Below are 106,896 nucleotides of genomic sequence, written 5' to 3' on the forward strand. Positions count from 1 at the left end.
GTGAGAGTGACAAATTGTTGATTTGTTATCGCTTCTTCCTATTTCTAACCGTATGTGACGAAAATGAAAATCAATCATTGCTGTCTGAAGCATTTATCTTTCGGTTATGTATCAACTAGCGAATTCAGTTTCAACATTCTATGCTTGAATTCCGTAAGACCTCGGGAAGCTTTAAACATTACACAGAGTGAGCAAACATGAGAAAAACCATCACTTTGTGGGGTTATCATTTGTTATATGATAATCCATTTAATTTATTGCATATACCGTGAACGCGGATTATATTGCGCGACTCGTAATGCATGCCTAACAATCAATTTCGGTATTACGATATTCCATATTTTTGAGTACTGAATGGACAACTCCAGTAAAGCGTTTGACCGCATCGACATTCCATTACTACCCTTCAAATTCCAAAAAAAATGGAACTGGAACTAAATTAACTAAGGGTCAACTAAGTTAACTAAGGGTTAAGTATGTTAACTAAGGGTTAACTAAGTTAACTAAGGGTTAACTAAGTTAACGAAGGGTTAACTAAGTTAACGAAGGGTAAACTAAGTTAACTAAGGGTTAACTAAGCTAACTAAGGGTCAACTAAGTTAACTAAGGGTTAACTAAGTTAACTAAGAGTTAACTAAGTTAGCTAAGGGTTAACTAAGTTAACTAAGAGTTAACTAAGTTAGCTAAGGGTTAACTAAGTTAACTAAGGGTAAGCTAAGTTAACTAAGGGTTCACCCCTTAGCGTATTATTTAATACGTCACACATCAAGTGATTTCACTACTCTGCTGAGCGTTCTTGCGCCCTATGTTATGTAAGTACACCACGAGTGAGACTCGATGTTGTACGCGAAGGGCTTAATTGTGGTTGGATTATGTCAATATTTATCACCCCCTATTGTTATGCACAATTCACCGGAACTTTGTGTAGTTTCAAGAAGAGTTATTGGATCCAGAACTAGGTTTTCATTATTGTATTGTTGTTTGATCAATATAAATTAACCTTTTACAGCATGATGAATTACACCTTTGAAATAAAGAATGGAAACTTGTTACAATAATTTCAACTTATTAAGAGATAATCTATATACGTCCACATAGTATATAGACTTTAAGATCCCAGCATAAGTAAACATCCACGTGAAATGCGCCAATGAACGTTGAACGAAGGGATACCATGAGCCCTGTCTGGCTTTTTGTTGACATGACCGATTCAACGTTGGTTTTGGCTGTTCTATCAGCTCAGCTCAACCGTTTTGTCTTTCAAATATAAATATCCGCAAAGAGTAAGAACGCAGGTGTCGGTTTTACCCTTACTGAAGGTGTCGGTGTTACCCCAAATGGACACGAAATTTCAAAAAAATGTTTTCGAGCATTGATAAGCAACAACACCACCTACCGTCTCACAAAGTACACTGAACAATGATCTACGATGAATTAAGCTCATAAAAGTATCGATTTTTCCAGAATTTTCCGACTTGAACACTTAAATTCCTCGAGAGAAATTTTACATGGACTGTTTCCTGTCTGCTGACCGGTTCCGTTTTATTATTTGTTTTGACAGCAAAGCGACTTCCGCAGCTGTAAGGTACCTCAAAATGTAAGAAATGACAAGTGTGTACAGGGGACATCGGAAAATCTTCAACAAATTGCTTCTAACTGAAAAAATTAGAGGGTGTCGGTTTTTCCCTGATGTCCCCTACATAAATTTATATTTTCCATCAATGTGTGCTTGTGTTCAATGTTACTTACATGTCTCAACATTTTGCCAAATGGAGGGATTTTCTGTTCCTGAATTGGACTCTAAAGCATGCTTGCTGTTCCCCGAGTAAGTTTGCGAATATAAACGCCTTGAGGTGTTTTCATATCGCTTACGTGTTTCCATCAATTTTCGACGATCCATTTTTTCTCATAATCTTTATATATAAAAGAAGGATTTTCTCACGTACGTGTAAAAGATCATCACAGAAGAACGGCTGGTCAGATCGGCGTGGTCAATATATATTTTGAGTTTGTCTTCATCTAAATTAGTATGATAGAGTACTTTGGAAAATATTTGAGATGATTAGAAAAATTCGAAAAAATTGACTATGCATATCTTTATATATAAAAGAAGTTTAAAAGAACTTTTTACGGTGGTTAGATACTCCTCCCCCCTCTCTTAGGGGGGATGCCATACAAATGAAACACAAATTTCAGCATAACTCGAGAATTAATAAAGCAAATGAAACCGAATTAGGCATACTGAAATTTTAGGGTGCATTAAATGTTTCTATTATGGTTAGACTCTCCACTCCCCTCTCTAAGGGGGGGGGGGCTGCCATACAAATAAAACACAAATTTCTGAATTACTCGAGAATTAATCAAGCAAACGAAACCAAATTTGGCATGTGGAGGTTTTAGGATGCTATCAATATTTCTATGGTGGTAAGCACTCCTCCCTCTCTCTAATGGTGGGCTGTCATACAAATGAAACACGAATTTCTGCATAACTCGAAAACTAATCAAGTAAATGGAGCCAAATTTGACATGTGGAGGTTTTACGGGGCACGAAGCGTTTCTATGGTGAATACACTCCTCCCCCTCTCTAAGCGTGACTGCCATACAAACGAAACACAAATTTCTGCATAACTCGAGAACTAATCAAACCCAATTTGGGATGTTAGGGTTTTTGGGTATGAGAAAGGTTTCTATAATGTGTTTCTATAAATAACCCCTCCTTCCTCTGGAACGAAGAGGGGGTCCCATAAAAATATTACACATATTTCAACCAAAAATATTCCAACCAAACATGACAATTGAAAATTTTAGGAAAACTCTGAAGGAAAAAGGGAAAATTCGGAAAATTAAATGCCCATATGTTCTACAATTACATAGGGACAAGTGCTGTTAGTTCATTTGATGTTTGCGCTAGCGAAATTGATCTTTGTTCGAAACTGAAAATGGATTTCAAAGTGATGAAACGCACTCGTATATCTTCTTCAATCTATACCAAAAAAAAGGATCGCCGGATGCGTTGATAAGAGCAGAACTCGAGGAAGGAGTTGTCCGATTTAGGGCTGTCTTCATTCTTTCATATTTTCTGTATAAAACATTTATTCCATGTAACGGAGAAACATGTTATTTGCAAGTGGTTGAAAAATCTTGAACGAGAATTGTGTCTGAAAATAGTCTGATATTATAATGATGAGTTTTGTTAGTAATACTAGGAATTTTATTGTAAAAGGTAAATTCAACGGGGTCGAATAGAAGATCAATCAATGAACAGTTCTGCGATTGGACCCATGAACCCGATCATAGTAAGAAAACGTGAATGTTTGAAGGCATTGATAACGAAAAACAAATTTTGGGCGGGACAAAGTTTACCGGGTCAGCTAGTTTTTATATAGTTTATCCAAATCGAGATAACAGTATAGTAGAAAAGCGCGAGTAATGGACGTCTTTATACCGTGGGCAAACAGCGAAACAGAAGCATATTTTTCAGCAAACCTTGACAGATCATTAAAAAACTATAAAATTATTGAGCATTTGTTAAGTATTCCAGTGACCGAAATGTAAATAATTGAATAAAAGCTACATTTCAGACTAAAATTTCGTTTGTTCAGCTCTTTTCATGAGTTGTAGAACAAAACCTCAATTTTTGGCCTGTTCAACCATTATTCAGCTAACTAGCATATTTACAGCTTAGGATTACTTGTTGGGTTATACTTTACATTATTGATAATTATAATATGCAGTTTTATAGAATGCAAGGTATATAATATTTACTACGATGATTTTTTTGAATGGTTAACATTTGAATTAGTAAATTATTTAAAAAAATAAAAATAAAAAAGCATATTTCGTAAATTATTAGAAACAGTCCATCCAAACAGGAGCTGCATATTGTAACCATTTGTTACAGTTGAGTTAGTATTTTTAATAAATATTACATTTTCTTGAATATTGTCCTTTTTTTTTGGAAAATTGTTTAGTATGGAATCATTTTTGTTAAGTAATAAATGAAAGTAAATGAAAGTAAATGAAATTGTTTTGTGTTATATTTTGTAAATCGGACGAAAATGGTGGCGAGTCGGTAATGCAGGATGCAGCATGGATTGAGAGAATTAGCGACAGTGGATTGACAAAATGGACGCTGTACCACTTAAAATTGAATGAAAAGGCTCGAGGAAGAACTCTCCCTCCATCAGAAGCGGGGCTTTTTGGATTCAGGCGTGGTGTGTGACGGACGTTTGTCCAAGAGTTCGGTCGAAAAGTTTGGACATAGTTTCCTCGACGAACTCCCGGTTGACCGGCACACCATTCGGTCTAGTGGACCACCACTACGCCTAACCGTAAAGGACCAGCGTGAAGGATCACCCTCTGGCCAGGTTGGCCATAATCATAAAGGAGGACCCCTCTCGGCAGTGTCACTGCGGTATCGTCCTGTGCCTGTCAATTCCCGTCAAAGAGGGAAGACGCCAGCCATGGTCAACTCTCCACGTGCCGACCTGCCGTGGACTCCGGCGCCACCTGGTTTGCAGCAGAACAACCAACTATAGTCGCGTCCACCATCCGCCTCTCTCTCGCCACCGAAGAAACCAGAACCGTCAGGAAATAAAACCAAAGGTTTTCGAAAAGAAGGTGAGGTTCTATTTTGATCGCGAAGCCCCTCCAATTACCCAGCTACTGAGCTTTTCCGTGAAGACACAGTAGAGAGTCGCCATATTCAATGGTACATCTGTTTATAGACAGCTAGCTGGTTCTTCTGGCAAAGTTTGGAATTCCTGCTGATTAACGGATACAAATACCGGAGTAAGATGTTACATTTGGTAACAGTTTCATCAATATGGGACCTGAAAATCAGGGGATTGTCTAAAGAGAGTCCTGGGTAAACATTCAGTAGGGAAGTCGTCAGCCGAACTCCTACGGAACTAGTTCAGGAGATCTCGAATGCGGCAAAAGGATAATCTGAGTTTTCGCCGCATTTATTACAATTTTCCAATTGCTGCACGTTAATCACAGAAACGGCGCATCTCATCCCCGGCGTATTCCCTTCTGTTTCTGAACCGAGAGATTCTTGTTCCGACATGGGCGGTCACAAGGGCTTCAAAATCGCGAAAACACTTGGTCTTTAGATCCCCGATCCCGAAGACCATGGTATTGTCCTAAATAAATGACGAATGGCATCATTGGTCATCACTCTCTTTGAGCTCATTTACCACTCGATTATAATGCATTAGATGCTCACTTGATCCGGACCTTTCCGTATACTTCAGCGTAATCAGCCGACCTGCAACACCATGCTCTTCGAACATGTTCTTAAGTGTATTCGGCGTTGGCTTTCGGCGTCTTGTAGTCCTTTATTCACCCCAATCGGCATATGCAAAAGTAGCAACATTGCTTTGACGCGAAGCAAACGTCAAAATAATTCATCCGTATCCGTGAAGTTGTGTGCTCTCTATCACATTAACATGCCAGGAATACAGTTCTAAATTGTTTCAATATGAATGAAAATTTTTACTTGGTGTTAGTTGGGGCCACTTTTGCATATTTTGATTGGGTTTGAATCTTGGCTAGATTTTAGAATGCAGAAGTCGATCTCGTTCGTGTTACAGAATGCAAAATCGTGCAAATTCGAACCCGATCGGGTTCCGGAATAGGGGTGATTATCTTTAGTTGACTGTCCGCTATCACTTACACAATGAATGTCTTGCATTACCTGCGATTCCCGTTTGGAAGCTTCCTTCTTCTCGACCTTCTGGGTCGCTTCGACCTTCGGCCTACTTTTGCTCTTCGATTCCCTCCACCTCGTAATTCAACGAATTGAAAGTACCGAGAACCGCCTCGCAGTGGTCCCTCAGAAATTCTAGGTGGCATTAAATAGGAATATGAACAACAATGCCTGACCAAATGAATGGTTTTGTTTTGTTCTAGAACCTTCAGAGCATCTAGTATCAAATATGGCAAGAGTATCCATGACGGTTTTCGTTGCGAGAACGACGTGACAATAAAGTGTTTGATGCAGTGAACCAGTATAGCGATAAACACGCATGTTTTGCAAATTTTGCACAAGTGCTACAAGATACGTTAAAAAATTATGTGATGGTGTTCTGGATAGAGAATTCTATGCTGATTTAGAATTTGTATTCCGTTTTTAGTTTAAAAAAATTGAAGCTGTGAAATAAGTATTTGAAGCTAAGTATATTTTCTACATTGAATTTATACAAAAAAAGACCTACAAAAAATCCTCCAAAAACCTCCAAAGTTTTTTATAGCGAAATGTCTTCCTTAGGGTCCCCTCTAGACTTTCCCTTTATGACTTCCGCCAGCAACCGACCGCTTTGCGAAAAAATACCATAAATGTTTTGATACGCAAACGTATTTTCAGATTTTTAAAAATTTTATCCCCTCCCTCTGCACCCCATTTGGGTTTTGGGTAAAAAGAATATTGAAAACGTTTTCAGGAAGTTTGAAAACATATATTTAGACACCCCACACGTATTTTCTTCCGAAAATTTCAAAATTTACCCCCTCCCCCAGCCCTTGCTTTGGAGTTCATAACCAAAATAACTCAAAAATAGATTCAGAACCTTCGAAAAATCCCGTACACCAAATATCAATGCATTTCCATTCATTTTTATATTTAATGCCACCTAGAATTTCTGAGGGACCACTGTGCGCCTCCATCCAGAACCGCCAATTGTGGAACCCGAAACCATCGAACGGTGTGGCCTTCGTTTTCTCCTCCATGTCTGGGCCTATATTGCGGCAGATATACAAAACAAACGAAAACTGTCGATTTTTGGGAAAACAAAAGCATTATTTTCATAGGTAGACATACATTTATTCAATTTTATGGGCACAGTTTTGTTTCACAATCTTTCGACATCTTTCACTCAGCTCAAAAATTCTATCCTCTCAGTGTCGAAAACTGTTCAAGGTTTTTTTTATTCTTTAGATAGAGTCGAAGTTCTAGCTCTCAAGTTGATTTTGCAGAGACCTGAATCTGTGTTAATCTGTAGCTACAATATCCGGTTTGTTCAGCTCCATTTCGTCATCAGAATCGACTTCTTCTCCCGAAAGCGACTGGCTTGGATGATCTCCTGTGATTCGATAATAATGAATGAATTCAGCTTAAAGATCAATTGCGAAAGATTGATGCAGGGACACCACCTTTTTTTAAATGCATGCAATTCAAATTTTTAACCTAAAAGGATATTACATAGGGGGTCTCCGTAGCCACATTGGTTGCGCGTTCGCTTAGTAAGCGATCGATCGTGAGTTCAAAACTCAGGGTCCTCATTGACCATTTTTGTGTTGTTACAGAATAACTACGTCCACGCAACAATCATCAGCGATGGAGATCAATCCACGGTCGAAATAAGATCGATTCATCCATACAACTGCTCTGCTCTGCAAGACACATCGGGCTGCTGTTCTATAAATAACTCAACAATGATCAATCAACTGTCTCCGCTGTCCGGTGGTCTAACTGGATAAAGGAAGATCAGAAGGAATACTCTTACGCCTAAATGGCTACTGTGTAAATGTACCATATGCAATGGTATAGAAGGAAATACTCTTACGCCGAAAAATGGCAACTGTGTAATGTGCTTATTATAGATATGATAAACATGTGACATGTACACTATTAAAATTCGGCTCTGTTACAGCTAAAATGCTAATGAGCCCAAAATAAATAAATGGGACAAAAAAAAGGATATTACATATACATATAAAATCTTCCAAATGTAAATTTGTCATTTTTGAAGTAAGATTCTGGAGTGAGAGAAGAGAAAAATCTCGTAGCACTATGCTCAATATTCATCTATTCAATTCGCCTTGAAGACATTGAGTTTTGTTTTCTGTCATTGTGAAGCGAAAATCTTATTGGAAAACGGAAATTAAAAATGGAAATTTACTTTTCCGTATCATATACATACTTCTATGTAATAGAGGAACACGTTTTTCGCAAATAATGACAAGTATAAAACAAAAATTGTTTCGGATAATAATTTATATTATAATGATGAGTTTTAACGTAAACAGCATGCAAATTATAAACAAATGGTTAAGTAAGAGTTAGAACTTCGTGGTTTAAGCATTTGAAAACAGCAAGTAATTATTTATATTTCTTTCATGCCAAATTCAAGCTTTGATAAATGTCGACAGAAATTAATTTTTTTTTTTATTAAATTGTTTATTTTTACAGGCTCAGTTACATAAGTTTAAAGGAGCCAAACTCCTATCTGTATTGTTACAAGTATATATAATCATTTTTCATTAATTCTAGTGTTAATGAAGTAAAGAACCGATTACTCGCGGTTTGCTCGAGTTTAGAAGGGTGACATTTTTTTCAGGAAAAGGAAGGGATATAAGGATATGTTGACAATGTTCACACTCACATTCATCATACTCAATTCTTAAGCCTATCTTATATCTAATATGTATTTACATTTCACCTTATTCTATTGTTAGTAAGAAGGGATTTAATTTCTCGCGAAGGAAAAGGAAAAGGAAAATATAAGGATATAAGGACAATCACACACGAAGATCGATAACTTTTAAGAAGACGTATATTTGGGACATGTAATCAAGGTCTAACCGAGCCAACACATCTCTCACCGGCACATTGGGCTGTCTTCCTCTAGCCCGAAGAGAGTTTTCTAAATTCGATCTGGCAACAAGATACACCTCGCACGACCAAACAACGTGTTCGATTTCGTGGTAACCTTGGCCACAAGCACAGATATTGCCATCGGCAAGATTAAAACGAAAGAGTAGCGCGTCTAACGAACAGTGATTGGACATGAGTCGAGAGAAGGTGCGAATAAAGTCCCGACTCAAGTCCAGACTTTTGAACCATGGTTTGAGGCTAACCTTAGGGATAATCGAGTGAAGCCACCGACCCAATTCATCTTCGTTCCACTTACGTTGCCAGTTAACGATGGTATTTTTACGGACTAAAGAATAAAATTCATTGAAGGCGATTTGACGCTGATAAATATCGCCTTCAATTGCACCTACCTTTGCCAATGAGTCAGCCCTCTCATTACCCGGAATTGAGCAATGTGAGGGGACCCAGACAAAGGTAATGACATAACAGCGTCTGGTTAAAGCACTCAAAATTTCTCGTATTCTCTCAAGGAAGTACGGCGAGTGCTTTTCCGGCCTCACTGAACGGATAGCTTCGACAGAGCTAAGACTATCCGTTACAATGTAATAGTGTTCAACAGGTCGTGAGGCGACGCTGTCCAGCGCCCAGTGTATTGCTGCCAATTCAGCAATATACACTGAGCAAGGATTCTGAAGACTGTGGGAGGTGCTAAAAAATTCGTTGAACACTCCAAATCCTGTGGACTCATTCATAGAGGACCCATCAGTAAAGTACATATTATCACAATTGATACGCCCATATTTTGCATTGAAGATCGTAGGAACGATCCCCGATCGATGATAATCTGGAATTCCATGGATTTTCTCCTTCATGAACAGATCAAAATGTACAGAGGAATTGATGTAGTCAGGAAAACAAACACGGTTGGGAATATACGAAGAAGGATCAACCTGCATGGAGATGAATTCATGATATGAAGTCATGAATCCAGAATGAAAATTTAGCCCGATCAGCTGCTCAAAATTTCCGATCACCAATGGGTTCATGACCTTACATCGGATGAAGAACCGAAGAGATAATAAATTGAAGCGATCTTTTAGTGGGAGTAGGCCTGCCAAAACCTCGAGACTCATGGTATGCGTTGAGGGCATACATCCCAACGCGATACGGAGACAAAGATACTGAATTCGCTCGAATTTAATGAGGTGTGTTTTGGCAGCTGATTGAAAACAGAAACTGCCATACTCCATCACTGAGAGAATAGTTGTTCGATACAACATTATAAGATCTTCTGGATGGGCTCCCCACCAGGTGCTGGTAATTGTACGGAGAAAGTTTATTCTTTGTTGGCATTTTTTACTCAGATACCTAATATGGGCCCCCCAAGTACATTTGGAGTCGAACCAGACCCCAAGATACTTGAATGACATAGCATGAGTGATCGGTTTACCCAAAAGTTGAAGCTTTGGTTTTGCTGGTCTATGCTTCCTAGAAAAAACCACCATCTCTGTTTTCTCCGTGGAGAATTCGATCCCTAGCCCAATGGCCCAGGTTGAAAAATTGTTCAAAGTATCTTGTAAGGGTTCTTGCAGGTCGGATTCTTTTGATCCTACGACAGATACTACACCATCATCTGCAAGTTGTCTTAAGCTGCAATTTTGTGTAAGGCAATTGTCAATGTCGCTTACATAGAAGTTGTACAAAAGGGGGCTTAAACATGAGCCCTGAGGGAGGCCCATGTAAGAGACCCGACTTACTGCCGAATCTCCGTGAGAAAAATTCAAATGTTTCTCACAAAGCAAGTTATGTCTGACAAAACCTATATTGAAACAGAATCAAAGGCCCCCTTTATGTCCAAGAATACTGAAGCCATTTGTTTTTTTTTCGGCGGAAGCCATTTGAATTTCTGAAGAAAGCAACGCAAGACAATCATTCGTCCCCTTGCCCCTGCGGAACCCATATTGTGTATCTGAGAGTAGGCCATTCGTTTCAACCCATCGATCAAGGCGAAACAAGATCATTTTCTCCAACAATTTCCGTATACAAGACAGCATTGCTATTGGGCGGTACGAATTGAAGTCGGACGCGGGTTTTCCGGGTTTTTGAATAGCTATAATTCGCACTTGTCTCCAATCATCTGGAACAACATTATGCTCCAGAAACCGATTGAATAAATTCAACAAGCGATGTTTCGCCACATCAGGGAGGTGTTTCAACAAGTTGAACTTAATTCTATCTGTTCCTGGAGCCGAATTGTTACAAGAAAGGTGAGCAAGAGAGAATTCTACCATCGAAAACTCGAAATCAAGATCGCACCTATCTTGTGGTATATCTCGAACAATTTTTTGCACAGGAACGGAATCGGGACAAACTTTCCGTGCAAATTTAAAAATCCATCGATGTGAATATTCTTCGCTTTCATTCGATGAAGAGCGATTTCTCATGTTTCGAGCCACTTTCCATAATTTTTTCATTGACGTTTCTCGTGACAAACCTCCCACGAAATTTCGCCAATAAGCACGTTTTTTCCCTTTGATCAAATTTTTGAACTGATTCTCAAGGGCTAAATACGTTTGAAAATTTTCAGGAGTTCCACGTTTTCGAAAAGCTTTAAATGCGTTCGATTTATCCTGATAAAGCTTGGAACATTGGCTATCCCACCATGGATTGGGAGGCCTTCGACGAATAGTGGAGCCTGGGATGGGTTTCGTTTGAGCGCGAACCGCGCTGTCATAGATCAAACGAGAAAGGAAGCTATACTCCTCCAATGGAGGTAAACCATCTCTGGAATTGATGGCTAGAGCAATCGCGTCCGCATATTTTTTCCAGTCAATGTGTCTTGTGAGGTCATATGCCATGTTTATGGATTCAGAAGAATTCGACCCAATGGTGATGGAAATTTTGATTGGCAAGTGATCACTACCGTTGGGGTCCTAGATTACATTCCACTTGCAATCTAACGATAGTGAATTCGAGCAAAGCGAGAGGTCAAGAGCACTTGGGTTAGCAGGAGGTTTAGGTACACGTGTTGTTTCCCCAGTATTCAAAACGGTCATATTGAAGCTGTTACAAAGGTCATATATCAACGATGAACGATTGTCGTCGTACTGTTCCCCCCAGGCAGTTCCGTGAGAGTTGAAGTCTCCCAAGATCAATCGTGGCTCAGGAAGGAGTGAGCACATGTCAACAAGTTGCTTGCGGCTAACCGCAGCTCTCGGAGGCCAATACAAGCTGACAATACAGAGGTCTTTGCCTCTGATGTTTGCATGACAAGCAACAGCTTCGATCCCTCCAATAGGTGGAAGTTCAATTCTAAAAAATGGGTGGCACTTATTAATCCCCAATAGTACCCCTCCGTATCTGTCATCGCGGTCCAAGCGTATTATATTAAAATCGTGGAAAGAGAGATCATTTGGAGAAGAGAGTCAGGTTTCGGACAGAGCAAAAACATCACAATTGAATTTATGAATTTGAAATTTGAAAGTATCCAATTTAGGGATAAGACTACGACAATTCCACTGTAAAACAGTGATATCTCCGACCTCTCTATTTAAATTAGACATCAAGAGAGATAATCATTGCAAGAAGGGGCCATGTTTGCATCAATTGCTGCAAAATTGTCTTTAACACTGGAAGCATTGAGATGACAATGGTTCTGATGGAGTCGGAAACGTTAAAACACGTGAAGATTTGATCCACAAGGTCAGTCAACTTTATAAATCCCGATTGGGAAGTTGAACTAGACGGAAAAACAGGGACAGTTGGGGTTTTTGATGTCCCCTCGAGTGCTGGGCCGTTCAAAGGTGAACCATTCCCACGGAAACCAGGAGGAACCTGATTTTGCTTGTCCGCTGCACTCGATTTTTTAGACATGCTAACAGGGGGTATAACCGGTGGGGCTTGTCCTTGAACTTTGGGAGTGGTCACATTTTTGCGCCGGGGATTCCCTTGGAAAATGAACGGTGTGCCCCTGTTAGCTGTGTCCGCTTCCATTTCGTCAACGGGCAACGTGGCGAAGACATTTTGAGTGTTGATTGATTGTTGTTGGGCAAGTGGAGAAGCGCCCTTTAAAATATCCGCAAAAGTGCGTTTTGAGCGTTCCTTCAAAGAGCGCTTCTGTTTCTCCCAGCGACTCTTGTAAGTTTCACAAGCTGAGAGCACGTGTGGGGATCCCCCGCAATATGGACACTTATGCTCAGTCGCACTGCAGGATTCCCCCACATGTTGCTCTCCGCAAGTTGCACAGCGCTCCTTGTTGGCACAATAATCTGAAGTGTGACCAACTGACTTGCATTTGTTGCAAGTCATGGGCTTTGGCACGAAGAGTCGCACAGGCAGTCTCAATTTGTCCACCATGACGTAGTCAGGGAGGGCCGAACCAGCAAAAGTTACTCGAAACGTTTTTCCCTCTTCTTGGGATACTTTACCTAGTTGGCGACTGTCCAAAATTTTAACCCCAACCAAAGGGAGTCTTTTGAATTTACCAACTCCTTCTTTTATCAATTGGCACGTCAGACCCGTTTCAGTTACCACCCCCGAGATTTCTACGTCATGGGAGGGCACGTAGACACGATACTCTAGGGTGAACCTCTCGTCGATCACAATTGCATTTGCGTGTTTCCGATCACTCACGACAACACGCAGTTTGTTCGGCCTAACCTTAGAGATTTCGACCACGGAGGAATAAAATCTTGCCAGATCTTTCGAAACCTGAATGACATTAATAGATTTTCCTTTAGGTTGGGCCGGAAAAAAACAACCCATGGACCAGCTCCAGGTGCATCGTTTGGATAGACCTTGACACGAGGAGAGGAAACAACTGAGGGGGAGGACGAGGTCGATTGTTGAGCGGGAGCGGGATCAGTAGGACTGGGAGGCAAGTTCGGGAGTTGAACGGAAGCGGGAGATTGAGGGGGCGAAGAGGAAAAGTTTGCCAATTTTCTTGAGGGGGGCTTGTTGAGGTTAATTAACTCTTTCTCTGAAGAGACATCTTCTGAGGGGGGAACGCGTTTGAGCGACTTCCCAGCCCCCGTTGTAGCTAGTGAGGAGGAAACAGTAGTTTCAATCTCCATTTCAACTTGACCTTCTGCCATTACGGCAGATATGAAATAATATAATTTTGAATTCTTCTATCTTCCTAAACCTAATATATATATATATTATACCTAAATCTCACACCAATGCGAATGAAATGAAACGGTGTCCCAATCGAACCGCGTGGCAATCGCTCGGTACAGCTGCAACGGTAAATCGCACCACCACACGATGATGGAATCGATGACGATGATAAAGCACACACAGCGATGATACGGCACACGCACCGCGCCCGCTGTGGAGAACTTCTTCCTCACGCTGGTTGTGATTGCTGCTCTTCTCACTCGCGCAATAAAGAGAACCCCGTTAGGGCGAAATAACTTCACCAGCCACTGATAACGGTATAATCTCCACTGTATGATAGACGCGAACAAATTTGCGACCGATGTCTTCGGACTGCGCGAGCTGAATGTCGACAGAAATTAAATGCTTAATAAATGCTTTGATAAATGCGGATCGCTTTAGAATAGAGAAATAATAAACGAAGGAATTAAACATTCTACAAATGCGGACCGGAGAGCTTTTTTAATGAAGGTTATTGTGACAGTTGTCATTTCCAACTAGTAAAATTTGTATATTTATTACGGATAATTTTCATTCAGATTAAGTGAAAAGTACAAAAATCAGGAAAAATCAGGATCATTTCAGAATCCTGAAAAGTCAGGAAAGATTATAGGTGAATCTTGCAAGTCCTAATACCTATCACATGTTAACTATGGCCTTAGTTTCCCTGGGGAAATTTGAATCAAGTGTCTTTAATTTCCCAGCCAGATTATTCCTTCTAGCCATGTGAAATTTCGCGGGATATACGTGGAAAATTTAAAAACAGACTGAATCTACATAAACAGTATGCAGACCAAATCGACAATAAATTTAAATTTTATATATAAATCATTGAGGCGAAAAATATTATGGATTTCAATTATTGGTGGCTTATGTACTACAATAAAACGATAGTCTTGCTTTGAACTTTGAAACCAGGTACTTAATGATATACGATCCATGTCATAGGAAAAAGGGAATAGATGGAATCACAAATTAAAAAAATCATTATACGACTCGTGCTGTGGTTGCTTACAACATCGAAATATTTTCAGAGGAAATCCGCATGACAAGAGGAAAAAAAACCAAAACTAATCACTCCACTCATTATGTCAACGCAACGTAAAATGCATAATAATAAACCACCACAACAGTAGCATAAATCGTAGAAATAAAAACATTGTAGTGACGGACTGCTTCGTATGATTTTGCCAACTATACTAGTGTGCATTGATCGATGACGGGGGGCTTGCCTGACTGCTTTCTTTTGCCCAGCTTTACTACCCTTTTCATGATTTTATGAGTACTCGATCACAGGCAATACAATCCTCGAAGCCAGCAGCATTTCGCAGCGTCCAACTGGTGTTGCTGCTGGCACAAAATTTTCACTTTTCATTCGTTAAGTGTGGCGAAAATCTAGAAAATGTTCGGTATGTTGATCATTGGTAACAAAATGCACATGCATACTCGTGCTGATGGAGGCTTCAGCGATGGTCGGGGGGTTCAGAAGCGAACCAGCTTCACTGTGAGTGAAACACCTTCAAACAAATTTGCCACTCATCCGCCCCTCGGTTGAAAGTCCAGTTGCAGTAGCATCTGGTACTAATCAATGCAGTGAAATGATATGAAATGATGCGATCAATTCGTTCATCTTTGGATGCTATGCGAAGCATTGAACGAAGCGCTTGTGTGTACACTTGAGAAGCGTGTCCAGTGCATGAGCAGTATTTCTCCTAATGGCGCGAAATCTCCATAAGATGTGCAATGCTAGTGGTTAAGCCGGACCAACCGGTAGTAACTGTCGTAGATGGCATAAAGTAGGCCGTTGCATCCAGCATGTTGAGGGGAGTGTTTAGATATCTCATCCCGCCGTGCTTATACACGGCCACATCACGCAATCATAGATAAGCTGCAATTAGGTGTGCATTATTTTGTGCATCTTGAACGGATTTTTTCTTCTTGGAACTTCTGCAACGAGATTGCAACGGGAGCACACATTCCGTTAGGAATATATAGTTCAGTCTTAACTGTATAACTAATATTATTTGATATAATACATAAGTTTTTTTTATCCCTTTTGTTTATTTTAGGCTCATTAGCATTTTTAGCTGTAACAGAGCCGAATTTTAATCATGTACATGTCACATATTTATCATATCTATAATTAGCACATTACACAGTTGCCATTTTTCGGCGTTAGAGTATTCCCTTCTATACCATTGCAAATGGTACACATTTACACAGTAGCCATTTAGGCGTAGGAGTTTTCTATCTGTTCTTCCATTATCCAGTTAAGACTGGACAGCGGAGATAGTCGTTGATCCATTGTTGAGTAATTTATAGAACAGAAGCCCGATGTTTCTTGCAGAGCAGAGCAGTTGTATGGATGAATCGATCTTATTTCGACCGTGGATCGATCTCCATCGCTGATGATTGTTGCGTGGACGTAGTTATTCTGTAACAACACAAAGATGGTCAATGGGGGCCCTGAGTTTTGAACTCACGATCGATCGCTTACTAAGCGAACTCGCAACCAATGTGGCTACGGAGACCCCCTAATAAAGGGTGTGTCACATCAAATTGCATCACGGAAAAAATGCTGTAGAAATTCGCCCAGTAGACCGATCCTTTTGAAAATTTTAGACAGTAAAATAAAAACTATTAAACAACTTTTGGCATTTTCTTTTTATTCATACTTCGAGCCCAAGCCCGTATGCTCGCACCTTCCTCTTTACCCCGTCCATAAGGTTCTGTACAACGTCAGGTTGTAGTTTTTTTAAACAGAAATCCATTTTCTCTTGAAGTCCGCCTCAGATTTGACAACTTATGGGTTCTTCCGGAGGGCCTGCTTCATAATCGCCCAATATTTCTCTATTGGACGAAGCTCCGGCGCGTTGGGCGGGTTCATTTCCTTTGGCACGAAGGTGACCCCGTTGGCTTCGTACCACTCCAACACGTCCTTTGAATAGTGGCACGAAGCGAGATCCGGCCAGAAGATAGTCGGGCCCTCGTGCTGCTTCAATGGTGGTAGTAAGCGCTTCTGTAGGCACTCCTTAAGGTAAACCTGCCCGTTTACTGTGCCGGTCATCATGAAGGGGCACTCCGCTTTCCGCAAGAGCAGATCGCTTGCCACACCATGTACTTTTTGGCAAACTTGAATAGTTTCTGCTTGCGAATCTCCTCCGGAACGCTGAATTTGTCCTCTGCGGAGAAGAACAACAGGCCCGGCAGCTGACGAAAGTCCGCTTTGACGTAGGTTTCGTCGTCCATTACCAGGCAATGCGGCTTCGTCAGCATTTCGGTGTACAGCTTCCGGGCTCGCGTCTTCCCCACCATGTTTTGCCTTTCGTCGCGGTTAGGAGCCTTCTGAACCTTGTATGTACGCAGGCCCTCCCGCTGCTTGGTCCGCTGGACGAATGAACTTGACAAATTCAGCTTATTGGCGACATCCCGGACCGAACTTCTCGGATCACGTCTAAACTGCTTAACTACGCGCTTGTGATCTTTTTCACTGACGGAGCATCCATTTTTGCCGTTCTTCACCTCCCGGTCGATGGTTAGGTTCTCGAAGTATCGTTTTAGTACTCTGCTGACCGTGGATTGGACGATTCCCAGCATCTTACCGATGTCCCGATGTGACAACTCCGGATTCTCGTAATGGGTGCGCAGGATTAATTCACGACGTAAGTAAGCTTTTTGGCATATTTATTTCATTCGACTTCAATACCATAACCGTATGCTCACACCTTACGCTCAACTCCACTTATAAATTTCTGTACAACATCTGGCTGCAGCTTCTTATGTACGGAATGTCTTCTTCAGATTTGACCTCTTTGGGATGCATCCGTAGTGCATGCTTCATAATAACCAGTATTTTTCGATGATGCATTAGTTCCGGTGTGTTGGAGGGGGTTCATGTCTTTGGGTACGAAAGTGACCGCGTTGGCATCGTACCATTCCAGGACATCCTTTGAACAGTGGCACGAAGCTAGATCCGGCCAGAAGATCGTTGGACACTGGTGTTATTGAAGCAACACACTTCTATAGACACTCCTTGAGGCAGATCCGCCCGTTTACAGTCCCGGTAGTCACGAACGGCACACTCCGTTTGCCAGATCGTTTAAGCAGATCGCTTGCCAAATCGTGTATTTATTGGCAAAATTTGAAAGTTATTGCTTTCTTATTGCCATAAAACTTGCGTTGGGCGGTGAAGAACAGTGACCCCGGAAGCTGCCGGAAGTCCGCCTTGACGTAAGTCTCATCATCCACGATGAGATAGTAAAGCTTCATCAGCATCTGGGTGTACAGTTTTCGGGCCCGTGACTTCCCCATCGTATTTTGCCGTTCGTCACAATTTGGAGCACTTCGTACGTACGCAGTCCCTCCCGGGCTCTTGCGTCTTTCCGTGATGCAATTTGATGTGAGACACCCTTCATTTACAGTCCGTGTTTTTGGAACTCGATCCACTATTCTCATCCCAACACGTAAATTTGATGTTATTGTGATCGTAAATCATTGTTAATTTACTTTATTCTTATATATGTGGAATAGTTGCGAAAACACAAAAGCATGCTCCATCAAAAACCGTAACCTGGGCCATTTTTTAACACTCCTATACTCGCTATACTATGTGCACCCGTGGCCGAGCCTTCTGAACCTTGTATGTACGCAGGCCCTCCCGCTGCTTGGTCCGCTGGACGAATGAACTTGACAAATTCATCTTATTGGCGACATCCCGGACCGAACTTCTCGGATCACGTCTAAACTGCTTAACTACGCGCTTGTGATCTTTTTCACTGACGGAGCATCCATTTTTGCCGTTCTTCACCTCCCGGTCGATGGTTAGGTTCTCGAAGTATCGTTTTAGTACTCTGCTGACCGTGGATTGGACGATTCCCAGCATCTTACCGATGTCCCGATGTGACAACTCCGGATTCTCGTAATGGGTGCGCAGGATTAATTCACGACGTAAGTAAGCTTTTTGGCATATTTATTTCATTCGACTTCAATACCATAACCGTATGCTCACACCTTACGCTCAACTCCACTTATAAATTTCTGTACAACATCTGGCTGCAGCTTCTTATGTACGGAATGTCTTCTTCAGATTTGACCTCTTTGGGATGCATCCGTAGTGCATGCTTCATAATAACCAGTATTTTTCGATGATGCATTAGTTCCGGTGTGTTGGAGGGGGTTCATGTCTTTGGGTACGAAAGTGACCGCGTTGGCATCGTACCATTCCAGGACATCCTTTGAACAGTGGCACGAAGCTAGATCCGGCCAGAAGATCGTTGGACACTGGTGTTATTGAAGCAACACACTTCTATAGACACTCCTTGAGGCAGATCCGCCCGTTTACAGTCCCGGTAGTCACGAACGGCACACTCCGTTTGCCAGATCGTTTAAGCAGATCGCTTGCCAAATCGTGTATTTATTGGCAAAATTTGAAAGTTATTGCTTTCTTATTGCCATAAAACTTGCGTTGGGCGGTGAAGAACAGTGACCCCGGAAGCTGCCGGAAGTCCGCCTTGACGTAAGTCTCATCATCCACGATGAGATAGTAAAGCTTCATCAGCATCTGGGTGTACAGTTTTCGGGCCCGTGACTTCCCCATCGTATTTTGCCGTTCGTCACAATTTGGAGCACTTCGTACGTACGCAGTCCCTCCCGGGCTCTTGCGTCTTTCCGTGATGCAATTTGATGTGAGACACCCTTCATTTACAGTCCGTGTTTTTGGAACTCGATCCACTATTCTCATCCCAACACGTAAATTTGATGTTATTGTGATCGTAAATCATTGTTAATTTACTTTATTCTTATATATGTGGAATAGTTGCGAAAAAAAAGCATGCTCCATCAAAAACCGTAACCTGGGCCATTTTTTAACACTCCTATACTCGCTATACTATGTGCACCCGTGGCCGAGTGGTTAGCGTCTCACATTATCATGCCGGGTGTTCGGGTTCGATTCCCGTTCTGGCCGAGGGATTTTTCGTCAAAGAAATTTCCTTCGACTTGCACTGTGATCACGCGTATTCAAGAGCTTGCCCCTCGGAATACATTCAAGGCGTGTTATTTGGCTTAAGAAATCTCAACTTAGTATTAGCCTTAGTGACGCTAGTTAGTAAATACGTTGAGACGGCAAAAGTTCCACAGGGAACGTTAAAGCCATTGTACAGGAGGGTTAAGTTAAACTGACAAGACGTCCCGCGTTACGCGAGACAGTCCCGCATTTCAACAAACTGTCCGCGTAAGATTACGTCCCACGAAACGTCCCGTATTTGGCAAAAGAAACGAAAATGTCCCGCGATATCAATATATTTCAATATTACAATTTGATCATGTTGATTTTAATAAATGCATGAACCTCAAAAAACTCTTATTTGGCAGACTGTTCAAGAGAGCTTCCAATGCATCCAAAGATTAATACGATGAGCTGGTTTCATCGCACCGACAGTGGACTTTTTGTTTAGAGAGTGTCAAATGGAAACGACAGCAACAAAATTAAAAAATGATTTTTATAAAAGTCCCCTGTTGATCCGAAGGGACCAACGTGAGTCAGACGAAAAGTTCATCTTTGGTCCCCTAGCTCGGTCAGGGCTTAATGTGTTGAATAAGCCGGAAGATATAGTTTATAGGGGACAGGAATAGGCAGGATTGTTTGATGAAGTATCGTAAATGAAGCGCTTGGCGGCCTTACGGAAGTTGGCCGGAACCTCAACCATTGCCGATGAAAAGATGTACGGCGTGTTCTTTTACCTTTTCGTGGCTTTGGTGGTCGGCTATCTCTCCATTTTGGCCATTCGCCTAAAAGTTATCTATCGGTCGCAGCTGGGGGATGTTGGGAAGGTTGGCGGTCTTCGCGACAATGTTTATCTCCAGCCGATCCATCCTCCAGTGATCTTTTGGCATAATGGGCAGATCCCAGGTTCGGCATGAAGACCACATCACCTTCGCAACTTCCGGCAAGCACTTCGTACCGTATATACAAAAATTTCACGCTGGTAGAAATCTGTTCGTTTTGAAGAGATCCAGTTATCAGGATTTGTGATTTCTTCATTGGTTCGGACCCGCTATTCAGTAAGGGCCGACTCCCTAAGTCTGAACGAATTGCAATCTGAAGGAGCAATGTCTGAAGAATATGCCGGGTTGATCAACCTCACTCGCCATAATCAGTGGAGGTTCCTTAAATTCCATATTCGAACAGGAACACCGAAATTTTATTGAATAGAGTAACCCATCTTCCTGAATATTTATTTATGTACTAGCTGACCCGGCAAACTTCGTCTCGCCCAAAATTTATTTTTCGTTATCACATCCACGTTTTCTTATTAAGCGCACGTTCATGGGTCCAATCGCAGAACTGTTCATTGATTGATCTTCCAATCTACCCTTTCAAATTATTTTTTACTAAAAAATTTCAGTACTTCTACCGAAACTCGACATTATAATATGTATCAGATTATTTTCAGACACAATTCTCGTGCAAGATTTTTCATCCACTTGCAAATAACATGTTTCTCCGTTACACGGAATAATTAGGCGATCCATTTTTATTCATATCACAATAAAATCCGTCGCGTTTTATCACATTAAAATCCATTTCCACTTTCGAACAAAGATCCAATTTCGCTAGCGCGAACATCAAATTGACTAACAACGCTTGTCGATATGTAATTGTAGAACACATGTGAATTGAATTTTTCGAATTTTCCCATTTTCCTTCAGAGTTTTCCGAAAATTTTCAATTGTCATGTTTGGTTGAAATATGTGCATTGTTTTTATAGGACCCCCTCTCCTTTCCAGAGGAGGAAGGGGTATCATACCATCATAGAAACATTTCTCGTACCCAAAAACCCTCACATCCAAAATTTGGCTCCATTTGCTTGATTAGTTCTCGAGTTATGCAGAAATTTGTGTTTCATTTGCATGGCAGCCCCGTCCTTAGAGAGGGGTGTGCATTTATGCATTTATTGCATATTGGTTTAATTTGCTTGATTAATTCTCGAGTAATGCAGAAATTTGTGTTTCATTTGTATGGCAGGCCACCCCCCTCCCCTTAGAGGGTCTCGAACTATCATAAGACCTTCCCCGACCACAAAAACTCCTACATACCAATTTTCATGTCGATCGGAGTCCATAAGAATCAGACAGACAGACAGACAGAAAAAAATCTATTTTCATAAATATAGATTATCAGAATATCAAACAAAACTCATAAGATGATTTTTCTGAAATTTCCTTTTCTCCTTTTCATTTGCGTAAACGTTACACTCGGTTGAACGTTATTCGGGTAAATATGCTTCGGGTAAACGTGTTTCGGATGAAAGGTATTCGGGTAAATGTTACAAAACCTACCGAACACCGAATCACACATCGTATTCCAGGGTGTGAAGAATCAAGAATCAAACCCGCAACCAATGTCATCTTACTTACCAGCAGTCCAAATCTTAGTCACTCGAATCACAGTAATTCGACTGCCATAATTTGATTTTGAAGACAGTTTCATGGTACGGCACAATCACAGCCGAAGATAGTAAACGATGTGATGGATAAATGATCAGAGTGCCTCCATACGGCAACTCGATAAAATTGGCGCGAGAGAGAAAAGCTCGGTAATAAGTCACTTATCTATGCATCGCTTCCCTCTATGTTTTTAATGTTGCGCACATCTCTTAGCCTTTATCGTATGCTTTCCATATCGCATAAATTTATCAAATTAACTTTATTTTTTTTACAGTGGAAATTCATGTATTTAAAATTTGAATCTTTCCTTTTTTGTTTTTAGTTTTGCTGACAAATGAGCAACAATATTTAGTGATGACTGCATCGTTGAATCGAACCCTTATTAAAACAATTTATGATAGGTCGTGACAATGGAGCTTCAGTCAAACTAAAACGGAAATGTACTTGGCTATGACATGTTTATTATCTGTGGCATCCTAATAAAACCATTCCGTCTGATCCGGTTCCACGCCGGATTATGATTCGGCGTTATGTCATAATATGATTATCTGCAGCATTAATTGAACTGCACGTATTTCCTGTTAAAACTAACCGCACGGCGGCCACCATCGTGGGCTAGCGCGACTTACCAGCTCTAGATGGACCGGATAATTTCCATCGCATTCGATGGAATCGATCGAGTTTTTCTCATTTTTTTTTAAATTCCCTACTGACTACTTTCTTCGCGGCTTCGCGGGGGAACCATTGATCAACAGGTGTAGGTATCGTGGGCAAGAGAGATTTTTCAAGTTCAGCACTTGCAGTTTTCTAGTGTCTCCAAGTTACACTTTAGTCTGCCTTCGATCGCGTCGTTATGCGGTTCGTCGTACGGAGAACTTACTTGCTCGAAGTGGTGTAATCCACGATAAAATTGTGCAGATTTTTTGAGTCTAGAAAAGCAAAATGTGAAATGTCGACATATGAATAAAATAGGTGAAGGTGTACGAATTTGTGTACGAATTGTGCGTTCAACAAAAACGAAATATTATAATAATGTTTGAATTGTTTAAGATGTGTTCATTTAAAAAGTGAAGAAAAGTGGAAAATCAGTCAAAAGTGAGAAAAGTTTGAAGAAATTGAAACAAGAGAATACGGAATACAACTAAAAATGGATATCATTAAGGTAACCGAAAGTAATCAAGGTGATCATTCAAATTATTTTGAAGGACTGAAGTTAATATTTGCGCTAGTTCAATAATTAACCATTTGTTATAGGATCGTTTAATGTTAACCAATGAGCTTGTTGATTTTGCAATGAATACTACCATTCTTTATCAATATACATGACAATCCAGTGCCTATATCAACTTGGATTAATGAACGGATACTTCAGTAGTGTTTAGTATATATGGTGCACTTAAAATAATTCGTAAACCAAGAATTTGTTTTCAGTTCCAGCTTTGAATAATATGTGATGTGCAAAAATCGAGCGTCCTGAACCCCTGAATGTCTGATTTTGAAAAAAACTCGATTCAACCGGAATGATCTAGAAAAGTTCTTAAAGTTTATTAAACAAAATTTATCAACTTTGGAATCTACAGTTTACTTCCGAGAAATATTTTCCTCGCGAATAAAAAAAAGCGAAAAAATACATTAGACAAAAAATTAAAAACACAATGTGCGAAGTCTAAAGTTTTAGGTGATTTTTGAAATGCTGTAACTTTGTGAAAAATCAACGCAGGAAACTGAAATGTATTGTGTTTTGAATGATTCTACGAACACATTTTTATCTTAATGTGTGTAGCTATAGTGGACTTACACATTTTTTTGCCACCTAATTCAATACCAAATCCAAATAACCTTATCAACCAACTTTCATTTGATCCCTACAGTGGTAGACATTCGTTTAGCCGCACTCAATTTTTCCTCAATATTTTTAAAAATAAGTCAAATATTTGTACAGTTTTTTTCATAAAAGACTATTATTGTTTATTTTCATCGAATTCATTCTAAAAAAAAAAAATATAAATTCACTTTTTGTTTTCTAAGTAATTGAAATATGTGGAATCAGGGTGGACATTCGTTTAGCCGCATTCTAAAATTTCAATAAAAGAAAATTTGTGCGGCAAATTTCTAATATTTAGTATGTCCAACTCCATTTCGGATCACTTTGAAAACTCGTTTTGGCATCGTGTCAGACAGCTTTTAAAGTGTTGCCATATTAATTATAGCCCAACACTCCTGAATAACTGCCTTGAGGCTCAATTTTTCCTCAATATTTTTAAAAATAAGTCAAATATTTGTACAGTTTTGTTCATAAAAGACTATTATTGTTTATTTTTATCGAATTCATTCTAAAAAAAAGTATAAAGGGTGTGTCACATCAAATTGCATCACGGAAAAAACGCTGTAGAAATAAATTTTTTAGGAATTATATCTTCAGTTTTCGCTTATAATCAGATAAGAGTGTATAGATCACGTTGGCCATGCTTCACTGTCAATTTTTCGTAAATTTGGAAAAATGTCGTCGAACGAAAAAGAGCGTCGTGAATTAATTCTGCGCACTCATTTCGAGAATCCGGAGTTGTCACATCGGGACATTGGTAAGATGCTGGGAATCGTCCAATCCACGGTCAGCAGAGTACTAAAACGATACTTCGAGAACCTAACCATCGACCGGGAGGTGAAGAACGGCAAAAATGGATGCTCCGTCAGTGAAAAAGATCACAAGCGCGTAGTTAAGCAGTTTAGACGTGATCCGAGAAGTTCGGTCCGGGATGTCGCCAATAAGCTGAATTTGTCAAGTTCATTCGTCCAGCGGACCAAGCAGCGGGAGGGCCTGCGTACATACAAGGTTCAGAAGGCTCCTAACCGCGACGAAAGGTAAAACATGGTGGGGAAGATGCGAGCCCGGAAGCTGTACACCGAAATGCTGACGAAGCCGCATTGCCTGGTAATGGACAAAGAAACCTATGTCAAAGCGGACTTTCGTCAGTTGCCGGGCCTGTTGTTCTTCTCCGCAGAGGACAAATTCAGCGTTCCGGAGGAGATTCGCAAGCAGAAACTATCCAAGTTTGCCAAAAAGTACATGGTGTGGCAAGCGATCTGCTCTTGCGGAAAGCGGAGCGCCCCCTTCGTGATGACCGGCACGGTAAACGGGCAGGTTTACCTTAAGGAGTGCCTACAGAAGCGCTTACTACCACTATTGAAGCAGCACGAGGGCCCGACCATCTTCTGGCCGGATCTCGCTTCGTGCCACTATTCAAAGGACGTGTTGGAGTGGTACGAGGCCAACGGGGTCACCTTCGTGCCAAAGGAAATGAACCCGCCCAACGCGCCGGAGCTTCGCCCAATAGGGAAATATTGGGCGATTATGAAGCAGGCCCTCCGGAAGAACCCAAAAGTTGTCAAATCGGAGGCGGACTTCAAGAGAAAATGGATTTCTGTTCAAAAAAAAACTACAACCTGACGTTGTACAGAACCTTATGGACGGGGTAAAGAAGAAGGTGCGAGCATACGGGCTTGGGCTCGAAGTATGAATAAAAAGGAAATGCCAAAAGTTGTTTAATAGTTTTTATTTTACTGTCTAAAATTTTCAAAAGGATCGGTCTACTGGGCGAATTTCTACAGCGTTTTTTCCGTGATGCAATTTGATGTGACACACCCTTTAAATTCACTTTTTGTTTTCTAAGTAATTGAAATATGTGGAATCAGGGCGGACATTCGTTTAGCCGCATCCTAAAATTTCAACAAAAGAAAATTTGTGCGGCAAATTTCTAATATTTAGTATGTCCAACTCCATTTCGGATCACTTTGAAAACTCGTTTTGGCATCGTGTCAGACAGCTTTTAAAGTGTTGCCATATTAATTATAGCCCACGCTCCTGAATTACTGCCTTGAGGCTGGAAATGTTGTCAAATTGTCTTCCGTTTGCATAGACCATCTCGGCCAAGATTCTCCATAGATTCTCTATGGGATTGCAATCGACTGCAAGTAGGTCATTCAAGAAGCGGAATGTCCTTCCCAGCAAACCATGCCTTCGATTGCTTGGAAACGTGGATCTATGCATTATCCTGCTGAAAAAACGATACCCTCGGTAGCGTTATTCTCAATATGGCCAATCAAAACGTCCTCCAGTAATTGAAGATACTTTTCGGAGTTCATTCGGGTGAAAATGGAACGAATGAGAAGCTTGCTGTGATAGGAAACGGCTCCCCACACTGTTAAACTTTCGCCCCCAAAGTTTCGCTTCGATCTCACGACAGTCCGTCGACTTAAATTGTATCAATAGCAACTGTAACAATCCGGACCATCCAAATTGAACATTTTTTCGCTGGAAATACAACATTTCTCCATTCTAGTTTCCATTCCATGTATTGCCGTATTATAGCCGTATTACCATATTATAGCGTTTCTATCTAAGCTACGTTATGGTAGCCACGAAAAAACGAGTTTTTTTACTCCAACTTTTAAATTCTACATCAGAATTGTCTTCGTACGACATTTAGAGCTTATCAAGACCAACAGTTTGCGATGCAAAACCTATCAATATCTTAACCCTGATCAAAGCTATTGATGGGTCATTTCAATTTTAATTTACTCAAATACAAAAAATAACATAGTATTGAAAATCAAAAATGTGAAATTTGTTCTTTCACATTTCGCCAACAAACTTTTTTTGTTTGCCCCAGAAAGAATGACAAACAAATGAAGAGAGAAGAAATATCAATAACTTTGAGTAGAGTTCAGATATTGCTCTAGAATACGCGTGACCCCAGTGCAAGCCGGAAAAATTTCCTTTGACAAAAAATCCCCCGGCCAGAACGCAAAAGGTCACGAGTTCAATTCACACTCATGACATTCTTCCAAAAAAAGGGAAGTAATAGGACAAACCAGCCAGAAGTATTGAAAGTCACTATAATATAGAAAACAAATCATATTCAGCAAAATAAATAGAGATAAAATTTAGGAAATATCAAATAAATATTTATTAATACGAATTACTCACAAACTAACCGTCTGAAAAGTCGATTCTTGGCGAAAAAAAATGTTTTTATATAACCGTAAATCTCGATGTGTCATGCAATTTTAAGACATTTGGCATAAAATTTTTTTTTTTTTGAAAATCCCGATTTCCGGTGATTTTTCGCAACGCTAATAAATCAAGTAGGGGAAGTGGGGGCAAAGTGGTCACCCTAAGGAATATGCCCATTTTCAGCGCCCACATATCGCTCCAACTCCCGTTTCACGAAGAATATTACAGTTCAACTTATTGTTCTTCAAGGTAGCAAACGGCTTTTACTATAAAAATTCAAAATAGTACACTTTTCATCATTGGAAAAAAAGGTGAAAAACCGAACTTTTTCTTTGCTTGGAGGTAAAGTGGTCACCTAATAGGGTCACCCGCACATATCAAGCTAAATGGGATAGATTTATGCGTTTTTTTTCGTCCAAATTTGTTCAAATCATATTTGATATAGTAGCTACATGTATGAAATAAGCTTGGCCTGTTCACTTAAAGTCTCAATTTAAATTTTCTCTTGCATACAAAAACGTAGTAAGAAATACATAACGTTCCGCATAATGAGTTTTGGTTTAGTTGGAGTGGCATATTCATCCAGGGTCAAAACCACAAAAGGATCTTCTTCAAAAGCAGAAAGTGATGAGGTTTATTAGCTTTAGTAAACAGAACATCTTAAGTTGTTATTCACCTATGACCACTTTGCCCCCAAACATCAAAATAATTTCTATGCTAATTAATCGCTGAGATCAAACAAAATATCTGTTCACCTCTACTAGAATATGTAAACAGTGGTCCAAACTGATGATTTGTCCAATATATCAGATTGAATAAACTAAATTTCACGAGAAATTCCTTAAATACCATGCGCACAGAACTACGGCCGAATGGCTATCGAGAGAGTATTTTCTGTTTTTATTTGTATTTTGACATGCGACAGCTCTACTGAAGTACAGGGTGACTCAAAATTCATTAAATTCTTCAAACATAAGTTGACTATCAATACGGCATCTATAATCAATAGTTATACTACCAAACAAGCAGGTGACCACTTTACCACCCATGACCAATTTGCCCCCACTACCCCTACGAATGAGCTAATATTTTGCATAGGGTATATGATCGTGCAAATCAACATTTCGCAATAAGTTCCGAATGAAAAATCGAGATAATTATTTTTATTGGCACTTAAAACCATACGTTTCGTCTCGTATTCCGGAAAAAACTAAGTCCCAGAGTGTCGATTTTTACCAACAAATTTTTTTGAAGATGACACTAGATCTCGACGTTTCATGCAATTTTGAGACATTTGGCATCAAACTTTTTTTTTCGAAAACCACGATTTCTTGGGAGATTTTTTGATTTTCAAAAAACCCAAACTTTGACCGCTTCGCACCACTCTCCCTTACGTCCGATTGAACTGATATTTGGCATAAGGTGTTTTTTCGAGGTGGTAAACATTTTGTATAGGGTAACTTTTTGAAATTTTAGGGTCGATTTTTTTGGCACCCCAGTGTATATATTCTGCTTATCCATATTTCGAAGCTCGTGATCACTGGTATAGCTTGCCATATTTTTTATTGAGACTATTTTTCAATTTTCAAGTCTATGCAAAAAGTTTACTGTGCAATTCTTTCTCGCACAGAGGTCTAGTTTGATAAAAAATGTAGAATATCTATGATTGAGAGTTTTAGATACATAGAAAATTATGCCATTAAAAAAATTTTAAAATGTGTTTTTAGGGAACCGATGGAAACAGTTTATGTATTCATTTAATCCTCACTTTGCTCGTGGTATTTCGACATATTGCAGGATTTGCCCACGATGTCGTTTGACAACTGTACTGAGGCACTTCCCTCTCGGATTTTAACGAATAATTTCGATTTGATAATTGCGCTCATAGTTTCTGTAGCGAGACGGTTCCAAACTTTTGTTTTGCTCGCATTTTTTGCAAAAAAAATACGATTACTATCACTACTTTATTTGACACATTTGACAGTAGCAAAAATAGTTATTTAAAATACAGAAAAATCTGTATATGTGGCAACACTGGCGTCAAGGATGAAATTGACGGTAAATTTAAGAAAGGCAAAGTTCAACAAAACCATGTACAAACATCATACAATTTATTATGAGAAAACTTTTTATGATTTATTTTGTTGTATTGATACAACTTCAGCAAACCATAAATAAGAACAACAAATTCAAAATGAAAATAAATCCAGCAACCCTGGTCATTCTTATTCACGTGACACAACTTATCTTAAATCTTGAAGCATCTTAAATATTTCAAATAAGAACTTGTGTTATTTTATAGGGGTCGATATTCAGACCCCGTCGACCAAAGGGGGTCGATGTCGATCACTTTGAGAAACCCTGCTCTAGCGTTTTATCTCATTAATGAGAATTCATTTAATCATTATCCAATAATCAAACAAAATGATTTTTATCTAATTTTCAAATAAATCGGGTAGTACAACAAAATATTGTTACAAATATTTTTCATACTCGAAATATGGTACAAATTGATAAAAATACAGAAAATCACTACTCACTACTAAGTACACAATCTGATCTCTGAATTCACTTACAGCTTAAGTGTGCTCAACGTATGGTTATTTTATTTTATGAAGTTTGAGTATCATACTACGCTTGTTCCTGACTGCCCTATCCATTTCTCTAAATCTGTTTGACATTAAAATAATATTTTTTGTTAATAGTTCCAATTTCTAGTGGTGCTCATCACTGCAAGTGTTGTTTATGGAGACTACAGTCCATCATTTAAGCCAGCAATTAATGGTGGTTACCCTAAGTTGCCAATGGCCTATCCGAGCTGGGCAGCAAAACAGAGCACCGGATCAACGGCGTTAAAACAGTACATGGTCCAACTACGAAGTGGTACACGAATGCCTTCTGGAGTACTTCGTCCAGCGCCAGGGATGATCATGAGGTGCAGCAATTTCGGTGAATACAAAGCCATGCATGAATAATTCTCAAAATTGTTTTGTTTCAGCATGAAGCGGCCAATAAAGTCAGTTTACGGGCAAGGATATCCACTAAATAAACAGCCACTTATCAAACGACCGCATCTCGTACAATCCCAGTCACCGTTCATGGTAAATCTGAATTTGAAACATAAATTCGCGACGTCACCAACTGGACCAAAAACAGGCGAAATTGTTTATGAAAAGCTGAAACCTGTAAGGAGTATAGGATACAACGATCAATGATAAATGCATATAATATTCACAATAATTCCAGCTTGTACAACAACCCACTGTTCATTTAACTTCATCTAAGGATGGAGCGATCCACACAATTCCCGCTCCCAACCTTGGAAGTACCAAAAATAAACCTGTCCATCAGTTGAAAATCACAACATTTGACGACAATAATAACCTGGAAATTGATATACACAAATCAACTAGGCCGGCCTTCACCACTAAGCATTCGTATGCTCCACAATCTACGTACCCAGCACTATCAACGGTATGAATTTCATTACCTTTTCCGCTTATGTTTTCTTCATGCCTTTTGAAAAAACAATTACATACTTAAACAGCAACAACCAAGTGCATCATATCCGCCAGTATCGATACATCAATATCAAGTTACAGAGGAACAAACCAATGACGTAACATTGAAGGACCTTTACTCTGGCCAGAAAACATACTTCGCTCCAGATCCGGATCCATCCCTTCCGAGTAAATCACTATTACCTACCTCGGATCCTTTGAGTGAACCCAGTAACGGAAAGTATCCACCCAAGGACCTTCTGATCCAGGCCCAAACCCAAACCCAAACGCAATTCCTACCTCAACCCAGTACCGCCGCGTTTGCCCAGAAACCGTATTATGGAATTGTCAACGCAGCACCACAATCAAGCTTTTCAATTCCGCTGGCCACACAGCCTCAGCTTCAGCAACATATCCTCCAACAAACGTCCATGTTGCAGGGAATGCCACTCTCAGTTAGTACCCTAGAAAACAATATCGAAACTAGTCCCAAAAACTAACTATCATTGCTCCTATTAATTCCAGCTCTACAATCCAACCTATCTCGTGACCCAGTCCAATAACCTTTTCAACAATCACCAGCAGCAGTTGCAGGCGAATCTGTTTAAGCCAGAGACAAGTTTTGTTGGAGCTGTTCCTAGCCAGCCTACCTCAACTGGAGACGTCGTGTTCAACTCCTACACTTACAAGCACACCGAACCTGCCGCGAGTGCAGGTCAAATTCTTGCCGCTACTCAGGATCAACTACATGAGCTGCAGTCCGCTGTTAGTCAAATACAACTGAACGACCTTAACCAACAGTCATCCAATGATGTGCCAACATACGCCCAACTTGTCGGCCATGAGCAGCTCGCTCTTCATCAGCAACAGATACCCCAACAGAACCAACTCGAGCAACAATTGCAACAACAGCTCATCCAACAGCAAGAAAAATCCGCCCATCAACAACTCACGGAGAGTGAAATCGCAAATCTTCTAAACTATGGAACAATTAACTTACACAATCAGCTGTCGCCAAGTGATTACTATCACTACCAAGTTGATGCAGAGCATCAACAACAACAACAATTACAAAAGCAACAGCAACTTCAGCAACAGTCATTCTACGAATTATCTGAACGTCAAAAAGAGAATGATGAGATATTAGCTCAGGCTCAACATGACCTGTATCAGCAACACCAACAACAAAACTCGTACCAATATAACACGGAAGCTCCCCAACAGTCGAGTGCATCATCTACTACGGACTACTTACTGGCCTATCAAGAACATCAACAAGCTGTTGCAAACGCTCTCAGTTTGAGTAATAATGGACAAAATAGTAAACGTGCGACCGCTGAGCCTCAAACCACAACTGCCCCTATGCGGATATTTGTACCGGATACCGATAGCGAGTATCCTAACAGTGTAAAACTTTCGATGTTCCCAAAATGTATGAGCCATTTACATCAACATCCAACTCTATTTTCAGGTCAAAGCTAAGAAACGCATGGATGAGCTAAACTACGAGTATGCCGATGATGAGGAAGCCGCTAACCTGTTCAATACCGAACCGAGCACGAGTAGGGCAAGCGTCAAACAGAGCGATTCATCTGATGACAAGATCAAGGAGGATATCAACCACAAAAGTGGAGAATATGATGAAAGCGAATTCTATCGACATTACAGCAATCATCGATTTGAATAAGAACATCCAATAGTAGTAGCAGTAGATGTACGTTCTCGATACTTGTTATAACGGGCTGAGCGACAGCTTGGATGGACATGATTCAATGTTAGGTGTAATGCAGAACTGGTCAATTTTCAGACCAGCTAAAATTGAAGGGATATCTCAATGATGCATTGTAGAGATCGTGGACTGATTGCGAGATTCATGGACTATTTTTTATGATATCAACAAATTACAACACAAAATTAGGAAAGTTCAACTATTCTATTTATTTACAATTATAGTAAATCATTCCAATATTTATTTTTTAATTTATTTTAGAAGTTTAAAAATTATTTATTAATTCGAATAAAAATCGTTCTATGAATTATTTCTTTCTTTTATTCAAAGTTGCACATCAAGTACATCTATATATATATATATAAAAATGGATTTCTGTCTGTCTGTCTGTCTGTCTGATTCTTATGGACTCGGAAACTACTGAAAATTGGTATGTAGGGGGTTTCGGGGTCGGGGAAGGTTCATATGATAGTTCGAGACCCCTCCCCCTCTCTAAGGGGGGGGCTGCCATACAAATGGAACACAAATTTCTGCATTACTCGAGAATTAATCAAGTAAATGAAACGAATTTTGGCATGTGGAGGTTTTAGACTGCATGAATGTTTTTACGGTGGTTAGACACCATACAAATGATGGGGGGTGCTGCCATACAAATGAAACACAAATTTCAGCATTACTCGAGAATTAATTAGGCAAATGAAACGAAATTTGGCATGTGGAGGTTTTAGACTGCAATAAATGTTTTTACGGTGGGTAGACACTCCACCCCCCTCTTTAAGGGGCGCTGCCATACAAATTAAACACAAATTCCGGCATTACTCGAGAATTAATCAAGCAAATGAAACGAAATTTGGCATATGGAGGTTTTAAGGTGAAATAAATGATTCTATGGTGGTTAGACACTCCACCCCCCTCTCTAAGGGGGGGCTGCCATACGAATGAAACACAAATTTCTGCATTACTCGAGAATTAATCAAGCAAATGAAACCAAATTTGGCATGCGAAGGTTTTAGGGGACTCGAAACATGGTGAATAGACACTTCTCCCCTCTCTCTGAGTGGGGATGGGGGAGAAATATGCCAACCCAACCAAAACCACGCCTCGTTATGAAAAACTTTATGTGTTTCCTGCTACGTTTTTGTACGTAGAAGAAAATTTCAATTACGACTCTACAAGTACCTACTATTTCTATAATGATTCAAACGAATTTAAAGAAGAAAACACGCATTAATCTATCCCTTCTAGCGTGAAATGTGCCAATGACCACTTTGCCACTTTGCGACTGTTGGAATTGGGTTTTTCCTGCCGATTCTAGCCAAGAGGCGAACTCGGCAGATTAAGATATCCGGTCTTTCTGTTTAGAGCTAGAATCGGAAGTAGCAGTGCGCGTCGTATCTAGCTTAAGGGGGTATTCTAGTGTAGAGACACGAATTTCGGACGTTTTTTCGAACTCCGTAAAAATAAAACAAAGAATATTTTTACTATCCATTATATCATTATTCGTTTATCTATCTCTCAACAATAAAACAAAAATAGGACGGAAAAAAAATATTCATAATTAGAATAGTTACATGCTGGTGAAGTGAGGGTGTTCAAAAAAAAGTTGTGCCATGGCGTACACGATTCCAGTCCTTCTGGTTATCTGAAACAAAAAAATCGAACAGATTCTGAATCAGTAAAGATGTCGCTATGGCATGAACCTCGGACAAGTCAAAAACATGGGTTTTAACAAAATGGCGGCCGTTTGAAAACAAAAATGCTGTTTAAAACGTTTTTTTTTGCGTTTACCGATTTTTTAAAAATAGTAAAATTAAAAAGTTATAATTTTTTATTGGTTCATGCGATAGAGAGATGTATGCAGATTATTTTCATATAAATTTGACATAAATCGGTTCAGTAGAACTTGAGATATCGTGTACGCCAGTTAGAAAAAAACTAGTTCCGAGAGAAACGCGTTTGAAGTTCATTGGGATGGCCGTAACAGGTTAGATACCACATCACTAAGATGGCTCTAACTAGGTAAATAATAGGATTTTCGATAAGTCCTTTCTAGAGTATATTCTTGAATGCCTAAACTACAGAAATATGGTAAAAAAAAAATTTCGATTTTTTCAGATTTCTAGACTAGAATACCCCCTTAAATTGTAATATTTCTTTGTCTTTTATTTTGTAGTACTTAGTTTAATAGAAGAAGTTTTGTTCTAGATGTAATAGCTGTGGAAATGGTGTCTTGTGTAATGTTAAACGGAAAAAAAACTTATTTTAAACTTATCTTAAACATAACCTTGACCATGACCAGATACCCGAAAAGAAAAAAAACCGAAAAACAAAACTATACTTTCCAATCTAACCGACAAAAAGTACAAACCTGAAAGTTAGAGAAAAGTAGATAGGAACAGAAAAAAAGTTATAAAATCCTATGACGAGCATATAGTTGGTTTATTCTAACCTGGATGGTGCAGGTCTGCACAGTGGACCCTTTTCTTATTATGCTTAATCTAGCACATGGTGGACGACTAGACAGAAAATTAGAGAACATCACCCTAAAACCTCTATATACCAAGTTTTATTTCATTTGCTTAATTGGTCGGGGTTCTTCCAAAACGAACCAAGTACCAAAAACATTATTTTGAGATATTTCAATTTGAAGTTTGGACTCCCACTAATTGACTGTGTCGGATCAAATCTATCATTTCTTGTACATTGTATATTATTTGCTGCGAACATGTAATGAAACCTGTATCGTTTTTATTTAACTGTACATAATTTTTGGTCGCTAATATTCCTTTCATCGTTTCCGTTCCAATTCTGTTTCTAATCTTCGTTTTATTGAGATTGAATTGCGAGAACCTTCGGGCATATGATTCTTATTGATTATATTTGTTTCACGTTAACTTCAAAATTCAAAGAATGTCGACACTGTACCTTCGAAAATGCGAACAGATAAAGTATAATCGAAAGGAAGAGTAAGCATTATATAAGCGCGGGCCGGACAGCTTTTTAATGTAGACTATTATGACAGTTCTCATATAAATATACTGGGAGTCTCACAACCAGCAAAACTCCCAGTATATTTATATGGATTTTTTTTCTGAGCAAAAAGTAAAAAGTAAAAAATGCAAAAAGCAAAAAGTAAAAAATCAGTGAAAATCAGGATGATTTTATAAAAATCAGGAAAAATTTAGTGTTTGTCAGGATATCAGGGAGCGTGCCAAAAAGTCTGGGAAATCCTGAAAAATCAGGAAGGTTGGCATCTCTGGCTAAAAGTGTCGTTTTGACAAAGTTGTGATTGTCCTTTTAAGTTTCAAGTTATAGCGCGTCAAAAATGGAGTCCACCAAGAAAGAAATTCGCCATATTTTCCGTTTCTACTACCTGCGAGGTAAAACTGCAACGAAGGCGGCCGAAAAAATTCGTGTAGTTAATGGACCCGTAACTGTAACGATTTGATCGATTTCGTTCTGGTGTAGTGGCTGTCGAAGATACACCCCGTACTGGTAGGCCAATCGTCGTGGAAACCGATAAAATCGTTGAAATCATCCAAGTAGACCGGCATGTGAGCATTCGCTCGATTGACCAGGAACTGGGGATAGACCATAAAACCGTTTGGAACCATTTGCAGCAGATTGGATTCCAAAAAAGCTGGATGGATGGGTGCCACACGAGTTGACGCAAAAAAATCAATTAGACCGAATCAACAACTGCGATGCACTGCTGAAACGGAACGAACTCGACCCATTTTTGAAGAAGATGGTGACTGGTGATGAAAAGTAGATCACGTAAGACAACCTAAAGCGAAAAAAGTTGTGGTCAAGCGCGGTGAGCCGGCCCAAACCATCGCCAAGGATGGATTGACGGCCAGGAAGGTTTTGCTGTATGTTTGGTGAGATTGGAAGGGAATCATCCACTATGAGCTGCTCAACTATGGCCAGACCCACAACTCGGTTCTCTACTGTGCGCAGCTTGACCGTTTGAAGCAGGCGATTGACCAGAAGCCGCCAGAAATGATCAATAGGAATGGTGTTGTTTTCCACCAGGACAACGCTTGGCCTCACACATCTTTGATGACCCGCCAGAAGCTACGGGAGCTCGGATGGGATGTCCTATTGCACCCACCGTATAGTCCGGACCTGGCTCCAAGTTATTATCATCTCTTCCGGTCCATGCAAAACGCTCTTGGTGATACTAAGTTGGCCTCAAAAGAGGCTTGCTGTCTGAGTTTTTTGCAAATAAGGAGGGGGGGTTTTATGAGGAGGTGATAAAGTTGCCTTCTAAATGGCAACAAGTTTGCTAACAAAACGGCGCATATTTGACTTAAATTGGATAATTTTAAGTATGTCAAATAAAGCGTCAAATTTCGATCAGAAATACGACATTTCTTTTTCCCCAACCCTATATATTGACTCACTTTTGCTGTTTTTTGCAAAATAATATGTTTTTTTTTTTTTTTTTGGCAGACTTATCTCACTTCTTAACTAGGCGAACCTAGCCAGAATTTTCACCTGCCCCCGGGCTTCTGAATGCCAAAGGGGGACTAGGCTCTGCGGAATGCACGTATCTGCATGCTCGTGCTGTTTTAGTCCTGACCGAGGAATTGTCGGACAATCGCGCAGGTGCTAAGGATGACCGACTTTTGGATGCCGGCCAATTCCTTCTCGATGTTCAACACCTTTAGCGCTTCCAGAAGTGTCTTCGGGATAATTCCAGTTCCAGAGAGAACGACTGGAACAATTCTTGGGACCTCCCTTAGCCCCCACAGTTCCTTGAGCTCCACGGCCAATGGTCGGTACTTGCAGATTTTGCGACCGTGGGTCTCCTCCAGATTCTGGTTCAGTGGAATAGCGACATCGATGATGGTGACTTTGCGGTCGCTCTTGTCGTAAACCATTATATCTGGGCGGTTGTGGTGGATCGAGAGGTCGGTCAGAACAGTGCGATCCCAGTACAGCTTGAAACGGTCATTTTCCAGGACAGGTGCAGGCAGGTACCGGTAGTTCGGTACGTTGTCTTCCAGTAGAGCACATTGGAGCGCCAGTTGTCGATGAACAATACGGGCCACGTTGTTGTGGCGCTCGGTGTAGGCTGCGTTGGCCAAAACGGGACAGCCTCCCATAATGTGCTCTATGTTTTCACCTGGTTGATGGCACATCCGGCAAATGTCATCAACGTCTTGATGCCAGACGTACCGCCTGCAGTTTCTCGTCGGCATTATCCTGTCCTGGATGGCTATCATGTCGGCTTCTACTACTGAAGAGAGTTCACCACGCGTTAACCACAGATTAGATGCGGCCTTGTCGACGTGTGGCCGGTCCAGTTGATGGGGGTGGGCACCATGCACTGCCTTCTGCTTCCAAGCTGCAATCTTCTCCTCCACTGTCTGCAGATTGCAGTTGAGTTGGTACTCCGCTTGCGCCAAGTGCAGAGCGCTGTATCCTCTGTCGGCGGCGCAGACAGCCCGGTATAGCGCGTTTTGGTTGGCGCGTTCTGCGAAGTACTCGCGCAGTTGTCGTACCTGGGCAACACACAGTGCAGAAATGTCGACGATTCCAAGTCCCCCTTCTTTGCGTGGTAGTGAAACTCTCTCCAGTGCCGATTGAGGATGGTGCATTCCGGCCTCTTTGAATGCTTTCCTCATCCTCCTCTCAAGGTCCTCTAGGTTAGTTTTGCTCCATTTGACTACACCAAAACTGAAGGTCAGCAGGGGAACCGCGAATGTGTTGATCGCGCGTACCTTGTTCCCCGCGTTGAGGAAAGTCCTCAGGACACAGTTCACTCGACTCAAGAACTTGTCTCGCAGCTCCGTCTTGATGTCGGAGTGGCGAATCCCGGTGAGCTGTCGGAATCCAAGATATTTATAGGATTCGCCACGAACCATGTCTCTTATAAACTCGCCGTCATAGACCTCGTAGCCTCCGGATTCGGTAAGTTGTCCTTTCAGCAGGTGGACACAGCGACACTTGTCGAGGCCGAACTCCATACAGATGTCCCTGCTTATGTCTTCGACAACCCGGATAGCTACACCTAGACGCTGACGTGAATCAGCGTAGACCTTGAGATCGTCCATGTAAAAGGTATGGGTCACTTCTTCGTGGGCGCCGTCGCCATACCTTATTTTATAGCCATGACCGTTTCTATTGAGCGTCCTACTGACTTTTTTTTTTTTGGCAGACTTATCTCACTTCTTAACTAGGCGAACCTAGCCAGAATTTTCACCTGCCCCCGGGCTTCTGAATGCCAAAGGGGGACTAGGCTCTGCGGAATGCACGTATCTGCATGCTCGTGCTGTTTCAGTCCTGACCGAGAAATTGTCGGACAATCGCGCAGGTGCTAAGGATGACCGACTTTTGGATGCCGGCCAATTCCTTCTCCATATTCAACACCTTTAGCGCTTCCAGAAGTGTCTTCGGGACAATTCCAGTTCCAGAGAGAACGACTGGAACAATTCTTGGGACCTCCCTTAGCCCCCACAGTTCCTTGAGCTCCACGGCCAATGGTCGGTACTTGCAGATTTTGCGACCGTGGGTCTCCTCCAGATTCTGGTTCAGTGGAATAGCGACATCGATGATGGTGACTTTGCGGTCGCTCTTGTCGTAAACCATTATATCTGGCCGGTTGTGGTGGATCGAGAGGTCGGTCAGAACAGTGCGATCCCAGTACAGCTTGAAACGGTCATTTTCCAGGACAGGTGCAGGCAGGTACCGGCAGTTTGGTACGTTGTCTTCCAGTAGAGCACATTGGAGCGCCAGTTGTCGATGAACAATACGGGCCACGTTGTTGTGGCGCTCGGTGTAGGCTGCGTTGGCCAAAACGGGACAGCCTCCCATAATGTGTTCTATGTTTTCACCTGGTTGATGGCACATCCGGCAAATGTCATCAACGTCTTGATGCCAGACGTACCGCCTGCAGTTTCTCGTCGGCATTATCCTGTCCTGGATGGCTATCATGTCGGCTTCTACTACTGAAGAGAGTTCACCACGCGTTAGCCACAGATTAGATGCGGCCTTGTCGACGTGTGGCCGATCCAGTTGATGGGGGTGGGCACCATGCACTGCCTTCTGCTTCCAAGCTGCAATCTTCTCCTCCACTGTCTGCAGATTGCAGTTGAGTTGGTACTCCGCTTGCGCCAAGTGCAGAGCGCTGTATCCTCTGTCGGCGGCGCAGACAGCCCGGTATAGCGCGTTTTGGTTGGCGCGTTCTGCGAAGTACTCGCGCAGTTGTCGTACCTGGGCAACACACAGTGCAGAAATGTCGACGATTCCAAGTCCCCCTTCTTTGCGTGGTAGTGAAACTCTCTCCAGTGCCGATTGAGGATGGTGCATTCCGGCCTCTTTGAATGCTTTCCTCATCCTCCTCTCAAGGTCCTCTAGGTCAGTTTTGCTCCATTTGACTACACCAAAACTGAAGGTCAGCAGGGGAACCGCGAATGTGTTGATCGCGCGTACCTTGTTCCCCGCGTTGAGGAAAGTCCTCAGGACACAGTTCACTCGACTCAAGAACTTGTCTCGCAGCTCCGTCTTGATGTCGGAGTGGCGAATCCCGGAGAGCTGTCGGAATCCAAGATATTTATAGGATTCGCCACGAACCATGTCTCTTATAAACTCGCCGTCATAGACCTCGTAGCCTCCGGATTCGGTAAGTTGTCCTTTCAGCAGGTGGACACAGCGACACTTGTCGAGGCCGAACTCCATACAGATGTCCCTGCTTATGTCTTCGACAACCCGGATAGCTACACCTAGACGCTGACGTGAATCAGCGTAGACCTTGAGATCGTCCATGTAAAAGGTATGGGTCACTTCTTCGTGGGCGCCGTCGCCATACCTTATTTTATAGCCATGACCGTTTCTATTGAGCGTCCTACTGAGGGGGTTCAGTGCCAGACAAAACCAAAGCGGGCTGAAAGAGTCGCCTTGGAATATCCCCCTCTTTATCTGCAGCGTTCTAGACTGCAACACATTTTCCCCATCACTAAGGTGCAGAGACGTGCTCCACTGCCTCATCGCATGCTGCAGGAACCTAACGACGACGGGATCAATTTTGTAGAGCTCCAATACCCGGACGAGAAACGAGTGAGGTATGGAGTCATAAGCCTTCCTGTAATCGATATAGGCCATGCTTAGGTTCCGCTGATTATAAACCGCCTGGCCGACTATGGTTGCGTCGATGATGGCCTGGTCTTTGCAGCCATGCGTATTTTAAAGAAATTTTTTTTTTTTTTTTTTTTTTTTTTTTTTTTTTTATTTTTCCCTCCGCTCACCCCCATCTCGAAGAAACTCTGTTATGAGCTTCCTGGAGTTGGGCACCATTTATTAAATTGAAAAAAAAGACAAAACACACAAAGAAAGGGACGCCAAAGGGTGAACGGGAGGACATAAAAGGGACGATGTTTGGATCCCAGTGAAAAATAAATTTCTTTTAAGGGATCCAAGTATAATTACAACACAACATAATATCAATAATTAGGAAAACATTAACAATGAATAGAACTGGCACTCGTACTTAGAGAAAGAATTTGTGAACATGGAGAGTTATTACAGGAATTGTTATGCTTGTTCGTTGTTCAAATTATGAAAGCGTTTATTGTCGATTTTAGATGTTCCTTTAATTTCTTTTTGAAGAGATCAGAGCGTGTGATAAGTCGGACTTCAGACGGTAATACATTGAAACGAGACGGTCCATAGAATAGAATGCGATGCTGGCCTATACTAGTCGTTGCTCGACTTCGTACTAAATTCTGGGCTTGTCGTGTGCTGTGTCGGTGGTTTGCTGTAGGGATTTCTAGGTTGTGGTGGGATTTATTGTCATTAATAACACTATGTACAAGTTTACAAGTCTGAAGTTCTCGTAGTCCGATAAGAGGCAGTATACAATTAGGGTTGTCAGAGTATAATTCCAAAGTTGGATGTAGAGTCGGTAGCCTATATATTATTTTCAAGCATCTATTCTGCAATGATTGAAGCTTCTTAAGTCTTGTTTTGCATGCATGACCCCACACTATTATACCATACTGCAGTTGAGAGTGAATGCATGCAAAATAAAAATTGATTAGAGCTCTCTGTGGTACAAAAGTGAATACTCTTTTCAAAATCCCGCAAAGGGAGGAGATTTTTTTTCAAGATAATTTATATGATACATCCACGATAGGTTTACGTCTAACAGAACCCCAAGATATTTGAAGTGTGTCACTCTCCCAATTGAGACATCCATAATTGCGGGGTCAGGGTAAATGGGGATTTTTTTCCTTGGAGAGTGGAAAACCATGTATTTGGTTTTTGATAAATTGAGTGACAATAAATTTGCTTGGAAATATTTACACAAAACAGTCATGTCTTTTTTAATGTTTAAAACTACATTTTTGACATCTGAGCACGGGTAAAACAATGCTGTGTCATCAGCAAAAAGCCTAGCAGTTCCTATAAGTGGCAGGTTCCCGATATCGTTGATGTACAATAGAAATAACAGAGGTCCGATATTACTGCCTTGGGGTACACCAACGTTTATTGAACACAGGTTGCTTTTGGCATTATTCAAAGATACGTATTGCTGTCTATCGGAGAGATAGCTTCGTACAAGGTCGTTGGCTTTTCCTCGGATACCATAAGTATTTAGTTTTTTTAATAATATTTTATGATCAATTGTATCAAAAGCCTTCTTGAGATCTAAAAACAGTGCTCCGACAATCATTTTACGATCGATTCCTTCAATTATTTCATCCACAAGTTCAGTGACGGCAGTTGTAGTGCTACACCCACGCCTGAATCCATATTGAAGCTTGTAAAAAACATTGTTTTTATTCAGGAATTCAAGAAATCTCTTCACAAGCAATTTTTCAATTATTTTATTTACTACAGATAGTGTTGAAATGGGTCTGTAATTGCTCGGATTCGTAGAATCACCAGACTTAAAAATTGGCACAACTCTAGCTACTTTCAGGCACCTTGGATAAATTCCCGTAGACAGCATTTTATTGAATATATCTGAACAAATAATTGAGAATGCGGCTGAATTCCCTTTTATGACACTTACTGGAATGTTATCAGGACCGCAACTCTTCTTGCTATTCAACTCACTTATAGTCAGCAGCACCTCAGCTTGGGTTGAGGGAAACAAAAATATCGTATTTCGGACGGGTTGGGAATTCATAAGAGAAATATTGTCATTATTTTTAGGGATTGCGCTGGACAACTGAGTTCCAATGTTCGAAAAATAGTTGTTAAAAATGTTGCATATTTCGTTGTCGCTTTCAAATTCCCTACCATTATGAATTAGTCTAGTTTGGGGTTTTTCTTTGGAACGTCCTAGAATAGAATTTAATTTTTTCCACATATTGGATTGGTTCGTACTGTTCAACATTTGTTCGAAATATACTTTTTTACTCTTCCATTTTTCAACCTGTGTCTTCTTCGATACGTGATTTAGCAATTCTCGTAGATGGGAGTCGCTAGGCCGTCTTTTTAATTTCTTTAAATATCGATTTTTGATTTTTGTCAATTTCCATAGATCGTATGTTAATAAATGAAAAAAAATTGATTAAGGAATGCATTACACTTGGTTCGTTGTGGTTGAACACAATTTTGAAAAATGCAGATCAGCGCTTTCACACTTCATGGCAGCCCTTAGGCTGTCTAACTTACCAGATCCCGACGACATCTGATTCCAAGAGCTTTCTGAAACAGAAAAAAAATTCAAATTCGGGTCTGCTTTCTTGGCCTTCTTCGCTTTGGTGGAATGCAATTTCTTTTTACAATCTGCTACACAGAATTTTTCGTTTGGAGCTGTTGTCAGTTGTCCAAATGACATGGTCATTTTACAATCGATAGATTTTTTTTCTGCATCCAATGGCGTTTGGTTCGTTTTGGCAGAACCCCGACTAATTAGTTCTCGAGTTATTCAGCCCCCCTCCCCTCGCTTTAGAGATGGGAGGTGGGTCAAACCACCATTGAGAAAATTTATTGTCCTCTACAACCTCTGTATGCCAAGCAAGGCGGTAAAATAATATGGAACGTGATGTCAGAATTGCTGTTTAACCATTACTTGACTTCGAATTGACAGCGGCCAAACGAACGGCTAGAATTTTCCGAGAAAGAGGATAACAAATGGCATGCAATGAAAAGTGCATACCGCTATGTGTTTGCTTGTTTACGCTGTTGGCATCATTGTTGTGTTCCGTTGACTGCTACAAGTTATTGTCTTCATTGCTGTTTTACGGGACGTGAGGGTTGTTGCCGTTGCTGCTGGGATTGGCAATTCAATGATTGTTGGAGTTGTGCTAATGGATATATGAAAGAGCCACTACCGGCGGGCTTGTACCGTACTGCTCCTAGTTCCATTCACCTTGATCATATTAGCCGTTAACGACCCATTACGATTGAGTGAGCGCAGCGGTACGCTGTGGATATCCAGGCATGTCGTTTCCCGGCGACTGCTGCTTCAGCTGGAGACTCACCTGATCGTGCGGGTTGTGAAACACAACAGCTAGTTGAAATCGGTCCAGCGTAGGTAATTGTTGGTGTGCAGAAAAATGTAGCAATGTAGCATAAAAATTAGACCTGGTTTTTGTTTGTATACAAAAATAGTCACTGTCATTTTTCATCCCCTCTCGCATCTTCCATGCCTTATCTTCATACGGTCGAAAACGAACCACCTGTCAATTCCAGCTCCTTGCTGCCAAGTTTGGTTCCATTTGCTTGATTAGTTTTCGAGTTATGTGCGATTCACTTACAACGTTACGGAAAAGAACGTCTACGTTCCGTCAACATCTCGACCAATTCACACATGCAGTCAATGCTTGCACCAGCCCGTCACGTTAAATGTCAAACGAATGATTTATTTAATGTTATTCATACTGTCGCCACCTACAACAATTTCAAATTGCAATCCCCTCTTACGAATCAGCATGCCTAGAATCAGTTCTATGTTTTGAAAAATTCAATGAAAATGTGAATGAATTGTTACTTGAATGCTTAAACCCCGTAGTCCCTACCCTTATTCAACTATACTAATATATAGACTATTTTCCTCATCTAGTGGCGAATGATTTTAACTCCGAAATTTGGAGCTAAAATTCTACCGGTCGTTTTCGTTGAACGTATGCTGACGGGTCGTTACGTTGCCGATGTATGTGAAGGTTTTCATAAGAATTGCATGATAGAATAACTGACGTAACGTGACATGACGGGACGTGAACGTGACGTGGATGTTGTATGTGAATCGCACTTTATGCAAAAATTTGTGTTAGGTATGAAAAGACCAACGCAACACAAAACGAACACGAGGAGAATGATTAACCGAGGGCTTCGGACAAGCGATAGAAAAACGCGTTTATACTGGTTGGTAGTTAAACTTGAAGTGAATTTTATTGTCAAGGAACGGAAGAATAGAAACGCACATTTATCAGTGCTGCCAGAAGGACTGCGTTCATGGTGTAGTCGGTTGCATATAATTACACTGTTAACACCCCCCTTCAAGCCGACACACCTAATAATCCACGTAACTTTTCAAACTGCACTCTAGTAAGACCCTTGGTCATAATGTCTGCAATTTGATCTTCTGATGCTACGTATTTCAATCGAATTATTCCTCTCTGCACTTCATCCTGCACGAAACGGTAACGTACATCGATATGCTTCAGACGTTTGGTCATCTTATCGTCTTCAGCTACGGTGATACAAGCTTGGTTATCTTCGTGAATAACGATTGGTCCACCATTGTCTCTCTCAAAATCCTTCAGTAACATCCTTAACCAGATGGCTTCCTTTACCGCACCGCTCAATGAAATAAATTCCGCTTCAGCCGACGAAATGGCTACCGTCTTCTGCTTTTGTGCTGTCCATGATATGGTCGAGTTGTAGACTTTAAACACGTATCCAGAATGGGATTTCCGGTCTCCTATGTCTCCAGTCCAATCAGAATCTGCATATCCTTCTACCATTGCACTGCTTTTGCAACGTTTGAAGACTAGTTTTAAATCGAGGGTACCTTTTATATACCGCAGTATGCGCTTTGCATGGTTCCAATGCTCGTCGCTAGCACAACTTTGAAAAGCGCTATAGTAATTAACAGCTGCACATATGTCAGGACGTGAAGTAACTACTACGTAAATCAAACAGCCGATAAGCTCACGGTAAAGCTTGGTAGTGTGCTTAGTCGGATCAGTACATTTACCCAGTTTCAGATTAGCTTCCAATGGAGTCTGCTTTGGTTTGCAATCAGTCATACTAAATCGCTCTAAAAGTTTCTCCAGATACCACTTCTGACTGATCTCCATGATGTCTTCATCCTGTCGTCGTACGATTGTCAATCCCAGAAATGTACGCACTTCGTTCGTATCAGTCATTTCGAATTCAGCCTTCAACTTTTCCTTCAATTTGTTGATTAGGGTAAATGATCTTGGTTTGTTCAGTCGAAAATATGATCATGGTTTGCCCACTTTTTTGAATGCTCTAATTCAGCGCTCCTGTGTCAAATAAGGCCTTCGAATGTTTCGAAACATATAAATGAAATTGCCTTTTACATGATTTATAGTAGTTTGATAGTATATTTTTACGAAATCACATGTTTTAAAGGATTATAAAATACACCTTCTATTTGTGTCAATGCGCCCCTCATTCGAGCTAACTTTTAATCGATCACCAGATGATTATTTGGCACGTATTCAGGCCTTTTCTGGATTACAACACTTATAAATATTGTAAACATCATGCTTGCTCACCATTTGTATCGGATTTACATAGCTAAACCATTAAATTAACGCATTTTGATGAACTCAATTCTGATCATGAGTTGTCCAATTCAATAATGTTGTTTTGTCCACATGATTTCTATGGCAACCGCTTGGCGCGCTGCAGTTTGTTTATGTTTGTTTATGGTGTGCTTTGCGCATAGCAGAAGTATGGTTTTTCTGTGTTGATTGTATTGAGGTGAACACTTCTAAAATGCCCAAGAAAAGGCAATATTCTGGAGAAAGCCTAAATTATGAATGAAACAATATGTTGACAGTTTAGTGAGTGACAAGCGATTAATATGTCATCCACATAAATAATTAGGAACAACAACTCTCCAGCGATTATTGCAATGTAAAAACAATTGTCGATTTCACGCCGAAATCCAAGCGTCGAAACGAATTCATGGAATCGAGAATTCCAGGCTCGTGAAGCCTGTTTAAGTCCATACAATGATTTCTGTAACCTCGCTACTAGGTCACCAGAATCGAATTCCTTCGGTAAGCGCATATATATTTCTTGATCCAAGTGCCCGTTCAAGAAAGCAGTTTTTACATCAAGTTGATGAAGATGCATCAAGTTGTCAATCCAGCCACTGGAGAGTAAGTATTTTCATAGTCAAATCCTTTACATTGAAAAAAACCTCTTGCAGCTAATCGCACTTTATACCGATCGATTCCATCTGCATCATTATGCTTGATCTTGAAGATCCATTTACTATCGATTAAGTTCTTACCTGGAGGTAACGAAGTCAGAGTCCAAGTCTTATTCTTGGTGAGTGATGCCATCTCATCTGCAATAGCTTTTTGCCATCCCGGCCAATCACTCCACTTGCGAAGCTCTTCCACGAAACTTGGAATATCTTCAACAAAGTTCTCGGCACATAGCGCAGTTTCAGCCAACTCATAACAATCAAACCACGCCGGCTGTCGCCGTACTCGATCGCTTTTTCTTCTTTCTTCTGATTGTTGAATCTCCAGATCTGTATCCGAATCATCGTCCGAACCAGCCGCCGCCACTGGATTCACTGTGTTACGGTTCATTTCATCATCACATACTAGTTCGACAACTTTCGGAATATTTCCCTTCATTTCCGATTTAATGTTATGGAATAGAGAGTTCTCATCAAACACTATGTCGTTCCAATCACAATTTTTCTGTTCTCGGCATCCCAAAGCCGGTACCCGTTCACAGTGTATCCTACGTGATACAACTTTTTACATTTCGGATCCAATTTTGCTCTTCGCTCTTTCGGAATGTGGAGATACGCTGTGCTTCCGAAAATCCGCAGCTTCGATACATCGGGCTTACGACCATTCCAAACCACGAACGGAGTTTTGTTTCCATCCACTGCTGATGTTGGGCACCGGTTTGTAATATACGTGGCGGTGTAAGTTGCTTCACCCCACATTTCTTTTCCAAATCCGCTCTCCGCCAAGAGCGCCCTAGCTCGTTCCATCAGCGTACGGTTTAGGCGCTCCGCCACGCCGTTCTGCTGCGGCGCGGACGAAACTGTCAACTGCATCTCAATTCCTTTCTTCCGGCAAAACTCACGCATCTCATTGTTCGCATATTCACCACCGTTGTCCGTACGAATCTTTGCGATTCGTGTGCCAAAATGAGACGTAACTAGTGCTTCATATTCACGAAAACGATCAATCACTTCGTTTTTCGTTGCCATTAATGCGAAAAATCATCAATGAACGATACAAAAAATCGTTTCCCGTTCCACGTACAAGGCTTAATCGGTCCACAAACGTCACTGTGAACTAATTCTAACACCCGCGACGAACGCCGTTCGTTTACTGCACTGAACGGAAGCCTCTCGATTTTTCCCGACAAACACGGTTCGCACACTACTGAATCAGCGTCGAAATTCTTTAATGTCAATCCATTCACCATGTCAAAACGCACTAATTCGCGTAAACTATTACACCCAACGTGACCGTATCGTTGATGCCACAATATAGCATTTCGCGACACTTTTCCCGTTACTAAAGCTGACCCCATTTCACTTCGCTTACAAAAGATGTTTAACTCATACAGCTTGCCTCTCAGTTGTCCATCAGCCACCACAACGTCGTTTCTTACAATTTGAGCCTTTTCGCCATCAAAACAAACTCGCAGTCCCGACTTCGCGATTCTCTTCACCGAAAATAAGTTACAACTCAATTGGGGCAAATACAAAACATTCTTTGCCTCACACTTTTTCACCGTTTCACCAACAACAGAATACATCGTAACGTCACCACAACACTTGGCCGCTACCTTTTGCCCATTTGCAACAACAATTTCAATCGGCGGATCGAGCTTTCGCATCGATGAAAAATACCTTGAGTCACATAACATGTGATCGGTCGCGCCAGAGTCGAGAAACCAACCAATACGAACAAATTCATCGTCTTCGGCTGTCAGAAACGCAATCTCGGATTTCTCCTCCTCAGCACCCACGTTCGCTTTCTGGTGTTCCCTTCTCTCTCTCTCTCTCTCTCTCTCTCTCTCTCTCTCTCTCTCTCTCTCTCTCTCTCTCTCTCTCTCTCTCTCTTTTTTTTTTTTTTTTTTATAGAGGTGAGGAACGCTCTACCAGCCTTATCTGGGAAGGGTTAACCCAGACGTCGAGTGGGGATCGCACCCACAAAAACCAAGCCCTCTACTCGTTGCCTTATTCCCCCTGGGACCACATCTAGGCGACTACTTCAGGGGGCGGCTGTGCTCATGCACTCTTCGAGTTTTCAACGCTGACTAGCGTTGTCCTTCCCTTTTTCTCAACATTTTTTCTCTCTATTCGCTTTTCATTCCACTGCGCTTATGTCCTCTTCGCAGGCATCCATTTACCCGTCGAGACGTGTACCGATTAGGAATTGCCCTCCAACTTGACGCGCAACCCGTCACAGTCACCCTCGCGGGATTTATCACCTGTCGAGACGTGCACCGATTAGGAAGCGCCCTCCAACTTGACGCGCGCCCCGTCACAATCACCCTCGCAGGATTTCTCTTTCCAGCGGAGTGCCGATTAGGTAGTGCCCTCCTACATGACGCGCACTCCGTCACAGCTACTCTCGTGGGGTATACACCATTTTGATCACGGCTTCATCCTTCGCGGTGTTTCTCCATCCAGGCCACGATCAGGCGTTGCCAGGCAGGCATTTTTGCTCTTCTCCGTGGCAGTATCCGGTTACCTGCCGAGACGTGCACCGATTAGGAAGCGCCCTCCAACTTGACGCGCGCCCCGTCACAGTCACCCTCGCAGGATTTCTCTTCCCAGCGGAGCGCCGATTAGGTAGTGCCCTCCAACATGACGCGCACTCCGTCACGGCGGCTCTCGGGGGGGACTATCCGGTACTACAGCCGTCTCGATTATTCATCTCTTATGGTCAGGCGTTATCCGCATGCTGGTCGGTCCTCCACTTCCGCTGTAGCTCGGACATGATATGTACTATTGCACTGTTTACTGCGTTCCAGGTGCCCTCGTCACGACACATTTCCTCCACGATGTTCCCAGCATGAAGGGTAGGCAGCCCCTCACGCACTGTGGTGAATCTGGGACATTCGAATACGATGTGTTCCGGTGTTTCCTCCACATTTCCACACTCCGGACAAAGAGGCGATCTTGCGTGTCCGAACCGGTGCAGATACTGCCTGAAGCAGCCATGACCAGACAAAAACTGCGTTAGATGGAAATTTACCTCTCCGTGTTTCCTGTTCACCCAGCCCATTAGTGTCGGTATGAGCCTGTGCGTCCACCTGCCGTTTTGCGCGGCACTCCACTCTTGCTGCCACCTAGCCATCGACTCCGCCCTCATTAGCTTCCGGATTCCTCTGGTTCCCCTCCTCCTATAGCACTCGCTGTCCTCCGCCAAGATGATGTCTATGGGGACCAACCTGGCTATGACGTAGACCGCTTCTGTTGACACGGTTCTGTACGCACTCGCGACTCGCATCGCCATGAGCCGATACGTACTATTCAGCCTCTTCGTGTTCCGCTGAGTTTCTAACGCCGCGATCCAGGCTGGACCACCGTAACGTAGTATCGATGAGGAGACACTTTGCTGCTTGGGCCAAAGTTGTTGGGCATGATTCGTGTCAGTGCATTGATTGCCTTCGTTGCTTTTTTACAAGCGTAGTCGACGTGACTGTTGAAGTTCAGTCGATCGTCGATCTGCACCCCCAGGTATTTTAGGTCTCGCTTCGAGGTTATCGAGTGCTCTCCAATTGTGATTTCTGCACGTTGCACCGCCCTACGGTTGCTGACAATCAGCATTTCCGTCTTGTGGTGGGCTATCTGCAGTTTCACACTTTGCATCCACCTTCCGATCATGTCTATCGACTCGGTCGCGAGCATTTCGACCCGTTCCAAAGATTCCCCTGTCGCGAGAATAACGATGTCATCCGCGAAGCCAATGATCTCCACACCTCTGGGCAGATTCAGTTTTAGTACACCATCGTACATACTGTTCCAGAGCGATGGGCCCAGGATAGAGCCCTGCGGAACTCCCGCCGTAGTTTTAATCTGCACCTGGCCCGTGTTTGTCTCGTACACCAGCACACGGTTCTCGAAGTAGCTTCGCAGTATTCTACACAGGTAGTCTGGGACTTTCATCGTGTGGAGCGCAGTCGCGATGGCCTCCCAGCTGGCACTATTGAACGCGTTCTTAACGTCGATCGTTATCACTGCGCAGTATCGATTTCCTCTGAGCTTCTGTTTGGATGCTCTGTTGGCTCTTTCGACCACTATGCGAATGGCATCTACCGTGGATCTCCCTTTCCGAAATCCGAATTGATTATCGGACAGTCCACGAACTCCCTCCGTGCATTCCGTCAGCCTATTAAGGATGATTCTCTCCAAAAGTTTCCCAAGAGTGTCCAACAGGCATATGGGTCTATACGATGCTGGACCACCCGGCGTCTTTCCTGGCTTGGGCAGTAGTACTAGCTGTTGTACCTTCCATCGATCCGGAAAGTAGCATTCGTCTAGACACTTCTGCATGGCTGTCCTGAACATATCAGGGAATGCTAGGACTGCCGCTTTCAAAGCTACGTTGGGGATTCCATCTGGGCCAGGCGCTTTCTTCGTTTTTAGGCGTTTGATAGCTGCAACTAGCTCATCGTTCGTCACATCTCTGCGTTCGATGCTATCCTCATCCTCTCCATATGGCGTGGGTGGCCAGGTCGTTGGGTCGTGCTGCGGAAAAAACCCTTCCACGATAATTTTTAATTTTTCGGGACACATTTCGGAAGGTGTCGTTGGGCCCCTGAGCTTCGCCATCACCATTCGGTAAGCATTGCCCCATGGATTGACGTCCACGTCCCGACATAACTCCCTGAAGCAATTAGATTTGCTCCGCTTAATCGCCCGTTTAAGAGTGGATCTAGCCTCTCTGAATTCCACTCTCCGCTCTTCTCTGGTGCCTATGCTTGACCGTTGGAAACGTCTTCTGGCGCTAAGGCAGTTGGCCCGAAGCACGCCAAGTGCCTCGCTCCACCAATAGGCTGGAGGTCGCTTATACCTGGGTTCCCTTTTTCTTGGCATTGTTATATCACATGCTGTTGCTAGCGTTTCCGTCAGTTCATCCGCGTTCATGTTCAAGACGTCGCTTTCCACGCGTAGTGCTTCGATGAAAAGGTCCTTGTCAAAGGTTTTTGTCTTCCACCTGCGCGGGCATGTCCTATTTATCCGTACTGCCACGGAGTTTCGTTGGCCAATGGTATAACGGATGGCTTGATGATCACTGTGGGTGTATCCTTCACATATCCTCCACCTCATTTTCGTCATTAACGAAGGACTGCAGAAAGTCAAGTCGATGATGGACTCTCGACCCTCTCGGCGGAAGGTACTAGTGGTGCCCTCGTTGCACAGGGTAACATCCAACTTGGCTAGAGCTTCTAGTAAACTAGTCCCTCTCGCGTTGGTGCATCTGCTTCCCCACTCTACTGCCCAAGCATTGAAATCCCCTCCTATAACGACTGGTTTTCGTTCGGCGAGCTCCTCGGTGAGGACATCCAGCATATAGTGGAACTGGTCCATCGTCCATCTGGGAGAAATACTGCGTAGCAACTGCAGATAAAAATTCCGTTGATCTTTGTGATCACGAAACCCTCGCGAGACCTCGAAACTACCTCCTGAATGGGATATCGGCCCATGACCTGGATGGCGGCCATTCCTACTTTATCCGCCACCCAATTACCGTTACCGGGGGGAACGCGATACGGCTCCGCGATAATTGCTCTCTCTCTCTCTCTCTCACACACACTCTCTCTCTCTCTCACTCTCTCACTCTCTCTCACTCTATCTCACTCTCTCACTCTCTCTCACTCTCTCTCTCTCTCTCTCTCTCTCTCTCTCTCTCTCTCTCTCTCTCTCTCTCTCTCTCTCTCTTTCGGGCTGTTTTGGCAATTCGCTCTCGATTGTATGCTCTCACTGTTGAGCTCACGACACTCGGCCTTTCGGTGACCCATGTGCATTGAAAGCACTTCAATTTTTTCTTCTTATGTTTGCTTGCCATCGCCACGCCTTTTTCTCCACCACATGACTCATCTATTGCATCGACATGTTTCCGCTTCATATAAACATCCAACAGACGCTTCTTCACGAAGTCCATTGTGATGTCTCCCGGGAGCGTTTCGATTGCTCTCACGACGGTGGCAGCGTTACCAACAAATGACACACTGCGTCCGCCTCTTCCACTGTGGCCCCACTTCCCTTCAATTCACGAATTAATTTGTCGAATCGCAGCAAATGATCCGCCATACTTGTTCCAGCTCCTTCAGCATATTTCAATCAAGACGGGTCTATGGTACTAGGTGAGGCTAGGGTGAGAAAGTAGAAGGGGAATTATTTGCTTGTAGCGTGAAAGAGACAGACTGATCACGAGCGAGCTTCGGCAATAGCGTATTGTGTTTTGTTTACAAACAAAACACAGTAGACTTCCAAGATGGCTGAAGAGTGGTTTTAGCAAGTTGGCCCACCTTAGTATATACTTCTAGGCGCCTTGATTTCAATGAGAGAAGCTGCTTTCGGAGAAATAACTGTCCGGCGACACTTAACTTGTCCCAAATCAGTTTCGGCGTAGGGAAATCTTTAATTAATTCCAACTGATTGTCACTGATTGCCTGCACAATTAATGACTTGCATTTCTTCTCTTTCACTTTCCACTCGGATATTTTCTTCTCTTTTTCAACACGCACTAACGCGGAATCGTCTTCGGTTAAACGATATTCATCGATTTCCATCACTTCCCGCTGGAGACATTCGAGCAAATCATGCATGTCCAAAACAGTCTCCAAGCGGAATTTCCAGTTGTGGAAACCACTTCCGTCGAACGCAACAATTTTCATTTTGTCCTCCATCGCTGGGCCCATAACCTGAAAAGACCAGCGCAACACAAAACGAACACGAGGAGAATGATTAACCGAGGGCTTCGGACAAGCGATAGAAAAACGCGTTTATACTGGTTGGTAGTTAAACCAAGACGGGTCTATGGTACTAGGTGAGGCCGTTTCGTCACTAAGTTGGTTAGGGGGGCGGTATATGAAAACAGCACGGAAGAAAGCAGAAGGGGATTTTTTTCCTTGAAGTGTGAAAGAGACAGACTGATCACGAGCGAGCTTGGGCACAAGCGTATTGTGTTTTGTTTACAAACAAAACACAGTAGACTTCCAAGATGGCTGAAGAGTGGTTTTAGCAAGTTGGCCCACCTTAGGATATACTTCTACGCGCCTTGAGTTAAACTTGAAGTGAATTTTATTGTCAAGGAACGGAAGAATAGAAACGCACATTTATCAGTGCTGCCAGAAGGGCTGCGTTCATGGTGTAGTCGGTTGCATATAATTACACTGTTAACAAGGTATGCGGGAGGAGTGTTGAACCACCTTAGAAACGTTTCTTGCCCCGTAAAACCTCTACATGCCAAATTTAGTTCCGTTTGCTTGATTAGTTCTTGAGTCATGCAGAAATTTATGCTTCATTTGTATGGCAGCCCCCGCACATACCACACATTGGTATTAAAAATTAAGCATACCTTAAGTAAATGTCAAACTACTTTGATATCACGAAAACGTCAAAATAGCATGCAGTGCGGTCAGTGCGTTCATCTCTCGCGGGAGGTTTATATTGCGTGATTTTTCCGTCTCTAGAACTGCATGCATAGTGCATAAAAATAGGATTTATTTGCATTTCTAAAAAAAGAAATATATTAGCGTAACCTTTTCTACACCCACCATATTGCCGGTTAGGTTAGACTCAGCGCAAGTGGTTAATAAAAATCTACTTTTTACATGATGACTGATGTGAAGATACAGCACAGTTGTGAGACGGAGAACTGCCAGAATGCGGCCACTCTACAATGTCCCGTATGTCTAAAGATGGGTATACAAGGATCGTATTTTTGCAGCCAGGATTGTTTCAAAGGATCCTGGAAAACACACAAAATTATTCATGCTTTAGCAAGTGAGATTTCGGTTCTGTAACATTTCGATCGCCGGTCTCAACCGAACAATCGATTTACAAGACTATTTTCCTTTCAGAGGGTAAGGATAGCGAGAATGGTTATAACCCGTGGCCTTACTATACATTTACCGGTAAACTGCGGCCGTTTCTGAAATCTGAGAAAAGACCAGTTCCAGTGGCGATTGCTCGTCCAGATTATGCGGACCACAAAGAGGGACACTCTAAATGTGAAGAAGCGCTAAGGGGCAATACAACTATAAAAATTTTGGATGACGAAGAGAAGGAAGGCATGCGTGTCGCTTGTCGCCTTGGCCGTGAGGTTCTTGACGAAGCGGCTCGCGTTTGTGACGTTGGAGTGACGACCGATGAAATCGATCGAATTGTACATGAGGCTTGCATCGAGCGGGAATGTTATCCAAGCCCATTGAACTATTATAATTTTCCAAAATCTTGTTGTACTTCGGTAAACGAAGTAATTTGTCATGGAATACCGGATATGAGGCCGCTGGAGGATGGAGACATTTGTAACGTTGACGTGACGGTGTATCACCGTGGATTTCATGGCGACTTGAATGAGACATTTTTCGTGGGGAATGTCAAAGAGCAACACAAAAAGTTAGTGCAAGTTACTTACGAAGCACTGATGAAGGCGATCGAGATTGTTAAGTATGTTTCGCGATGGGAGTACTATAAAAATAATAAATTCTTACACACGATTTGCAGACCCGGGCAACGTTACCGCGAGATCGGGAATGTTATTCAAAAACATGTCCACGCTCATGGTTACAGCGTAGTGAAGAGTTATTGCGGCCATGGTATCCATAGATTATTTCACACTGCTCCGAATGTGCCACACTATGCCAGTGAGTATACAAAGGAATATTACCGAATTGAGTGTTGGTCAATGGCATCCTTTCAATTACTCCGTAGAAAATAATGCTGTTGGAGTGATGAAAGCCGGCCACTGTTTCACTATAGAACCAATGATTTCGGAAGGAACTTGGCGTGATGTGTCCTGGCCCGACGATTGGACTGCCGTTACAGCCGACGGTTTATACTCGGCTCAATTCGAACAAACGCTGTTGGTAACCGAAACTGGATGTGACATATTAACCCAACGAAAAAGCGCCAACGGAAACCCCCATTTTATGGACAAGCTCTAGAAAAATGCACTTGAAGTGTGTTTTAATGTCAGGCCCCTTCCTCGGCGTTCTCGATGCTCTAGCTTATTTTTTCTTATTTTCTTTCAGTCGCGTTGTAAAAAATAAACGTTGAACTTTTTTTTCGAAAATTTTGTTTTTATTTTCAAAATATTCCCCGAATCTTACTTCTAAAATGCAAGCTTTGTAATAAACAACTAAGAATGTAAATCATTAACAAAACAAGATATGTTTATGTTGCGGGAGTTTTCAAATCCTCTAATATTTTACCAAACTGTCCATCATATTTTGGAACTTTTGATAAGTTTTGTTTCGCGGGCTTTTCCTCTTCAATTACCACGTCAACCTTCATCCGCTTGCCATCAGCATACTCCTTTTTGGAAGGTTGTGTTTCCATTTTCCGTTTTTGCGGTTCGACAAAGCTTCCCTGTCCAGCAGCACGAAGCGAATCTTCAACGGTGTAGGGTTCCACTTCCAGAGCCTTCAATCGACGCTTGTGTACCTTCGTCCGGAAGTGATCTTGAAGTGCCCGATCGTTGATGTAGTAGGTTGCACAATGAACACAGTAAAACTGAGCAAAACCTGGTTTCTCCAGATCAACTTCTTGATTCAGCAAACTATCCGATGAGTTCTTGAGGTCTGAGTCGATTTCATCAAGATCCTTTTTGCGGCTTCGAAGTCTCCATCGCCGACGAAGATGGGTGTCACCGCTGTGCATTTTTTTACGTGCATACGGCATTCTGTACCTTTTTTATTTTGTTTCACTAATAATAATCTTGAATAGAGAATTTTTTTTTATTATACTCGTATTGAAAAACTAACTAGCCGAAGCACATGTGTTTATTTATTTTGACTTTTATACTTCCGAACAGCCCTATAGCTGAAGTCAATGAAATACTATTCAAATTCAAATCAGGACTCTGAACCAGGGGTACGACTAAAACCTCAAGTCCCTCATATTGCCAGTGTACCCAATATTGCTGCGGTTCACTGACATTTTGGTTCAATCAATTACTGTTATTCACAACTCGGTCCGGTTATAGTGCGATTCACATACAACATACACGTCACGTTCACGTCCCGTCACGTCACGATACGTCAATGATTCTACAATGCAATTCTCATGAAAACATTCACATACACCAGCAACGTAACGACCCGTCAGCATACCTTCAACGAAAACGACCGGCAGGCCCAGCAAACATTAAATCGTATAATTTTGCACGTGCCAAGTCTTACAAGAAATCCGAATAATCATAATCGCATATAATATCAATCAAAGTATGTATCGTGTATATTTGAAATCGCATAAAATGTAAAAACTCGATTTTATATACCATTATCAAATTAAGTCGCATATCGGTATAATAAACATCAATTTTATGATGTACATTGTCGTAAAATATATTTAATCCGCATCATATGCGTATATTACGCTGATGCAGTTTGTGTGTCGTATAAGCGTATAATTTAAATCGATTCAGTACTGTAGAAAATCGTGTTGCATGCTGAAGAAAATCATGAAACAGTAAATCATATTAGATCCTAATAAAGGACATATTACATCATATTGAAATGTCAATGAAATGCTGATGCACTCGAAAGTTTTAACCGCTGTTGAATTAAATTGCAGATAGCCGCGCGAGATAGCTGGTGGATGATAATCCAGACGACCGGAGTTCGAACCCATATCGGAGCAGTTTTCACCAAACATCAATCTGTGTCATTTTAAACATTCATATTCCGCTCCCAACACAAGTCAATCAAACAATTATTATTTCTACAAACATAAATACTCATATATAAAAATGGCGATTCGTGAGGCTGTAATAAACATTTCACGAAAATATTTTGTGCCATTTGTTTTTTTTTTCGATGTCTGTAATAAATCGTATATGAGTATGGTAAAAGTCGCTATTACAGCCGGTCAAAGTTGCATATTCATCCAAACAAATTCGGTAAGCATTTGCCATGTATGTATATGGCCTCCACTTTTGCATGCATATGCCAGTTAGGCACATTATATGCCAACCAAATTTTAGGGCATATGATGTTATATATACGCTTGTTATGCGATTTAATGTTTGCTGGGGGTTTGTAGGAAAGAATAATTGACGGAGACGGACGGCTCGATTGGTTTTTGTCCGAGCTTTGTGTCTCGGCTTTTGTTTTGATTTGGTTGTACAGTAATTTACATCTACATCGACATTAAGCTAATTGAACAGATCTGTGATGCAACACGTTTAATTAGACATTTTTACCTCTAGTTGGACATTTTTGTGAACATTGAGTTTGGGGCCCAAATTATGACCCTACATTGAAAGTCGCCACCAGTCGCAAATGTCCAATTACTGGTCAAAACCGACTCAAATGCGACACTGAGTGGTGCCTCAGCATATCGCTTTATAAGTAACTTACTGTACTTTTTATGCCAACATATCTCTTAGCTCCAAATTTCGGAGTGAAAATCATTCGCGACTAGTTGAAAGAATTATTCTATTTATTATTATTGTTGCATAAGGGTCGGACTACGGGGTTTAAGCATTTAAATAATTGAATTTTTCAAAATTTAGAACTGATTCTAGGCATGCTGATTTGAAAGAGGGCATTGCAATTTAAAATTGTTGTAGGTGGCGACACCATGAATAAAATTAAATAAATCATTCGTTTGGCATTTGACGTGACGGTGCTGATGGAAGCATTGACTGCATGTGTGAATTGGTGGAGACATTGACGGAACGTAGACGTTCTTCTCCGTAACGTGCTATGTGAATCGCACATATATAGTCGAATAGTGTCTAACTTTAAACTCCATGTTAAATGTAAACACTTCCATGTGAAACCGAAATATGAAAATCGCTCATGCAGTTAGAATAAAGCAGCGCATTTTTCGATTTCGATCCTCGTAAATGATATGTTGATAAACAAATGACGCCATATTTATTTTGATTTTGGGTAGCCTATATTCAATTGATGTCTAACCCCTGCTCTGAACAGCCGGGTGACGTCTTTAGAGAACCCCCATTGAACTGAACTGAGGAGCCAACATATCGGGTCTCCCACTGACATTTTCCCTTTGTTTTCTTATGAATTGGGTATCCCACTGACAGTTCTGCTTGAGATTTTGCTAACGATCCTAGCATCAATCATAGCACCCGACTGACTCTGAAATAAAAGGCATATGAAAACACTCTAAATTTTTTGCATTTATTCACTGGATTATTTTTCTTTAAAATAGAACATTGACGAATTTACGTTGGATTTACAACCAGATGGCGCAGCGAGTTAAATGAGGATGTTTTGTTTTTTTGGTATGAAATTCGTTTAAATTTTCTAGAAAAATCAGAATTTATCTTCAAATTTCCTGGTTTCATTTATTCTTTCCACGCTGAAAAGGTTAGAAAACCATCATTTTACAATGTGCTATGTATATTATGAGGAATGGCTTGTTATAAGTATTATAACTTTAATTTTTTTCAACTAAGTGAACGATGAATAGGACGTTTTGTGCTAAAAATACTGCAAATCCTTCTCGTATCGACCCCTACACAATCAATAATATCAGAAAATTTGATATGATATCGATTTCACCGCAATTACGATGAATAGGACGTTTTGCGCTAAAAATACTGCAAATCCTTCTCGTATCGGCCCCTACATAATCAATAATATCAGAAAATTTTATATGATATCGATTTCACCGCAATTATCCATAGTATCAATAACCGTTATGCATTATCAAACTTAAAATTTTCGAAGATTATCTATGACTTTGGTCAAATCGCGTGTTGAAACCATCGTAAATATACAAAACTCCAACTTTCTTACCATATACTGACGACATTCAATTGCTGAAATGAATCTAAATTGAAATAAAATGAATAATCACCACCGAATCTTGCTTTTCAGTGCGTAAAATAAACAAACATCCTCACTTTTGTTCTGAGCTCTAATGTAGATGTCGCATGAGCTGATTCAGCTTTGCGTAAATTCGTCAATTTTAGGTTACCTTATCATCATTTTCTTAGTTCAAAAACAGAATCCAGATGTCTCACCGATCGTTTACGTTTTGCGTAAACGCCAATTGGCGATCTAACGTACAAATCTACACCTAGGCGGCGCTGCGGTGAAAGTGATGATGGTTTTAAATTTTGTCATGTGAGCTTATGGAAGGTTTGTAATTCTTTCCATAAATTACAATGTTATAGTCATAAAAGATTATTTGATTGCGATGAGTTTGTAAGAAATTTAATTCTGCGCAATTTTATATATAATATGTTATTTATATACCTCTTTCAGTAGTGAAAACTATAAAAATGTTGACAATGGTTGAATTAAAGAAGGAAATTCGAGAGCACAATCAAACACAAGTAGAAAAATGCACGATTCCTGCATATGAGAACTACTTTGGAAAGCCCGGAAGTAAAATATACGTGATTTGTTTTTGAGTTTTAGGTTGCATTAGTATCGGATAGAGCCGAAGAACAAACTACTGCTTTGGTTGAGAACACAGTTACTAATGAAAATTTTATTTCTAGGTTTAAAGTCAGCGCCTGCTGCGCATGGATATTCAAATTCAAATTCTGTACGCTAATATTATCTTACGCTAATACTCCTCCTCGTGCTAATCTTGAATTACTCCCATTTGGCTTCGTAAATCCTCCAAACGGACTCGTTGCAGTGGCTTCGTCAACATGTCCGCTAACATCGATTCCGAAGGGCAGTACTGCAGGTTGATTAGCTGTTGCTTATCTGGACGAAGCCATCAATCGCTTCGTCCAGATAAGCTCTTTGCATCCCTCTGCAAGTGCAACCAGTTCGGCTTCAGTTGTGCTGAGGGCCACACACGACTGCTTTCTGGAACCCCACTGGATCAGGCCTCCTCCGAACATGATCAAATGCTCAGATTTAGACTTCCGGTCCCGCTGGTCTCCTGCCCAATCCGCGTCAGCGTATAGCGACAAGCCATCGCTGTTGCATCCCAGTGCCAGCTTGAGGTGACTGCTTGTTGCTAGATATCGCAGCACTCGCTTAGCTTCATTCCAGTCTTGTTGGTTGGGGCAACTGGATTTCTGCGCCAGGATCGTCGTACTTACTGCAATATCCGGACGAGTGTGCAGTGCCACGTAAAGCAATCCTCCAATAAGGCTAATGAATTGGTGGTAATTCGGTAGCTGGTCATGCTCCTCCTCCTTCAGCTGCAAATAGCCTGGATCGATGGGAACCTTCGACGGTTTGGCATTTTCCAAGCTGAACTTCTTGACTAGCTTCTTGATGTAAGTCTGTTGGTTCAATTTGAAGCCATTCTGTCCACGTTCTACCTCCATACCCAAGAAATGATGAAGATCTCCCAGGTTGGTAACGGCGAACTGTTGCTCTAGATATCCCAAGATGGAGCGGAACTCTTCCTCTGACTGCGCGACGAAGACCATATCATCCACGTAGATTAGGATGTACGTGAATGCTCCTCCTTTCTTCCGGATGTATAGGCATGGGTCTGCCTTCGACTGGATAAACCCTATGGCCTTGAAGATAGAATCCACCTTCTTGTTCCATACTCGCGCTGACTGTTTGAGTCCGTATAGGCTCCTCCTCAAGCGGCATACGGTACCCTCATTTCCGGTATGGAAACCATCGGGTTGGCGCATATAGATGACTTCATCCAGCTCTCCGTTAAGATACGCCGTCTTGACATCTACGTGCTTCACACTCAGATTCTGCACGCTAATATTATCTTACGCTAATAATTAGCATCATTTTCTTAGTTTAGAAACAAAATCCAGATGTCACACCGATCGTTTACGTTTTGCGTTAGTTCGCCAATTACGAGGAATGGCTTGTTATAAGTAATGTAACTTTATTTTTTCCCAAATAAGTAAACGATGAATAGGGTGTTTTGCGCTAAAAATACTGCAAATCCTTCTCGTATTGGCCCCTACATAATCAATGATATCAGCCAATTTGATATGATATCGATTTCATCGCAATTATCCATAGTATCAATCAAGGCGCGTAGAAGTATATCCTAAGATGGGCCAACTTGCTAGAACCACTCTTCAGCCATCTTAGAAGTCTACTGTATTTTGTTTGTAAACAAAACACAATACGCTTGTGCCCAAGCTCGTTCGTGATCAGTCTGTCTCTTTCACGCTTCAAGGAAATAATTCCCCTTCTGCTTTCTTCCGTACTGTTTTCATATACCGCTCCCCTAACCAACTTTATGACGAAACGACCCCACCTAGTACCATAAACCCGTCTTGGTATCAATAACCGGTATGCATTATCAAACTTAAAATTTTCGAAGATTATCTATGACTTTGGTAAAATCGCGTGTTGAAACCATCGTAATTATACGAAACTCCAACTTTCTTACCATATACTGATGACATTCAATGGCTGAAATGAATTTAAATTGAAATAAAATGAATAATCACTACCGAATCTTGCTTTTCAGTGCGTAAAATAAACAAACACCCTCACTTTTGTGGGTCTGAGCTCTAATGTAGATGTCGCATGAGCTGATTCAGCTTTGCGTAAATTTGTCAATAGCGATGAAATCGATATTACATTAAGTTGGTTGATATCATTGGTTATGTAGAGAATTCCGTTCAACCGGTACGAGAAAAATCTGCCGTATTTGAACCGCAACACATGCTACAAATCGTTTACCTAATAAAAAAAATAAATTACAACACATATGCCCTTATACACTTTTAGCCATCCTTTATAATATTCTGGCCATAATATTGTTACATGATTTTCTAATGATTGAATACTTGAATGAATACCTGAAACCAGAAAATTTGAAGAAAAATTAAGATTTTTCTAAAAAATTCAAACAAATTTTAAACAAAAAAAAATCATTTTACTCGCTGCGCCATCTAGTTGTAAATATAACGTCAACCCGTCAGTCTGCCCAACTTGGAAAATCTTTGTTTACGGCTGGTAACCCTTACTATCGCTAGTGACAATTCGTGATGTGCTCTCCCTTTCTCTCTCGTACATCAAAACTTTCATCCTTCGGTGCAAAATTGTGTGTCTTTGGTTCGCCTAGTTCAAGTTGGAGTTTTGTGCGCTGAGTAGTAAAGTGTTCCGTTAATATTGGTCCAGCGCATCAATTTGCCCTCATCCGCTTCAATTTCTCCCAGGCAAGTACATAGAATAGTTCGAGCTGAATTGCAGGTCGAGATAACTTCAGGTAAACTGGAACCCCGAAAGTGGATTGTTCTGTTTGCCCTTGAGGTGTGGAAATTCCAATCGTCTCGATTCATGGGTGTATAGAAAATCAATAATGGGGAAGATGGGGTTTTTGTGAAATTTGTGCAATTGGTTGCTACTAATTGAAACTCAATGAAGATGTAATCGACCAGTATTCATTCTTATGTAGTGATAGCTCTTAATTATGGTATGTTTTACGAATGACTAATTATGAAGGGGCGTAGCGCCCCCTGGGATCATGGTTATCATTTTCCACTGTCTATTTGAGCAGTGTTTCCAGTTGATGCTGATCTTGTGTTATGTGGAATAATCTATATTACTCCAGATACGGAACATTCTGGTAGTGAACACATATCAGAATATGGTTTTGGGCCCATTTATTGGTCGAGACTTTTTTTCCTTTTAGTTCTGTAGAGTGTATTTCATGTAACCGGGAAGTTGAGTGCGAAGTCTAGAGAAAGTAAATCAGGCAGCACTTCTTCATTCATCGACTCATTGCCATATCATAAGTGGCATAGTTTGTTTGCTGTGATTGATAATCAGCGAAGACTATTGATTCGGACTCGTTCTGTCATAAAAAAAAACTGCTGAAACAATACATGCACGCTTCATATAAATTGCGAAGCACCTTCGAAAGGAGGTAGCCCAACTTCAGCTAAAAAGATTTGGTATGCGTCAATAAAACACACTATTCACGAATAATTTCGTAAATATATTTTAAAATTTACACTGGATAAGGTATTGGAAAATTGGTTGATTTTTTAAAAATTTTCATAGTGTTCATCTATGTTGTGTAATAGATGAATACAACTGACCACTTTTCGTTAAGCTATGCTGTGCACGTTATCACATAGCTTATTTCGGGAGCTTATGCGGATTTGTGAACATTGATAAATTCAACTCTCATATCTGCCGTAACCCCGATAAATGGTAGGAAGAATTTAACTTATATCGCAGAAGTTGGTACGGAAATGTTTAATAAGTTGCATGACATACATTTGTTTCTTTCTACGATGAGACTTGGCAACAGTACGGTTGACTAGGATGACAAATCCATCAAATCCAATTCAAATTACCCTTGGCGGCATTGAGCTTTGTACTCCGCTTTTGGGAAGAGATAATGCCAATGAATTTTTAGGTGAATTGAACACATTTTGAGAATAAATGTTATGAATGAGAATTTATTTTTCTGTATCAAATATCCTATGTAGTTGATACTTACATTATTTGTGAGTGGTGAAAAAATCTTGCACGAAAATTGTATCCGAGGAAGATTTTATATTATAATTAACTGACCCAATGAACATCGTCCCGCCCAAGATTATTTTGACATAGGACTATGTCTTTGATTTCTCTATATGGTAGTCACTCTACGAAAAATATAACGATTGACGTAACCAATGAAATCAGTTCACTACACCAGCTACACGAACTTCCCAGGAGACCACTCATGGACATAGAATACTCAATATACATAACCTGGCCATGAAGTTATTACAACCCTCTACAAACAATGTTCCGGACAACGTGACAACGAAGGAGAAATAAAAATGCTTTTTTTATTTCTGTAGTCATAGATTTATTGGACTTAGGCTTATATTTATGTAGATCTTAACTATTAGGACTTCTGTTTGAAAATGATAAATGATGACTCCTCGTCTTCTTCTGCATAATTGAATAAACAGAAGAAAAGGGTAGTAATAGCTTTAATGGTATTTCTCTGTACATTTTTTAACAGCTATTACGTTATCTAACCCGTTTAAAGGATGTAAGTTTATACAGAAAATGGTTTTTCTCAGGGCTTTCATTCGATGTATCAAAAGCGAAAAAATTACAGGTTTTGAACAATGAAAAAACTCAATTCAAATGCAATTACTACACACAATCACAGTCCTATGTCAAAAACCCGTCCGTGCCTCTAGGCTCAAACCCATCAACTTTTTTTGATATGAATACTTTTCTTACCAAGCGTACGTGAGTCAGATCGCAGAACTCTTCATTTTAGAATATTTTTTTTAATTTGGTTCAATTTGCTTGATTAATTCTCGAGTTATGCTGAAATTTGTGTTTCATTTGTATGACAGCCCACGCTTAGTGAGGGGGGAGTTGTCTCGAATTATAATAAGAACCTTCCCCGGCCCCAAAAAACCCCTATATACAAATTTTCACGTCAATTGGTTCAGTAATTTCCGAGTCCATAGGAATCAGAAAGACACAGAAATACGTTCATATAAGATTCATAGAAGTTATATAGAAGATGACGAGTCTTGGTAGAAGAAATAGTAAATTTACAGTGGAAGGAAATTGTAAATACCCAATTAGAAGATCAATCAATCAAGAATTTTGCGATTGAACTCATGAACGTTCGCTTAGTGAGAAAACGTAAATATTCGAAAGAATTCATATAAAAAAATTTGGGCGGAATGAAGTTCGTCGGTCAGTTGATTCTAAATATAATATCAATCAACAACTGAAGGCCAAATTTTCAATCAGGTGATTTTCATGTCGCACGATCTTATCGGACTTTATCCCATATCAGGAAATTCAACACATTAATCAAGATATACCCTTCAGTAATCACGTGTCAGTACCACGTAAATATGGGAATGGGAAAGATATAATCAGATAATCAACATTAAGCTACTATTATCTATCATTCTGTTTCGTAAAATATGGCGCTGATATATGTTGCTAAAAAGAAACGCCGCCAGGAAGAGGAGGAGTGTGAGGAACTAGAATAGTTGCACCGTTCTCATGAGACGTGAAAGTTCTATCAGAAACTCAATGCATCCAGGAAAGGCACCGTGCCACGAGTAGAAATGTGTCGGAATAAGGATAGGAGTATATTAACGAACGTGATGTGACCGAAAAGTGGAGGACCTCGATAAACACCTGAATGGCGTACAGGCAGAGGACCGAGATAACGATTAAAGTGATTACGCTGGTGCAGTAAATAATGAAGATGTTCCACCCCCAACGATAGGTGAAGTTAGGAATGCTATCAAACAGCTTAAGAACAACAAATCAACTGACAAAAATGGCTTCAGATCGGAACTTATCAAGATAAGCCCTGAAAAGTTGGTTAGTTATCTGCATCGACTGGTTGTCAGAATTTGGGAAACAGAACAGCTACCGGAGGAGTGGAAAAATGGGGTTATTTGCGCTATCTTCAAAAAAGAGTACAAACTAGACTGTAAAAACGTTCGTGTAATCACCGTCCTGAATGATGTCCACAAAGTGTTTCCCAAATCATCTTCCGTCGTCTATCGCCACTTACAAACAGATTCGTAAGAGGTTATCAGGCCAGCTTCATCGAAGGTCGGTCTGCTACTGACCAGATCTTCATCTTGCTGCAGATCCTCCAGAAATGTCGTGAGTACAGAGTCCCTACGTACCATCTATTCATCGAATTTAAAGCCGCTTTTTTTCGCTGATGACGTAGACATTGTCGGCAGAACATTTGAGTCGGTAGCTGAACATTGCACCAGACTTAAACAAGAAGCAAAGAATGTGGGACTGAGAATCAATGCGTCTAGAACCAAATACATGCTGACTTCCGGATCCGAACACGACATGACCCGATTGGGTAGTGGTTTAATTATCGACGGAGATGAGTTTGAGGTAGTGAAGCAATTTGTCTATCTTGGCTTAATGGTAACGGCTGACAATGATACCAGTCGCGAGATCCGGAGACGCATTATCAATGGGGGGTCGTACCCACTATGGTCTCCACAAATACTTAAGGTCAAACAGACTTAGCAATCGTGCGAAATGTTCCCTGTACAAAACGCTCATAAAACCGGTTGTCCTTTACGGACACGAAACTTTGACAATATTCGAAGATGATCTGCGAGTACTCGGAGTATTTGAACGACGGGTGTTAAGAACCATCTTCGGCGATGTACAGGAGGACGACGTATGGAGGCGAAGGATGAACCAAAAGCTCACGCAACTCACCGGCAAACCCAGTATCCAGAAAGTGATCAAAGCTGGAAGGATACACTGAGCATGTTGGACATGTAGGATGTTGCAAGAATGTCAGACAACTATTCTGCAAAAATGGTGTGCACCGGGAATCCGGCTGGAACGAGACGACGAGGAGCACAGCGAGCAAGGTGATTAGGCCAAGTGGAACATAATAAGCACGGGGTGCCCGCGGAATTGGAGAGAGAAGGCCACGAATCAAGTTAATTGGAGAAAAATTGTGCATCAGGCCATGTTGTAAAGACATTAATCCAAAATATATTAGCTTAGCATGTTCGTTGCCCAGCGTGATTCGGTCGAGTTCTTGCGGAGTCCAAATTTCATTGCATTGCATCAAATTTCTCATTGAAGGAGTTGCATAAGGGTATGTTAGTAGCCTTAGTATGGAGTATGGAGTGTGGAGCAAAGATTTTCGATCCGGGAAACCGCAAAATTTTTCGGTATACAGGACGGGGTCGATTATATGAACCGTTTGTATGTACATGGATAACTTTGTAACTTTGTCTGTTGCGATGTCCCACATTAAAAGAAATTTAACCCCATTCCTGTTGACCGATTGATCTGAAATTTGGAACACCTTTATCTCTGCAGTCATTATGAAACTGCGTATTCCATGATCTTGAAAACCCATGATGGCGGCCGCTATAAAATGGCGCATTTAATATTTTCTCTAAACCCCATCAATATGGGTATCAAATGAAGAGGCTTGACTAGTAGAATACAATTATTGATGAAAAATGTAAATCCAAGATGGCGGTCGCTACAAAATGGTGGATTACATATTTTTTCAGAGCCCCATTAACATGGGTATCAAATGAAAAGGCTTGACTAGTAGAACACAGTCATCTATCAGGGTGTCGACTATCTTGAAAATCCATGAAAATCAGAATATCGGGGAATTAAAAAAATGTCAGGGAATTTCGTCACCAATCTGGAAAAAAATAAAATCCCGCCAATTAGAATTTTAATTATAGCAGTAATTAAAAAGTAAATGATGCCAAAAAATTGTATTTCACTAGTTTGACTCTGTAGGCTTTTCAGTATATGTTGTTTGCTTTTGCCGGTGGGTGAACTTAGTCCTCCCGAAGGATAAACAACGCAAAGCTAGACGGCTTTTACGTTCGCGATGTTTTTATTGCCATTTGGCGTCAGTATCAGCAGTTCAGCTTCAACCAAATCCCTTCCTTTCGAAAACTATCGATAAATTCATGCTTGAAAATCATACTATCAAAGCTGAGATCCTGTGGTGCTTGGAAACAGTTATGTGTCACAAATCAATCCGCACTGCTGAAAAAGAAATGGTTGTATTGAGAAGAAAATTTTTTCATGACAGCTAGAAAGCTGAGAAGATTCAACTAGGGCGTGATAAATTGAGCTATATGATGATGTTTGGCTCGATGAAACTTTGTAAGCTATGCATTGTCGTTGGTTTCGACGTGTCTTCGAATAAGACTACAAAGAAGCTACAGATGGACCTGAATGTCACATTTTGGGATGAATAAAAATGTTGAACTAATTAATTCAAATAGTACGAAATTCTTATTCCCTTTATCGTCATATGAATCAAAGTTGATGAAATGGCTACGGGAAGCGAAATCTGGAGGTAAAACGAAAAAACAATTGGAAAACGCGCAGAAGAGAGTCGAATGTCGTATGATTGCTAGCATTTCGTTAAAATCGTGTCAGTTTCATGAAATTGATCCGAATCAAAATGAAAATGTCTCTTAAACAGTATTATTAAATGCCTTTTTAATCTTTTACGACACTTCTTATGGCGGGTTTACATTAGGGAGATCTATAGGTATAGATAGATTCTTTCACGTGAAAATAGGTGTAAACGGGTGAGAATAAATATGATACACTTATTCGAGGTATATATAACTTGAATAAATTCAGCATATGTAAACGCTTGTGAATTTCTCACTGGTGAGAAATCACTAAAGTTGGATGCAGTTCTACTTTAGGTGAATAAATTCACCGAAAATATGAATATATTCATTATAGAAGTACACGCTAGTGTAAACGGTTGATGCGATTTCTATAAATCTCATCATATTTCTTCACATGAATATATCACTAGTCTAAACCCACCCTTAGTCATCGTTTAACTCAATCACAAACGATTCGAGTACTATTGGAGATTTTGATTACTAGTCTACATCTGGATTTTTTCTGAAAAATTACTAAAAAAGTTACAGGAGGGTTGTGTCCGAGACACGACCGCATAGTTGACGTAGGATTCCGTTAGGCTATCTGTTGATTTTGGATATGTTTGAAGAATTACATCGTTAAATTCTTTGATAATGATTTGGTGGCCCTGAAAATGGCCGTTTTGTTTGGTTGCTGGCTATTGTTTGTTCACTCCACCCGTGTTTACCGAGTGATGATAACAGAAAGATGGTAAACAGTTGTTGGATGGTGCGTATCAGATGAAAATTACCGAAGTGGAACGAGATATGATGAAAACCACCCTCTGTGATCCTAGACGAGATGCCTCCTATGTTATGTATGGATGAAATAAAGAAAAAAAATCAATGTTGATAAAAAAAGATAATAACCAATACCGGACACAACTATCAATTTTTCTCGTCAGTAAAAAAACTAGCAATTTTTCTCGTCAGTCATTTTACTTTAATATAAAAATACATATTTGAAATGGGAAAGGTAGTTTTCTTTTATAACTTTTACTTTCTGAGTGTTTATTCAACCCAATGCGAATTTTAACTGGACTAGCAGCATTTAATACTATATGTAGAGCATATGGGAAATCACTTTTTCTAATATTTCTTCACTTTTCCAATTTTTCTCGCCGTATAAACTTTCCCTGGGTGAAAATAAACACAACAAAACAGACAGCTTAAACCAAACGACCCGTTCTCGAGCGGGAACACTTCTTCTTGAACGGCGTTAACGTTCTCTGTGGAACTTTTGCCGTCTCAACGTATGCATTAACTAGCGTCATTTATTAATATTTAGTTGAGATTTCTTAAGCCAAATGACACGCCTTGAATGTATTCCGATGGCAAGCTCTAGAATACGGGTGACCACAGTTCAAGTCGAAGAAAATTTCTTTGACGAAAAATCCTCCGGCCAGAACGGGAATCGTACCCGAACACCCGGCATGATAATGTGAGACGCTAATCAGTCGGCCACGGGTGCACCCTCGAGCGGGAACACACCTTGGGTTTTATTTATGAAAATTGAAATAAATCGTTTCATATATCGAGTCATTTTTAACACAACTGCTAGCATATACAATTTTGCACTATACACGATCGGTCATTGATATGAAATTTTACGAAGCAACCAACATTAAAGTTCCAAATTTAAATTTTATTTGCTAGAATTAATCGTATCACTCACCTTACTTGCAATATAAAAATGCCCCCGACTTACATATATTTGCAATGCCGATTTCCCCCCGGCACCTTGTTTTTGATGTCTCTGTTAGGAAACACATCTCGGTACGAACCAAAATTCCCCCTACTTTCATGTATTCGCAATGTCGGTTTCTCCCGTGCAGCTTGGTTTTGATGTCTCTCTAAGGGACCCATCGCATGTGTCGTCAATTTCGACCAATCAGAAGTAGGTATTTCCGTTAGGATAGGGGTTGAGTTTTTTCAATTGTTCGATAGTTAGTTTCATGACATATATTATTTTCTTCAATATAAAACATTGTTATGGACTCCAATCCATCATGAAATGACTGAGCAATAAGCGTTTGAAATTGGACAATTTTCACGATGTGCTCGATTTTCGATTTTCAATTTGTACCCCAATATGTTCCCGAAAGACGTAATCCTACGTCAAAATCAAGGGATATCACGTTTTTTCGGATTTTGCTAGTAGATTCCTTTGTAATTTGTACTCTCTACTGCCGATGCACGTGCAATACCACTGTTGGACCGTCCAGAGCTAAGTAGACAGGGAATAACATTCACGAATTGCTTCCCATAAAAACCCCGTCCCTTTGTACCGCCCGGTGAGTTCCCCGTTACCCAACACATAAAATCCACGCAAGAATCGTGATAAGGTACGGCACTAATTTCCTTCATAAGTGCTAAGCTCCGTTACAAGCTCTAATTAAGGTTATATGCTCTGAGGGAGTATAAGAGAGAAATGTGAGCTGAGGGAGAGATGTGATATTGCACTGTTATTTTTTACGTGGGTACCGGGTTACGCGGGGTAAAGAAAACCGCGTTAATAGGAAAATCCCCGTAAAAAACCGCGTTAATTTGGAAAATCCGCGTGAAAAAACCGCGTTAATTGGAAAATACGCTTAAAGACCGCGTTAAAAAAACCTGGGGGTACACAACTTCTACACGAGCTTAGAAATAATTTTTTTTAATTTGAAGACTCACGATGTTGGAACTGGCAACACAAATACCTGCATATAGAAATGATGAAACAAATAATCTGAAAGTTATCGAAAATGAACTGGATCTGAAATTGGGATGCTTGAAATTAGAATTAGCAAACAAGTGGTAACGCCTGTTCTATGTATTCAATAAAGGGTTCAAGAGTAAGGCGCACCTGATTAAAGAAAACTAAAAGACTCAAATAAATTAGTAAAAAAATATCCAAAGCAATACTTCCAGAGGTGTCTGGAGCTTCATCCTTCAAATTCAACCGTCTTTGGCGGTTTTTCGTTTTCATTAAAGAAACTCCTTCCGATTTGCACATTTACATTAGTATTTAAAAAAAATCCTGGTAAGATATTCAGCAACGAAATCTCAACTAAATATTTACTATAATGCCGTAAGCAATACCACGTTGAATGGGCGAAATTCCTCCAGGAAAATTGGTGTCAATCCCCGATGGTTGAAAAAATTCCCGAAGTTTGCAGAACACTCATACTTTTAGTTTGTCTCTTGTTTTGCGGTTTCATTCCCAAGAAATGGTTACTTGAAAAACCGAAACTTGTCTAGGAGTTTTAGGAAAGGAGAGAGGATTATATATGATTCGCTGACAATGTGGATACACTTTGTTGGTCTTTTTATTCAGTACAAGCCGAGCTGATAACGCGGCTTCAATTTACTACGAATTTTCTGACTGCAATGCAGTTTTGCACAAATATAATCATGCATACAATCTGAATGAAGATTACTGCAGAGAATTCGGCAGTATCGGCTATATTGTAGTGTGAGATAAGATATATATGAGAACTAGAATGAGCGTCTGTGTTATCTAATTTCGGTTGTCAAATGTATATTACAGCTATGAACATATAGGGACTATTGCAACAAATCGCGCTTCGATTGAAATATTGAAATAATCATCAGATTCCGAACATGTAATAAGTTTTTGCATCAATTTAATATTAATAATCTATTCCATTTCTTCACTCTAGGATCTCCCACAACGTATCAAACACATAGATAGTTGCCACAGTCAGCCATGGGTTCACTGTTTCGCAGTGAAGAGATGACCTTGTGTCAGCTCTTTCTCCAGAGCGAGGCCGCATATGCTTGTGTCTCTGAGCTGGGAGAACTTGGGTTGGTTCAATTCCGAGATGTAGGTTCTATCAACATCTAAACGCTACAGTTGTTAATCGTAAACCTCTGCCCTATCATTGCAGCTCAATCCCGATGTGAATGCATTCCAGCGTAAATTTGTAAATGAAGTGCGTCGTTGTGATGAGATGGAACGCAAGCTGCGCTATCTCGAGAAGGAGATCAAGAAGGATGGTATCCCGATGCTGGATACGGGAGAGAGTCCCGAAGCTCCTCAGCCAAGAGAAATGATCGATTTGGAGGCTACTTTCGAGAAGTTGGAGAATGAGCTGCGCGAGGTGAACCAAAATGCCGAAGCTCTGAAGCGCAACTTTTTGGAGTTGACTGAGCTGAAGCATATATTGCGTAAGACCCAGGTCTTCTTCGATGAGGTGAGCACAACCTGTTTCAAAACCATTTCCAACATTCTTTGATAGTTCATTTTCCCTGTATATAAAAACCAATCGTGTGAATCCGTATCGCCCCTCGTTTTCCTGAACAACTTTTTTTTTACATGTTTATTTTCTCATTATATGGCCCTAAGTTTTATATTGTTCAGTTTTCGAAAAAGGTACCATTATTTAAATAACATGCATTCGCAACAATTTCCTTTGGAATGTGCAGGTGAATAATATGCGTTCAAAATTCGGTTTTCAAACTGTGTCAGATATTGCATGCTTTTTGTTACTAATAATATTGGTTCGATGATTATTCATCACCATACAAAAAAAAACCACTTGGTCAACAATGGATTCTATAGTGATGAATAATTATCGAGCCCAAAATCTTATTAACCAATTCAAGTCTCTAATCACTAAAATTCTTAACCTGCTTGTCAAACTGTTAACATAATATTGATCCACACGCAAAACCAATGATGCAAAATATGTACTAACGCTGCTGCCTGCTGAATGCCTGATGTTTGCACGAAGTGTTTCGGATCAACACAAACCGAGCGGATAGAGATTAAGAAGTGATTCATAACGGAACTAACCCCCTTATACCGAGAATGCACGCGACTGATCCTTCAACCCATAACATTGTTTGTCACATTTCCTTGTAGCGAGGTATTGTATAATACTTTTCCCATCTCGGGTCACCGGTGGTTGCGCAGGTAAAACCATATTTACCAGAAGAGATAGCGTCACTCATTTGATTTGTGCGATCATCATCAATCATAACATTCGTGCTTGTTTGAAACGCTTATCTATTGCCTTTTCTTCATTTATTTTAACAAGCGTCAGACAGTCTCCGCGCCAACGTTATTCGGTGTCGGATTGTTGGTGATGGTGGAGGTCCGTTTCAGCTCATGATGCGTTTGATATTGCTGATGTTGCTTTGTATTTTAACCGTTGGTTTCAAGTAGCGGCTAGATTGGAAGTTATTGTAAGAAACGGATTTTGGAGCCACAACTTAATTAGGAAAAATCGACTATTCACTTTAATTATGTCCGGTGCAGTGCGGTTGCAACATTCGCACGCAAACTATTTTTTTCCGCTTCCCTTTATCAATCCGCAATCATGTTCATTCGCCTTCATGCGAAAATCGCCAGGCTTTGAGAACAATTTCAACTGAAAAACGATGGCTCCATCAGTTTTCCATCATTCAATGGCTTGTTTCGTGCTTGTTTCTAATGTTCTTGTGGATTTTTGTTCTGAACCATATATGGATGGTTCCACAACGAAGCTCGTATTAGTTTTGAACAAGGATACGAGCATTACTGCACGTTCTTGAGCTAAAGTTCATCTGCTGGAAAGCACACTTAAGCCATTCTGGCAAAAAATATAAAGCTTCGAAATACAGTATGGGTTCATAAAAACCGTAATGTTTGAAACATCAATCTCATTTGCAATTTGGAAACATCATCATGACTACTTCGCATTGCCTCTTCCAATTCCATGGACATTCAGTCTTTGACACTTAGTCATTCGAAACAGAACATTGTTAACCATATAGATGCCATATTTCAATTCATCATAAAGTTCTAGGCTATTAAGATTGTACCTTCGAAGCAACTAATCGTTCTAAATTTGTTTCGGTTGGCGGTGGTTGGTTGATCTTCAAAACAAAATTGAAATTACCATCGTCATCATCGTCGTCGTTGTCCCATTTCATGTGCAAATCCTGCTTCCGGTTGTGTTGTGATCAAAAAATGTTTCTAATCAAAACAAACAAACGCAAAAAACGCTACACGCAAACACTCGAGTCACAGGCAGCGCCCGCAATCCACGTACCTAATAAGTCAAGAAACCGCTATCAACAGATGGCGGATTCGAACAGGGAAGAGGAACGGGTTAATCTACTCGGTGAGGAGGGCATTCGAGCTGGTGGTGCCGGGGCACAGGGACAAAACCTAAAACTAGGGTAAATATGAACCACTTGTTTACTTACTGTATCGTTTCCCAAAACACGCATTCAGCAATTGTTAGCAGTGTTGTTCCGAATATCTGATGGAGCAGTTTTTGGTTTATGTAAATCTAATAATGACATGTTTTCCGTTTGATCCTCTGTATATGTCTGCAAATCAGTTCATTACTTGTTTTTATGCACACCACACACGGTTTCAGAATTGCTTTTAAATTAGATATCGTTTTCTTATTTTTAAAGTCTTTTTTTATTACGCTGTTCTTTATTGTTTCGAAGAAACGCTATGAGAGATTTCCCGAGTTCAACCCAAATTACAGCCGTCAGTTAAGGCAAGCCCCGTAATCATTGCAAGAATACTGTATGTGTGCCTGTTTTTATGTATTTTTGTGTTGTTCAAACTTCTAACTCTAATCTCAGAACAGGTTGATTTTGTAAGCGTGATATATTTGTAACCAGGAGGAGATAATTTTAAAAATGCACTCATTTAGGCTAACCTTTATCATTTTTCGTACCCTCATCGATGTAGTTTACAATTAATTTTACAATTTTCGCTTCGTTGGTTTCATCAATGTTTTAATTGATTATGACTAGTCTATCATTCATCAATTTTGTGAATAGAAAAAGAAAATATGTGTTAAAATGCAAACATGGAAACGCATGGAAAAATAGTAATAAGAAACACATGATAGACCAAAGCGTAAATTAAATGTGGAAACCCAAATTGGACTTGGAATTAGATAGAGTGCGATTCAAACCGGGATACTTTTTGAACTGATTTTGAAGAATCAGTTCAAGATGGTTGAGTCATGATTCATACCCTTTCCTACGCGAGAATAATACGGCGCGCATGAGTATAATAAGCAAGCATCGCAAGCGTTATATTTCTTCTTGGTGTTATAGCTTGAACATTATTAAGCTTCGATCTTCGAATTAGGGATGCGATAATGACAATAATGGATTTTCAGGTGGAATGATCACAGTTTTAAAATATTAATTATGAATGAAAATGAAATTTTCCGCATCAAATATGCATTCGATCAGGAAAAGAAACACGTATAAAAATAATCAATGAAAAATGTGTTTGATAATGTTTTATATTATAATGAAAAGTTTCAGTGAAATAGGAAATGGACGCCATGTTTAAAATATTAAAATGACATTTAGTTTCGCCTTCGTGTCTTCTTCTTCTTGAATGGCGGTTAACGTTCCCTGTGGAACTTTTGCCGTTTCAACGTATACATTAACTAGCGACATCTATTAATATTAGTTGAGATTTCTTAAGCCAAATAACACGCCTTGAATGTATTCCGATGGGCAAGCTCTAGAATACGCGTGACCACAGTGCAAGTCGAAGGAAATTTCTCTGACTAAAAATCCCCCGGCCAGAACGGGAATCGATTCCGAACACCCGGCATGATAATATGAGACGCTAACCACTCGGCCACGGGTGCCACGGGTGCTTTCGTGTCTGGTAATCCAATAGAGATTGATTTGACCCCTAAATGAATTTCACCACCAGACGTCGACACTGCAGCCAAGCCAAGACACGCTCCGGCACGTAGCAATGTATCCTTTTCGAGAATTACTTCAAATATTTGTCTGAAATATGCTGTGTACAACCATACCTCGCTATACTGCCGCTCTTTATACGGCATTTCGCTATAACGGCCCTCTTCAATACAGGCACGTTTTCGATTTACGGCCTAAAATCTAAAATAAAAAATTGAGGATTGGTTCGAAAATCACTTTTGTACAGAAGTGAAAAAAATATTTGCGAGACAATAACTTTAGCAACATACAAATTAGGTATGTATACATACACATATTCCATGTAACATGAAGTCGTTTCATTTTTGTTTATAGATTATTGTTGGTTTTTATGTATGTATGTTGTATGTATTGTATGTTTATGTTATGTATGTATTTTTAATTTAAATGAATTTAATTTTTGATTCAAATGAAATAAAAATAAAAGGATAAAATGCATTTTGAATGATAAACCATATTACATATTTAACAAATTTGGAACTGACCTGATTGAATTTGTATAAATTTATATTAGAATAATTGATTCCTTATACGGCTTTCCGCTCTACGGCCGAATTTCGTGGAACGTATCTAGGCCGTAAAGCGAGGCATGGGTGTATGACCTATATCAAGGTGTCGACTAGCTTGAAAATCCTTGAAAATGAGCGAATTCAAACCATGTCAGGGAAAATCAGGAAATCTCGTCACCAATCTGGCATAAATATAATTCCGTCAATTAGAATTTTGATTGTTGCAGTAATTAGAGAGCTAATGATACCAAAATTTTTGTATTTGACTAGTTTGACTCTCTGCAGGTTTTTCAGTATATGTTGTTTGAAAAGTAGACGGCTTTTACGTTCGCGCTGTTTTTACGTGAATTGGTCATATTACGCGAGCTGCAACTGGGCTTTCATAATGGAGATGAAAAACTCATGAAGCTTCGAATTGCATATTTTACACGATTCACCAAAGGATTGATGAATTCAAAAAAACTCGTTAAAATCTTGACAGACAAATCTTGAAATTTCGTCTGAGATGCGAAGCACCGGTTTCAAAGCTTATGAAGCGTTGATGTATCCTGGATCTTTCCATCATTGATTCCGAAAAAAAAATTGGAGGGAAAACGATTCGAGAAGCTTTCGACTATTGACTATTTTGGTATTTGACTTTTTCGGTCGTATCAGTGTAGCTCCAGCAGACTTATCACTGAAACAATACTGCTAGCAACATAGACAAATTTGCTGACTATGATTCTAAAAATTAACGACTGGAGCATTTTTGGAAAGGACAGGTTTGAGGAAAATTTTGTCAAAAATGGTCTTCTGTCTCTCGCGTGGGAACCCCCACGTTGGAAGAGTTTTTCCATTTAGAGCGAATGTTTTCCTGAAAAAAATGTAGGAGTAAACGGTTATGCTATGCGACAAGTTTATGAAGTATAGTCACTTTGAAAGGATGGGATCTAGTTAATTCAACTAGTTAGAAATTCTTATTCTCTTTGTCGTCATATGAATCAAAGTTAATGAAACGGCTACGGAAATCTCTGGAGGTAAAACGGAGAAAATTTTGGAAAACGCAAAGAAGAGAACCGAAACATTGCAAGATGAAACATTTCGTTTAAATCTTAACAGTTTCATGAAGTTCCAAGATCCAAATCAAAATGAAAAAGTCTCATTATGTACTTGTATTTGAGACCCCTTCAAGATAGCTGAACTGTATTCCCTTTTTCAAATCTTTTACGGCACATCTCAGTCTCAGTCGTTTAACTCAGTTAAAAATTACAAACAATTTTATATTGCATGAATCAATAAACAAATGTTACATGTTTACGATTTCCATAAATTGTAAATTATACAGTTACGCCATTTAGGCGTCGACAAAAGTTTATGTAATAATTTGATGTGCACAAAATATGTGCAATTTTTCATATTCTCTTTTTGGGCAACACATAGGTTCCATGTAAGATCATATTTCATAATGTTCTTTCAGGGGAAAAAACAGCAGCGATTTTCACTAACAATCAATCATACGAACAATCACGATAACACGTACACGCAATAGGCCAAACAATGAATTGAAAGCAACGAAAAAACTTTACCCTCACTATGAGATTTTATGTTTACCTAATCCATGAATCGCCCCAGCTTCCCCCAGATTTTTTTCGGATAATCAGGAAATATATGAATGTTACGCGGATTTGAAAGAATACATGAAATTGAAAATATATAGTTTTGCTTTTAAAACTACGAAAATCTAATTTAATTTTTAACACAAAATTGAGTATACATTAACAAAATAAACCCTGCGTTAGATGCATTTTGCTCATCAAGACAATATCGTTTTATTTTCATTATAAGCGTTCTCGTTATATTTATCAATTCCGTCCAGCGCAAATCAGTTCAGCTGCACTAGTTCGTTCGTAAACAGTTCGCCCGCAAACACTTCGTTCTCAAACAGTTCGTTCCCAAACAGTTCACTCTCAACCAGTTCTTTCCCATACAGTTCACTCGCAAACAGTTCGTTCTGAACCAGTTCGTTCACAAGCAGTTCACTCTCAAACAGTTCACTCGCAAACCGTTCGCTCGCAATCAGTTCGTGGGGAGAACTACCGTTCTTTGAAAAAGAACGACCGTTCGTTCACTCTTTTCGGCGAACTAGTTCGTTCGTACCGTTCGTGAACGGTTTGCCCATCTTTAGTTTGTAAATTCCGCGACGACACGTACTTTGATCTATTCTAACGACAATTCATTTTTTCTGGATTCGTTTGAGGACGTTGTACATGGTAGATGGTTTTGAAAAATTAAAAGAAATTTTCACAACTGAAAGAGGAACACTTTCAAGATAACTTTATGTCAAAACATTACAGAATCCACCACTACGGGTGCTGCTGTAAAATCAGTAGTAATTCTGGATCCCGAGTGACGAAACCAGGAACGTATAAATATTTTAATAATGGTCGTACGAAATCGGAATGTGAATTTGTGGAAGCACATAGAAACCAAAAAGGACGATCTGCGAGTTGGAAAGAGCGGTCATCTCGTTTTATATAAATATTTATAGAATATTAAGTAACACTTAGCTAAAAATAAATGTTCAAACGCCAACTAGTATAGAAGAATATTAAGGAAACTAAAACGGTTGCACCCATATCAAAAACCTGGTTAAGTCATAATTATATTCTCATACATAATCGCTTTTTTATCCACTTTAGCACTAATTGTTCTGTTTCCTTGCAGCACCATGCAATGTACCTGTGTAGATGCACTTATGGTTTTATAGCATAATTTTGATTGTTGTCTTACTCTATAATAATAACACAACTTTAATAATAAATCTAAGTGTAACACAATTAACTAAACAAACTTACACGCATCATTGGTAGTCGGTCTAATTTATTTGCTCTCCAAATTTGTATAATGAAATTGACTACAAAACACGTATTTTAAATAATGGTATGTTCTTTGCGAGATACACATTCTTTCTGAATCATTCTCCCGTATGATTTTTGACTTTTACAAAAAAATCTACGCATTTTTACATTATTTTCTAAATTTATCTCACCAATCGTATTATCTTGAAATAAACCTTTTTTGTAGCTTTCCCAATCATCATCTAAATTTCATCGATTGGCTACAAAAGCTATCCGGAAGCTCACTCTTATGATATTTTGCCGTCGTGATAATAACTGTACTATATGTGTATTGTCGTTTTTGACTTTGTGTCCTACTTATTTTTTTGTTCTACATATACAAACATTCCGACCATCGATAAACCCAAATGAACTCATGAACCCAAACACGAGCAGCAAGAGGGTGGTATGCATACCACTGAATCGATGACTCGAGCGTTGATCACCGACGAATCACGCACCGGCAAAGCAATGGGTCCCGTGCAATTGGGGTAGGTTTGTTAGTTCGATTTCCTTTTTGTTTATCCTTTCTTCTCAAAACTCTACCTTTTTTGAGTTATTGCATTTTTTTTCCTAGGATCCTTTTGGTGCTTTCATTATTCTTCTTCCTATTTCTAATAATCTAAAATCATATGGATACTAGCAAAACAGAACAAACCGAAACAATGGGAAGTGTGATCGTTTTGTTAGTAAGCTGTATCACCCTAATATTGGTTACGATAGTTCTATATGCCTTCTAATACTTATATTCACACACTATTTATTCTACTCTGCGATTAAGGAGAAAATCTTTCCATTAACAAACAAACCACTAATTTTCAACCGCAGTTTTCTGGAAAAGTCACAAGAACCAGAAGAGTACCTCCCATGGTCAGTAGCAAATTACTAAACACAAATACTAATCGTTTCGAAGTAACGTTGTGCATTACGAATACAAGAAAAAAAACTAGAACAAAAAAAAATCTAGTGGATCCGTTGTTTTATGTTTCATTTTTGTACGTTTCATCACAGTGTTGAAAATGTACCCCGTCTGGAGTTTTGCATAAATTGTAGCATTTGGCTTTTTATCTTTTTGTGTATGCCTTCACCGCTTTTCCAACAAAAACTGTAGTCTTGCAAACTTTCGTTCGAACATTTTGAAATTTCTTACAATCACTTGTTTAATACTCTTTCTTCTGTTTCGATTGCTAGCAAATTTGTAGTAGTTGTGTTTAACGAGTTTCATCTTTTTTGTTTGATTCAGCCATTGCCATGTCATACATTACCCGAGTAAATGAGGTGCATTTTTAAAAATTATTACCTAGCAATATATTACAATGAAAATTTAAAAGCGAAATTATGTTTTAACTGCTGTATAGATCATTCATTAAATCATTTGAGTTGATGTTGATTTCTGTTGTTGAAGAATAACATGCTAATGATATCTCTGAAATTAATGGGTTTTACCCATATTTTATAATGCAAGAGAGTAATCGTCCGAACAAACAGCAAGTAAGCAAAGCGTCAGTTTCACCACAACTCAAACGACGATCATACGAAATTGTTCATTCATTATTTGGCTTACATAAACAACCAACAGTTCCATAGCTATGGAAATGATCAATTGACGGACATTTCATCCATGTACGTAGCTTAAAATGAGATTCGATCACTGCTAATATTTTGTTTTCGAATAGTTTTTAACAGTTCATGTGTTCAAAGGGCGTTACAAATTTATCGCAAATGTTACTAATGTGCTTATCCATGTTTTATGACTCATCGTTAACAGCTTCGTCGCCGGTGTTATCTTACGCGAGCGCCTTCCAGCGTTCGAGCGGATGTTATGGCGGGCTTGTCGGGGCAATGTGTTCCTGCGTCAGGCAATGATCGAATCGCCACTGGAGGATCCTGCGAATGTGAGTTTTTTTTATTTTTTTAATACAATATTCAATTCAACAAATATTAGTAAAGTTATAATTGTATTAATATTCAAATAAATATTTTTTTATTGATGCAAAACTGTTCATAATTACTCAAAAATGCGCTAAAACTAATTTTCTATCACCCAACAATATTTATAAACGTTTCTTATGCCTATTTAAAATCATTTTCGTAGACAAACATGATCAGTTTTGAGTAGAGGTTTGAAGAGAGAAATTGAAGTGAAATTGGTATCAATTAGTGGTGAAACGGATAGTAGTTTGGCCGGATACCGCATATCCGGCAAGCTTCAAGGCTGGATAGCCGGATAACCGCTAGCCAGTGCTTGGAATTATCAGTTTCATATCAATCATTTCAGCTGAATTTCAGACCACATTCGATCATTATACCATTGCATTCGGGATACCGAAAATGAACCAACGCCAAGCCTCACAATCACAGCAAGCCACTGACAGTTGATTTATTCACTTTCGTTCATTATCTTTTCCGTTCTGCTCTGCGTTCACGGAATGCAAAATATCCCTTTGTCATTCATTGATATTAATATACCGAATATACCAGTTCATTCAATACCAACATCGTTCTCAGACAACTGACGAAACGGTAAAATTTTTTGAGGAAGATAAGGAAGTGCTGAAAATTCATAATAGTGACAGCAAGTTAGGATAGCGTTAGCGTTGCGAAGTGTGAAGGAATTGACAGTGTAAGCCGAGGAAGAGGCTTTTTCAAACAGTTCACACAAGTATTTGCGAAACAACTAAATTACATACAAACCGATTTTATTTTAATTTAACGATGGAAATATCTATGCAATCGATCCTACAATGGCCCATTGGCCACTCGAAATTCGGATCAACTCCTCCAGCAGATCGTATTCGTTAGATAATTCCGAGTGTTGCAGTGTTGTTGCTTGAATACTCATTTGCGTTGCCATTTCGGAGTAATTTCAGGAACAACTGCGTTATGAAAAAACAAAGCATTCTCTCAATGAGAAAATCACACACTTTTCAGGATATTGAAAATGAACAGTAACAACAATCCTGACAATTCTATGGCAATGAATAAATGTGAATGAATTCTCATGATTCGATTTTTTGAGGAAGCTCAGATAGAACAGTATGAATATGAATGAACACAGTATCGCCAAGCAAAATAAACGCGTTACAGTGATAAAAATGTATTTTCAATATTACTTAATAAGCTCGATATTTCCAAACCCTGCGGCTAGCCGGTTATTCGACTTTTTATTTGCGAATACGAAACTGGAAGACCCTGCATGTGTGCATAAAGCGAATAAAGAATTACATTTTAGAAGAAATAAACACATTTTTATATAAAAATAATGAACTTTGAATAAATTTTCCGTTTCGAAGGGATATCTTTTAATAGAGTATTAACTTTTCAGCAGGGAATCTTCACCGTTTTTTTTTCTCTGATAACGAAACCTGTTTTTGTGCGATTTTTTTGTGCGGTAGATGAAAAGAACATGCAACTGTTTCGACATGCAACTGAAAGCACATCACAGCCACGCGCAACCGAAAAGGCAAACTGTCCCATCGCAAAGCGGGGAAGCAAATAGAAATCGAACGGTGAACGGCGTGGATTTGAGTTATTTTCTTGGGGGAAACTTTTTTTACGCGGTCGCTATCTACCGCACAAAAAAAGTTTTTCTTTAAAACACGATTTACTTTATTTAGCTACTGGTGAAGTCTTGCACGATTTTTTATCCGATTTTTTTTTAGCGGTCCCTAACCCCCTCACAAAAAAGGTTTGTCTGTGTATAAAATATCTTGCGACGAATCTTCGGAGAGTAACGGCTCATCGTCGGCTTCATGACCTGTAAATGAAACAAGACGAAACTGAATCAAACCTTATACACGAAACTCACGACACACCTTTTGGGATTTATGTTATGTTAATGAGAAATTGTGGTATTTTTCCAATATTCGATATCCGGCCGAATAGCAAATATTGGCCGGAAAGGCCGGATATCCGTTTCATCTCTAGTAGGGGAGAGGGGGGGGGGGGGTAAGACGGACACGTTAAGGAAAACTTCAATTGTATTTTTGGAAACTCATGTTTTCCAAAACTTAAAAGCAGTTTCTTACAGTTCAATATACTGGTTTTCGAAATAATTGGCCAAATGTTTTATAAAAATGTGTTTTTTCGTGTTTTTCACTGAAATTAAAACAAGCCGAAAAGTAGAACATTTTTATCGATGCGGGTATAATGGACATGTAGTGGGGGAATATGGACAAGTTCATAATATACGGAGCGTAGAAGTTTATTACTCGCGATAGAAATAATTTCGCTCTCTCTCTCTCTCTCTCTCTCAGTTTTTGTGTGTCCAGTAACTGAAATAGAACAAAAAGAGAAAGCAATATAAAAGAGTTCAATATTATTCCCTTAACTTTCCACCATGCATTGGATGTGATTATGGATGTGACTGTCCATTTCAACCCAACCACTGCAATTATTTCAATAATTTAAATTTACCATTTACGAAAGAATTTACTTCTCCGTACATAGCAAATATCGCTTCTCTGTCAACTCACAAACCGAAATATAACCATCAGCGAATTCAATTTTGCAATTAAATCACTCAAAATGCTTAATATCGAAGCCGCGAAAATTACATCCACACGCGGAGTCAAGTTTGATTTTCGGTTTGTGTTTCCCTATTCCACTTTTGATCAGTAATCATTATCATAAGACGGTTTAAATATTCTAGAATAGCATGTAGAAGAGGTTCGCATCAATAGAAATTTGAAATTCATAATGCAACTATACAAATCAACCACCTGTCCATAATACCCCCACTGTCCGTCTTACCCGCAGGTCTCCTATCAATGTTTATTTTATTGTTTCTATGTTAGACTTACTTTATCTCCGAATTAAAATTCTTCTGAATTTTGTGCTCGAAACCTGTACAAAGTTATGCTAAAAGTCAAAAAAATGCAAGAATAATACCGAGTTGAAAGACCGCCCAAAAATATCGGGCGAATGAAGGCATGCATATTTCATAAGGGAAATTGTTTTAAACATTGCTTTTCCACAAGTTTATTCAAAAATAATGGAATAAATTCAGGTAAAAGTAACACGAATCGATAAACATATTTCCTGAAATGTTTCAATGGGCTAAAAGTACTGATCGGCGTCATTGTTTTCGTTTGTGAAATGTTCATTCAGTACAAATTCAACCATGTATCGATATGCGTCGGATGTTTCCATAATTATGTTAATTCAATTTTATTGAATGATCCCGTTATCCAGATTGATATCCAAAATGAAAACTGGAGTGAAAAATTTGTTTAATAAATTTAAATGTTTAAAAAATTCGAGCCTGTGTCATGTGTCTTTTCGTTTCAACTGGGACAGAACTTTGAAAATCATTCTTCGCCGATTGCCCGAAGTAACCAGACGAAGGAAAGTCGCGTCTAAGTTTCGTTATCGGTTACCGCGTGATTGTTGTTTTTTTTCGCCGCTGAAGAGTTCATTTCGCTATCTGGATAGTGAGTGGAGTACCCTGAATGAAGGCGGATAGAGGCTTTCATCATCGGAAAACCAAGGATTGGTTTTTATGTTGTCGCTGCTTCGCCGACATTGGAGTTTTCGCCGAATCATCGTGCCAACAGTACCAGTGCGGGTAAGCTTTTACCGACGACTGTGTGTAGTGGTGTCGTAAGCACATTCTCACCACTAACGAGCTTTCAGCGCGCTCCCGTTCATCTGCACTGGAGTGCGTTCATAGGTGAATAAGATTAAATATACTCAGAGAAAATATTTATTAATTATAAGTTTTTTTTTTGTTTTTGTGAATTATTTTATTGTGAAATATTGTTCAAAAAACAAAAAATACTTAGAATATAAGTGCAAATTTTAAAATGGCAGAGAGTGGGGGACCTTCGGATATGGAGGTCTCTGACTCCAGTTCCCTCCTAAGTGATAAAAAAAAGTCACTCAAACGCGTACCAAATACGGAAGATACTTCTTCTGGGGACGAGTCAGCTAACCCTACCAAGCCTCCCTCCAAAAAACTAGCAAATCTCCCATCTGCCCTTAACGATTCCACTTTACCTTCAACCTCGTCTTCTCCCTCTGTTCTCCTCGCTCCTTCTCAACCTTCACCTTCCCACCCTACTGTCCCTGATCACTCTCAATCCCCGTCCCCGTCCTTCCTCCCCTGTTATTCCCACCCCGCGTGTGAAGGTCTATCCAGAAGATGCGCCCGGAATTGGTCCCTGGGTTGTTTTCTTCAGGCCTAAGCCTAATGGAAAAGCGTTGAGAGTCATGCAGATCGCGAAAGATCTGGCAAGGTATACCTCCGTTTCGGAAATTTCGAAGGTTAGACCAAACAAATTACGAGTTGTCGTGACTGACCGGAAAGACGCAAACAAGATTGTTGTCGATCAGCATTTCACAATTGAGTATCGGGTTTACATTCCCTCTCACATAGTCGAAATTGAGGGTGTGATAACCGAAACGGGCTTGACGTGCGAATACATTACGAGTGAAGGTACTGGCCGTTTTAAAAAACTGCCCTCGACGACTGTTAAGATCTTGGGTTGCCGCCAGCTCGGAACAGTCTCCCATGAAGGAAATGACACTAAATTTACGCCGTCCAACTCGTTTCGAGTCACCTTCGCTGGTTCAGCTCTACCTGACTACGTAATGGTAGATAAATTGAGGTTAGCCGTGCGACTTTTTATCCCAAGGCCAATGACTTGTCTAAAGTGCAAGTCAGTTGGTCACACGGCTGCTTATTGTGCCAATAAAGAACGATGTGCCACTTGCGGAGAACAACATGAGGGGAAATCCTGCAGTGCGACTGAGCATAAGTGTCCATATTGCGGGGGATCCCCACACGTGCTCTCAGCTTGTGAAACATACAAGATTCGCTGGGAGAAACAGAAGCGCTCTTTGAGGGAACGCTTTAAACGCACTTCCGCAGAAATTTTGAAGGGCGCTTCTCCACTGGCTCAAGAACAACAACCAATCAATACACACAATGTCTTCGCTACGTTGCCAGTTGACGAAATGGAAGCGGATACAGCTAACGGGGGCACGCCGTTTATTTCTCAAGGGAATCCCCGGCGCAAAAATGTGACCACTCCCAAAGTTCAAGGACAAGTCCCTCCGGTGATACCCCCTGTTAGCTTGCCCAAAAAATCGAGTGCAGCGGATAAGCAAAATCAGGTCCCTCCTGGCCTCCGTGGTAATAGTTCACCTTCGAACAACCCAGCACTCGAGGGGACATCAAAAACCCCAACTGTCCCTGTTTTTCCGTCCAGTTCAACTTCCCAATCGGGATTTATAAAGTTGTCTGACCTTGTGGATCAAATCTTCACGTGTTTTAATGTTTCCGACTCCATCAGAACCATTGTCACCGCAATGCTTCCAGTACTAAAGACAATTTTGCAGCAATTGATGCAAACATGGCCCCTCCTTGCAATGATTATCTCTCTTGATGTCTAATTTAAATAGAGAGGTCGGAGATATCACTGTTTTACAGTGGAATTGTCGTAGTCTTATCCCTAAATTGGATACATTCAAATTTCTAATTCATAAACTCAATTGTGATGTTTTTGCTCTGTCCGAAACCTGACTCTCTTCTCAAAATGATCTCTCTTTCCACGATTTTAATATAATACGCTTGGACCGCGATGACAGATACGGAGGAGTACTATTGGATCAATAAGTGTCACTCATTTTTTAGAATTGACCTTCCACCTATTGGAGGGATCGAAGCTGTTGCTTGTCAGGCAAACATCAGAGGCAAAGACCTCTGTATAGTCAGCTTGTATTGGCCTCCGAGAGCTGCGGTTAGCCGCAAGCAACTTGTTGACATGTGCTCACTCCTTCCTGAGCCACGATTAATCTTGGGAGACTTCAACTCTCACGGAACTGCCTGGGGGGAACAGTACGACGACAATCGTTCATCGTTGATATATGACCTTTGTAACAGCTTCAATATGACCGTTTTGAACACTGGGGAAACAACACGTGTACCTAAACCTCCTGCTAACCCAAGTGCTCTTGACCTCTCGCTTTGCTCGAATTCACTATCGTTAGATTGCGAGTGGAATGTAATCCAGGACCCCAACGGTAGTGATCACTTGCCAATCAAAATTTCCATCACCATTGGGTCGAATTCTTCTGAATCTATAAACATGGCATATGACCTCACAAGACACATTGACTGGAAAAAATATGCGGACGCGATTACTCTAGGTATCAATTCCAGAGATGGTTTACCTCCATTGGAGGAGTATAACTTCCTTTCTCGTTTGATCAATGACAGCGCGGTTCGCGCTCAAACGAAACCCATCCCAGGTTCCACTCTTCGCCGAAGGCCTCCCAATCCATGGTGGGATAGCCAATGTTCCAAGCTTTATCAGGATAAATCGAACGCATTCAAAGCTTTTCGGAAACGTGGAACCATTGAAAATTTTCAGTCGTATTTGGACCTTGAAAATCAATTTAAAAACTTGATCAAAGGAAAAAAACGTGCTTATTGGCGAAATTTCGTGGAAGGTTTGTCACGAGAAACGTCAATGAAAAAATTATGGAAAGTGGCTCGAAACATGAGAAATCGCTCTTCAACGAATGAAAGCGAAGAATATTCACATCGATGGATTTTTAATTTTGCACGGAAGGTTTGTCCCGATTCCGTTCCTGTGCAAAAAATTGTTCGAGATATACCACAAGATAGGTGCGATCTTGATTCCGGGTTTTCGATGGTAGAATTCGCTCTCCTTTCATGTAACAATTCGGCTCCGGGAACGGATAGAATTAAGTTCAACTTGTTGAAAAACCTCCATGATGTGGCGAAACATCGCTTGTTGAATTTATTCAATCGGTTTCTGGAACATAATATTGTTCCGGATGATTGGAGACAAGTACGAGTTATAGCTATTCAAAAACCCGGAAAACCCGCGTCCGACTTCAATTCGTACCGCCCAATAGCAATGCTGTCTTGTATACGGAAATTGTTGGAGAAAATGATCTTGTTTCGCCTTCATCGATGGGTTGAAACGAATGGCCTACTCTCAGATACACAATATGGGTTCCGCAGGGGCAAGGGGACGAATGATTGTCTTGCGTTGCTTTCTTCAGAAATTCAAATCGCTTACGCCGAAAAAAAACAAATGGCTTCAGTATTCTTGGACATAAAGGGGGCCTTTGATTCTGTTTCAATAGAGGTTTTGTCAGACAAATTACACTCTCGGGGTCTGCCGCCTCTATTGAATAATATGTTATATAACTTGCTTTGTGAGAAACATTTGAACTTTTCTCACGGAGATTCGGCAGTAAGTCGGGTCTCTTACATGTGCCTCCCCCAGGGCTCATGTTTAAGCCCCCTTTTGTACAACTTCTACGTAAGCGACATTGACAATTGCCTTACACAAAATTGCAGCCTAAGACAACTTGCAGATGATGGAGTGGTGTCTGTCGTAGGATCAAACGAATCCGACCTGCAAGAACCCTTACAAGATACATTGAACAATTTTTCAACCTGGGCCATTATGCTAGGGATCGAATTCTCCACGGAGAAAACAGAGATGGTGGTTTTTTCTAGGAAGCATAAACCAGCAAAACCAAAGCTTCAACTTTTGGGTAAACCGATCACTCATGCTATGTCATTCAAGTATCTTGGGGTCTGGTTCGACTCCAAATGCACTTGGGGGGCCCATATTAGGTATCTGAGTAAAAAATGCCAACAAAGAATAAACTTTCTCCGTACAATTACCGGCACATGGTGGGGAGCCCATCCCGAAGATCTTATAATGTTGTATAGAACAACTATTCTCTCAGTGATGGAGTACAGCAGTTTCTGTTTTCAATCAGCTGCCAAAACACACTTCATTAAACTCGAGCGAATTCAGTATCTTTGTCTCCGTATTGCTCTGGGATGTATGCCCAGAGCAATACGGAGTTGTTCTCAAATGGGGATCAACACTAGGGTAGGAGCCTACCTGTTGGTCTCAAATGTTCCTATCTCACGCCTCCACGAAGATCATATGACGACATTTTTAGATCGGGCGTGAACTGGAAACACACACCTGGTCTTGGCTCCGAGAACGGGTGTCGAAAGTGGCTAAGTGAGGGGGTGCGAGCGAGTCAGAGCGCTATATCTCTCCCGGGGAAGGCCTCCCGGGTCATGGAGGCCTTGCCAACCCGCTGTCTCCCGGGCAAAGGAGATACACCCAGAAAATGGAGCTACGTTCACGAAGAATACTTAGAATGCGATCGCCCGAGGAGGGTCCCCGAACTGGAGCTGGTCCTGGAACGGGAGTAAGAGCGAGCGGCCAGCGGCTGGAGGGCGAGGTGCAAGAGCGGGCCACCAGCCGGGTTCAACCCGAAGAGCTACCGCCACACGGAAACAGCAGCCATCGACATCACCAACGAAACGCTGCGCCTACGAGGCGTGTTGCGACTGTCAGACGACAGTCGTCCACACTTGTGGATACTACTAGGCGACGGATCATATGGACACACGAAATGAACGAATTCGTGATCCGCGCCTATTACATCTGCACTGCTTTGGAGACGGACATGAGCGGTCGCCCTCGAATACTCGCAATGTTCGAGGAAGCGTATCCAGAGTTCGTCGGGAGGCTTGACCAAAACGCGATGAACGCGAGGCGTAGAGCGATTGTACGCAACAATATGCTCTCCCAAACGCAAGTCGACGAGATCAAGCAGCAGGTGCAGAGAGAACTAAGCTCCAGAACAAGCAGAGCAAGCGATGTGTCGAGACGAAGTTCAGTACGGCTGAGCAATTCATTCGCGAGTGGGGCACGCGAATCAGCACCAGTGGAGGCCACAGTGAGCCTCCATGGCGAAGGAGATTGGAGCAACGGATCCTAAACAAGCGCGCCGCAATTGGAAGACTGATGGCGTACAAAAGAGGCAGCAGATCGGCGAAATTATGTCGCCAAGTTGCTGTGATCGTGCGGCCTACTGAACTTCGCCAGCTGGGAGCTCACCAGCTGACGGAAAAACTCGACACACTGGTACAGCAATTGAGCGTCCTTACAAAACGGCTGAAACGTTACTCTGACTCTGCAAAGCGCCAGGAACAAAATCGGATGTTCAGAGATAACGAGAAAGCGTTCTACGACCACATTAGCGACGAGAAGCCCGACTACCGCGAAGGTTTGCCAGATATTAGCGATGTGACGAACTTCTGGGCTGGTATTTGGGAGACCCCAGTAGAACATCGCGACGGGCAAATGTGGTTAAGACGGGAGGAGGAGAGTTGTGGTGATATTGGAGAGATGCCAGCTATCATCGTCGGAGAGAACGATGTCCGCGAAGCCTCGCGGTACCTGAGGAACTGGGCAGCACCGGGCCCCGATGGTGTTCAGAACTTCTGGCACAAGAAGCTAACCGTCGCACATCCAAAGATAGCTGAGTGCTTCAACAAGGTGCTACGTGACCCACACAACCTTCCTGAATTCGCCACCCGTGGCGTCACCTTCCTCCTCCCGAAAGACAGCAACACATTGAACCCATCAAAGTACAGACCGATAACGTGCCTATCGAGTCTGTACAAAATACTGAGCAGCATAATTACCGCCAAAGTTTCTGCTCACTGCGAACAGCATCACATCATCGCAGAAGAGCAGAAAGGATGCAGGAAAAATACGCATGGCTGCAAAGACCAGGCCATCATCGACGCAGCCATAGTCGGCCAGGCGGTATATAACCAGCGGAACCTAAGTATGGCCTACATCGATTACAGGAAGGCTTATGACTCCATACCTCACTCGTTTCTCGTCCGGGTATTGGAGCTCTACAAAATTGATCCCGTCCTCGTTAGGTTCCTGCAGCATGCGATGAGGCAGTGGAGTACGTCTCTGCACCTCAGTAATGGGGAAAATGTGTTGCAGTCTAGAACGCTGCAGATAAAGAGGGGGATATTCCAAGGCGACTCTTTCAGCCCGCTTTGGTTTTGTCTGGCACTGAACCCCCTCAGTAGGACGCTCAATAGAAACGGTCATGGCTATAAAATAAGGTATGGCGACGGCGCCCACGAAGAAGTGACCCATACCTTCTACATGGATGATCTCAAGGTCTACGCTGATTCACGTCAGCGTCTAGGTGTAGCTATCCGGGTTGTCGAAGACATAAGCAGGGACATCTGCATGGAGTTCGGCCTTGACAAGTGCCGCTGTGTCCATCTGAAAGGGCAGCTTACCGAATCCGGAGGTTACGAGGTCTATGACGGTGAGTTCATAAGAGACATGGTTCGTGGCGAATCCTATAAATATCTTGGATTCCGACAGCTCACCGGGATTCGCCACTCCGACATCAAGACGGAGCTGCGAGACAAGTTCTTGAGTCGAGTGAACTGTGTCCTGAGGACTTCCCTCAACGCGGGGAACAAGGTACGCGCGATCAACACATTCGTGGTTCCCCTGCTGACCTTCAGTTTTGGTGTAGTCAAATGGAGCAAAACTGACCTAGAGGACCTTGAGAGGAGGATGAGGAAAGCATTTAAAGAGGCCGGAATGCACCATCCTCAATCGGCACTGGAGAGAGTTTCACTGCCACGCAAAGAAGGGGGACTTGGAATAGTCGACATATCTGCACTGTGTGTTGCCCAGGTACGACAACTGCGCGAGTACTTCGCAGAACGCGCCAACCAAAACGCGCTATACCGGGCTGTCTGCGCCGCCGACAGAGGATACAGCGCTCTGCACTTGGCGCAAGCGGAGTACCAACTCAACTGCAATCTGCAGACAGTGGAGGAGAAGATTGCAGCTTGGAAGCAGAAGGCAGTGTGTTTCCGAAACGGCAACAAGATGAATTTTCCGTTTAGTGTCTTCTTAAAATTCCGCTATATCCAGAGAGCGATTTGCTAATGTAAATTTGTGAGGTTTATTGCTATTCCTACAATTTCAGCAATATCCTATTATAAACAACCTTTAATTCATCAAACCGTACTAATAGTTTTAATTACTTTTAGAATAGTATTTAAGATTTAAGGAATATGAAATATGTATAGAATTCAACATGGAGTTCAACTATTTAATCATAAGAGTTCACATTATTTTGTTCCATTGTGAAATTTGTTTCCATTTGTCCGTGTCAGTGACGATGAGTTCAGGTAGGGGCTCAAAACAGTAACGGAGGTGCGTTCACATATTGCGTAACAGTAACGGAGGCGCGTTCGCATATTGCGTAACACTCCCCCCCCAGTACGCAGGGTCCTGGTTCCTGCTTACTCGATGTTGCGCCGACATCCAAAACCGCAAGCTTCACCACCGGGCGCTCATATACATTCAGACGGGTCCTCACCGTAGCACTACGTACTTGGCCGTCCTTGGATTTAACGCTTACAACGCGTCCCTTAGGCCACGAATTTCTTGGTAAATCTGAATCGATGATTACCACAACGTCACCGACCTGAATAGGTTTTACTGGGTAATGCCATTTCGTTCGCCGACTTATTGATGGCAAATACTCCCGCAGCCATCTTTTCCAGAATAGGTTGGCGTAAACTTGTGAAGTTTTCCAGGTATTGGTCAGCGTAGCTAGACTCTCGTTGTATGGCACGAGAGGTTTTGAACCGTTGGATGAACCCAACAAAAAATGATTGGGTGTAAGTGCTTCATTCTCGTTGTCTTCGATGGGTACATATGTGAGAGGGCGCGAGTTGATGGTGTTTTCAACCTCTAGCAAGTAGTTCCTCAGAACTTCGTCATTTGGCAATCGTGGAAGTTTCATGTTGCTCAATATCTTTTTCACAGATTGTACCAACCTCTCCCAGCTTCCTCCCATATGAGGACTATTCGGAGGCAAGAAAATCCACTTAGTGCTCGATGTTACGAATTCTTCCATCAGTTTATCTTGGTCCACGAAATTTAATGCTTCTCGCAGTTCTCGATCTGCTCCGACAAAATTCGTTCCTCGGTCGCTGTAAATCTCGATGGGTGTTCCACGCCTGGCCACAAAGTTGCGAAGGGCCATAATGCAAGAACTGGTACTGAGTGTATGAGCGATCTCTATATGTATAGCACGTACCACAAGGCAAGTGATAAGCACACCCCATCTCTTCTCAGTGCGTCTACCAACGATCACTTGCATCGGCCCGAAATAGTCGATCCCGATGTAGGAGAATGGCCGGGAATACGCAGCGAGCCTCGCTGGTGGAAGATCAGCCATTAAAGGAGGCTGTGGACGAGCTCTGTTATTCTTGCACATCTGACATTCTTGACGAACCTTGTAGCATACACTGCGCAGCTTTGGGATTCGATACTTCTGGCGCAATTCGTTGACCACTGTTTCATGATTGAGATGGTGGTAGCGTTCATGGACAGATTGTACGACAAGTATTGTAACTGGGTGTCTCCTCGGCAGCAAGATGGTATGAGCAGCCGATGGTTCGATGTATTGACAACCAGCTATTCGCCCACGCATGCGCAGCACCCCATTTGCATCGAGGAAGGGTGACAGATTGTAGAGGGAACTGCTTTTTGGAATTCGGGCTCCTCCAACTCCAGCATTGTTTCTGGAGCACATCAGTATTGACATTTCTTCACTAAATTCCTCCAGTTGTGCTTGTCGATAGATAAAATTCTATGCTTCTGTGAGTTCCAACTGACTGAGGACGCCAGTTCTATGTGTACTGTGCTGTAATCTACTGCGAATGTTCATAGGGAATCGCAGTACGTATGCAACAGTTCGAACGAGTTTCCGCCAATTGGAGTATTTGGCGAAATCGATGACAGGATCCACGATAGCGTGCACGTTTATCGACAAGTTCATCTCATTTGCGGTTGATTCGTGATTCATTGGCTGGTCTGGCCAGGTATCCTGTTGCTGCCATATAAATTCAGGTCCCTTGAACCACCGACTCGTAGACGTTAAGTCAGGTATTTTCTGCCACTTTGTCCCTTCATCGGCGACGTTTAATTTTGTTGGCACCCAGAGCCACTCCGATATGTTGGAGTTTTCCAGAATTTCGCCAACTCTTGCTGCGACAAATTTACTGTACCTTCTATGATCCGCCCGTAACCAGCACAACACGTCCCTCGAATCTGACCAGAAAAAACGTCTTCGTGGCGATATTCGGTGAGTTTCGCCAATATTCTTCGCCAGACGCATTCCGATCACTGCCGCTTGCAGTTCTAACCGGGGAATCGAAACGTACTTCAGGGGAGCGACTCGGGTCTTCGCGGTTATAAATGCACACTCTATGGTATCACCTTCTTCATAACGGAAATACGCAACTGCTGCGTAGCCATTTTCGCTTGCATCAACAAAAACATGTAGTTGGATTTCGTTGGTTTCTATCGACGAAGTGGTCATCGTACGGTAGCATCGAGGAACAGCAACTGATTCAACTTTATTTAGTACATCAAGCCACATGATCCATTTTTCAAATTGTTCGGCGGATATCGGTTCGTCCCATCCTATGTTTATTCGCCATATATCTTGGAGAAGGACTTTCGCATACATTAGTACGTTTGCGAGTAGTCCTAATGGGTCGTAAACGGACATCAGAATTCGTAATACTTCCCTTTTCGTAGGAATCTGCTGTCCAGACAGCAACTCTTGTCTGTATCGCTTTGGAGTTTTGAATGTGAAGGTGTCGCTGATCGTATCCCACCACATACCGAGGACCTTCTCGGTTCCTAAATATTCGGCGTGACTCAGTTTCTTCTGGCACGTTTGGTGTTCACCCATGGCATCCACCACCTTCGGCGAGGTTGACAGCCATCCACGAATCTCGAAACCCCCTTCAGCATAAATGTAGCGAACATCCTGTGCAAGTTTAACAGCATCTTCATCCGATTCGACACTGTACAGCATATCGTCAACATACGTTCCTTTGATAATCGCCTCCACGGCTTCAGGAAATTGGTCTTTGAAGCGTTCAGCATTGATATTTTTGACGAATTGTGCACAGCTTGGAGAGCAGCTGGCACCAAACGTCATCACCTGCATCATGTATACCTTGGGGTCTTGTCCGGGGATACCGTCGTTACACAAAAACTTCAAACAATGTTGATCGTTGTCGTTCATTAATAGTTGATGGAACATTTCACGAACATCCCCGGAGACTGCTATTCGATACTCTCGAAAAAGATGGAGTACATGAGGAAGTGGAGTAACTAAATCTGGCCCTTTTAGTAGGAAAGAATTAAGTGAAAGGCCTCCTACTTTCGCCGCCGCGTCCCAAACAATCCGAAGCTTTCCGGGTTTGTTCGGATTAAAAACTGGAAAAATTGGCAGGTACCATGAACGTCCATGGTGCATGGATTCCTGTTGGGGTGAAAGTTCACGAATATATGCATTCTTTTTATAATCCATTATTTTTTCTTGAAACGCCTTAGCTAATCCCGGCTCACGAGCCATGCGCTTATCTAGACAGTGATGACGTTTCAGGGCCATGGCTTTACTGTCGGGCAGCTGGACATCATCGAAGCGCCACAGCAGAGTTGTTTCGTACGTTTTTCCTTTTAGCACCGTATTTGACTGCAGTATCTGCAGTGCTCGTTCATCATCCTTCGACATCAATGACTTTCCAGATAGTTTCACGCCAAGACTATCAAGAGAAAAATAATTCTTAACAGCTGAGTGAAGCGCTTCACACTCGCAGATGTGGTAGCTGTACGCTATATCTTTGCTGGTCGCTGTATGTGTCGTGACAGAACATGGTCCGTAGATCAGCCAGCCTAATCGCGTTAGTACTGCTGTTGGCTGATGTTCGCTCCCTTCTCTGGAGTCCAGTGGATAGTCTAATTTAGAGTTATCCACACCTAACAGGAGTCGGGGCTTCACTCCAATATAAGATTCGATGGGAAGACCAGTCAAATATTGGTAGTGTTTCGTTAGATCTGATATCGACACTGACTGAGCAGGAAGGTCTAGGTTTTGCACAGTGTGTACCTTAGAGAGATGGAAACTCTTGGTAGGATTTTGAGAACCTGAGATGTTAACTGAACATTTAACCGAACTATTCTCGTATCTTCCTTGACCACCAGTCCAAGTGATACACAACGGAGTTTTTTCACCACCCAGATTTAATTCCTCCCACAAACTGTGTTCCATCAGAGTAGAAGTTGATCCAGCGTCAAGAAAAGCATACGTATCGATCGAATGGCCCTTACCATGAATTTTAACTCTGATGTATTTTAGGAGCACTCCACCAAGAGAACTGTGATGTGCATTACACGAGGAAAACTGCATTGAACTCGGCGTTTGCTTATTATGCTTACTATCATCATGCAGCAAACGATGATGTAAAAAACTACATCCGTTCTGATTACATGCTATTTTCCTCTCACATGTCTTGAAGTGCTTAGTCAAACATTTTCGACAAATTTTCTTCTCGTTCACCAATGCCCACCGTGCTTTTGGCGTCATCTTCAGAAAACTGCTACACTTCTCCAAACTACTGCACTCGCAGGCACATGCTAAGCATGTTTTGCGATTCACAGTCTCAGGTGATTGCGTGGAATGCAAATGAACATAAGCGTCTTCCTTTCGACCTTTCTTCTCAATCTTCAAAGGTTTGACTCCAACTTGTGGTCTACTCACTTGGCTTATTGCGTCAACCATTTTTTCTAGCCATTCATTGAAATCAAGTAATGTAGTTGCTCTTTTCTCTTTACGGTAGAATGCCCATTGCAATTTCAAAGTGGGTGGTAAGTTGTCGACGAGCTCCTGAAGCAACGTAACGTTGTATAATCGTTCGTCCATTCGACAGACTTGAATTGTAGCACATAAATTCTGCACTGCCACACCGAAATCCACAATCGTCTCCAATTTATCAACTCTCAGTGTTGGCATTATTTTCACCCTCCTCACCATCGTCTCCACAATAGATTCCGGATTACCAAACAATGTTTTAAAACGATTCATGATGACAGGAACATTATCAGGATGCAGAAGAAGGCTTTTGACAGCATTTAGAGCTTTGTCATATAGACTCCTCTCCAGTCGATCGAGTAGCTCGTCGTTCCGAAATGCACACATCCTGGAAGTTCTTTCATACGCTGCTATGAACCGTGGCCAATCTTCTGGATCTCCACCAAACTTGGGTAGATCTTTAACAGTCTGCCTGGCTGCTAAATGGCCACTATTCAACGGTACAGTGTCACTGTTTACTGGTTGCATTAATGCACTTGTATGTGGAGTAGATGACACCATTTGGGCAATTGGGAGATCATGGTTGTTAGGCAATGTGACATATGAATTGGTTACAAACGGATACAACAGTGGTTGTGGTTGTGAATGCGCTGGTACTGATAACATCGGTTGAGATGCTGTAGTGTAGAGTGGGAAGGGTGGTAAATAGTTGTTGAACGGTGGAGTTGAATTTGAAACAGTCATCGGCAATCCCATGCTCCCACAAGGACGTTGCTGAATGACGTTCACCATTGGATCAACGTCACTAGGAAACTGCTGTTGATTTGTCGTAACGACCGGAACGCTCACATATTTTTCGTATGCTGGTAAGGGAGTTTCGTCAACGCACTTCTGTTTGTCCAATCCCATTTTATCGGTTTTGTCTAGCCAATCCTCGATTTTTTCTAGTTCACCGATAGTATCCTCATCAGAATCACCCAGCTCTAACATCTCCTTCTCTAATGCCAATCGCTCTTCGAGCTGCTTTTTCTCCAACGCTTGTCTTGCTTCCAATGCTTTCACCTGATGCACACGAAGTTTTGCTGAACGCTTAGACGCTTTCGACGATGCCTTGTCACCTTTGTCGATTGTAGCTCTATTTGCAGTAGAATTCGCTAACGGTTCCATGTTACGCTGATTATCATCTGCGATCTGTTCTGAACCAACACATTTCGGACCTTGACCCTGTTGCTTTGGAGTTGCGCCCAATCGCTTGTTCGATGAATCCTGTTCATTAGGAACATTTGTAGCGCCTTCCGTTGGCATACTGTGCAGCTGCAACTGCAACCTATTTGTCTGCAACTGATTCAACTGCTTTTCGCTTTGCTGCTGCAATTCCTGTTGTTTCTGCCGCTGCTCAAGCGAACACTGCCGTTCTTCGTTCTGTTCCAGACGTTTTTGTTGCTCTTGTTGCCACTGCATCTTCTGCTGTTCGAGACACTTCAATTGCTCATTGAATGAACATCTTTCTTTCTCAAGAAATGATCGTACGCATCCATTACAGTTCCAGTCTTTGTCCTGAATACTGTCGTCCACATTTACGCAATCGTAGTGGAACCACACGTCACACTCGTCGCATTGCACCATCCGACTATTATCAACTCGCCGACAGGCACCACAACTGGCCCCATCTCCACCAGGAGAGTCGCTTTTCCTGTTCCTTAAGGAACGAGCACCTGCACCTGCTACGCTCCCGCTCGACATTCTGGATCATAAACGGAAAATTTAATTTGTTTCCGAAACGGCAACAAGATGAGATGAGACGGCAACAAGATGTTTAGTGTCTTCTTAAAATTCCGCTATATCCAGAGAGCGATTTGCTAATGTAAATTTGTGAGGTTTATTGCTATTCCTACAATTTCAGCAATATCCTATTATAAACAACCTTTAATTCATCAAACCGTACTAATAGTTTTAATTACTTTTAGAATAGTATTTAAGATTTAAGGAATATGAAATATGTATAGAATTCAACATGGAGTTCAACTATTTAATCATAAGAGTTCACATTATTTTGTTCCATTGTGAAATTTGTTTCCATTTGTCCGTGTCAGTGACGATGAGTTCAGGTAGGGGCTCAAAACAGTAACGGAGGTGCGTTCACATATTGCGTAACAGTAACGGAGGCGCGTTCGCATATTGCGTAACACAGTGCATGGTGCCCACCCCCATCAACTGGACCGGCCACACGTCGACAAGGCCGCATCTAATCTGTGGCTAACGCGTGGTGAACTCTCTTCAGTAGTAGAAGCCGACATGATAGCCATCCAGGACAGGATAATGCCGACGAGAAACTGCAGGCGGTACGTCTGGCATCAAGACGTTGATGACATTTGCCGGATGTGCCATCAACCAGGTGAAAACATAGAGCACATTATGGGAGGCTGTCCCGTTTTGGCCAACGCAGCCTACACCAAGCGCCACAACAACGTGGCCCGTATTGTTCATCGACAACTGGCGCTCCAATGTGCTCTACTGGAAGACAACGTACCAAACTACCGGTACCTGCCTGCTCCTGTCCTGGAAAATGACCGTTTCAAGCTGTACTGGGATCGCACTGTTCTGACCGACCTCTCGATCCACCACAACCGTCCAGATATAATGGTTTACGACAAGAGCGACCGCAAAGTCACCATCATCGATGTCGCTATTCCTCTGAACCAGAATCTGGAGGAGACCCACGGTCGCAAAATCTGCAAGTACCGACCATTGGCCGTGGAGCTCAAGGAACTGTGGGGGCTAAGGGAGGTCCCAAGAATTGTTCCAGTCGTTCTCTCTGGAACTGGAATTGTCCCGAAGACACTTCTGGAAGCGCTAAAGGTGTTGAACATGGATAATGAATTGGCCGGCATCCAAAAGTCGGTCATCCTTAGCACCTGCGCGATTGTCCGACAATTTCTCGGTCAGGACTGAAACAGCACGAGCATGCAGATACGTGCATTCCGCAGAGCCTAGTCCCCCTTTGGCATTCAGAAGCCCGGGGGCAGGTGAAAATTCTGGCTAGGTTCGCCTAGTTAAGAAGTGAGATAAGTCTGCCAAAAAAAAATAGAACTTTGAAAATATGAAACATAATATTAGGTTGGGGAAAAAGTAATCCATTATTTTCTCGTTAGCTGGCTTTAGTGATCAATATCTCGCGTGACATAGATCATACAATTTCAAGTTTAGGCTCGTAGCAAAGGTGACATTTTACAATAAAAAAAACTCTTGCTGTCTTGCTAAATTAATGTTATGGGTTTAGATAGGACATATTGACAAAACATTGAAATATTTATTTGTTTGAAAACTTACTAGAAACATTTATTAGAAATAATTTATGCTCTGAGAACTATTTCTGTATTGTTTATTATTAATTCAGCCATTCCACGCCAAACTGATATAGTGGTTCTCAGATTTTCGTCAAAAGTGGTAATTTTGTTCCTTATCGCAAAACATTAGACCCGTATTTTTTATTTTTTTTAATTAGGATGCCCATTTCCATAAGGGTAGTTCGAAAAATCTTTTTTTTTCGCTTTTTCCCAAAAATTACTTTTTTTCAAAAATTCATAATTTTTGAACCACTGAACTGATTTAGATGATCGACATATCAAATTGAAGACAATGAGCTAGCTGTTATTAAAATATTAGCTCGCAAAGCAAGTGAGTTTTATTCCTGTTATTATTTATTGTAGTCGTTTTTTATTGTTCTCGTGGCTTTGGATTAGAGTGCGCTATATGTTTTTATATTTTTTCTTGTAAGCTGAGAATTTTTTATATAACATAATTTGATATCAGAGATGCTTTTTTTCGTTTCTAAGATATCATTTTTCAAAATTAATCGGTGGTCGGAAAAATCATTTTTCCCCTTTCATCCAAAAATGTCTTTTTGCATAAAATCATTAAATTTCAACTATTTAACCGATTTAGATATTTGACATATTAAATTAAAGCCAATACGCTAACCTTCTTTGAAAAAACATCACGCTTGCGGGAAGGTTGGATTCTAGACACAGGAATATCGAACGAAAACTCAAAACATGTTAAATTTGCAAAATAATAACTCATAACGAGTGCCGTAGTTATTCGCACAAAGTTCAATATGGGTGTCGTAGTAATATCATCACAGGGATCATGCACAGCCTAGCTGCAAGGGATCGGACTGGTCGCAGGTTGTGGATAGCGAAACGGACTTCATATATGGAGGGTAGAGGTGAATACAATGAATAAGTACCCCCGAACAAGCAACAGGAGTTAGTTAGGACCGGAAGATGCGTAGTGGGCTCTACACAATCTTCCCTAACGACTCCAAAAAGGCGAGTTGACGCCGCCATAAGTGTCTCAGCCCAAAAAAAAAACGGTGCGTCTGATCTCCAGGAGGAACGGCCCAACAGCGTCTGTTTTGGAGCGAGCGGCTGAGAATTAAATATATCTCGCCAGCTACACCCAAGAAGGCAGCCCCATCAGCAGGATGTAGGTATCGCGACCCTGGTAAGGTAGCATACCGAAACCCATCCTAACCACGAACAACGCATATAGAAATACGGAACGGATTAATCGGCAAAGACCTTGGCAACGAACACGGAGCACGAAAAAGGTGAACGATTGGAAATTAGGTACTTGGAACGTCAGATCTCTCAATGAACCGGCGCGAGCGGGTAGCTTGCTCGAGAATTACAGCAGCAGGGAGTCAAATTCGCAGCGATTCAGAGGTTCGGTGGCCATATTCAGGAGAAAGGGAATTCCGTACAATAGACCCTATTGCGCACACTTCTTTCAAGTACCAGATCTACTACATTTGCGGCAAAGCAGCGGGTCGGGGTGTCGGTTTCGTGGTGCTGGGAAAGCACTCGGCATCAAACCAGCCGTTAGGTAAGGCGGAAATTGAGAAGCGTATAGCGCTCGTAAACGAACACGAGACTACCAAGACTCATACGTGCCACAAACGTAGCGTGGTGGAGCGCATATTCAGTCGGAGACACGACTCGCGTGACGCTGTGCCTGAACCACAGTTTCTCGTGCTGGTCGTACCGGTTGTGGTAGTTGTGTTAGTGAACAATCATATAGTGCGATGAGTTTGACACTGTGTGGTCGTACCGGTCGGGTGCTTGTGTTAGTAAATAAATATATCGCGCAAATCTGTGTGAATCAGACATTGTATGCGAGTGGCACGTTATTTGCACCAAACTGTGACTGAATATGCGCTCCACCACGCTACGTTTGTGGCACGTATGAGTCTTGGTAGTCTCGTGTTCGTTTACGAGCGCTATACGCTTCTCAATTTCCGCCTTACCTAACGGCTGGTTTGATGCCGAGTGCCAGAGAGCGACAGACGCGAAGAACCGTGCCAGGAACAGATGCCTGTTACTCAGAATTCGAGCTAAACTATCACTTTCTATGGTCATCGCAGGTTTCGTTGGAACCTTTTTTGATTGTGCGAGGATATCTAAACTTGTTCAATGGGTCGTGTCAATTAACCATTTTTCTTTATAATCTTGCGCGGAAACTGATTCACTTCGAATCGATTCAATGTGTTTCTAGTTATACCGGGATGTATAATTTTGAAATTATTTGAAAGACTGTGCATTTCGATCGTTATCAGTCACTCTTTTCATTTCATTTTCTTCTCATTTCAGGGCGACAAAGTTTACAAGTCGGTGTTCATCATCTTCTTCCAAGGAGACCAGCTGAAAACGCGTGTCAAGAAGATATGTGAGGGTTTCCGCGCTACGCTTTACCCTTGTCCAGAGGCACCAACCGACCGACGTGAGATGGCAATGGGTGTTATGACCCGCATCGAGGATTTGAACACTGTCCTCGGGCAAACTCAAGACCATCGTCACCGGGTTCTGGTGGCGGCCGCTAAGAATCTTAAAAATTGGTTCGTCAAGGTGCGCAAAATTAAAGCCATCTACCATACGCTGAACCTGTTCAACTTGGATGTAACCCAGAAGTGTTTGATTGCCGAGTGCTGGGTTCCGTTGTTGGACATTGAGACTATCCAAATAGCGCTGCGTCGAGGAACGGAAAGATCGGGTTCATCGGTTCCGCCTATTTTGAATAGGATGGAAACCTTCGAGGACCCACCGACTTACAACCGGACGAACAAGTTTACGAGCGCTTTTCAAGCGTTAATAAACGCGTATGGCGTTGCGAGCTATCGCGAGATGAATCCGGCACCGTATACAATCATTACGTTCCCGTTCTTGTTCGCGGTTATGTTTGGCGATTTGGGACACGGCGCCATTATGGCTCTCTTCGGTCTCTGGATGGTGCTGAAGGAAAAACCACTTGCGGCCAAGAAAACTGACAACGAGATTTGGAATATCTTCTTCGGTGGACGTTACATCATTTTCTTGATGGGAGTGTTTTCAATGTACACTGGTTTCGTGTATAATGACATTTTTTCCAAGTCGCTGAACGTGTTTGGATCGACTTGGAGCATCAATTATAACACTTCTACTGTTATGACGAACAAAGCACTTCAACTGAACCCAGGAACCAACGACTACAGTGGTACACCCTATCCGATTGGGTTGGATCCAGTGTGGCAGATAGCAGGAAACAAAATTATTTTCTTGAATGCCTATAAAATGAAGATTTCCATTATATTTGGAGTCATCCACATGCTGTTTGGCGTCTTCGTGGGGTTGTTCAATCACCGTTATTTCAAGAACAAACTGTCTATCTATTGTGAATTCATCCCGCAAGTTATCTTCCTAGTTTTCCTGTTCTTCTACATGACGCTGATGATGTTCATCAAATGGACTTCATACTCTGCTAGCAGCGACACTGTCAGATACTCCGCTGGATGTGCTCCGTCTATTTTGATAACATTCATCAACATGGTCTTATTCAAGCCATCTGCTCCAGTAGGTGAATGTGATCCTTTCATGTTCGCCGGACAGTCTGGGCTACAAAAGTTCCTTGTCGTAGTTGCACTGCTCTGTGTACCATGGATGCTCCTGGCTAAGCCGATTATGATCATGCGTAGCCGTAAGGAGGTAGCGGTAAGATGATTTACATCTACATTGTTCTATTACTATTCCTACCCATGTTACAGCATCAGCCTATGGCTCCCTACAGCAATGAGAATGGTGATGCAGAGGGAGGCCTTAATCAGCACAATGCGGCACAACCTCCGGTCAATCAGCAAGGCGGAACCGGCGGTGGACACGGACATGAGAATGAGGAGATGTCGGAAATATTCATTCACCAGGGCATTCATACCATTGAATATGTTCTAGGATCCGTTTCACACACTGCTTCGTATCTTCGTTTGTGGGCTTTATCTCTCGCTCATGCTCGTAAGTATTGAAACTATATTTGAAGTATTAACTAAATTACAGCTGATTTTCTTGACTCTTAGAATTGGCTGAAGTATTGTGGAATATGGTGCTAAAGAATGGTCTCCAACAAGAAGGTTGGATCGGAGGAATTGCATTGTGGGCCATTTTTGGTTTCTGGGCTATCTTAACCGTTGGCATCTTGGTGCTCATGGAAGGACTCTCGGCTTTCCTTCACACCCTTCGTTTGCATTGGTACGATGCAATATTCAATAAACATATTGTTCAACTTTGGCTCAAAATAATTATCTTTCGACAGGGTGGAATTCCAGAGCAAGTTCTACGCCGGTCTGGGTTATGCATTCCAACCATTCTCATTTGAAGTAATTTTGGATGCCAGCTCTAGCTCATCGGAAGATTAAACATCATTTGGACAGTAAAATAATCCCTGATTGTTGAAATAAATGTTGCATCAAATAAAATAATCCAAGCTAACTCGAAATATTAAATTAAAGAATATGTTAATGTGCTAATATATCTAAATCAAAGTCAAACTATTATGCTGGGTAAAATAGAATTAAAGAAGTATTTGTTATAAAAAACACACTCTCTAAAATATTTCAAAATGTCAGCCAAATACTTTCATTACAGGATGTATATCAATTTAAATCACATTAATCACATTTAGAGCTATATTATATCAATGTTCAATGCATTATAACCACCTATATAAATAATCTTAGCACGTTACAGACGCAGCACAATAGAAGACTACTATTTATTCAATTCGAAATTTCTTGAATGAACTATAGTTTCATTTTTGACGTGGGACTACGTCTAATTGGAATATATGGGGGGTAAAATTAAAACCTAAACACAGAACATGCAGGAAAAAATAAAAATATCGAATCCTTCTAACTCGAACATTTCCCAATAGATAGGAAAGATGTTTCATCATTTGATGGCAAATATTTCTACGCTTCTATCACAACGAACCAAATGTTATTTTTCATGAGATAAACAATTAAATAACTGTGAAATGTCAAGCGTTTTCTAAACACCCTTACTCCACGTTTTGATTGGCCCGATTCACGATTTCCCCAACAAAGAGTTCAAAATCAATGTGCCTGGGGTATCTGCTTTGCAAACACACGCAAATCGGAGGTATTTTCGTTCCCATTGAAATGTGTTTCCCTTACAAGGACTTCAAAACAAAGATGTTAGGGGAACCTGCTTTGCAAATATATGCAAATATAGGCCATTTAGTAATATTCGATTCATTCGAATAATTGTCTTTCAGTATTCGATGATTCGAGCGAATATTTATTTCTAGTGATTAAAATGAACACCCCCCTCTCTAAGGGGGGACTGCCATACAAATGAAACTCGAGAAATAATCATGCAAATGAAACCAAATTAGACATATGGAGGTTTTAGGGTGCAATAAATGTTTGTATGGTAGTTAGACACTCCATCCCCCTCTCTAAGGGGGTGGCTGCCATACAATTGAAACACAAACAAAATTAGGCATATAGAGGTTTTAGGGTGCAAAAAATGTTTTTATGGTGGTTAGATACTCCACCCCCCCTCTCTAAGGGGGGGCTGCCATACAAATGAAACACAAATTTCTGCATTACTCGAGAATTACTCAAGCAAATGAAACCAAAATAGGCATATGGAGGTTTTAGGATACAATAAATGTTTCTATGATGGTTAGATACTCCTCCCCCTTCTTCAAATTATAGACACGCAAAGTTTCCAATACTTTATCACGAAAAAATACAGCAGTTTGTATCTGGTCTACTTCAATCATTCCTACAACAGAGATCAATATTAATTAAATAAATAAATAAACATAAACGAATATACCCAAGGATCAAATCACCAATTTTCCGTTGAGTTCGTACTGTGCGTTGATTCCGAGAACGTGACGACCATGCCGTAATGCAGAACCCAAATTAATAGATACCAGCTTGTGTTTCATCTCGACTGCCATTATTGATTTCAGTTTGTTTGCTGGTGCAGAAATCCGAACCTTGATGTTTGATCTGGATACTTTTGTATTCACAGCATCTACTATAGGGTCAAGCAACATTTTAAGACCCTCCCATTGAAAACAGTTCAAAGGCAGGTTGTGTTGCGTGACAAGCATTATGGTTCCTTGGACATACGTTCACTACAACAAGGCGCTTTGTGATTGATCGTGCCTTTTTTCTTGATTTCCATCGGGAAAGAGCCCTTTAATTTCCGCTGCCGTTTTATGTTTGGTCCGGAAGTGTCGTACCAAATTTCCTGAATCGAAATTCTCC

The 106,896-nt window shown here is 41.2% G+C and overlaps 4 protein-coding genes across 11 annotated transcripts; 3 read left to right on the plus strand and 1 right to left on the minus strand.

The window, feature by feature from the left end:
* The first annotated feature begins 23,046 nt into the window (after positions 1-23,046).
* On the plus strand, positions 23,047-32,681 carry LOC129762998 (putative mediator of RNA polymerase II transcription subunit 12). The gene is made up of 7 exons (XM_055761695.1): positions 23,047-23,363; positions 29,921-30,150; positions 30,214-30,400; positions 30,462-30,689; positions 30,763-31,170; positions 31,241-32,122; positions 32,187-32,681. Exons 1-7 carry the CDS (start codon positions 23,349-23,351, stop codon positions 32,400-32,402), a joined length of 2,166 nt encoding a protein of 721 aa, XP_055617670.1. The 5' UTR covers positions 23,047-23,348; the 3' UTR covers positions 32,403-32,681.
* Positions 32,682-54,225: 21,544 nt separating this feature from the next.
* On the plus strand, positions 54,226-55,897 carry LOC129773394 (methionine aminopeptidase 1). Its single transcript, XM_055776993.1, has 4 exons — positions 54,226-54,606; positions 54,684-55,272; positions 55,330-55,469; positions 55,537-55,897. Exons 1-4 carry the CDS (start codon positions 54,435-54,437, stop codon positions 55,767-55,769), a joined length of 1,134 nt encoding a protein of 377 aa, XP_055632968.1. The 5' UTR covers positions 54,226-54,434; the 3' UTR covers positions 55,770-55,897.
* On the minus strand, positions 55,884-56,644 carry LOC129773404 (zinc finger protein 593 homolog). Its single transcript, XM_055777003.1, has one exon. It carries the CDS (start codon positions 56,503-56,505, stop codon positions 55,999-56,001), a length of 507 nt encoding a protein of 168 aa, XP_055632978.1. The 5' UTR covers positions 56,506-56,644; the 3' UTR covers positions 55,884-55,998.
* A 6,113-nt stretch (positions 56,645-62,757) lies between these two features.
* LOC129779628 (V-type proton ATPase 116 kDa subunit a 1) lies at positions 62,758-105,356 on the plus strand. Of its 8 annotated transcripts, XM_055787388.1 has the most exons (10): positions 62,758-62,914; positions 72,319-72,482; positions 72,547-72,852; positions 80,157-80,251; positions 80,589-80,630; positions 81,529-81,655; positions 102,938-104,311; positions 104,365-104,608; positions 104,671-104,842; positions 104,907-105,356. In XM_055787388.1, the coding sequence occupies exons 2-10, from the start codon at positions 72,366-72,368 to the stop codon at positions 105,007-105,009; spliced, it is 2,580 nt and encodes an 859-aa protein (XP_055643363.1). In that variant the 5' UTR covers positions 62,758-62,914; positions 72,319-72,365; the 3' UTR covers positions 105,010-105,356. The 8 variants fall into 8 exon arrangements, with proteins under 8 accessions (XP_055643363.1, XP_055643224.1, XP_055643302.1 ...); XM_055787249.1 differs by lacking the exons at positions 80,157-80,251; positions 80,589-80,630 and adding an exon at positions 74,673-74,824; XM_055787327.1 differs by lacking the exons at positions 80,157-80,251; positions 80,589-80,630 and adding an exon at positions 74,673-74,824 and having other exon boundaries at positions 102,938-104,305.
* Positions 105,357-106,896: the final 1,540 nt, after the last annotated feature.

The sequence above is a fragment of the Toxorhynchites rutilus genome, chromosome 1 (genome assembly GCF_029784135.1).
Source record: "Toxorhynchites rutilus septentrionalis strain SRP chromosome 1, ASM2978413v1, whole genome shotgun sequence".
Taxonomy (NCBI): domain Eukaryota; kingdom Metazoa; phylum Arthropoda; class Insecta; order Diptera; family Culicidae; genus Toxorhynchites; species Toxorhynchites rutilus.

Excerpts from the sequence above, each read along its gene's own strand:
- LOC129762998 (XM_055761695.1), top strand. Across the intron at positions 30,401-30,461 it reads TTTATGAAAAGCTGAAACCT|CTTGTACAACAACCCACTGT; the intron begins GTAAGGAGTATA and ends CAATAATTCCAG. Across the intron at positions 32,123-32,186 it reads ATAGCGAGTATCCTAACAGT|GTCAAAGCTAAGAAACGCAT; the intron begins GTAAAACTTTCG and ends CTCTATTTTCAG.
- LOC129773394 (XM_055776993.1), top strand. The coding sequence starts at position 54,435 with ATGATGACTGATGTGAAGATACAGCACAGTTGTGAGACGGAGAACTGC. Across the intron at positions 54,607-54,683 it reads AATTATTCATGCTTTAGCAA|AGGGTAAGGATAGCGAGAAT; the intron begins GTGAGATTTCGG and ends TTTTCCTTTCAG. Across the intron at positions 55,470-55,536 it reads GAATGTGCCACACTATGCCA|AAAATAATGCTGTTGGAGTG; the intron begins GTGAGTATACAA and ends ATTACTCCGTAG.
- LOC129779628 (XM_055787249.1), top strand. The coding sequence starts at position 72,366 with ATGGGTTCACTGTTTCGCAGTGAAGAGATGACCTTGTGTCAGCTCTTT. Across the intron at positions 72,483-72,546 it reads GGTTGGTTCAATTCCGAGAT|CTCAATCCCGATGTGAATGC; the intron begins GTAGGTTCTATC and ends CTATCATTGCAG. Across the intron at positions 72,853-74,672 it reads CCCAGGTCTTCTTCGATGAG|GCAGCGCCCGCAATCCACGT; the intron begins GTGAGCACAACC and ends CTCGAGTCACAG.
- LOC129773404 (XM_055777003.1), bottom strand. The coding sequence starts at position 56,505 with ATGCCGTATGCACGTAAAAAAATGCACAGCGGTGACACCCATCTTCGT.